A 141,345-nucleotide genomic window follows, 5' to 3' on the forward strand; every position below is an offset into this window, starting at 1 on the left:
ACACATGCGCAGCCAGCCCCTCCATCAATCACACAAACTCACAAATAGATACACACACAGCATATTGTTCGTGCCGCTGCAGAATAGTTATTGAAACGCTCATCTCTTCCTTTTATTTATCATGTCTTCAAGGCTCAGCTTCAGCCTTCTGCAACATAAACAAAAATCGCTTTATGAATAGACATTGCAAGATGACACAATGCAAGATAAAATAAGCTTTTTTTAACAAGTGCAGTGGCATTTTTTTTTCTTTTTTTTTTCTTTCTGTGCTTAAGTGCAAGATGTAATTCTAGTTTGGACAACATGGAAATTAATTAAGTTGACCTAACTTAAAAAAATTAGGTAACCTGTAACACTCAATTTTTTAAGTTAACTCAACTAAGAACCTCCTTATATTCATCTAATGAGTAATAGACTGTGCTCTAAATTTCTACATTTAAAAGGCAACTAAAGATTTAGTAATCCAAGGAGCTATAAACCTTTACATTTGATTTTCAAAGCCCACTACACAATATGGGAATTATTTGCTTCTTAAAACTAGAGGCAAAAATATTTTAGACAAATATATTAAATCCAGCCGTTGCAATGAGATGCACATATGCCTCAACACACAAACTACAAATACGGTAATGATCAACAAATGTTAATTCAGCAAAAACACAAATTCTGGACCATATGACGGCTAACTAATATTGACAACAGAAGCAGCAGCCTAAATTAAGCCAGTAAAATGCAATGCAATGATCATTTCTTAATAATAGCTGCAATTCATGTTGGGAACTTGCACAATATTGTGCAAGGTAAAATTGTTGGTACAGTGGACTCAGTTCAGAGAGTTGGGACAGCATGTGGAGTTTATAACAACTACTCGAGTAAGGTCAACAAAACAATTTTTGTTAGAAACATGTTTAGAGTATTTCTGTTCAGTCCACACAAAATGATAAACTGACTCCTCCCTTCAGGCTACTTTACATTTGTTAGAAGAACTTTTGCTAACACTTTACAATAAGGTTTCATTAAATAACATTAGTTAACTAACTAAGAATTAACAATACTTCTACAGCATTTTAAAATCTTAATGTTCATTTCAACATTTATCAATACATTATTAAAATGTATTAGTAAATGTTTGTATTTGTTAACATTAGTTAATGCACTGTAAACTAACATTAACAAACAATGAACAGCTGGATTTGTATTAACTAATATTAACAAAGATGAATAAATACTGTAACAAATGTATAGATCGTTGTTAGTTCATGTTAGTTAATGCATTAACTAATGTTAACAAATGAGACCTTGTAGTAAAGTGTTATCAAACTTTATGTAAGCTGAAAAGGAAACCCCAAAGTTACAGTCAAGTAAACTACATTCACAATATGCTTTGGCCCTTGAGTGTCTTATTGCTGTCATAAAAATGAAGAATGCAAATTTTCCTTCTTTTTGAATCGTTTTGTTAGTTCAAGGCTCTACCATTATTATCATAACCCTCATGTTTTTCCAAACCTGTATGACATTGTTTTGAACCCCAATGACTTCATATGTCTCATTGTTATAGAGAAAAACACATTGAAACATTTTTCAAAAAAATTGTACATAAATGTTTGGGACGACATGAAAAGTAAAGAATTCTTAGTTGAACTTCTCCCTTCTACTTGACGATACAGTTCCTGAAAAATAATAGTCTTCTATGGAAGCTGCGCAATGATATAATGAAAATGTCAGAGGTGTTACTATACCTTGTATTGACCAACAGCAACAAGGACCAGAACTATTCATTTTATAAAACATAATTATAGTCATAAACGTCCATTCTGAGTTGACTGGACAGAAGCATCTCATCAGGCTGCCAACAAACCATTACTTTAGCAAACCGTATTTAGATTTATATCTTTATTGCATTTAAGTTCATATAAATGTTATGGGTCATTGTGTTTCTTACCACAAAAAAAGTGTATTTTTGGTGTGACGATAATATTTGCACTTTTAAAATCTAAATAATTAGGGGTCTTTATTTACAGTAAGTGCTTTTTTACAACATACGCAAATATGAGACACAAAGCGGTCAGAATGCTGAGAGTAGATTAAACGTACGTTTTACCATAGACAAAGCGTTCATTTGAATCCTGAGCTAATATACTTGTTTTCAAGAATCTGACAAAATATTTCACCAGCTGAGGCCGTAATTGGGCTCCGGCGCGGGAAAGCGGCGCTAAATGAGGGGTCAGTCAAAAGCAGGGCATGACTTTGTGGCTTTTGCGCCTCCATTTGCTTTGACAGTCTCAGCCTCAAAGAGCTTTCAAATGCAACATCATAGCAAACAAATGACTCTTTATCCTCCATCAGTTATATAAAGAAATAATTGGAATCTGAAAGTTCATTTACAAAGGACTAGCCATCGCAATCACAACTATAATGTATGGGTGTGGGGCGAGAAAAAAAGGCATAATTGGTTTGGTAAAGATCGCTTTCCATTACACCATAAAGCACTACACAATAGAAAAGGTCACCAATTAAGCAATCATGAATACCAAGTACTGTGGCTGATGAAAATAGGCCAGTGGTTTAAATAGATTTGCAAGCAATTTACCTTTTCACAATGTTGGCAATCTGATGCAATTTGCTTGCAATTTTGCCGGCTTTCAGTAGCACTCCAAGCTGACACTACACGGACCAAATGGCCGAGCGGCGCTCACAGAGAAAATGTAAAACTATCTTGGCTGCATCAAGGTATCAGGACGCCGCTTCATCAGGAAAATTACAACAATTAGCATAAGTGGTTAGGAAGCAACATTTTAAATGTCAGCCACTGAGGCAGTGGCGGAGGTTTGGGCCAGGGACAGACGAGAGAGCGCCGTGTCCTCTCCGATGGACTCGCAGGAAACACATGAGGCAATCACCCATCATGCAGCAGCCTTGATGGGCCCGCAATTGCCGTGACATTCTACTCATCGCTGGCTGTCATTCTCTGCCACTCACTTTTTTTTCTCTCACTGTCTTTCTACCTGACGCTTGTCTGTTTTCCTTTGCTGCAGAATTACCCCACATAATTGTGAATGCACGGATGCTTCAGAAGCCTTTTCAAAAAAAACATTTTTTTTTTACTATAAATGTCCAAAACTTCACCTGCAATGTGTGGCAGAATCAGAATTCAGAATCAGTGCAGAATCTAAAGTTTTTAGAGATCACAGCAGTAACACTGGGTTATTGGTGAGCTGTCTACAATTAAGCATTTAAACTAATTGTATTGTTAAGTTTCTAAAATGTTTATTTTATTCCCTACTATGAGTAATCGTAGCTTTTTACAATCCCCTCCTTTTATAATTTACAATCCCATCCTCTTACATTATCTAATGAATAGGGAATCTTCTATTGTCTCTTTAATGTTAAAGGAATGTCTGTATTTGATATCTGAGAAGTGACTCTGAACCATGTCAGGAATATAAGGTTTACTCATTTTTAATGGGTTTACTTAGCCCAGCTTCCAGAAAATAAATATGCACTTGTTTTATAATTAATTTATTTGATCCTTATACACTCCAATTAATTCTATACAAAGTTCTATTTTGTGAAAAGAGTTTTCCGTTTGATCCATTTTATTCTGCTGTTCTGTATGAAATAACTTAATTATGTAACGACAACTGTGTCAAGGCTCATGAAGGTCAATAATATCTGATATCTTCAGCTCTTTTTAGGGTTTACAATCTTTGGAACAAGACCTGGGTTGAGAACCACTGATATGGTTCCATCGTTACCAGCATAATTCAAAGATTCTGTGTTTGCCGAAACCATAGTTCCAACGAACATTTGCAAACAGCATTGAAAAGTTGGAACTATAGCTCTCAACCTGTGGTTAGAAGCATCGTTTTTTTGTTAGTATGACATGTGGACTTACATAGATCATGCTCTTGAGCAAAATAAGCAAACAACCCACTGTACATTGTCTTTTATTCCAAATTATACAAATTCCATTATATGTCTTTTAGTTTGTCAAGAGAAATAAAACGCTGGTTTTGAAGAATGCGCATGCTCTAGTTCCCCCGGAGTGACGTAAGAGGGAACTTGCGATTGAATGAAACAACTGGAAATAAAGCAAAACAAAAATAATAGCGGAGTAGTCTTCAGATGCCATGTTCGTTATTTACAGCAATAATCTGACATAATTAGTAGACATTATTACTCCACCACTTGAGTGACGTCATTAACAATAACGACGGATGTGCGACATGGGCTGTGTCCGAAATCGCCCCTATACCCTTAAATAGGGCACTATTTGAGGGGACAACTATTTATAGTGGTGTCCGAAACCATATTGGACGTTATCAGGTGTTTTATCAGACGTTATCTAAGTTTTAAATAATTATTAAACAGCAAGCACAAACTATGCAAAAGCAGCAGCCCTTCAGGAGCACTCTGTCCGAATTCACTCACTCATTTTCATTCACTCCTTCAAGTGAACTATATTAGTGGACTAATTTAGGGAACAGTAAATGAGGGTATGGGGCGATTTCGGACACAGTCAAAGGTACTATGTTTTCGGGAAACAGTCATGACTAACTAGTTCGTTTCTCCAACGATGCATCGTACTTTGGTGTTTAAGCAGCGAGTTACGTCGTTGTACGGAAACGTCCCAGAAATTGTTGTTAGCAACAAACCCTCCAGTTAGACTGGAGGAAACACAAGGCTATCAGCTCTGACACAGCATTTTGACATTATCAAAGCAAATATACTTGGATCTACTTAATAATACTGAAAAAAAATATGATTTACTTGATTATTGTAGTTTTTAGTTACTTTATATTTCTAAATTTTATATAACATGCAACTTTTACAATCAGTATTATGCACGATTCAGCTTTTCTTTCCCTTCGATTTTTAAAGTCAAACCAACAAATATGATAGGTTGGATTAATGCATTTTTCTTTTCAAGTTCAAATAAACCTACTGGATTTGTGAGAATAAGCACATGAACATTAAACTAATTTGCAATTGAAATATTTTAGTCATGGCAACCTAATAATTTTATTTGTGGAAGATTTATCTAAAAGAAAAAAAAGAGACATTCAAATGGCTGCGCTGTAAAACACCTAATTTGTTACAGTCCATGTACCATAACCTCTAGAACAATTAAGAAAGAGACATTGTACAAACTGTAAAGTACATTATTTCAGATGCCAGAGGTGGCATCATCTCAGTTTTTTATGAGTTTAGGTAACATCTTTAACATATCTCCATGGACTGATTATGGTCTGTCAATCAGTGTGCAGAGGTGCCACGGAAACCTGTCCATCACGCCAGCAGCGTAGCCAAAGTTTAAAACCTGTTAAAAATTATTAGGGTGAAGATGTACACAATATTGTGACATAAACTTAGTATTTACGCTCATGTGCATTTCCTCATCCATGTGTGTGTCAGGTCTGTGTGACACGAACCTTAAAGCTTCAAATGCGTTCTTATTGACATTCTCCACAGTGCCAGCACAGAGCATAAATACCTAAGATGGCCCTAATAGCTTTGCTGTAATTATGTTTCAGCGGTTAGAGATTCAAACCTAGCGTGAGCCAAGTAGGAGGTCTTGACTCATATCATGGTGAGTTTAAAAGCAAGCGTGGGCAGTGCTACAATTACAGAACAACAGTTCTCTTCATCAAGAACCCCCCCCCCAATCTAACAGCTAGTTGAGGATTATCAGTATGTGTAGCTTGCAGGGGCTAGTGGTCTTGCCCCCTGGTAGACAAATCTGCCTACGAAGGGTCCTTGATTAAAATATGGATTTACAGTAAGAATCAAGAGTCATCGACAGGAGGAGGTATGTTTGTGTGTTTAAAGTAATGAATTATGGCAGAAGCTACAAACCTGCTATGTTAACGGTCAATGACGCATAAGAGTGTCCACAGTAAAGGAAAGGAAAAATCTTGTTTAAAACGTGCCACATTCTTAGCAATGAACTTTTTGTGTTCACGTTGGTTTCATATGGTTCTGTAAAACATTTCCTTTCAAGAAAAGTTTCACTTTAGAGACTCTAATGTCATGTGTTGTAACCAAGAAGTAAAAAAGTAAAAAATATATTTTCCTTAAATCTTGAGTGCATGTCAGTACACATCCTAATCATTATTATATATATAGGCTATACATTTTTGGGAAGTCGCACCACATGAACTACAAACAACTATCTATTATAAGCCTTGTCATTAAAAAGGTCAAATTATCATATATTTTTAAGAGACTTGATGACCACAGTCCTCGGAGTCTGCAGGGGTCATCTTATGATATAATTTCCTGTTGTACTGGGTTTTTTTTTTTTCCTGAAGGTAATGTTAAGCATGTGAATGTTGTTGGTTGCACCACATGACTTTGCCTACAAAATATAAAAAATAGTAGTAAAGCGTATTTGTTAAACTATAAAAAATATTCTATTTTTAATATTTAGCCAGATTTACTAACAGTTGGTGTTAGCGCAAACTCTCTTTTGGAGTTTAAAACCTACTGCCGGGATTTACTAAAGACACACAGTGAAAAAAATAGCGCTGAAAATACGTGGATAGGGTTATTTTTGCGTATTAACCCTTATTGCATTTGTAGGAGTTTCCCTTTCAGACGCAAAATTTGTGGGAGAGAGTAGGCTATTTAAATGAATCATGCAAGGTGATTTACTAAGGTTTTACTCGTCAATTTACTGGAATTTGTGCTATTATTTACCACCCAAAAAAGCATGTCTTAAACCAGACGCTTAATTTGCGCTGCTTTTGGTAAATTTCGTTGGTCATTATGGAAATGATCTGCGTGTTGTCAGTAGATCACGCGCAGAACTTTCCACTCCCACCGGCACTTTTTTATAATTGCGCTCTCACGCTAATTTGTCCTGTTTAGTAAATCTGGCCCTTAATATATTTTTTAAATAAATGGATGCAAAAAAAATTAAAAATATTCGAATATGCCATTTTTAATAAATAAGAGTGATTTATATATACTCAAGATACAACTCAACTTAGGAAATGATGCAAGAGTTGTGATAGGCCAACATGGTACCCACAGTTCCCATGGTTCAGGGTTAGTATGTGCCTGTGTGCATGTGTACAGATGGACATAGCTTGTTCCCCTCCATTCTGCTCTTTTGTGTCAGCGTTCTCCATAATTACATCTGATGAGTGGTGGTAGCAGGAGGAGGGAGGACCCGGGCAATCGGGCAGGTGACGGGATGGAGGAGAGGAACCTGTGGCAGCCCCCTGCGCCATCCGGTACACCGTATCCCCGTCTGACAGCTAATTAGGACAGACACAGATTTCTCCCCAATGTAACAGATGTTGCCTAATCAGTCCAGCTTCGGAGCCCCCCGCGCCAGCTACATTTCATGCACAATTTAACTATCTAAAAGGAACGAGAGACTTAATGCATTGTAAGGCCAGCACAGCTGTTTTGCTTAGCAGAGACACAGAGAGAGAGAGAAAGACAGTGAGAGAGAGGGAGAAAAAGAGAGAAACTCATTGTCTAAAGCAAAGTGTGCTTTATTTAATTCAAACAGAGTGTTTATAATGTCATAATGCTATAGTGCGGTAATAACAGCACTGCAGGTGCCAAAGATTTCAGCTACGTTGCTCACTCTTACCGAACACAGAATAATAGAGCTGTTGAACACAGTTCTGTTTATTTCTGGGAAAAAAAATAAATCTGTGGCATTTTGGACAAATTACTGGATTTACGACAGATAATTCAAACTCCATAGCCTCCATATTGATTACATGCAACAAACGTAATATGCGTAAAAAAAAAAAAGTAACGTCCCTAATCAATATCTTATACATAAAGAAAAGTGAAAATTGAAAAATGTTTAAAATGGTGTACACACATGAGATAAAGACTACAGTCCTAATAAAAGCTATTTCACTTTACATAAAACGGATCACATAATGGAGGCAGCCATTTTGAGATCACATGAAAAAGCCCCTTGAGTATCACCAACCAAAGTCCCTTTAAGACAAGTCATTTCACTCGGCCATCTTTGAAACACCTCTCGCTGCATGCAAGTGCAGCTCCTATCTCTTTGAATAGGGAAACATCAAATTCACCAAAAGTGTTTGCCAAGCTTCTGATTAAATTTCGTATTTGAAATCATCAATGAAATCTGACAACAGCTGTCTGATAAAATTTGTTTCTAAACGCTCGATACATGACAAAAAAACAGCATTTTTCAAACTGGACCAAGCAAATGCGCAAGTCCTAAGCGCATGTCTCAGAACACTGACTGTTAACCGGAGCTTCTAACATCAGCTGCAGTGACACGTTGACTTTACCAATTAACCCTTCGCAGGGAGTTTGATTGACAGACGATCTGACCAATCATAATCCGCCATCCGCCGAATCCGTCATTTTTGTCCGACAAAGCAGTCAGGAGAGTTAGTAGATTAACGTTGGAGGATTTGAACTTGAAAAACGGTGTGTACTGACGTCTTTCCACGGTTAAAACAACATTCCTTCTTATGTTCATTCATGTTTATTTGATGCTATAAATAAACTAGAAGAAAGAGATGATCGGTTCACGGCTTGTCGGACATAGCAACAGTAACTAAAGGGGACGGGTCTTTGCGAACGGTCAATTGGCAATTGGCTCTTATTTAGAAGCCGGGACTTATTCTGCTATAATGTGCATTACACTTTCTCAGTAAGTGCACCGTCTTTCTGTATATAAAGTATTTGGTATTACTGGCTTTATATATCCTGTAATTGGAAAAAATTAATCAAGTCTCATTGGGAATATATTTCAACAACAGCATCTGCACCTGAAAGCTTTTGCTTTTAAGAAGTACATCCACACCACTAGGTGTCAGTATAACGCCCAAGATGAAGATCATATCAGCTAGCGAAACATATAAAAAAAATACTGAGCGCACCTTAGAGCAGAAGACATGCAAGGCACATCGGATATGACAAATGTGTCTCTCTGACCACTCTCCACTTCCTTAACTGCCACCATCAGAACCCACTGGTGTTTTCTTGCTTGTTTATCTGATGCGTCTGACAGCTAATCTCTCTCCAACTTCCAACAATCACACTTGTAGAGTGTAAAAAAAAAGGCTGGGGGAAAACTCTGACTGATGAAATCAGTTAGTAGTCATCATGCTAACCATTACCTGTCGGTTCCTCTGCTTCAATTTAAAAGGGCATCAATTTCTGAAGAAGAAACCAAGGGCAAGAAGAGAAAAGGCAGCCAGATAAACAATGACAATGGCCTTGTATTTTTCTTTGTCTTTTACTTTTTGATGGAATGTTTAGAGCAAGTGAGAGCTGGGAAGACCTCTTGACCACATAGACACACAAATGACAGAAAAGAGAGTACTTATTTCAGATGAAGTGCTTATTCTGGATGCTTTTAGTCTTTGTACTGAATCCTGAACTGAAAGAAAATTCACTCATAAAAAGAAAAAGTCATATAAAAGTATCGCTGTGTATTTGCAGAAGGGCTATTAATCAAATAAAACTACTAGTTAAATCATTAATTCTTGAAATCAAATTAATCACATCAGGAAAAAAGCTCTCAAATGAAAAATTACACAAACACAAGTAAATCATTAAACAGACAAAATAAAAAGTGAATATATTAATTTATTGTTTGATCTATTAATATTTATTATTAATAACAGTTAAACCTAAAATTTACCATTTTGCTACTTCAAGATTTGAATTTCACTGATGACAGGGAAATATGGATCTTACATTTTTAATTAAAAAATTAACATCTTAAATTTGTAGTACATTTTTCAATGGAAACAGTCCATATAGTGTCTCCTTATTTGAGACCTGAAGATATACAGTTAATATAAATATGGTTCTATTTTTTACTTCTGCTGTTAAAATAATCCAAATACTTATTATCAATATCATTTAATATTAAAAAATATATATTATTTATTATTCTTGTGCACAAATGTGGTCTATTCCCAGAGGCTTTTTCTAGCAGTATAATCTAGCCTGAATTTCCCCTCTTAAACTTCCATGAAAACTTTTTACAACCGTTTTGCACATGTGCCAGGTGAATAGATTTCCAATACAAATGCTCTTTCAGGGCCATTTATAACGTCCTTGCCTGTAAGCTTAAATAAAAAATAATAATAATTATAAAAAAACGTTATCCTAATACCTTGAAACGAACTAAGCACTTTCGTGTCTAACGTTACAAGGCAGATTTGCAAATCGTTTCTAGAGAAGAACTAAATATCCCTCACTTTCTTCTCTGACTGGAGATGTTATGGAAAGACATTGGAAATCCCCACAACACGAATACAGATCCCATTTAGCAAGAGGAAGAGCGGTAATTACATGCTATGCTGCAGTCTGACAAGATGAGGTGTTTATACCTGAAAAAACATGCTGCCAATTATGCTTGCTACCAGGACCAGCCACGTAAACCAGCATGACCTTAACCTCTCTCAGCGCCCCGCTGAGACATACACGATAATGCATGCAATATACAGAGCATCAAACCCGTTGCGCATACCATGACAGGAAAGATCAGTGTTTTTTTTGCTTTGCTTTTCCTGTGTAGGAATTATCTAAAGTATCACAGGAAATGCAATCCAGGTAGAGTGTGTTTCATAACCTATAGATTTAGACCTGCTCCACCATTATCTCGAGTTACTCATACTCTCCAGGCTGTTTCTCTTTCTCTTTCCACATTATTGATGACAGCAGCGAGCACACGGTTAGTCAAGAGCTTTTGACGCTTGACCCTGCTCAGTTTTTGCTCTCTATTCATAGCCACTGATAGCTTTTTGTTTGTTATAACCACCCAATTTATGCCTCTCCGGATAACCGAGAGCATTGATTGACTGACAGAGGGTTCAATGCAGATTGCTGGAGGTGAGGAGTGCCTGTAATGGTTCTGCTCCTCCATGCATTAAAAACAGCAACACATCATCCAAATCACTTCGAATCTCAAATCACACATTATTAAGTGCTCTGCCTATACTATGAGGAATCGATGGTATAATAATTGCATTTGTTTTCGCCCCAAAATGAAAAAGGTTCATTATGTCTCGGCTCTCAGCCCGATGTTGTGGGCAGATTATAGTACACCGTTCACTCTTTCGGTTTTGTTTCTTTCTCTCTTCTAAATGTTCACTAATCGTTAAGTTTTGTAGCACTGCATGCAGCTGTCAGATGAACTGAACACATCCTCCTACACTCTAATTGACCCAATCTCAGTTTCTCGTGACAAACAACATGACCCCATGGCCTCTGAAATTACTACTTTGACTGTGAAACCTAAAAAAAGAACTAATTGCTACTTTAACCCGCTTATGGCATGCTCATGAAGTTTGACTTTAATTTCATTGACACAAAAAAAGTTGCCAGGATTAGTTTGGCAACAACAGTTAAAAAAAAGCGAGTGTTCAGAATCATTAACTCATTTTTAATGGTCAATATTTTTGTTCTTGATTGCAAATCAATGTAATCTATATTGCTGAATGGCATTAGGTTAAAGGGTCAATGAGTGGGTCCACAGTAAAGAAAAGGTAAAATCTTTCAAAAAACAAAAAGCTTAACTCATGCCAATTAAGTTCTTAGAAATGTAGTCTGTGTTCATGTTGGTTTCACATTTCACAATTTCAAGAAAGGTTTCAGTTTAATCCCTCTAAACATGTAAAAAGTAATAATACATTTTCCTTAAACCTTGAACAGATGAGAGTGTACACATCTTAATCATTATTTTAAAAAAGTTTTTTAAATATATTTTATAAATATATATCATCACTAATAATTAATTCAATATTATTAATAATAATAATCTTTGGGGGAGTTGCACCACATGAACTACAACCTGAAGTAATTATGCCTTGTTATAAATTGGTCAAATTCAAAAAAAAATTTGGAGACTTGTTGACCTTGAAACACAGTTATAAGGGTCTAAAGGGATCTTCTCTATGATGTAATTTCCAGTTTTACATTTTTCAGCATGTTTGTTGCACCACATGACAGGGATTTGGCTAGTTTTTCACATGTTTATAATATTTTAACAAAACTTAACTTCACTGACCACCCAAAAAAAAAAAAAAAGAGCATCACATCACTGAGCCTAAAATCAAACATAAACGCTCAATTATAGGCTCTTAACATATTCAAACAAAATATGCACTTTTGCCCTCATATTCTTCTTTGTCCATAACGCACTTGTTAGTGTATGCATGTGTGTGTGTGTGTGTGTGTGTGTTTGTCTTACTGGGACCACCCCTCCACTCCCCCTGGCTGTGTGTCACACTTAACAAGATTATCCCTGTGGGCTCCCGACACCCCTAACACCCCTGACCGCTCCCGCTGAGCCAATCACCCATGGTCCCATTCACACAAGCAGCCCCCTCTGCGCCTCACACGGGGGCCTTTCAGATCACAGACCGTACGCATCTTGGTTACCGTCGAAGTCAATATGGAGCTCCTGTCTAACCTCTTAGCCAGAGTGCTTTAACCAAAGTCACCTCTTTAAAGAGAGAGGATGATGGGTAATAGATTCTCTAGAGACCTGTGAGGGGCTGCAAACGGTCAGCGGGGCAGTGCTCTAACCATTAACCCTTGAGCGAAACTCACACCTCCACACAATCAGAGCTTGTTACGAGCTATTTCGGGTCAAAAAACTCATCCGTTCTTCTTCTGACATTCGCGATTCCATCCGAGACCCTCGTATCAAAGCGCCTGCTTGCCGGCGGGCTTGTTCGCCTACATGCGTAACGACAGATCCTCCAGCCCCGCGTTATTCCTCCTCTGCGCTGACGTGAAGAGTCGAGCGTAAAATGGAAGCGATTTATTAACGAACCATTAGGGACTGCTTTATAAATGCCCCTTCCCAGCATGCTCGGCGGGTGGTGTGGCCAGGCGGATTAGGCCATGCCGGTTTCGGTGACATGAGAAAGGAAGTTCCCCGCCGTGCGTGTGAAGAGCGGCAAGGGAAACACAAAGCAGGGGCCGCCCTTTCCCCCTGCTCGCTACAGGGCCCTGGGTTCCAGGGGCCTCACAATGGGCTGAAGGGACATGAATGAGCTGGCCAGGCCGGTGGCAGTGGAGGTGGCTGGGTGACAGGGTGTGAAAGGGGCCAAGGAAGAAGAATAGCACAATGGGCCAGATAATGAGGTAGATTCCACGGGTCAGCAAAGCATTGCATTCACCTTCAGAGGTTCACACACACACAGATACCTGTGGGACTCTTGCCGCCCGCTCTCCATTCACAAAAATCAGCCATGAGGTGTGTGAGAAAGTTTCCCCCCAAAACGAGTCGGCCTGCATGTATTGTGGCACCTCCTTGGCTTGTTTTCCAGTCATAATTAAAAGTTCTTTATTGGCATCAATGGTTCCATGAAGAACCTTTAACACTCATGGAAATTTCCCATTGCACAAAAGGTTCTTCATGGTGGTTCTGAAATGTTCTGAAAAGTCCACTGGGGAATCTAAAAATGGTTCTTCTATGGCATCGCTGCAAAACCCCCTTTTGGAAGCTTTATTTTTTTTAAAGTGAAGATGCACGTTTATCTGAACAAACTCGCTGCATCGTAACCAAACGCAATAAAAACAAGTAGAGACTTGCAGGACAAGCCGACACGACTTGTACCTGCAATCAGCGAAAGGAAAAACAAAATTTTGGCCTGCTTTTCCGCACTGACAGATTGCCATCATGCTGTTTAGGACAAAGTGTGGCAGATCCAGTTTAACCGACAAATCAGGCCTCAGTCTAAGCATAAGGGGGAGGATTAGCCAAACTGAATGGCTGAAAGAAACTCAAGGCTATCAAATAGCACATGTTCGTGCAGCGCTGTGCAAAATAGCCACATTAAGAGCTTTAGACAGGGGAATTGGCGCTTATAATGCTTTTAGTATGGAGCTTTTGTCATTCAGTTCAGTTCAGGTGATTCCAGACGAGCACTGAGCAGCCACATAGGAGCCGGGTGTTAAAATGGTTGTCATCTAACCACCCTCGTCGGCCTACTTCAGATAACCGTTTCACAGTGAGTGCGACCCATCAAAATTAGACTCGGTCACTAGGAAGTGCCTGCCATCGGTATCATCATAATCCTCCTCAGAAACATGAGGAACGTAGCGGAGATGCCCAGACATTGTGCTCTCTCGGGCCGCGAGAGAATACGGACAGACAAGATACGCCTCCTCACTCTAGACAGGGCCTTTACAGCGCTCTTAATCTAATTAAGTAAATAACTTTATAAGTGATCACCTCTGTGACAAAACACTACTGAGAAAGCTAATTTGCTTCTTCCCCAGTGCAACAGATAATGCTGTTTTATTACACAAAGGTCACAAGGGAAATTAACTTCTCCCCAACAAGCAGATAAAAAGAGAATGCACAGGCACCCGGAATAACAAGTGCATACTGATTACATTCAACCCGGTGAGTCCCAGATGGGTTACAACAAGTGACCTTTCTCTAAGCTCCTAGAAAATGGGATATGCAAACGTCAACGCACCAACAGTGCATGCGAGCCGGTGTTTATGGGTAGAGTAATAGGGAAAGGCAAGAACTACAAGGTAGATTGTCAGGATCGTCCATTTGTCGGTGTTAGACCGTTTTATTTTTTGGGAAAGAAACGAGAAGAAAAAAGATTTCGTTTTTTCACAGAAAACACCCGTTTTCCTACTCTTTTTTTGTTGTGTTGAGTTTGTCTGATGTTTAGACAGAGATAAATCCAAGGTAGTGAAGTTATTGTCTCTGTTCACCTTGGAAGACAACTGAGTAGGAACCTGTTTTCTTATTAATTTTCTCACCGTCATTTGATAAACATGCTCAAAGTTTGAATGAAACTGTTGATATATGTGATTGAAATGTATATACAAATTAAATATCCTGCTTATCATGGATTATATACATGAAAAGACTCACAGAACACAGATTCTGCAATTATTTGTTCGGCAAAGCCACATTTTTATCAGCCATTACAGCACATGATCCTTCAGAAATCATTCTAATATGCTGATTTGGTGCTCAATTTTCTTTACATTATTGAAATAAACAGTTGTGCTATTTAATATTATCATGGAAACCAATGCATTTTTTTTTTTTTCAGGATTCTTGTCACAGTCTGCGCTGTCACTTTGATCAGTTCAGTACATCCTTGCTAAATAACAGAATTTATTTCTTTCGAATAAAATCTTACTGACCCCAAACTTTTTGCCTATCTATGTTCTGAATAATTTTAAATGAAATTATATATTCATGCTATTTCTATATTCCTATGCATTTTAGCCTGTATTCAACATTTCACACTGTCAGGATCGGAGGGCAGACATAATGTTTTATATAAATCTGATAGATGTTAATCTAAATGGAGATTTGGGGGGTTTAGTCGTGACAATATCTCCCTGAACTATTGCATGTTTCAGAAAATGCAGGCTGGAGTAAATAAAAAAGCAGGGGGGAAGATTCACCGTCATTGATCGCGGCTCAACACAGACCCTGCTGACAATCTAGGGTTTGCGCCAGTAATGTCCGCAGTCATCGACAAAATCAATGAAACTCATCCTTTCAATAGCATCCAATTATTAGCACAAAGTAAAGGCAGCCATCCCTGATAAATCACAAATACTTCATTGAGAAGACACTGACAAGATAAATGTTAATTGAAATGCAAATAATGTTCAGCCTATAAACAAGCTGCACTGCGAACAGTGAAAGTCAAAAGAAATGTTCAAATATGAAATGAGGATCTGGTGGAGTTTCGTTGATCTATTTCAAGAACATCAATTACATTATTAGACATTAAAATTCTTCTATCTTTCAAGACTAAAATAATGAAAATATCCTTCTCGAACTATTGTCTGCGTGCCAACTATTACCAAGCTGTGATTCTGGCAGGTGCGCAGCGAAATTCCACCCTTCACCACGAGTGATCTTGATAACACATTCTAATCATCATTAATATCTCATCACGGTTTGTGTTAATTAAAAAAGCTACAAGGCTGATGAGTGTTAAATGTGATGTGGCTGGATGTTATATTCATTGGTTTGGCTCATCCCATCTTTAAGTAATTTTATAAATGTGTCAAACGTAATCAGATAAAGCAAGACAACTTTGTCTGGCAACTTTCTTCTTTTTTTTCACAGAACCATTAAGCTACCCTGAAGAATAAAAACAACAGTTCAGATATGACAAAATCATCATCATATACACTTTTTAACCTGCACTGCAGTCCTAATATCTTCCTCAAATTTAAAATATAAAAGTCATATCCAGAGTTTAATTATATTACCTACTAAAAAGCAGATGGAATAAGGCGGCACAATTATTTAATCATTAAAACACGAATGATACAAAGAAAAATACTGAGCATGCACAGGTGGAATATTTCATTTTGTCCACTTATGAGTAAATGTTGAATGTTGATTATTTAAAGAAAAGAAATCAATAATTTACCTTGTAAGTCATTATTATTTTTGATATATTGAATATTGGTCAATAATTATTGAGGAGAGCATAAAAACAAAAAACTGTGTATTTATTCCATTTATCAACTAAAATAAAATCGTGTATAATTTTTTCCCCTTTCCTATTGGTACCATGTCTTATTATTAGAGTTAAATCTCCACTGTTGCAAAGGTTCTTACATGATTTGTGATTTAAATTAATATACAGTCATAACATTATAAAAATCCCTGACAAGAAATTAAACCTGCCAATTTTCCAGGAACTCGATGCGTTTGCCGAAAAGCCCCAGTATAAGACTCGGTTGGACTCCGTATTAACAGCATGAAAACATTTCTCCTGCATCTTCGCTAATGTTAAATATAGAGGCACTGTTTGTCTAACATTTTTGTCTAATGAGCCATGAAACACATTTGCTACTGTTGACCTAGTAATTTTAAGTAATATGGCTATTAAAAGCCATTATGTGTCAGTCAGCTGGAACAGAGTGGGGTTGAACTGTTCTCAGAGAGGTTTGAAGTGCACTGGTAAATCAGATCGACTGAAGCAGCCTTGCTGTTCTCACTGTGTGATAACCTGACTGAAGGTGTGCGGGCTAACCGGGGCTGGAAGTTTGTATCCACATGCCACACATTAGCGGAGAAAGTTACCCTTTAAGATCACTATACCCAATTGTTTGCAGTAAAAGACAGCGTAAAATATTGTACAACATTATTCTCCCAATTCTCCTTCATAAATGCGAATTCCCTCGAGAACCATCAGACATTCCAAGAACTAATTCCCTTCCATATGCATGAACCTCGACCACACACACACACACACACACATCCATACACGCACTAATGTCCTCCCAGACCTCATTAATACAGTGTTGTGGATGACTGCTCTACAGGGCCTGACTTAGAATCACAGTGGAAGGCAAGAAAATCAGATTAAACAATTAGTGTCAATTAGCCCCGGCCAAATCATTCCACAAACAATTGGTCTCTAGTGCCCCGCTTAATTACGAGCGACTCTCAGCGCCTTATCAAGAGCCTCGTCTGGCCCGTGATTCATGTCCGACTCTCCACTGTCCCGCAGGCACCATCAATTATCCTCCTGTAAACAAATCCTTGATAATAAATGACATGTCTTGCCGAGCTCTATTAGCATAGCCTTATTTATGCCTGCTCGCTAGTCCCACTGCAAAACTGCAAGTGATCATGAGGCCCTCCTGATTAGAGAGGGCCGGACACTGGGGGAAACTGGGAAACGATGAGGATGTTAATAGAAACACCAGACATCCCGGGCAGAAATGATGTAGTGCACGTGTGTGTCACTGTTTTTTTTTCTGTTCACCTATCAAAGTGATAAAGTTGTTCACAATATTAAAGATTTCAAAATAATTCTATGGCTGCGTTTAAGTCCATTTTTATGCCCTTCCCTCGCTAAGTTCCCTCCATCTTGTTCACTCGGATGTATGCCATTGCTTACGTTGTATGAGTGCCCACTACTGGCAGAACCCTTGAAATGCGTTTAAATGGAACCCTAAGCCCTTGGTCACTTGGAATCCGCAGGGGAGACAATTTATTATTCACAGCATTTTTCCTTATAAATTTGTTTTACGCACCATTATATAGGGCCTGTATGTATGCTTGAGCTGTTACATAAATGAAAATTACAAGAATACAATAAACTATAACTGTGTAAAAAAAACAGTCAGCTTAAGGTAGCTACAAGTATTATGCAGTTAAATGTCAAATGAACTCCAATATCATACACTAGAGTTGTGTGGGGGTAAATTAAGCGTGATCTGCTGTGATGTCACAATCATGTTGCATTGTGGTCTATGGATTTGCCTGAAGTGTGCATATTGAGTAGACTCTGACCTTTACACAAAATCGAGGGGTCGAGTGTCTGTCCAAATAAACTACCCTTTCCCTCTTGACGAAGTTGAATGCACTTCAAAATGGCCGCGGGGATTCACCCGAGAGGAAGTGCCTATGAAGTTTGCGAGTGTGTCAAGTGGAGTTAAACGCAGCCTATACAGGTGGATAATTTTTGAAAGTTTTTTCAAAAGATTTTTATTAAAATTATCAATTAATTTTTTTAATATGAATTCCATATTGTTGTTTTTTTTACCATGTCTTCATCATTTTTAGATAATGTCTTATGTGTAGCCTAGATGTTTTCATAACAAAACACTAGACTATTATTATGCTAGTACAAAAAAAACCCCAAAACTAATTCTTATCCTTGTTTCACTGGGGTAAGCCTACAATAATTATTTATATTTTGAGCTGTCGGGTCGGATTTCGTGGGAAAATGTATTTTGGATTTCGTGATTTGCTCTTGTGTGTTTAAGCCATGTCCTTAAAGGAGTAGTTCACTTTCAAATGAAAAGGGGGCACGTGGGAACGTCCTCAAAAGACGTCGCTAGTTTATCCCATGGAGAACGTTGTTGAGACGTGATCCACTGGTCACCAGATAACTTTTAAGAAAATTGCATTACAAGTATTATCCTCCTAGTGATATATGCCATTTGGATATTATATAGATAATTTACTTAATTCATCAAAGATTGTATTAAGTTATCTGGTGAGTGGACCACGTCTCTACGACGTTCTCCTTGTGATAAACTAGCGACGTCTTTTGAGGACGTGCCCACTACGTTTCTGGAATGTTAGCCAAGATTATAAAAATGGAACTTTACCACAACGTCCTCATAAATATAAACATTATATAGGCCTATACAACGTTTATTTATAGGCTAGGCAAAAATAAATAATTAATTATATATATTCATCGCGTGCGCGTGATGCAGCTTTCAAAACCTGGAGCGGCGCAGAGTTGCCATGGAAACGGCGCAGCAAACACAACTGATAAGCAACAAACTCCCTCTCTCGCTGTTGTTTTCACTGCTTTCAGGTGAGTTTAGTCTCTAAAATCACACAAATAATACACACAACTGTTCCTGACACTTTTCTTACGTGTTATTGACACACATCTGTTGAATATTTACTTAATAGAAATAGTAAACTCGAAAGGCTCTAAAATTGCGACCATTTTGGTCGCATATGCTCCTGAAATTTAATCTGTGCGACCTAAAAATATATTTGGGAGCATTTGTGCGAGTGCAAATAATGTTTGTGGTGCGACCTGTTTTCATTTCTCTAAAAAACGTTTGCAAATTACTTCACAGTGTGTAGGCCTAACTTACCTTGTGTGCGCTGATACGCGATGGCCGGACCGTCATTCTATTCAACGTTATATAATCAATCCAGGGGTTTTCCTGCATTGATTTTTTTTTGGCGGCCGCCAAAGCCTTATTTGATCGGTGAGTAATGTAGAATAGAATGACTGCTGCGCTTGACAGGGCGCATATAAGTACGAGAGAGAGCCCCGGCCGCGCGCGCGCACTCTCACGTCTTCAAACAACACGAGACCTGTCCTGCTCTCTCTCCCTCGCGCATATTATCAAAATCATTTGACACGATAGAAAAAGGGCGGAAGACCAAAGTTTCACGTGGAGCATAGTTTCGTCCCCCAAAGGGACAGAAATATCAGTTTTGGGGGGGTCAGATAATTTTTCTGATATTGTGAAAAAAATATAATTACAGTTACAATACAAGTCAACTCCTATTTTCACTGTAGGAACATTTTAATGTAAAGCAATTTCAGACACCCCTATTGTGGACCGTACCATTTTTAACCACCTTGGCTAGAAGCAACGGAGATAGAGAACGACTTCAACTTCTCAAGCAAGTGTCAATGTTGAATGACAAAACGCTAGTTTCATAAAGTATCATTCTTTTCAACATTTCTTATTTTTATATTCAAAAATATTTAAAATAATCGAATTTAATACAGTTATAATTTTTCAATGTAAATTATTTAATTTTATTGGTAACAGCCTAGTGTCTAATTATTTTAATTGAATATATTTTTCAAATTTAAGAATTTGAAATTAAAGATGGAGCATACATTTAATAAAATTAGGGGAAAATGCCCTTTATAAAGGTACAAAAAATTATTCTAAGTGTTTTCAAACAGTGATGTAATGAAACATTGTCAATTTAAGCTTGAAGGGAGTAAAGCCTCTGTTTAGGCTATTAAGGAAATGTAATTTTGCCAAAAGAAGAACTATTATTTTAAATAAATGTTCATTTTAAATCAGCCTACTTCAGTGTGATATGTTACCATATTATCATACTTAACACTAAGAATTTGAATAATTGTAATGTGATGATCAGATGCAGATAGCTAAATCAAAGAATATAGGCGGTTTGTGGGTGGATTATTTATTTTTAATAGTGGATTCGGGTGACTCAAAGTGCACCAGATTAATGAATTTATTTTTAAAATTTACAAAATTTTCTTCCCTGAAAAAACCCTGAAATAGGCAATAGGCTTCTTGTAAAGGTATTACTTTTACTAGTAATTAGAATGGTATTTCAGTGCACTTAACTTCTATCAAAACAGTTATATTTTGGATATATAATAACAATGAGATATTCTGTAGCCTACTGATTATCAGTTTGTCGCATGTTTAGACCTTGTATGTGTGGTGCACAACACATGTTGCACTTGACGATCACGGTGGGGATTGATATGGTAGTGAACCATGATGGTCATAGAAGAAGTGAAGGAGCAGTACCCCCCAATTATGGTGGGGTAATTCGCACTCTGACGTGGAGCATTCGGAGATTTTTTTTCTCCTGAATTACCGCGGAGTGTGAATTGTGCTAAAAAAATAAACTGCCGGGATAATCACATTCACACAACGCATGCCGTAGGCTAGCAGCTACACGTCCACTAGTGACACGTCCGATTCGCGAACTAATGACTCATTTGAACTGATTCACTTTAATGAATGGTTAAAACAACTGATCTGTCCAACACTGAACTCACGAGACGTCTGAATAGGTGTATAACAAATCGGTAGCACTTTACAATAATGTTCCATTTAATAAATTCTAGTTAACTACATTAGTTAACATGTACTATTAATAAACTGCACTTTGTTAATTTGTTAACCATTGTTAATGTTAATTTCAACATTTAGGCTACTAATAGCCTACATTATTGGATTTTTTTTTTATTTGTTAACATTCACTGTGAAGTAACATGAACGAACAATGAACAGCTGTATTTTTATTAACTAAGATTAACAAAGATTAAAGGCAGGGTCGGCAGTTTTTTTCTAAAAAAAAATTTTTAACTTTCTTTTTATACCAATACATAATTAAAATGTAAGTACTCTGAAAAAGAAAGTATAAAAATTGAGTGTCTGTAGTCCTCACAGGGCTGCAATAAACACAGCTACTTATTTCCATTCAGAACGAATGAAATGATTGGCTGGGCGACTGTCACTCTCCCTCGCTACCATGGCTACCACCCCTGCTGCTACAGGAGCTGCCCACATGCGCGCACCCGTTTGACTCGAGGAGGGGAAGAGGCACAGAGAGAGGCACGGAAGCTAGGAAGAATCACAATAATGGCAGAGAAAGAGCAGTCAAAATTCCCAGTACCTGCATATACAGTCAGCGAAGGCAAACAAGGCAAAAAAAGGAACTAGTAAGGTAGAAAGGAAGGTAGGGTACTTGTCACCGGAGTGTAATGTTAGTCCTCATCAGAGCCAACAGTGCTTTCATCGTGGAAGCTCTTACATGCAAAACACTGTATATGTTATGAATCTTACACGAAATTCACCTTCATCACAGTGTAACTGATGGTAATGGGAAAACGTGTATCAATGCAACCTGTTTTTAGCTTTGCCTTATGTTGCTAGCCTAGCTCGTTACCGAATCAAACTCAATATATTTTAAACTTTACCAGTATCGATATGCTAGCTTGATAGTGAGTACTAACAGCCATGTTAGTTGTTTATATTCATAATGATAAAGTTAGGTATTTTATTATATGTGATTCTGACATGATGTCACTACATGCACTGCGCTCCTCTCCGCTCGGCGCTGGTAAACCGTCGTAAACGCGCCCTCCAGCTGGCAGCTGAGTGGTCGGCATCGCGCGTTCATGTGTTTTGAGGGCGTGGCTTTGGAAGGAGCCCAGAAGGGAGGGGGTGGGAGTGAATGGAATAAGTAGCTGTGTTTATTGCAGTCCTGCAAGGACTACAGACACTCGATTTCTATACTCTCTTTTTCAGAGTACTTACATTTTAATTATGTATTGGTATATAAATAAAGTTTAAAAAAAATAATAATTTTTTTTTAGAAAAAAACTGCCGACCCTGCCTTTAATACAGCATATTAATAGCAATAGAGTGCCAAGTGCCAAGCAAAAAATGCAGGCTAGGTGTGTTGCAAACAAATCAGGTTCGATTATTAAGGCTTTTAATCGGCAGGATGCTGCTGGTCGTTCCACTCTATTGCCAGAGCTAATTATACGTCAAATATAACACCGCTACATAGGGATGCACCGATCCACATTTTTTCACTTCCGATCCGATCCCGATACCTAAATTTGGATATCGGCCGATACCGATACTATTCCGATACCAGAGCCGTGTTTGCTTTAATATTTTTGTTATCATTATTGTTTATTTTATATGATGCTGAAATAAACTTCTCTCAACAGGCAAGTATGATATGTATGTATGCATGTATGTATGCCCCAAAAGGCAACTTGAGGTAAGAATAAGGTCAGAAAAGGAAGTCAGAAAAACAGAAAATCCTGTTAACAGGAAAAATCTCATTCTGAAAACAAATATGCAACTGTAAGGGTTTCAAATTGATTGTCATGTCAATATTTATTACATTCCCAAAATGTCAAAATCAAATACTTGAGTCTTGAAATATAAGAAAAGTGCAAGTGTAAACATCTTACACACACACTATCTGAAGGGTGATCCTCGCTCCGATGCGGTAACGTTAACTCTCGATGAATGCTCGATCAACATCAGCATCTTGCAAACAGACAAGCGGATTTCGCCTCAGACGCGCGTCAATTTCGTACTGGGCGCGCGAATGGATTCAAAATATTCAAGCGTCCAACTAGACGCGGTAGACGCGAATTTGACGCGCTATTCGCGTTTGGTGAGAACGCACAGTAATGTGTTGCTTTTAAAATGTTTGATTGCGTTCGTTGTGTTGTACGACGCGAGGGAGCTTTAAAGAGCTCTGAATTACGGCTTTGCAAACATTGCATTTTGCTGTCTTTGCGTTTCCAGTGTGAAGCGACATGTTGGCTAGCCGCAAACTGCGGAACGGATTTCCTGAGCGGGGGCGTGTCTCATAACTCTGTGTCTCATTGAGCCGCGCCTCTGTTCAGGAAATCCATTCCGCAGTTTGCAGCCAGCTAGCAGGCTCACCGGCGGGAATCACTTTCGGAGTCATTTCAGCAGACAACATTAAAGCGCAGACATGACTCATGGATATCGGATATCTCCACAGGTTGGATCGGGAAAATCCGATACTTGAATTACGCTGGTATCGGTCCCGATACCGATACTGGATCGGATCGGCCCCATCCCTACCGCTACACCATCGCCAAAGAAGAGCTTGCCTTCACTAAATTTAAACCTATGTTGCAGCTCATGGAAAAAGAACGGAGTTGCGACTAACGTGACGTATGCAAATGACGAATCATGTGCCAATAGCATCGGGGTGAGATGATATAGAGCCAGAAGACTAAGGGTGCTTCTCAATATCCATCCTCGTCTCCTCGCTCCTCCATCCTCCATCCTATGACCCGGAAACCGATCGAGCTCAGCCATCTTGAAGGACATCTCAATTCTCTAATTGCACCACGAGGAGCCGAGGAGTGAGGAGGCTTCCTGAGGAGTCATGAGTGAGGATACACAGGTGTATCCTATGCGGAAGAGTTTATCGACTTAAACGTGACGCACGTATAAATTCTCTTCCCCCTTCACATCGGTCACAATAATTTTGATTTATACTTTACCTTTGCAGTCTATATAAACCACACATCTCACATATTTCAACAGGGTATCTTGCTTTATTATTACTTATTATGAATTTCTTAAATAAACAAACTTCAACAACATAAGGGCAGATCCTTCGAACGCTGCTGATGACGCAGTGAAGTGATGCTTGAGTGATCAAGTATTCCAATGTATAAAAAAAGTTACATTTGATTACTCCGTCCTCATTTTCTTTCCTTGCAGCCTTCACTCGCATCCTACAGGGGGTGGAGCTGAGACGCGAGGAAAGGAAACGAGGATGCACAAATAAGAAATGAGAAGCACCATAAATTTCAAATCTTTGCCACAGGATGTGTAAAGCCCCAGTGAAATGAAATCTGTTAATATATAATTTGTAGTTGTGGTGCTCCTTAATTTTTGGTGGATGCTCCTAAATTTTTGCTGGTGCTCCTAACTTTTTGAAGTTGGGAGCACCAGTGCTACCAAGTAAAAAAGTTAATTTCGAGCCCTGGGTGTCTTCGAAAAAATCCTTTAGCATCTCACCCGTTAGGCTAACCTAAACTCTTGTTTATAAAAGTTTGGGCTTTTATTTAATTACGTCTTTATGTGTAGACGAGATTTTTTGTTAGTTTTGCTGGCAGTTGAATGGGTGATTGGAAGTTGGCTAATTTATTTAACAAACTGATATTTAACAAATGTATGTGCTGTTTAATCGATGACGTCACTTACACGGAGCGCAAAAAATGTCTGAAACTAGTTCAAATACGTTTTGATCTTTCACGGTAAACAAATATTGATAAATGTTCTATTATTTTAGCAGCGACAAAATAACCCCTCTACAACAGAGGGAAAGTTCCACGATTTCAACATTTCTGAAGAAAGCTGCTGCCAGAGAGGAAACACTGGTTAAGTGAGGAAGCTCATTAAATAACTTCATATCCATTTTTCCCTGCAATATGTTTTACCTATAAAACCATGTTTTTTCCTTCTTTTTATTACCTCAAATTTAAAAATTGTATTCATTTAATTTATTTTAAGAAGGCTTTAACATTCAAATGTAAATTATGCTATATGAGCAATATTCAATGAATATGTAAACCTAAATCCTAAGAAATTATTTTCTGTATATTCTTCTTTCTCTTTTCTGCATTTCACCTTCTTCTGTAGCTTCTTTCCTTTTATTAAACATGGAATTTTCTGCAAATAAAATTAATAATAAAGAAACTGCTGAATCTTTTTATTTCTTTTTTTAATGTCTTTATTGTTTTTGCGCCAAATTATAGAGAAGAGTGTCAATAAGACTATTGATAAGTATCAGTGATAAAATCATTATTTAACTACACTCATCCCTAATGATGACACTTTTAAGACACGCCCACAACATGGAAAACTCATGAATATTCATGCATGCACCACCAACTGGAACCAAATATCTCACGGTCACGAACCGAATATATTGTAACACAGGCGCTGGCGGGTTATTCGTCAGAATATCGGCTGCTGTCTTGTGTGGCTTATAACTACAGTAAATAGTGTTGCGTAGGATTTGAACTAGTCAGATAGCTAGCATTTAACATGTTTTAAACGCCAACCCTAGTTGACCTCTATCGAATCACCCATTCATTGTCAAAACAAACCTCTAACTGCACACACAGTGAACTTTAACAAGTGAAAGTGACCAAGCTTGCCTGTGCCAAAACCAAATTCAAACCATATAGGTAGATAAGACATGATCCTTACTTGCTCTGATGACTTTTTTCTTCAATAGGCTTTGTTGAAAATTACCGTCAGAGGCTTGATACAGCAGGCCCGCTCCGACTGGCGATCACAGGTGACGATTCATCCGCGCAGTACCGAAGCACAACCGACGTAAAAGAGCTACTACGCAAGTAACATGCCATTTAATTTCAAAGACAGATGGCGATAGAGAGGTCAAGGTTAATGTTACATTACATCACATGCTAGATTACCAAAAAGACAATTCTGTAGCCTACAAAGAATTATGTAGCCGACTATGAAAAAAAAAAATCAATAAATATTACTTGTTTTCATATTTTTTTTTATTGTACGTAATTTTCAATCAAGTTGTATTGATTAACATTAAGATGTTAGCCAATTTACAAAAATAAAAAAGTTGGAAATGACATTTCCACCAGAGAAATCTATTGGCTTTCAGAAAAATAAAAAATAACAGAATTCTCCTGCGATGTATTCTATAGCTACACCGTTGGACGTTGCTAGACACATTAAATGAGTGAGAATCTGAAATGTGTTTTATGAGAGTTTATTTTTGAAAAGTGCACAAGGCCATAGTGCCCACAGAAACAACCATATGTGAAGGTTACCCTTCCAAATCACTTCTTACCCATCATGCGCTTACTTGCTTTTACAAACACCAAACAAGGGGAGGAGCATAATAGCAATTACCATAATTTTATTTTAAGCTTGGTACAATGCTGCATATCATTCCTCACAAAATAAGCTCCGCCAACACCCAAACCTGCACTAATTCTTTGATGTACCATGACAAAAAGCACACACAATCTCACACCCCCACACACACATAAATACACGTGTTGCAGGGGGAGACAGCAGGCGTGATGACATGTTAAATTACCCTAGTGATGTATGGTTTAATGAACCCCCTTGTGTTGATCATGCTTCACATTAATCAGCCGGCTCCAGCAGATTCCCTTATTTTCTCAATGCTCCCCTGATAAACTGCAATTTCATTTAACCTTGGACAGCAACTTTAATAGCTTCCACAGGACAACTGTCAATACTTGCCTGGGTATACAGTGATTAAATTGCATGGCGAGAAGACTGTCCTGACTTCCTTTATCAAGCCCCTCCCTCATCTCTCCATTCCTCAATTCTCTCATTTTTACTTCCTCAACAAGATTTTTACTTAAGGAGGGAAATGCACATGGGTTTTTGAATGCAAAGTTGGACAATTTAATAAAAATTATGATATCATGGCCATTCACTGAGTAGTTTTGGCATGTTAATAGCAATGTTAATGTATTTGGTCTTTGAGGATTTGATCTGCTACGCATGCTGTTGCTGCTGCCGAGCAAGTATGGACTTGCTATTGCCGTTAGATACACAGGCACATTTCTGTGAGCATATATGCTGCATGAATAGACATATATAAATCCTGTGTCCGATCTAGGCAGGTGGAGCTGGGGAGGTGGAGGGTTCCTGAGAACTTTGATAGTGTTAAGACTAGCCTACAGCGAACACTTACACATATATATTGCAGATCTCATTTAGCCTAAGCCACCTCAAAAAAAAAAAAAAAAAAGGTGCTCACCCCTGCTTGCACTGAAGTGCTGGGATGAGTCAAGCAAAGAGAAAATTGGAGCCAGTAAAAAAATCCAATAAAGAGCTAAGCATAATCTGAATGCTCATTAGCTTGTATGTATCCACATGTTCTAAGGCACACAATCAAACTAAAGACATCATTTCTCATATCAGTTACATCTTTATTTCCCCTAAAGTGTCTCAGACTTGCAGAACATGGTCGTGTGTCTACTGCCAAAAGTGATTTCATACATATTATTCATCTTTAGGGCTTTTGTTCAGCTTTCTTTTTCAGATGAAGCAGTGCTGAGAACATCAGATCCAGGTCCTTCAAAAGAAGTAGAGAGCCCAAATTTGAGACCTTGGCGACTGACGGTACGAGAAGATTTGAACCGGCGATATTCCTGAGGTCTCCGTTTCATCTTTCTGCGGGTTTTCTGGTAAGTGCCTAGAGAAAAATATAAATAAATAAAAAATATATAATTTGAGACAAAAAAGTGTTTGACAGACATTTGGTAGATCATAAAAGGGAGCAGAAGCAAACTATAACTATTGGTTTTTAGGGCTATTTAGTACAAGGCTTGTAGGATTTTTTTTTTTCTTCGAGTACAGGAACATTATTTGTTGCAATGACATGCCGCCAGCTATCTCTAGAGTCTAGCTCTGCAGGTGCCTGCTGACCTCAGCACAGTTACAGCGCCTTTCTGTCTGTGACATCTAAATTCTCTTCGTGTCAACCGAGCACAAATTATAAGCCAAGAGACATCAGCTGACTGATTAAAAACAAGTGTCAGGCTATAGAAGGACAAAAGGAATGTCTGTGAATAAATAAAAAAAATCAATACACCTCCCTCCCCAAGTGAGCAGTGTATGAAGAAGACCATACTTTGGAGGGCATCAACTATAACATCAACAAATATAATAAACATAAATGTAATAATTGAGATGATCAGTCAGTGATTGCATAAGTTTGTTTAATCGCAATTTTTCAAAGTGGTCATCGGATGCCCATTTTCCACAAGTTGGTATGATTCTTTAGGGTGTTCATGTAAAGTTTGTAATATTAAAAGTATAACGTATATATAATTCCTCAATGGTTGTGTAAAACAACACCCTTTTTATCTCCTCAAAAACAGCTTTGTTCACAGTGACCTGTTTCGGTGCATGTCTCTTTAAATGATAATGAGCAACTGCTCACCCCACCCCTCTCTTCCATGGGGGGTGTTGAATGGCTGAGGGCAGAAATATGCTAATATGGGACAGTCCATCAGTGGTCGTGGGCGGAGCATGAGCATTGAGATCAGTGCTCAGAAAATCTAAATGGCCTGATTATTGAGAGTGTTTAGACTTTTTGTGAGAAAAAAAAAAACCTTGCAAGTTGTGATTGTCAAAACATTTGGTAACTAAACAGAATTCTATTAAGTTTAGTGACAACATGTTACAATGTTTAGCTACATGGTACAATGACTGGTAGGCTACTGTTTTTATTATTGCTTGACATCTTGATTCAATATCAATTCATTTGGATAATTATTAGGTACAGTAGATACATGTTCATTTTTCTCAAGAAAAAAAATATCTCACTAATGCTGTAAACATAGCCTACAGAGAGCCCTGTCAGCTGGTATTATTATTAAAGGTTAAAAATAACAACAAATGAAATAAAATGTATTTTTTATTATAATAACAACAACTTTATAATATGATATAAGTAAAAAAATATATATAATATGTAGCCTAATATAGTGGACATATTTTAACAAAACAATTTTTCTAGTCTATATATGGTCATTAAATGGCTTTCCTGAGGTAAATGTCATGTTATGTGACATTGTTCTCCAGCTGTTTTATTGACCTCTTACCCCGGTTGAAAAACACTGATTGATCCGAGGCATATACATTTCGGTAAGTCGGATAAGGTTATTTTTCAGATAGGAATGTTGTTCCAGGATCAGCAAAATATGTCGATGCAGGAACATGTCTTGACAAAATCACGGCGAATCAGGCGTGTTGATTGGAGCCCAAAGAACACTGAATGTAACATTATGAAATCTGAAACACTTTTATATGTGAAAATAAATTGGATACCTTTAAAAAAAAAAAAAAGAAGAAGAAGTTGTTGAAGTTTTCACGTACTTTTTAATATTTAAAATATTTTTTTTCTATTTTAATCTATTTTCAAATGTAACTTATTCTTGTGAAAACAAAGCTGAATTCTCAGCATCATTACTCCAGTCTTCAGTGTCACATGATCCTTCAGAAATCATTCTAATATGCTCATTTGGTGCAAGAAACATTATCAATTATTATTATCAATGTTGTATAATTATCAACTGTTATATAAATGATTTATTATTACTATTATTTAAAACAAAATTAACATTTAAATTACGTTATTATTAACATTATTAAAGTACATTTAGTAACTTACCATACACATACATTATGTTAATTATTGTACATAATAATACAAGTTGTAATGTAACTGACTTTTGTGTGATTTCAAATGTTCTCTAAACAGAACCTGGAAACAAATATAATTCTGGATCATTTCATTGTCTAAAAAGTCCATGAAACACTTCACAAAGTTAAACTAATAGAAGCAAACCAACGCCAATAATGCAGGGCCCCTCTAGAAGTGAGTTTGCTAAGTTAAATGTTTTGTCACAATGGCAAAAGAAAAAAGAAGTTGCTATTGTGTCACCGCAACATAATGAGGTAGGCAAATACTTGTCTCTCCGCCCTGTCTCTCCCCTGTCCCTTCCCTCCCTTTCTGTAGTGGTGACAGGCACACGCTCTGGTCTCCATTATGGCTGTGGATGGACAGAATGGGCAGTTGTGGATAATTACTGAAACTGTAGGAGTCAGGGCTGACTCTCAGCACTTTACTCAGAGCCACTGGCTCTATGGCTGTCCCTCACATTGACAAACTTGCACACACCCAATGGAGTAATGTAGGAGACAGAAAAGTGAGCTATCTATATCTATCTATCTATCTATCTATCTATCTATCTATCTATCTATCTATATTTAAAAGTTGATGAATACAATTCTTGACTTAAAATGAACTCATTTTAATTTATATGTTATTGTACTGATTTTTTTAGGTTGACATATTTAGTGAATATTTCTTTCATATTCATGGTGCATACTTTTTATAAGAACATGCCCACATTAGCAGCTCAGTTAACTGTTTGCAAACCATGACTCAGAGGCATTTTTTTCCCTTTTTGTCCTCATGCTTTTAATCTTTCAAATAAAGACTATTACCCAATTAACTAGACTAAACTACAACTTAAAGAATGAGAAAGCCTTTTAGAAAGAAGCAACACCAGTCTACCCACACACACACACACACACACACACACATAAACTGCTACCCATCCCTCCCAGCCAAAGGGGCTTCCATCCAGGCTGACAATAACCCAGTGGCAGCTGGTCGATCGATACCCGACAAAAGCTCTGAGGTTGGGGCAGTCAAAAGATTGTTAACTAGCCATTTCATCTCACAGACATTTAGATGATTGTTTCGTGCTTCACTGCACTCCTTCAGCGAGGGCTGCTGCCACACCTGTGCAGGGGCCTTTACAAAGCCTGCTTACCCACTCCTGATGACCTCACTGGACAGCAAATAGCCCGACAAACCCTCTCACACAAAAGCATTGCTCCTGAGAATGCATCACACTTAACCATGCATGGCTGAAGGAACACAAGTGATAGATACTGTATTCGCATTACCATATTGTCAATAGACTACTGCCTATTTTTGAAAAAAAGCACTTATGTAAAAGCATTGGAAATGTGTTCTGTGACATTTGTTTATTTATTTATTTGATTGTTTGTTTGTTTATTAAAAACTCATTTATTATAAATGTATAATTTCTATCTATCATTCTATCTCTCTCTGTCTGTTTATTTGATCTATTATTTTATTTCTATTTTTTGTTTTTGTTTATTTATCCATAAATATTGTTCTATTTTATCTTGTATTCTATCATTCTAGCTCTCTCTATATATTTATTTATTTATTTATCCATAAATCAATCTATCTATCTGTCTATCTATCGTTCTATCATTCTATTTCTCTCTGTCTGTCTGTCTATTTATTTATTCATTCATTTTATTCTGTCTGTCTGTCTATCAACCTTTCATCTGTCTGTCTATTTATTATTGTATCTATTATTTATTTATTGTTTTTATTTATTATTGATCCATATTTTTTGACATCTGTCAAGTTGTATTGTCTGTGGGATATATATATAACTTTGTGATTATATTGTAGATCCAAGAAATTCATGTCACTTTGTTTGTCTCCTTATTTCTGTTGCAACTTTAACAATGCAACTTCTGGTCCAAATCATATTGTAATCAAAGAATTAACTTTTGAAACATCAAAACGCCCCATGCAATCCCCAAATTCAAGTTTTTGATAAAAAAAAATTAAAAAAACGTTTAAGATCATAGCAAAATATGACCTGTTGTCATATTTAAAACCCAAGAAAATGTACAACTGTCATTTATTAAGTGCATTGGCTCCTGTATACTGTGTTACATTAGCATGTGATTTGTTGGTTAATTAGAGGGCTTATGATAATGATAATGACCACATAGCCCATGATGCCATGTTTCCAGGTGTTTAGCTTTGGTGATTAGCCGCTGGATGCCTCCTCCCCCATCTAGTGTCCACACAACACTGATTAAATCAAGATGAATGAGTTATTGGACACGGGACACATAGAAGCGATGTACGCTGATGTATGTCATATGACAAATACCACCTTATCTGGTTGGTGTGAATTCATTAATTACCCAAATGCAGCTTATTTTCGTTGCCAACATGGTATTTTAAATACACAAGTGCCTAGAATAACGTCATAAAATGACATTATAAATGTGTTTTTGGGGGGAGTACGCTGTGTGCACACTTGTCCTAGTGATCATATGTCAGCTTTTACACTCCTGTGATCATGTCTATGGTTGTGTGATCCAGCAAAAAGTCAGCACATGGTCTGTGGCCCTGCTCTAGTAGTTCAATGGGGTTGTGGGACGTGGGCCGAGGGGTTGGGGCTGGGATGTGGATGTGGACTAGCGCTCTCTGAGGTTCATCCAGGCAGAGCCAGGCTTCCTGCTCCTCCTTTGTCACACCATTTGGGCTCTTGTGTCTCGGGCTTCACTGCTCTAGCCTCACTTGGCAGCCCTGCACACACAGGGACATCTGGTCTCTCTGTCCCACCTCCTGCTGAAAAGAAAGAGTCCGGCCATGGCCCCACATTTATGATATTTTACAAAGGCATTACACTGAACTATAGAAACAATTCATAATGCTTGAAATAATTTGTAAAGCAAGTTTATATGTACACACACACACACACACACACACACACACACACACATATATATATATATATATATATATATATATATATATATATATAATGTATGTATATATGTAGCCTATGTACACACACACACACACACACATATATATATACAATTCATGGCTATAAACAACTATAGACTTTTCTATAGTTTTTTGCTAGAACATTCAACCTGTAATCCTTTAGATAGAAAACACAGATTCTTAGTAAATAAACTCTTTAGCAAAACTATAGGCCAACTTGTTTAGTCTTATTTAACAAGAAAATCTGAATTTCGATAGATAGATAGATAGATTTTTTTGTTTGTTTAAACAATATATAATTGTCTCTCATGAAAGTAGTAATTTATTTATTTTTTAAATCGAATTTAAATGCTTTCAACGTTGTCCTAAATCTTTATTACTAGTTTCGAATTCCGGCAATTAATCTGATGTTCGGCAGGACTCGGACAGGTAGACCACTGGATTATCAGTTTTCCTGGATAATCATAAGATTAAAGAGGAAAGTGCTCCCACCATCTCCGGGACACAGCCGCTGACTTCCCCCCTTTTCTTTTCACAAAATTATTGAGAGCACGCAATATTAAACCCATTTTGTTCGTGCGCACTGGGCCAGAATAACGCGATGATTAGGGCCACGAATGGGACAGGTTTCTTCAGCTTGATTTCATGACGGTAATGTAGCCCATGCATGGGAGAAGAAAGGCAGAGATGGGGACATCTGTTCAGTGCAGGCCAAAGGGAACCTCAGTGGCCTATATGACATCTTGGGAAAGAAAGCAACAGGATATTACATGCACTAACGTTTTGTTGTTGCTTTTTACTCCTGGTACATGTATATATATATATATATGCTATGTTTTGTTTTGTTCGTTATTTTCTTTAGTTTGATGATTTACAGTATTAAACCTCTGCTCTGATATTATGTTTTACACCACGAATGAACTTATTTATTTTATATAGGCCGTTATATTTATTTGCACATTTTGCCCCTTTACGTTCTAACCTTTTATTAATTTAATTTTAATTTTTAATAAATTAATTAAATTGTTTATAGTGTTTTTAATATAAACACACACACACACACATACACACACACTATTGCTGCGCATCCATCTAATGCTCTGCAGATCACACAGTTCTCGCGCATCTCTCGCGCTGTCTTGTCAGAGGACATGAACACATGTTTTGATTATACCACCGGTGGCCGAGCGGCTCCTCCGTTATTCGTAATTAAACTCAATTCCCAAAGTAACATTTATCTTCCAGGGTCTGCGCGTTCCCTGTGCGCGAGCGCCACTACCTTCTGCTGTGCGAGAGGAGATGCGCGCGGGGTCAATCAATAAACCGAGGACACAGACACGGTATGTGCATCATGCATCTGTTGCAATCAAACAATGCTGCAGTTTATGGGACATTTGTGTGTGCATGTGTGTGTGTGTGACATTTGTATTTTGGTTGCGCATGCACGTTATGGATGTATATTATTGTCGTGAAGTTTTACTACATTTAGCCTATTTGTCTGATGCTTTGGTGAAAATGTTTTAGTGTGAGATAGAGATTCCATAGTTAGAAATGTTAAGGGGTTTTCTTATTTTTGTAATTACAAACCTTCTGAAAAAAAAAAAAAAAAAAGAGTCAATAAATCATCTGAGAGAAAAATTAAATGTTGTTGTAGCCTAATGTTCTGGAAATCTGAAGCAAAAGTTATAGGTTACGTTTATTTTATTTATTTTTATCTCAGTTTTATTCAGTCTGTAATTACCTTTACTAACTTTCCAGATTGTGTTTCAGAAACACGACTGAAATTTCAAATCGACGCAAATGATTCCCTTTTAATCCGACGTCTTGGTTCATTTTTTCCCCCCGTATTTTATTATCTCCATTTTGAGTTCAACTGCTTCTTGTTCTCTGAATTAGAAAGGGTAAGAGGAAACAACAGAGCTGTTGTGCAAATCGAAGAAACAGAGAAATGAATCTGATCAGCCATCTATCACTTCTCGCAATAAAAGAGGCGACACGGCGGAGGCAGATGATTTGATGAATAATCTTCGGTCGTTTTAATTAACTTTTTTGCTGTCCTATAATGACCAAGTTGGTCAACGGAGCCGGTCAATAAGAATGTTAATATCAAACAAATAAAACTTCTCATGATTAAAAACCTCCTGCTTTATTAAATTTGAAATTCAAATGAAATTTATGCCTCCGGTCCACGGCGCATGTAAATAGAGTAGCCAGGGCTGCATCATTATCCTGAGAGCATTTCTGCATTCATCGTCCTGATATCAATAGCTCGCCACTGTATTGCTGTTGAGAGTTAACAACACAAAAGCCATATTCCAGCTTGTAAAGACGCTTACATGCATTATGTAAAATGTTTTTTTGTTTTTTGTTTTTTTTACTGACCAACATGAGTTAACAAGTTCACAGTTACCAAATAAATGCCCGAATTCGTTCGTAATAAAAACAACAATATATTTCGGAAAACACACCAGTCCTGAAAAAGCCTTGTTTGTTACTTGTCGTTATTGTGTGTTTTATGGAGAGCGGGAGAGAAAGGGTTGGCATGTCATAATTCTATGAAGTTGTGAGAGTTTGAGAGTTTGTATTTATTTAACTTGCAATGCATATACATTTTAAATGTAACTTTGGTTAAAATTTTAAATAAACTTTTGTTTATTAAATTAAAGTTTTATTAAAAGTGGTAGTTTCCTAACAAAATCAGGTGGTCAAACATTTGAAGATCAGTTAAAATTATAACCTGTTCGTTTTTTATGGTGCATAATTTCTTTAAAATAGTTTAAGAAAACACACACACACAAAAAAAGTTGCTGCCTTTTTAAGTACAATCAACTTTGATGTTTGTCATTTTAACTTAAATTGCTTTAAACTGAGTTGAATCTTGTAGAACTTATAAAACAAGTTGAAGATTGCTTAACTTATTTTGATGAGTTAAAGCAATGCAAAAAACGTATGTTGTAATAACTTATTGATCATATAATTTTTTACAGTGAATCTACAAAACAACCTGTAAGAGTGATATGGCAGTTGCTCTTTTACCATTATCAAATTGTAGCAGACATTACACAGTACTAATAATAATTCAAAATAGATCAGGGGCAGTAAACGTATTAACCTCTTTACAAAAGAATAGAAAAGTTTCCCCCAAAACTTCCAGTCCTTCTCATTTAACTTCAGTTTTATTATGAGGGGGGTGTTGGAAGGGGTGGAGATCTTGTCTGAAGTGCTCTATCGATGACCTCACGCTATGAATGTGGCCGCGTGAAGGTACGGCTCTTCCTGATTGGTCGCCCGTGTCACAGCGGCACTTCAAAGCCGTGAGAGGAGCTACAATTGTGCTGGAATGGGCGGACCACATCATTGTATTGCACACCTCTAAAAAAACAGTGCTCTGATTCATAAATATAAAAAGATCCTCTGAGGAGGGCACTTTTGTGATGGCAACTTCACTTCTAGGGGTGAGTCTAAGGAGTTTCGTGCTGGTTTAATTAGTTTCCTTTATTGTCCTGCCGTGGGGATTAAAATTTCTTGGGTCAGCCGGGGAGAGAGTCACTTGATTATGTTTTAAGCGAGAGAAACGAGCAGGAGTTCCATTTCTCAACTACGACATTGTATGTATAACATTCATTGGTATTTATATGCTGTGTTTCGCTTTTGTTTTATGCTTACAACTGGTTGTATTTCAGTAGCTAGACATTTCTTTCCTACCACCATTCAGGTATGCTAAGGTTACTGGATAGCTATGAGAAAGCAAGTCAAAACTGTTCTCTTAATGCACTTAGTTCCCAAATGTACCATGTTTGCTTACCTTCTAATTCGTTTTTGTTCCAGGAGGAGCCGAGATTGGGGTCGACTCCTTTAGCCATGTTGGCTGCGACGTGTAACAAAATCGGGAGCCCGAGCCCTTCTCCTTCCTCTATTTCGGATAACTCCTCTTCGTTCGGAAAAGGATTCCACCCGTGGAAACGAGCGGCAGCCAGCAGCTGTAGTTTAGGATCCAGTTTATCCTCTTTCACTCGGAATGGTGGTGGTTTAAGCGAATCTTTTGGCACGAACTCTTCCACGGGATCCAGTGCCTTTTCCTTAACTTCTGGTACTTCACCCAACTCTCACTTCGGAAACGACTACTCCGTTTTCCAGGCTTCTGTTTCCAACAACTCTCAAGAGCCCAGCCACCAGCCCATGTTTATTTCCAAGGTGCACACGTCCGTGGACAGTTTGCAAAGCATTTACCCGAGAATGAGCGTGGCGCATCCCTACGAGTCGTGGTTCAAGTCCTCGCACCCTGGCATACCCACGGGGGATGTGGGCACCACGGGCGCATCCGCGTGGTGGGACGTGGGAGCCGGCTGGATTGACGTGCAGAACCCGAACGGGGCCGCGCTCCAGACGTCCCTTCACTCCGGTGGGCTGCAGACTTCTTTACACTCTCCTCTGGGCGGATACAACTCAGATTACTCGAGTTTAAGCCACTCTGCCTTTAGTACCAGTGCGTCCCCGCATCTCCTGACCACCGGTCAGCACCTCATGGACGGATTCAAACCCGTGCTCTCCTCATACCCAGACTCCAGTCCCTCTCCCCTGGGTGGAGCGGGAGGCTCAATGTTGACAGGGGGTCCGACGGCCTCGCTGGCGGGATCTCCGCGGTCCTCAGCGCGGCGCTACTCGGGCAGAGCGACATGCGACTGCCCGAACTGTCAAGAGGCGGAACGGCTGGGTCCAGCTGGCGCGAGCCTCCGCAGAAAGGGGTTACACAGCTGTCACATTCCCGGTTGTGGGAAAGTGTACGGCAAAACGTCGCACCTCAAGGCTCATTTGAGGTGGCACACCGGAGAAAGGCCGTTTGTGTGTAACTGGTTGTTTTGTGGGAAGAGGTTCACGCGCTCCGACGAGCTCCAGCGACATTTACGCACGCACACCGGAGAGAAGCGCTTCGCTTGTCCCGTGTGTAACAAGAGGTTCATGCGGAGCGACCACCTCAGTAAACATGTCAAAACGCACAGTGCCGGAGGCTCGTCGGGGTCGGGGTCTGGGGCGAGTGGAGGGAAACGAGGGAGTGACACCGACAGCGAGCACAGTGTGCCCGGTAGCCCCTCGTGCCACTCACCTGACCTGTTGCAACCTTCCGAGTCTGTCCCGACCACGGGCATGAACGGCCGAGCGAACTCCATCGATTAATCCCATTCAAAATGCACGTGACACAATTTCTCAAATGGACTAAACTTATTTGACGGCTCACAAAAGGTTGTGCTGTTCGGTCGGTAACACTTTATAAAAACTTCCAACAATTCAAGTTGTTAACGAACGTGGTAAAACGGTGAACAGATCGATGAATAATACACATTCAATTATCAATATCATGTATGAAACAATATAAACCAAAGTTTCATTCTTTTTAGCTAGTTGAATGTACATTAACTAATTTTCTGTTAAGCTTAATAGCTCCTATTTGTTAAGGTTAACAGTAAAAGTTATTATAAAGTGTTACTGGTGAGAAATAACCGTGTGGCCATTTCACTTGGATGTTGTAAAGTGATTTAATTTACGATTAAAATGTAATTTACAATGAAGTAAGCCTGTTTTGGTCTGCACAGATACGTGACATGAATTTGGTAAAATGGTGAATATTAAAAAGGACATAATCTGATATGTGCATTCTGATGAGGGTTTTGTCGAATAGTCTTATTTTACTTACTGTTGTTATGAAACAGAAAACAAAAAAAATGTATTTTACCCATCAGTGAAGTGGCCTGTCATTGCTAACTTTTTTTTTCTCAAAACCAAACTGTGGCACTTTATTCATGAACACTACTAAAATCCAATTTCGTGAGGATAAATTGCCGTAGTGTTGAATAGACTTCGTTCTGTCATTTACAAATTCTTTTTTTTTTTTTTTTTTATATTCGGGGGGAAAAATAGTCTATATATCGCACATTGGTCTTTGTCGAAACTACAGACTACAAATCCTAAGTTGTATGAATTGTACTTATTTCCTGTTGCTGCAAAAAAAAAACTGTACATATTGAAAATAAAAAAGAATAGACTAGAAGGTTATTCCACACTGGTGTAAAAGTTGGGTATGTGTTTGTTCAAGACGCAAATTTTGAATAGTATTTTTAGTTGCATATATATTGACTCTAGTAAATATCCAAAACTGTATACGGGAGTGTTTTTTGTGAAGAAAAACGTCATATTTATCCACGAGTTGGACTTTTTTTTTTGGAGGTCTGTCTTAGACGCACTTTTGAAATGATTTGTAAGATTTTCAATTCAGAATTCAGTGTTTAATCACGTTTTCTAATTTATGTAAGCATGCACATGTAAGGTGAGCGTTTATTTCACATCATTTATTTGACAAATTGGCTTTCTAATTTAAGCCACTCAATAAAGTCAACATGGATTCAGCCACAGTGAACGATTTGCCGTTGATATTATTACTGCATTGTCCAACTTCTATAAATGAATCTGTGATCAAGTGCAGGACCTGTTACGCCTTTTCATTACCAATTGAAAAAATAAATAAAATGTGTTAAAATGTTAAAAACTGCAGTTGTTGTGAAACCCACGAAATGAAGCAACTTTAGTAAATTGACGTTTACTATTTAGCACATATTTAATTGTAACTTACACATTCCTTCCTAAGAATATACAATAAACGTAAACCTGTGTTTCTGATATAATTTAATATTAAAGTCTGTGGCATGTAAAAATATAGGGTATAGTAAACCCGTTGCCTTAAAATTAAATAAATACATTTAATGCTTAATTGAAAAAAAAATACGTTATGTGAACTTGACAATTCCACATTAGCCTACTTATTTTTTTTATTAAGCATGAAGTTTATTTACTAAATAGTTTTAAGGCAACGGGTTTCCTCAATTTCTTTAAGTCAGCTGATCACTGTTTTACAGTGTAGCCTAGGTTGTTTTATTAGTTACTTCACGGAAGATATAGCCTACTTAGAGTTTTTTTCTATAAATCTCAGAACCAAATAACACAAATTATTGCGTTATTTAGTAGGCTAGCCATTCAGTAGGATTTTTGTGTTTTTCTGAGTGTCTTTGGAAAATAAACTAAAGTTTATTATCAGCGCATAATTGTGTATGAACAAATGAAAATGTACAAAGAAAAAGAAAAAATGCACAAAAAGTAAAAACAGTCTGACCCAGACAAGAGTTTACATTAAACAAGATAGTTTTACTTTTTATAAATAATTTCCTTACATAAAAAAAAAAGAAAAAGAAAAAAAAAATCAGAGGAAGGAACGACAGTAGATAATTATTGATAATTCCTTTTATTAAAATATCGAAAAAAAATCATCTTAACAATAAACAGTACATATCAGACACAATACAAGAATAAAGTAGCCGTTTCTGTCCGACTCCGAGAGATAATAAAGTTAGCCGGTGTGGGGAAAAGGTCCAACATGCTGGAGGCTCAAACCACGAGCACGAGCGCCCCCACGCGCTGATGAGGTCATGAACAAAACACTTGTGCAATGCGCAGAAAACCAATATTCACATTCAAAGGGTTTATGCCTACTGTACAAACTCAATTCAACCTGCAAAAAACATGGGTAAAAGTGTTGCAATTGCCCGTTGGGGAAAAAGTGTCGAGGGAGTTTTACTGTGCATTGTTTTATGTACAATAAATGAACACTAGGCTACTTTTAACATTTACAATACAAAATAGCTGTATATAAAATTTGAGAAAAATAAATCTATAGATATACAACATCTTTCTCGTTTTATATAAGAATAGTATCTTTTCAATGAGCTGTAACAAAGTAACAAAAAGCAAACAACAAAGAACAAAGAGTTTAAATATTTAAATGCTGTTTTTCAAATAATATTGTGCAGATATTGATAGTAAGCTTCTTAAAATGAACTCACGCAACATCCTAAAACAGAAGCATTTTGTGACATTAACTGTAATTTAAATGTAAATGCAAGATTAACTGCACCATTTAATTATTTATCTGTGCCTTTCATTTTAGATTATACAAACACTAGATTCAATCAAAGGGAGTTGAAGTTAGTGAGCAGATACTTGTGCATTCACCAGAGCATGGTAGGCCCCTTGCTTGCTCATGAGTTGGGCATGTGTTCCCTGCTCAGTCACCTTGCCGTTCTGAACCACCACAATCGTGTCAGCGTTCTGAATGGTGGTCAAGCGGTGGGCAATGACGATACACGTGCGGCCAAGCCGAGCGTCATCGAGAGCCTTCTGCACAATCTGTATAGCAGGAAAGAAAGAAGTGGACAAAACGTTAAAGTTTGTTTAGTTTTTTTTTTGGTCCACATAAATTTACTATGAAGAGCACATAATAGTAAATGCATATTTAAAGCAGCACTTTATAAATGAAATCTCTTGACTTGATTCATAGGTTTGATCTTCTTTTGTTTCCTTTTCTAAATGTGATAAGACAGGTTGTGTAAAGTGTAAATCTATGATTTTCAAGGCATTCCTTAAAAGCAACAGAATCACGAGTTCAAACTAGCAAAAGTGCCATCTGCTGGTTGAAGGCAGAAGTTCATATTGTCCGAACAGCGTCAAAAAGGGAACAGTTTTGACCAAATCAAGTGAACTTGATGATGGCATACTCTTAAATATTTTTGCGACAGCCTTTTCATGTGTTACAAACCTTCTCGCTCTCTGTGTCGAGGGCTGATGTGGCCTCGTCCAGCAGCAGAACTTTGGGCTTGCGCACCAGAGCTCGAGCGATCGCTATCCTTTGCTTCTGTCCTCCAGACAGCTGAGCGCCTTTATCTCCAACTCGAGTGTTGTATTTCTGAAGGGATATTACATATGTATATAGATGATGAAAACAGTTTTTATTGATGGCCTTGAGCATAATTTAATATAATATAATATAATTTATTACATGGCTTGGTTGAATTTCAATGTAGAATGCGGTCTGTTATTTCTTGATAACTGACCGCTGCGAAGTATAACACACCGTTGCCATGAAAAACAGAGCGTTGCTATGGACGCGGAACGGACTATTTTCTTTAGCGGAAGCAATACAATCGTTTTTAAATCAATAAACTCCTTTTTAAATCAATATTTTGTGTCAAATTATTTATTTATTTTGTAGGTAGCCATGTAATAAGCGGGATAATGTATAGCGAGGCGGTTGTTATAGCGAATAACAACCCATTCAGGCTCCGCTTCGCGTCGGGGTCCCGTTCAGCCTTATCCCTTACATAATAGTAACACTTTACAATGAGGTCCCAATATTTAACTTTAGTTAATGCATTCAGTAAAATTAACTAGCATTGCATTAACTGGCATTAACTAAAATTAACTAACAAACATTTGTTATAGAATTTATTAATCATTCATTGTTATTTCATGTTAGTTTAGGGTCTATTAAACAATATTAACAAATGCAACCTTTGATTTTTAATAATGTATTAGTAAATGTTGAAATATTTCAAATAAATAAATGCTTAAGAAGTATTTTTTTTTATTTTAAGCTCAAGTTAACTAAAATTATTTAATAGTGTTATCAATATATACCATTCATTTAAAAAAAAAAAATATATTACTTTTGTTCAGCAAGAATGCATTAAATTGATCAAAAGTGAAAGTAAAGAGATGCGTAATGTTGTAATAATAATATTATAAATACTGTTCTTTTGAAATTTCTATTCAAACAGTCCTGAAAGAAAATGTCCATAAAAATATTAAGCAGCACAACTGTTTTCAACATTGATAATTAATGTTTCTTGAGCACTAAATCATCATATTAGAATGATTTCTGAAGGATCATGTGACACTGAAGACTGGAGTAATGATGCTGAAAATTCAGCTTTGATCACAGGAATAAATTACATTTTAAAATATATTAAAATATAAAACAGTTATTTTAAATATTAATAATATTTCTCAATATTACCGTTTTACTATAAATTGTAGTGTACTTGTTTGTAAAGCTAAATGTGTACACACACACATTAATGGAGACATCATGCATACCTCTGGAAGGCCAAGGATAAAATTATGTATGTTGGCCTTCTTCGCAGCTTCCTCGATCTCCTCCTGGGTGACGACACGGCTGTTGTCTCCATACTGAATGTTCTCAGCAATGGTGCAGTCAAACAGGATGGGCTCCTGAGACACCAGCCCCATCTGATTGCGCAGCCACGCCAGGTTCACAGTTTTGGTGTCATTACCGTCTACAAACTGTGCAACATGCAAAAACAAAATCAGGCGTAAATTGATCACTTGACCCAAAATAATGGGTTAGACATTCAGGCACACAAAAACCACCCGGTGAACTCACCACTTGGCCTGCCGCAGGGTCGTAGAAACGTTCTAGAAGCTGAATGGTGGTGCTCTTCCCACAGCCACTGCTGCCCACCAGGGCCAGAGTCTGTCCCTGAGACACTGATACATTCAGGCCCTGCAGGACTTTCACATTCTGACGGGTTGGATAGGAGAATTGGACATCTCGGAATTCAACATGCCCTGAAAAATTTGTCTGAAAAAAGGACAAAGAATATTATTTCATTTTTATTTAATTTCTTCTGAGAGCTTCATGCTACAAGCTCCAAATGTCACACTCACTGGTCGGTCTCCGGACTCATCATAGATATCAATGGCTGGTTTCTTCTCTAACAGCAGTAAGATCCGCCCAGCCGCTGCTTTGGCTTTGGCAAAGTCAGGAGCGAATGATGAGGACTGGCCAATGTTCATTGCAGCAAAGACAATCACAGAAAATACCCTGGAGAGGAACCAACACATCAGCATGGTATAGACTAGAGTGTGTATGAGATTTTCAAAAAAACATTGATAAATCCTTCATACAAACTGTACTTACAGGAAAACATTTTCATATTCTGTGTAACAGCGTGCAATAAGCCAGGCTCCGAAGCGGAAGATTGCAGCATTGACCAGGTAAGGAATGGCTTGTGCGAGGGCAAATGTGACTCCGTAGATGGGCGCTTTACACAAGCTAGATCTGAAATATCACATATTGCTTTCTGTAAGATTTGGCTGAATCAGATTTGATGTTAACTGAGCGTCTGTTAAGGCAGGGATTTTCAAAGTTTTGCCATCACATAAAATTAGCCATTTGTAATTTTTGAGATTTCAAAAAATTGTTTTTGCCTATGACCCACAAATATAATAATGATACTCTTGTGAGCAGTATTATTTTAGTATCATTTATTTATTTTAGTCAATTATTGTATTTGTTAACATTTAGAATTAGCTATCATCTTCATATTTTCAGCTTAAATTTTTATATTTTCAGTTTTCCATTTTCCGTATTTATGTTTCAGGAATTTTGTTGTGCTTTTGTCATTTTTACTAGCCTGTTATATATATGTATGTGTGTGTGTGTGTATTTATATATTTTCATGTACAAATACAAATTTATAATGCATGGGTTAAATATTAAGACTTTCAAAATTAAATAATCAGATATAAAGTCAAAGCAAACTATTAAATCTATTTATATTTATTAAATATAAAATATTTTTAAAATAAAGTAAATATTTATTAAATATACATGTATATTTTCACACAAATATTTGCAAAAAAAAAATGTAATTAAAAATTTTTAGTTAACCTTATTATCACAATTATTATCGTTAACTAAAACTAAATCTATTAAAGCATTTCTGTTAATTGAAATAAAGCTGAAATACAATAAAATATAAATATTAGTTGAAAATGGGATTATTTGAAATGTTGCCTTGGCAATAAGTTGAAACACTAAAGTTATTAACTTGAAATAAATAAAAACTCATAACGAAATTACTAAAAATGAAACTAAAATTAACATGAGAACTTAAAATTAATAATATTAATTATAAATATGAATAAAACTAGGGTAAAACAACACTGCTTGTAAAACATTTTATCTTTGCCCTCTAGCACCGCCTTGTGGTCCCTGGACTTCAGTTTGAAAACGTCTCAGGTTACGACTGTAACCCTAGTTCCCTGAGAAGGGAACGAGACGATGCGTCAACGACGCTTTGGGAACGCCTCCGCGTGATTACGTCTGAAGCACGTATGTCAACTAGTCCAATAGGAAGAATGAGCGTCACGGGCGGGTGACGTCATGACCAGGAAAGGATAAAAGCACATCCGGTGCAACCAGTGTTAGCTTCTAGAGCCGAAGCAAAGTCGATAACAGGGATGCAGGAAGTATGGCCGGGCGACGCATCGTCTCGTTCCCTTCTCAGGGAACTAGGGTTACAGTCGTAACCTGAGACGTTCCCTTTCGAGGGAACTCGCGATGCGTCAACGACGCTTTGGGAACGAGAATACCCAACACGCCAGACTTACAATTGCCTGTATCAAAACTGTCGGCAACTTAAGTACCAAGCACCTGAGAACCTGGGGCAGCATCCAGGTCCAGGCTATAAAACCTCACGAATGTGAGCGGAGAAGACCAACCTGCCGCATCACAAACCTCCTGAAGAGAAACCCCAGATAATAAGGCTTTAGAAGCCGCCATACCCCTAGTAGAATGAGCTCTGACCACCAAAGGGCATGGCTGGCCAGAAGACTCATAGGCAAGAGAAATAGCCTCAACTATCCACTTACTAATTGTTTGCTTAGAGGCCGGAAGACCTTTCTTAGGTGACCCAAAGCAGACAAATAACTGATCAGATTTCCTCCACGGGGAAGCCCTGTGGACATAAGTGTCGAGTGCTCGCACTGGACACAAAAGATTCAGTTTTTCCTGGTCCGAAGATGTAAAAGGAGGAGGACAGAAAGCCTGCAGCACAATAGGCCTAGGAATATTGGTTGGCACCTTAGGGACATATCCCTGTTTAGGGTATAAGAATGCCTTGACCATCCCGGGTGCAAACTCAAGGCAAGTGGGAGAAACCGAAAGGGCCTGAAGGTCTCCGACTCTTTTTAGGGACGAGATCGCTAGAAGAAAAATGGTCTTAAATGTCAGAAATTTCTCTGAAACTAACTCTAGGGGCTCAAAGGGCGCCCCTGAAAGACCTTCTAGAACAATAGCCAGGTCCCAGGCCGGAACCCTAGTGCGAGATGCAGGCCTCAGCCTCAAGGTGCCACGAAGGAAACGAATGACCAGGGGGTCTCGACCCAATGACGTACCACCCACCGGGGCGTGGAAAGCTGCAATGGCCGCCACGTAGACTTTTAAGGTAGATGGACATAAACCTGATGCAAAGCGATCTTGGAGAAATTCAAGTACTGTGTTCACTGAACAGTTAACTGGATCCCACTGATGCTGGTGACACCAAGAAGTGAAGACTCTCCACTTAAGTGCGTATAATTTCCTCGTAGCTGGAGCTCTGGAGCTAAGAATGGTCTCAACAACCTCGGTTGAGAGACCACTCTCTATAAGTTGGGCCCCCTCAGAGGCCAAACCCATAGTTTCCAAACCTCTGGCCGGGGGTGAAATATAGTGCCCCCTGCCTGAGACAGAAGGTCTCTCCTGATCGGGATCTCCAAGGGAGGGCCGTTGAGGAGATGAATTAGATCCGCAAACCAAAACCGGCTCGGCCAACGTGGCGCTACAAGCAGTAGACTTATTCCGTCCTGGCGGACTCTCTCCAGAACTCCTGGGAGCAGAGCAACAGGGGGAAAGGCGTACAGACGTAGCCTCGGCCATGTCTGTACCATAGCGTCCAGCCCCAGGGGGGCTGGCTGAGTGAGGGAGAACCAAAGTGGACAATGCGTCGTATGCTGAGACGCAAAAAGATCCACTTCTGCACGGCCGTAAAAGTCCCATATGAGCTCCACCGCCTCGGGGTGGAGTCTCCAATCCCCTGGCCTCAGCCCCTGCCTCGACAGGGAGTCTGCTCCTATATTCTGAGCCCCTGGTATATACACTGCCCTCAGAGAGCGTAATTTGCCCAGAGACCACAGGAGGATCTGGTGCGCCAGTTTGCAGAGTGGACGCGAGCGCAGACCCCCCTGACGATTTATATAAGAGACCACCGATGTGTTGTCTGTGCGGACAAGCACATGATGGCCCCTCAGGTCTGGAAGGAAATGTTTCAACGCATTGAAGACAGCCATCATCTCCAGGCAATTTATGTGCCACAAAAGATGATGACCCCTCCACAGACCCTGAGCTGAGCGGCCTTCCATTACCGCTCCCCAGCCGGTGAGGGAAGCATCTGTCGAGATCGCAACTCGATGGCAAAGAGCTCCCAACACCGGACCCTGGGCCAGGAACCAATGTTTCCTCCATATAACCAAGGCGCGGAGACACCGCCGCGTGATCTTGATCATACGAAGTGGGTTTCCCCTCGGGGAGAACCCTCTGGTCCTGAGCCACCACTGCAAAGGTCTCATGTACAGCAGGCCAAAGGGGATCACATTGGACGCTGCTGCCAAGAGACCCAACAGTCTCTCGAACTGTCTCACAGTGCGTGACTGGCCTAGCCTCAACTCTTTCGTGGCTACGAGGATAGCAGCTACACGAACGGGCGATAATGTGGCCCGCATCGTGACTGAATCCCATACCACACCAAGGAAAGTGGTTCTCTGTAATGGAGATAGCACACTCTTCTTGGTATTGAGTCTCAACCCCAATTTCTTCATGTGAGCGAGGACGACATCTCGATGCCGAACCGCTAACTGCTCTGATTCCGCCAGAATAAGCCAGTCGTCGATGTAGTTCAGAATGCGTATGCCCTGCAGCCTGAGCGGGGCCAGAGCTGCATCTACGCACTTCGTGAACGTGCGGGGTGATAGAGCCAGGCCAAATGGAAGCACCCGATATTGGAATTCTTTGCCCCCGAAAGAAAACCTCAGGAACTTCCTGTGTTGAGGGAGGATGGAGACATGGAAGTAAGCGTCCTTTAAATCTATCGTGACAAACCAGTCCTCGGATCTGATTTGAGTCACGATCTGTTTGAGTGTGAGCATCTTGAACTTGAGTTTCATGACTGCACGATTCAACAGACGAAGATCTAAAATGGGACGCAACCCCCCATCCTTTTTCGGAACAATGAAGTATCGGCTGTAAAACCCCGATTCTCTGTCGGGCGAGTACACCTGCTCTATAGCTCCATTCGCTAAAAGAGATTCTACTTCTTGCTCCATTACCAGAGCCTGCTCGGGGTGTACTAACGTAGGTAGCACCCCGTTGAAGCGAGGCGGAGGAGAACCAAACTGAATTCGGTAACCTTTCTCTATTGTTTGCAGGACCCAAGGAGATATATTCGTCAGATTCTTCCACTCTGTCAGAAAATCTACTAAGGGTACCAGTCTCTCGAGACTGGCCTCTGGTATTAAAGGAACAGCTACTTCGGTGACCTGAAGCATACTGGCAGGAAACAACCGAAGTGACTGTCTTTGAACCCCCCTCAGAGGGCGCGAGTCTGACGCAATGTCGAGTTGACGCCGGGTCAGGAACTCGCTGGAAACCGCTGCGCCCTGAAGCACCAAGGGTGGCAGGGTTGGCAGAACGGCTTCCTGAGGACCCCGAAATGGAACGGGCACCGTAAAAAGAGGTGAACACCGTTCCACCCCGGTAGGGGCTGTCCTCAATGGTCTGACACTGAGGGCGTCAGGACCTCTTTTGAGCCGAAGCCTTCTTAGCCATAAGAACGGTCCTCAGATCCGGCTTAGACTTAGAAGATTTCGGCTGAGAATGACGGCTCGGCCCCCAAGGTTTTAAAGGGGGAGCCCGAGACGCGACACTCTCCTTTTGCTGTGCACGAGAAAATTTTGAAGTGCTAGTTTGAGGAAGCTCACGCCCAGCATCCTCAGGGGCTTTGACTTTACGAGGGATGAATTTTTTAAATGCCTCAGATTGCTTCTTTGTTTCTTGAAAACGTTCAACAACCGTATTGACAGCATCGCCAAAAAGACCAGATGGTGAGAGTGGTGCATCTAATAAAAAAGCACGATCTTTGTCTTTAATCTCAGCTAGATTAAGCCATAAATGTCTCTCAGTAGCTACAAGGGCTGCCATAGACCGCCCAATAGCACGAGCGGTCTCTTTCGTAGCTCTGAGAGAAAGATCTGTTGCCCGACGAAGCTCTCGAATATCGTCGGGACTGACCCCCTCACTCTTGTCAATATCCCCTAATAAATCCGCCTGATAAGCCTGAAGCACTGCCATGGTGTGCAGGCAGGCTCCAGCTTGACCAGCTGCTGTATAAGCTTTGCCCACTAATGCAGATGTATTTTTTAACGGTTTAGTGGGCAACGCGGGTGATTTCAGGGACGATGCTGACGCGGGAGACAGATAGCTCGCGAGCGTCTGTTCTGCCGGCGGCATCGACCCATAACCATATTCCTTCAGTCCCCTTATATCAGAATATGTGTGCACTTGAGGACTGAAGAGACGTGACGAATATGGTTTATTCCACGATCTACTTATCTCACTATGCAGATCGGGAAAAAATGGAAGTGCCCGCGAGGGAGATGAAACACTAGATATTAAAAAAACGCTCGTCAAGTTTGCTTTTAGGGCGAGCGTCTTTTTTCTCAGATGGCCATTCAATATGTAATTTCTCAACAGCGCGTGTAATCACCTCTACAAGCTCATCATGTGCGGGAGAAGAAGATGGCGTGTTTTCTTCTCGTGTGTTTGTGTCACTGGCCATGCTCAGCACATCTACCTCCTCGGAGCTAGAGCACTGAAGCATGGGGCTCTCTTCCTGGGCAGAAGAAACCGCGGGGCGGGCTTCTGACACCGGCAAGAGAGCACTGGATCCCCCGGGTAAGGGAGGAGATAAGGCAGAGCCCGTCTCCAACCCCGCCGAGAGATCCATTTGCGAACCCCAGGTCTGCTTTCTCCGGGCTGCCTCGGCAGCGGCGGGTCCAGCACCCTGAGGTTCGCGAGCCTGCCCACTCTCGTCAAACATGGACAAGCGGGAGCGGAGCATGCGGAGCGGGAGAAGCTCACAATGCTGACAGTCAGCCCCCTCGAAGGCTGACATAGCATGCTCCGCTCCCAAACAAACTACACAAAGCTCGTGTGTATCCCCACCCGTAAGGAAACGAGGGCAGGGAGGAACACACTGCTTGAATAGTTGTTTCGCCATAGTGATATATATATATATAGTGACAAACAAACAGTAAATATACAGACAGTTTTGACATATAGCGCTTTGCTGAGGCAAAAAAGCTAACACTGGTTGCACCGGATGTGCTTTTATCCTTTCCTGGTCATGACGTCACCCGCCCGTGACGCTCATTCTTCCTATTGGACTAGTTGACATACGTGCTTCAGACGTAATCACGCGGAGGCGTTCCCAAAGCGTCGTTGACGCATCGCGAGTTCCCTCGAAAGGGAACCCCTGTATTAAGGGGTCTTAGTATTTTAGTCTTAAAAATGATTTACTTATATGGCTCGCGCAGGCTGCCAATAAACTTTCGGAAGAAGACCTCCTCACGGGTTAATGCGACGACCGTCTTGAAGTTCTCAACGGTTTCAGTGGATATCTGAGCAGAAGAGTTGGAAATGATACCATCAGCAACCAATTAATCTTACGTAATCATTTACAGAATAAACTGAATCACACTGTTCTCAAACAAAATCAAAAAAAGGGTCAATGACCAGAGTACCGTACCTTGCCAGACATCTCCAGTGCACTCTGGTCTTTGCTGGTGTGTCCTGCCATGGCTCTCATCTGGATGAAATTTGCCCCCGTGAGGAAGGGGACACAGGCAAGGATAAGCAAGGTGAGCTGCCAGCTATGGATAAACGCCACAATGACAGCGATGCCAAGAGCACAGATAGTGTTTGTGGCTAGTCCTAATCTGGATCCTGCTGCCTAGAAATGAGAAAAAGACACAACTAAACAAGCTATTTGGATATTGGATCTTATTGTACAACGTATGTTCTTTCTATTCATTAAAGAATCTGGTTTCCACGCAAATATAAAGCAGCACATCTGTTTTCAACATTTATAAGAAGAAGAAATGGTAACACTTTATTCCAATGGTCCACATTCTACTGACTATAAGTAACTTTGCAGCTACTCAACTTATTCTACTAACCCGAAACCTAACCTACTAATACTCTAGTGAGAGTTAGTTGACATGTAGTTGCTTTTAAGTTGATTGGAAGTAACTTACAATCAACTTATAAGCAACTACATGTCAACTAACTGTCATTCTTACTCTTACAGCAAGTTACTTATAGTTTGTAGAATGTCTAAAGTGGACCAATTAAATAAAGTGTAACCAAAGAAATGCTTCTTGAGCACCAAATCATCATATTAGAATGATTTATTAAGGATCATGTGACACCGAAGACTGAAGACTGGAGTAATGATGCTGAAAATTCAGCTTTTCCATCACAGGAATAAATTATATTTAAACAACTTTGATCAAGTAAATGTAGCCTTGGTAAGACTTCTTTAAAAAAAATTACAAAAAAAATTATATATATATATATATATATATATATATATATATATATATAAATACCCTAAACTTTAGAATGGCAGTGTACCTGTGGATTCAAATAAAGTTGCACTATTAATACCAGAAGCTGTAGTCAAATGGATTAGCTCTCACATAAATACGACTGAGAAACAGATTCAGCCAGGCCTATAACGGTTTAAAGAGATGGATGTAATGAACCAGAGCCAAAAACACAGGCTGCATCCACAGTGAAAGCTTAATTACTGGTTCTGATGGCAAATGACTGTGTTCCACTCACCCCTTTAACCAGAGACGCATCTGTGGCTAATTTAGTGGTCAGGACTCCCACTGCATTGTTGTTGTCATCAAACCAGGCAATCTCCTGTTAAGAGAAACAGGCTTGAGGATGAAGCACCCATCATTTCAATAGCCATTTGTTTTTTTGCCAGATTAGCTCTCAACTGCATTACTACTATATAGTGATGAGTGATAGATGCAGGAAATGTGCCGTACCTGTCTTATCATGGCGTTGAAAGCCTGCCTTCTCAACCTCATGGTTAGAAGCTCCCCAGATTTACCAAACATGAAGCCCTAGAAGAGGAAAGAGCAACAGATGTGAAACTTACATACAGAAATGCATACAAGTGTATATATATATATATATATATATATATATATATATATATATATATATATATATATATATAAAAATAGTAAAACAGTATCATTTTGAGAACAGAGTTTTAAAGTACAATAATTTGCTTTTATTCTACACTACATTTGAATATATTCTCAAAGACTACTTTCTGTCACAGACTACTACTCTCTCTCTCTCTCTCTCTCTCTCTCTCTAGCAACAGATGTGAAACTTACATACAGAAATGCATACAAGTGTATATATATATATATATATATATATATATTAAAATAGTAAAACAGTATCATTTTGACAACAGTGTTTTAAAGTACAATAATTTGCTTTTATTCTACACTACATTTGAATATATTCTCGAAGACTACTTTCTGTCACAGACTACTACTCTCTCTCTCTCTCTCTCTCTCTCTGTGTGTGTGTGTGTGTGTGGGTGTGTGTGTGTGTACACTGTTTAACTATTTTAGATCCAATAAATGCAGCCTTGATGAGCATAAGAGACTTCTTTCAAAAACATTGTAAAAAATCTTGCTGAACCCATATACACACTAGATCTAAATTTTGTGCCTGTGCAAAAATTGCCTTCACAATGGTTAGGTGGTTGTTAGGTTTTCTGGTTGGTTAATACCATTATGAAGGATGCCTAAGTTTAGTACTAAGCTAACCACTAACCCCAAGTATAAAGCAATGGAAATGCTAGCGAACGCCACTAATAACCCAACAAAAACCTCACCTGGAAGAAATAAGTGATAAAGGCCACTGCTCCTGTTAGCAGAAAGAAGAGCGAGAACATCATGGTCTTCTGCCGCTTTACGTCAGGGTCGAGCTCTGCAAACACCTAAAAAAGACGAGGTTATATTAGAATTGAACATCATGGTTAAATCATTATAAATGCTATGTGCTTACGGGACTAATATAATGTACAATCCACAATTTTTATGTCAATTATTTTAAAACAATCATGGGGAGATGAGAAGGAAGCAAAAATATACACAATAGAGATTTTTATTCAGATGTATGAATAAAGACAAAGGACACTCACACCAATAATTTTGGCAAACAGAATGGCCACACAGGGATAAACAGCTCCACCCACAAGGCTGGCCAGAATGCCCACCAGCAGGTAAGGCCATTCCGGCTTGTTCAGAGCCAGAATTCTAGTGAAAGGAATTTCTGGAACGTTTTCCGTTTCCTACAAGAGAATTTTTAGGTTCATCCAATTACTCCATTTATGAACTCTCAATAGCATCAAAGCAGTGGAGATTGTGGAGTATGTACCTTTTTGTCTTTTTTGGATTTCTTGCTCTTCTTCTTTCTCGAGGACCGTCTCTGACTGCCACGTCTTAAGCTTCTTCTAAGGGATCCACTCTCCATTTTAATTTCCTCTCCTCCTTCGGGAGTCTCTGTGTCAGAAAATTCCTCACCGGTGTCTCCCTCAGAAACATCCAGAATATCATCTTCATTGGCATCAAGATCATCACTTGGTCTATCTGAGGACTGTTAATGTAAATGAATAGAAAAAAAAACTTTATGCCAAAGAAACCCAAATATGATGCTCTCTTGTGAGAGACCTTCCCGTAAAGGATTCAGGGAGGTTTCAGGGATAATTTCTTTCAATTTTTTTTTACATATAAAGACTTGTGTATACTGTGTAGCACAGGCTATATATTAAGTGTGATATTATAATGGGAATATTGTTTCCATTATAATCGTCTTTTATATTGTCATGGCACTGCAAACAATACACACACACACTTTTATACTGTCATGGCACTGCAAACAATACACACACACACACACACACACACAATATTATTCAAAAGTTTGGGATCTGTACAAATGTTTTTTAAAGAAAGTAAAAATGTATTCAGAAAGGTTGCATTAAATTGATCAAAAGTGAAAGTAAAGACATTCATAATGTTACCAAAGGTTTCTATTTCAAATAATTGCTGGTTTACAACTGTCTATTCATCAGAGAATCCTGAAGAAAAAAATTATTCCAAAATATTAAGCAGCTTTCTGAAGGATCATGTGACACTTAAAACTGGAGTAATGGCTGCTGAAAATGTAAAATTTTGAATTTTTAAACTGCCAAATTACTTCACAATATTCCTGTTTTGACAGTGTTTTTGATCAAATAAATGCAGCCTCGGTGAGCAGAAGAGACTTAAAAAAAACATTAAAAAAAATTACTGACCACAAACTTCTGAAAGGTAGTTACATCTTATATCATTTTATATTATAATCATATATAATTATTAAATAAATATATAATTAATATTTGTTAATAATTTTTTTCTACTAACTATAAGAATATTATAAGATGTATAAACCTTTCATGTAATATAAATAATAAAAAAGTGTATTATTTCTTACTGGTATTACTGTTAAAAATACCGGCTGTCAATAGAATAAAAAAGGTGATTAATTTCATGGTTTCTAGTTTAGCAAGCAAAATAAAAGAGTAAGATTTAGGCAACAACTGCAGAGAAATTCATAAAGTCAGTTCTGTCCTGTCCCACTATCAGATAGCTCCCATGTAGAGAGACGTACATGTACCTGTTGCATTACGAGAGAATAGTACACTCCTTTTTTGGCCATGAGTTCTCTGTGACTGCCCTGTTCCACCACTTTGCCGTCGTTGAATCCTGCAATTATATCTGCTGAACGAATAGTTGACAGGCGGTGTGCAATCACAATGGTAGTGCGTCCTGCTCTGGCCTAAGAAACAACACACACAATTATTTATTGCTTGTTTACCGCAGTGTTGCAGTTTTGTTGGTTATAACTTTGGGTTACACTTTATTTCAAGGTGACAGTGTAATGATGCATTTAAGTACTGAGTAATATTAATTAACTACATGTACTTACTATAGATTTAAGGTAGGATTAGGATTTGGTTTAGGGTTAGTTGCATGTAATTATGCATAATTTACTCTTTTTACTATGGTAAGTACATGTAACATATGTAAAATGTAAAATAAAGTGTTACCAATACCAAAAACTGTAATAAAAGATATTCATATTCGCAACTGCAACTGTAACTATATATTTTCTAGTACTCATGCAAATGTCCTTCCTGCATGTCACAGAGAGAACTGTTTTGCATTACCTTGTCTAAAGCTGCCTGAACGATGGACTCGCTCTGTGTGTCCAGGGCTGATGTGGCTTCGTCCAGCAGGAGGATTTTGGGGTTTTTGACGAGAGCTCGAGCAATAGCGATCCTCTGCTTTTGGCCCCCGCTGAGTTGAGCCCCCCTCTCGCCAACCATAGTGTTTAGCTTCTATCTCAGAGAAAAATTTTTTTTAAAACATTTAACCCCTTTTCAGTCTAAACACAACTAGTGTAGTACACATACAGTCTAAAAATGCTCATTTGTAAATAGAGATCCACCCATTTAAAATTCTGGTCTACATCTCTAAGAGGTCACCGTGATTTTGCCAAGTAAGACATGTTCCTGGATCAACACATTTTGTTGTGTCCTGGAACAACATTCCTGTCGGAAAATGTAGTCCCAACCCTATCCCTACCTGTAAACCTAACCCTACCCATAAATCAGAGGGAAATGACCGGTGAATAACACTGATGTAGAAGCAACTAATGCTGACTGTAAGTCTAAACTTGACATGGCCGATACTATAAGTCTATTTTGTCTAAATTTTAAAAAAGTAAACACTAAATGTAGGCATATGACAAATGTACATTTGTAGATTATATGTGTTATTAACTTATTATTATAAGTAAAGATTAACTTTGAGGGAGCATTAGATGATGGAAAAGGTCATCTAAATGTAAAAGTAGGGGAAATGTGTATGCAAAAATAAACATCCATATCATTTTTTTATATTAACAAATATGGTGCTGATATATTGTGCATTTCCATTTCTTAGACACTGTAATTTATTGACATCATAATGAAATCTTTGGTTCTGCAATATTCAATAACTTTAGGGGTAGAACCGAGTCAAAACCTTTTAAATAAAATTTGACACTACTCACATCTGGTAGTTTGGAAATGAAATCGTAGGCATTGGCCTCTCTAATGGCTCGTTCAATATCCTCGTCAGTGGCGTCTTCTCTGCCGTAGCGTATATTCTCTGCGATGGTGGTTCCGAAAAGAACAGGCTCCTGACTCACGATACCCATGTTCTCCCTCAGCCAGCACACATTTAGAGAACGGATATCATGACCATCCAGAGTCACCTGCACAACCGCACACATTTCATAAACTACTCAGTTCTTCACTCCTCAAAAAAGATCGGTAGTAAACTGAATGACAACATATTTTGAGTGACGTGAAGTATTGAAGGAAATGATTTATGGTTGCTCATTAGAAGATTCTTTGGGCATATCAGTGTTACCTCTCCTGAATCCGGGTCATAGAACCGCTGCAGAAGCTGAATTGTTGTGCTTTTCCCACAGCCACTGGCTCCAACCAAAGCAATGGTCTTTCCATGAGGCACTTTCAGATTCATTCCCTGTAGAATCTGCGATGGGACACATTGTATCAGTCATCAGAATGTCACCATTTCATCACAATATATATATCATCACCATATCGATAATACGCCAATTTTACAGACAAAAAATGTATCAGTATTGGTCGATAGAAAACAATGATGGTCACACTTTAGTTTATGGTCCAATTCTTACTATGAAGTACCTATTAACTATTACTTTTTCCTCAGTTAACCCCTAATTACTGCTTATTAATAGTTTGGTAGTTGTTACGTTTAGGTATTGGTTAGGATTATGGGATGTAGAATATGGTCATGCAGAATAAGGCATTAATATGTGCTTTATAAGTACTAATATATAGCCAATATCCTAGTAATATACATGCTAATAAGAAACTAGTTAGTTGTGAGGATTGGACCCTAAACTAAAGTGTTAGCAAAATTATTAAAAGAAGTAAATCTTTAGCAAATCTCAAAATGAATATCCAATTTCCTACTTATCTTTTACTATTTAAATGATCAATTTTGAGCTCTAACATTTTATTTTTATGTAGACAAAAATAATATCTAATTTTAATAAAGCCATTTATTGGTTATCAGCCATAACATAATTATAAAATCACTAATTTGAATTAATCCAAAAATAATCATAAAGATAATCTCATTGCATCCCTAATAATTTCAACAGACATAATATGTACAGTATGAATGATACAATTCCTAACAGGAGGGAAAATTTGCTGCTGTACCTTCACATCTTTTCTGGAGGGATAGCTGAAGTTGATGTTCTTGAATTCAATATCTCCTTTCACATGGTCTAGTTTGTGACCTTCTTTTGAACTGCTGTCAATGGGACGAGGCTGCAACAGTCATCCAGAATAACAATATGGTCATACATATAATAAAAAATAACTTTATTATGAAGAATGAACACAGACTGAAAGTTTGTACCATGTCAATTGTTTTGTAGACCTCATAGGCCGCACCCCGGGCCTTGGCGATGCTCTCCAGGTTTGGAGCTCCCTGACCTAAAGAGAATGAGCCAATCATCACAGAGAAGAAAACCTGAAAAGTAACAAAGTTAGAGGTTATTAAAAAAGTGTCTCCTGCTGTATCTTTATTCAGAAACAGATAAAGTCTTAAAAAACTTACAGTGATGACCCTTCCGATGGTGTAATTCTCTGGTTCGTCCACAGACAGTTTTGTTCCATACCAAAATGCCAGTGCATAGGTGCCAAATATAACAAACTGTGTAAACCCCATGGCCACATTAGTGGTTATAGCTTTCTTTACCCCAAAGTTCTTTGCATCCACCAAGTTTTTCTCATACCTAAAATACAGAAAATAGTTTGTCACAGAAAACTGTCACTCTGTACACACACACTCAAAACAGTTTGGTCGCATTCTTCACATTTTAAAAGACCCAATCTTATCTCTCACATTTAAGTGACAAATTTGTTGTGAACTTTGGTGAGTGAAAGGTACAGAATGTGCTCACTTTTCCACTGCTTTCTTCTGTCCATTAAAAGCCACAACAGTCCTGATAGCGACCAGAATCTCTTCAGCTACTGCTCCTGCTTTAGCATACGCTGAAAGCTCCTTACTGGTCAAGGTGGCAAGAATCTGTAGGAAAACAGATTCAGTAAGATATGACATAAAAGTAAGATATTATTTTGGGCTCTACAACTTGGGATATTTCACTCAAAAAGTTTCATTTTTGGGTGAACTATCCCTTTAACTTGATAGGTATAGGCCTACATTTGTATTTGTACTGAAGCCAAATCAAATAATTACATTTATAAAATATGAATTATTGAAATAAAATATTATAGCCTACACGACAATTTTCGGTAGCCCACGTGTCTTTCGCTTCGGTGGTACGTGCACACGATATAGGCCTACAGCGTTAGCCTATTAACCATTTTAACATCCATTAACCACCAATACTAGCAATACTCTCCGTGTTTTGTTACTTTCGGTAAGAAACAAAGTATCATCTTTCAAATTCTGTCAATTTGATCACGAAATTGAAACAATGCTGTTTGCTCTTTGCTGTGGGGCGCGCGACAGATCGCTATATAGGCGCCTCATCAGTCAGTTCAAGCGGCAGAACGGAGCGCGAGTGAATGCGATCAAAATAGACATGAATGAACATCTGAAAGTATGTTGAAAGATACAGTAGGCTATACCTTACTGATCATATCTCGTGTAATCGCTCAATCAGTGTTTCAAACGCGGAAAGACATCAACAACACAGCTTGTAAACAAGATGTCAAGTAGCATTACATGTCAGGTGAGTCATTCAGTATCCACACACACAGAGAAACGAACTGGGGTGCGTTTTCCGAAAGCATCGTTAGCCAACTATGGTCGCAAGTTCCCTCGTTACCAATAGAGTTCAATGGACATTGCGATGAACTTGCGACCATAGTTGGCCAACGATGCTTTCGGGAAACGCACCCCTGGAGAGGAGAATTTCGCATAAAATAGCTATGCACTATTTTAACATAAATATTCATTATCTATTATCTTATTTAATGTAGGCCTATGTTTAATTAAGTCTGTCATGAAAACAAGTTATGACAGCCACTGTGTAAAATAAATGATTACGTATTTCATCAATGAATTGGAGTAGAAACATAATTTTAGAATTAGATTGAGAAGTTAATGCAAAAACTGTTGTATGTGCAATTTACATGTTTGCATACAATTTGTTATTTGATCGTTGATTATTATATCTAAAAATAAACAGCAACTGAATTCAATAGTTTGGCCTCTGTTGTTAATTGTAACCTAATGTGCAAGGGCTCACTAGTTTACAGCATTTTCAGAGATTTAGTTTATCCTTAAAGCTGCAGTCCGTAGTTTTTCCTCTTTGTCGCCATCTCTGTTCGAAATCTGCAATTGCAGTTATTCGTGGAATTATCAACTTTACGTGGGTTGTGCCTCGGCACGTCATAGATGAATCCGATGAAAGTCGCGGATGAATCCAATGTTTTGAGGAGAATGTGCGGCTGTCAGTCGCCGCGCCGGTGTGGATACTGTCATTCGGAATCACAGATTCTACTTTTTGGAAGTATGACCAACATAAGAATTTTCACCGGAAAATGTCATCTGAACAAGTAAGTAACATCCACTTTTGTTCTGACCAACTAAGGGAAAAAAAGCATTGCAGTAAATCACGCTGATTAAAGGTTGTATCAGCGATTTCAGGCCCAAACATAAATGATCACATTCATCTAATCTTTCCTAACGATCCGCTAGCTGCCCGACCCATAAGCTGGTCGTCAAAAACCGACAGGGGTGGGTGTTGTGAGGTTTTGCGCTCGTGCACGGCTGCCTATGACGGCTGCACGCGAAAACCTCACAACAGCCACCCCTGTCGGTGATTGGTTGGAACACTATTTATTTTGGTTTTGAGTGTTGGTGAAACCAACTGTTTTTGTGTGCAGATCTCAGAGCCTAGGCTGCCTACAGAGACGCGTTTTTTTGACGACCTGCTTATGGGGCGGGCAGCTAGCGGATCGTTAGGAAAGATAAGATGAATGTGATCATTTATGTTTGGGCCTGAAATCGCTGATACAACCTTTAACGATCGCTTATCAGATCACGTCAAACCATGCAAATTATACTTTGTTCTCAAATTGATAATGTTAACAACATCAGCATTGCATGACTACATTTAATGCCTTTCTGATATTTATCCTTGTTTTCGCATGGGCCCGGTTGCAGTCTCTTTTTTTCTGTAGCCACTCCGAAGTCCGAAGTCTTTTGCATTTTACAACGGGTGAATCTCCAGTTGTTACTGGTGATTGTCGTTTGAACCTTTCTGGATCCGCCATCAAATTGCTAAGTTTAATTATATCAAGTACTGTGAGAAAAGGCTATAAATCTCCACCTCCAACATCCTCACACGCAATATAGCCTACTAGTCGAGACACCTTCTTTATGTGTACAGATGTGACGTAATGACATGCTCGAATTTCCCACGGAAATCGACAAGTACCACTGGAATTAAAAACATTATTACTAGCTTACCGTTTTGAATCGAGCTAAGGCAAGCAGATAGTTTTGAACACTGGCTGGTTATGTACTTGCTCAAAAAAATTTTTTACCCAAAAAAGTTACGAACTGCAGCTTTAAGAAAAGTTTAATTATAATTGAATGTATTTAAAGACAGAGACACAATTTTTTCAGTAAACCACTGTTTTAAAAAAGTAGAAAAGGCCATTTTATGTTTAGTTTGTGTGTACTAACATATATACAGTATGTTAGTGGTGTACTGAAGCCAAACCAAATTATTATGACACACACACACACACACACACACATACATATATATACATATATACATACATATATATATATATATATATATATATATACACACACACACACACACACACACACACACACAAGGATATATGTATATATCATAAAGTTTGTATACAATATATTGTGTAGGGTATAATATACATTGTGTATAGGTTTATTCATGAAACCATTTGATAAAAAAACAAAAAACAAAACAAAAACAAGGAGCTTTATACATACTTTAGACCAAACAGCAGCCGATCCTGCTAAGAGGGGACTGACGGCAAGAATGACCAGCGTCAGCTTCCAACCGTAGATAAAACCAATGATGAAACCAGTAAGAAATGTGCAGAAGAACTGGACAAACACACAGATCTTGTCCCCGAGGCCATCGTTGATTGTGTTTATATCACTGCGTTGAGAGGGGAAAAAGGAGATCCATACACCAGATTAAACACCTGAAATGTAACCCAAGAACATATCAGGTGACAGAAACAAGAGTCTGGAACAGGTTGCAATTCACTTACTCTGTAAGTCTAATGTTCAGCTCTCCAATCGGATGCGTGTCGAACCATGACATCTGCTGGTGGAGGATGGCATGAAAGTACTTCTCCCGGATCCTCTTTGTTTGCTTCGCAGCAGTTAGCAGGAAAAGCATTACCTGGAATGTTCCCAGGAGCAAAACCGCAGCACCGATTGCAACAAAGTAATAAGCATATCTGTGTAAACAAACCACCGGCTTACGTTAAGAAATGAACCAAAGGTAGAAGATTCGGACAGTCAAAACTTAGGGACCGATGTTAAAAATAATTAAGAACCTTCTGTAAATTATTAATGAGTCAACTAAATGACAATGAATCTGACACCAGACGGCTCCTCACCTTGTCATTTTATCTTCAATGCCTATTTCAGGGGAACCTGCCAAACACGTTGTGTTGGGGACGGTGAGGGTGAAGTTTCCAGTAGAGTTGCCTGCAAACATTTAGCAGAAGCATTTCTTGAAACCAGTAGTTCCAGACCACCTCATTTAAGTAAATATTTATGAAATAATTGCTGAACTGTAACACTAAGGGTAAAGTTTACATTAGCAACTCAAGTCAGTCCAGTACTGACAGACTTTCAGATATTTGAGAAGGACTTATGTGATTAGTTCACATGGATGTTTCCTTATTTTTCAAAACTACGGGTGTTGTACTATTAAATATAGGCTACCTGTCATATTATATTGCTGCCCACTCATCACAAAGCTGTCAGTCATTTGTCCGAACACCACGCACATGAGAGGCAACGCAACGCCATGTGCAGCTGCGCACAGCAGGCCGATCAGCATTAGCAGAACCTCCGGACAGGTGGCATACCGAAACTGCAAGCCAACGACAAACATGTGAGTCAAACGCTTGACTTCTGCCCTCAGGTGTATCATCGCATGTTACATCACTGCTTACAAAAGCTACAAATGAATTATGTGATGCAGAAGAGATGCACATTCTTACCAGCTGAAAAAATCCAACTGTTTTCACCGGCTCTTTCTTCGTTTTGGGCTTTTTTTCCTTTTTGCTATTTAAACAGAACAAGAAATAGTACAAATGAGAAAAAGCCCTCTAGTTTTACAGCACCTATAGGGCATTTTTTACCTTTATAAAAAGCCATATTGAGGGGCATAGTCATCCATTTATGTCAAATACTTTAACTGAATTAATTAATACAGTCAATACTGTGTCTAAACCATAAACAGAATAGAATAGAATAGAATAGAATAGAATAGAATAGAATAGAATAGAATATTTTGAAAATATATGAAATAAAATGTTAGACCATGGGTTTGCAAACTTGATGCCTCCTTCCTAAAATATGAGAGCCGTTGTTTTTTAAAGACCAATTTATACTACAGTATGTGAGTAAAATAATGGCCTGGACATCATGTTTTTTTACATAATTGTCATTTGTCATTGTACTATCGCCAAAAGAACTGATTAAAATATTATCTGACTGTTAGATGTATTTAATTCAATTCAAATGTATTTAAATACTTTGGTTTCACAGAGAATACTGACATAAAAAAGGAAGCTGGCGACAATGGCAAAGAGAAATTAGAAGGATACAACACAAGCACAAACTTTTCTTGAACATACCAAAGAACGCTTATAAAAAACTTTTTAGATTTAGATTTATTTTTGTTATTTTACCATTACTATTGGACATTTAATAGCACTCAAATGGTCAAGAAGGCACAACAGCAATACTTCCTTAGAAAACTGATGAAGTTCAATATGCCATCTAAAATCCTTATGAACTTCTATAAGTGTACTATTGAAAGCATGTTAACAAGCTTGTCTGTGTGGTGTGGAAACAGCATTAGAGGACCAAAAATAATTGCCAAGACTTATAAGGAGTGCAGAGAAAATCACTGGTGCTCCTCCTCCAATTACTGAAGAATTGATAATTGTGCCCATGTATGGTGTCTTTATGCTTCTGTCGCCCAGTAGATGGTATCAAAGTATGAAAAATTAAAACAACTTAACTAAAGGACAGTTTAATCCTTATAGGCGGTGTCCTCAGGCTAAATATAGTTTTTATAGACTTATGCATACTACACGATACTCTTTTACTAATACAGTACAAATCTTGAACAAGGACATATATACATACATATATACATATATTATATACACACACATATATATATGTGTGTGTGTGTATATATGTATATATGTATGTATATATATATATATATATATATATATATATATATATATATATATATATATATATATAGACAGTGTAATGACACATCATTATCATTCATGCTGCATCTGATTTATACTTATATTTGACTTTTTATTGTAAATTTTGTAATTACATATTGGGCAGGTTTCTTTTAACTGATGCAAAGCAAGCTTTTCTTTTGTGTAACACATGCATATGACAATAAATTCTCAAAAAATAATAAAATAAATATTAATAAATAAATTATAATAAAATCTGGTGATTTCTGGCCTGTCTCACCCTCAAGTCATCCTAGGTGCATATGACATTCTTCTTTCAGACAAATACAATCGGAGTTATATTAAAAAATGTCCAGCCTTCTGAAGCGTAAACGTTTAAAAAGTTATTTTACTTTATAAAGTTTTAAATATGGATATTTAAATAAACACAAACGCATCGCTTCGCTTCAGAAGGCCTTTATTAACCCCCCGGAGCAGTGTGGAGCACTTTTATCATGGATGGATGCACTTTTATGGACTTCAAAACAGAAACGGCCATTCACTGCCATTATAAATCTTGGAAGAGCCAGGAAATATTTTAATACAACTCCGACTGAAAGAAGAATGTAATATACACCTAGGATGACTTGAGGGTGAGTAAATCAACTATCCCTTTAAGAATGTTGTAAATATCGCTGATATTTTGACACTTTTTGTGGAATTTTTGCCCCTGGATCTGATTAAATTCATGTTTCTTTATTTTATCAATTAATCTACTTGCAAAGACAAATTACAAAACCCAATGCAAATCAAATACGCCCAGTTTTTCTTTTTTAGACAAATGCTTTCTCACAAAAAAAAATAAAAAATCTGTTTCTACCTGAACAGGCCTTTGCCCTTTGATTTGGCAGAGGACTCCTCCTTTGGTGTGTCTTCCTGAGGTTTCTCATCCTGGGTGTAAGCTAGGTTGACGAAGCCCTCAGGTATCACCTCTGCAGAAAAGGGGTTTATGTTTACTTAAGGAACGGGTGGGGCAAGTCTAAGGTGTCTGCAGAATCTAAATAATTAATTCTAAATGATCCAGCACTTTACAAATTAGACTATGTAGATATAATATTAGTACTGACATTGCTTACTACAAATATCGTTGGCTCTTATAACAAGTGAGGTTTTCACAATTGTAAGTCGCTATGGAAAAAAGTGTTTGCCAACTTAATTAATGTAAATATAAGTGTGTGGTGAATACAGAGAACACACCATGCAAGTAAGGTGGAGGGTCTGTCGATTGACCGTTTGGCTCTTCTTTCATTGTGATAGCACTGTGTTTGTGTTGCTAGATAGAGAGAACAGTCTGGTTCATAAGGAGGTACACATTTAAAAAAATAAAGTTTACAATTACAATCTTTTAAAATATATATATATATATATATTTTAAACAATCATTCTACTGTTGCTTTAAGAACCTCAAAATCAAAACCTCATCTGAAGAATCTAAAGGTTTTTAAATCTCCACACTCTTAGAAGAAAAGATTATATAGAACCTAAAATGGTTCTGTCAAGTGGATTCCCATGGAATCATTTTATGGATTTAGTTTTAATTAATTGATTTTGTTTAGTTAAACACAAAAGTATTATGTAATCATGACATTTCTACTTACATATAGAACCTTTTTGGCATAAAGTGTTCTATAAAATTGACTCAAGAACCCTGTGGTTCTATATAGAACCCCATTGAACCCTTTTTTCTGAGAGTGCAAAGAACCTTAAAGGCAACACAAGAAGCGTAGCCTATATAGCAAAAAAACAACAAAAAAACTGAAGAACCTATTTTCAGAAATGTAATAATGTCTTTTATTCAATGCAGAGAGAGGATGAAAAAAATGGTAATGGTGCAAATAACAGATTTATTACAGGAAAATTATATTATTGCACTCATATATTCTTATAAATAGGCTACAGGACCTACTAAATACTCATTACTCAATACTCAGTAAATACTTTTTCTTTACTCTTATTATCTAGCATGTTGGTGTTATTACATAAGTCATCATTCATCCCGCCTCCACGTTACCTAACCAGTTATAGGGCACAGTAGGCTACAATTAAAATTTGACATGCTATGATCGGAAATGGATCAAATAAAATAGCCTAAATTTTTTTTAAAACTACACAAAAAAAACTGTCACCCATAGTCACATTTCTATATAGAAAATATAATATTTTGATGGTTTGTAATATTTACCAGAAAGCACAGACTAAGAAGGCCTACGCAAACAAGTCATTAATATATAAATCATTTTTATATTTTTATATTTTTTTGGCTTACCCCATGTGGTGATCGCAAATGTTCCAAGCGGACACACAATATGAAGGTAAAGAAGACGCATGTGACATGATGTTATATAGCGCGGTGTGCTACCTGGACACGCCTTGTCCTTAAGGCAATACTGCACGAAAAATGTGGGCGTGCAAAGGAAAACGGTGACTTTTGCCCTTATAGCGGACAATCTGGGTTAGCCTATAAGGTCATATGAAAAAATGAAGAACTGATAGAAAGATACGAACTTTGTTTCTCATAAGATTTAAAGATGGGGGTGCAAAAAACCTGTTTTTGTAGGCTATAGTTCTCAGTTGCCATCAATGATTTCTGCTATGGTGCGCGTTCATCAGTGTTCATAAAAAAGTTATTTTTTTCGACGAATTACTTTTTCCTATCCACATTTTATATGCTCTTTATAGGCTCTACAAACAAGAAATTTATAGGATAATTAATAACAGAGAACAATGTAAACGCTCTGACTTTGTGAGCGTTTTCAAACAATTGTTTTCTGCTGGTTTGAGCATCCCCACCATAACAACCAATGGCGTGAGCCTGGGGGCGGGATTTGCTGTTTGATCGACTAATGGTATTGGTAGAGGAGGGGAGAGTTCGTCAAACCTGTTCGAATAGGCTACTGTCATAATTCTGTTTGCTGCAATGTCACACTTCATTGGTGTAATTGGGGAAAAGTTCGTAAGCATAAACTTCATGTTGTATTTACTAAGCCTTGGCTTAAATTTTAAATAAAGTTTAGTAGTATAATTAATAATAATTAATGGCTGGTGTGTCTGTTTGTCATCAACATTCCGATCCAGATTGTGAACATTCAGCTGATAATTTCCCTTAGACACTATGCAGTAGTAGTCTCGCGTAGCCAGACCTTCAGACTGACGGCTGAAGGTCTGGAATTCATAGCAGCTTTCTTTGGCCAAGGCCCGCCCATAAGGCCGTTTGACCGACATGTCAAACAACCAATTACAGTTCGTTTCGTTCAGTGTCACGTTTCGTTGCGTGGAAATGTCCCCACAACAACAGATCGGCGTGCAACCATAGACTGCAACAAGTCAGTCAGCATAGAAAATCAAAGAAGGAGAAGAAAACAAGCAGTAAGTCATTGATCTGTTTGTGCACGTATAACAACAATTGCGTCTGCATTACCACATCTGATCAAAACACCGAGTAAATCAGTAGGAAACGCAATTACACGTCTGCGCTTTGTTTCCAGGCGGACCGAAAATAAACGCGACACTCGCGCCCCCCGGAAATCCGATAAAATTCAACCAATCAGATGACGACTTCGACATTCCTGAAGTGTTTCCAGTTAAGTGTACCATATGCATCAGACGTTTAGCCAACGTTCCGTGGGCGTGACGTCTGAGGCTGAGACTAATGCAGTAGGGGAGAGCGGGCCACAACGTAACGCGGGGCTAGTTGTAACACACTTGTTTTAAATACTTCCACACATGCTAGCATGACGAAACTTGGTGGATTTACTTGCCATATCAACACTATATAGAGAAAAAATTGCGCCAAAATTATTATTATTATTATTATTATTTTTTTTGAAGATATCCATAGACATTTATTAAACCATAGCAAAAGTAAATTTCTCACTTAAGTTAATTTTTCATCTCTATTTTTTGTGTTTATTTAAAATTAGACAAATCTGATATTTTTAATCTCCAATATGTTAACTAGCAGAAGACACTAGCAGGGTTTAAATCCCAGTTGTGCAGGCGGGGCATGTTGTCACACTGCGTTACAATGAGCCCCTATTAGAAATATGCTGTTCTATTTTATGAATTCTATTGAGAAAACATGAGAAAAAGGTGAATAAAGACCAGAGTCAATGTTCATAAATTACTAATTATTGATATGTTTTGAACTATGTTGTATAGCTGTGTTTTCCTGTGTTCGTAGTCAAAATGAGTTTATATTTAATTATTAAAAAATGCCATTATTTTATATGAAAAAGTTAATAATTGTATTTTATTGAGAAAATATTTTAGTTTGTCTTTTGTGTTTGTTTGATAAGATAAGCTGTCATATGGTCATGTTACAGTGTACCCCACCTATGGGGCATGTTGTCACATTTCACTTCCATTCTTTCGTGGTATCAAGAAAAAAGTATATACTGTATTAATAAAACAAAACCACATAATTGTACTAGACATGTGGGAAATTAATGTGGGAAAAAATAAATACTCTGAACCCTAAGTAGATTTACACAAACTGAAAAAGCATTACTTTGTGCACCGCTCTCCCCTACCAGTATTTGCTATATAGTGCTTGTATTGTTTTTACTGTATTGTAGTGTTTTACGATGTTTGATAATCTGCAATAGGCTACTCAAAAACCGATTAAAATATATAGCACACCAAGTCAAAATGACTGAAGGACTGCAGCTGGACTGAATTGAGCTGAGTGGATGTGTGAGAAATCTGTGGTCGCAAAAAAAAAAAAAAAAAAACACCTGCAGAATATCAGTATGTCTTTGTCAATCAAATAAAATAAGAGATACATATTTTTGTATTAATAATATATGACATAGACAAACTGGACCTTAAATTTCACCACAAGATTTTTACAAAAATCCAATCTTTAAAAGGGGTTATTAGAAATCTTTCAATGTAGGCCTACAGGTTTTGAATTAAGAACATCAGCTTTTACCATAATTCGCACATAAAATGTGTGAATTATCACATTAACAAAGTTTCTGAGAACAAACATACAGCTTGTTGTTCTTACTGCTTAGACAATATCTAAGATCTTGTCAGAGTGTTGCTTTTAGAGCTGTGTCGACCTCTAACACATATTAACAAAAACATGTCAACCCAGTCTTAGCATGACTCAGTCCATATTTTGGCACTGCGTGCAACCAGTCATATTTATATAACAATGGTTTTATGAATAAACTCGGCTGAACTACTGAACTATAGTACATGATCTAAGAAATAATTTGAATATTTGTCTCCTCAGATAGCAAGTCAGCATACTGGTTTGGTGATCTTCTCAAGATTATTAGTGAACCCGCATAAGAAAAATTTCTTGAACCTGAACCATGAACCTGTACAGCAAGTTTCTCATTAAACACAAACGTTTTTCACAATGCAATAACCGTACATTTATGTTTTGATAAGAAGAAAGTTTACTTCTATACAGGGTTACAAGACTAATGGTATTTAAGGAAAGGGTTTTACCTTTGTCCTTCATACTTTACATTCAGATATTACTCAGACAAAAGATTATGAACATTTTGTTCTGAGATTTAGTTTTGTTTCAAGTGGCAGTAAATATATACATATATATATATATATATATATATATATATATATATATATATATATATATATATAAAATTTTTTTTAATATATATATATAAATTAAACTTGGATTCTCACTTTAAAGAAACAACACAATGTCACCTTTGACTGTTTTTAATGTAATATAACGTTATCTATTTTTTGATCAACATCAGGTGCCAGTGCTCAAGAAATAAAGACATTCTTTCTCCAGGACATTCCGGCTCATCTGATCACCTGAAGCTCTGGGTGATGGGGGCATGAACTCAAATGGCCACAGATGTTAATTTTGAACATTAGGATTGCATTATCAATCTTAAAATGTAAAGATCTTGGGTCGCCTGGAAACACTAAAATTTTGTCTTTTATCTTATTTTCATGGAATAAATGTATCATGCACTCTTTCCAAGTTGTGTTAGTATGTGATAGTTTTGCAAGGATTCAGTCTTTTCCCCATGCAGGGAGTGTTCAACAGGATATGCAAATAATCAGAACAATGATTTTCATCAGGATGGAATGATAAAGCTGCTTAAACGCTAAAAATATCATGCAAGTGAGCTTTTTTTTCCAGATGGGTCAAAATAAAATGCAAATGTTTGGTTTAGGTTAAATTTGTTGAAATAAAATATTTTGAAATAATGAACTGAAATTTATTTATAAACAATTATTAAAAGGTTAATTTCTATAAAACATTTAAATGAATTTGTCTTATGAACGAGCATGAATTAACACTTAACATTAATTACAATAAAATTTGTAAATTAACATGAACCTAATACATGCTTTGAAAAAGCATAGTTAGATCAACTACGAAATGGTTACAATGAATTCATAGCTGAACTAACTAAAGTTAACCACTAGAGGGTGGTCACTGACATTTAAAGGAATAGATCACTTAAAATTTTTAATTTTGCCATCATTTACCCACCCTCAAGAACTCACCCCATTGACTTGCATGGAAGGAAAAAAAATACTATGGATGTCAATAGTATTCATCAACTCTTTGATTACCGAAATTCTTCAAAATATCTTCTTTTGCGTTCAACAGAAGGAAGAAAGTCATACAGGTTTGAAACAACCTGAGGGTGAGTAAAAATTGACAAAATTTTCATTTTTAAGTGAACTATTCCTTTAGTTAATGAGTCAATAGCAGACCTGCTGAAATATACTTGTGATTTTTATGTTACAGTACTCCTTATTAATGAGATATTAGTAGGCTATGGCAAAAAACTTTATGTTTGAGCACACAGATTTTTGGATAAAATGCACTTTCAACATGACATTAAAAATTCATAATCTAACAAATAAATGAAAAATAATAATAAAGTATAACTATGTTATATGTTTATTTTTTGAAGAAAAAAAACCTACCTCTCAATTTTATTAGTGAATACACTGTAAAAAATGAGATGATCAGTAAGTTGATAACATATGTTTTTACAATTGCTTTAACTCATCAAAATAAGTTAAGCAATTTTCAACTTTATGTTATACAAGATTTTTGAATCAGTTTAATGTAACTTAAGTTGAAATGACTTAAACATCCAAGTTGATTGTACTTAATTTAAGGCAGCAACTTTTTTTTTTTACAGTGTAGCCAGAGAGGAAAACTGAAAAAAAAAATATTGTTGGTTTAACTTTATTTTAATTTTTTTACTTTTTTATTTTAAGTAACCTGGTTGCCTTAAAATTTTAGGTTGATTGAAATAAAAAATAAAACATTGTTTATTTTAAACCATATAATCTTATTTGGTGAATTTATAGGCCTACTTACAGAAGCAAATTTAGGAAGTTTATGGAAAAAAATCTTTGTGTTTGCTTTGTTAGGCTAAGACTATTACTAATAAATTAAAATTTTGATATTTCATATTTGGAATTTGAAGTGCTGCTGCTGTAGTTTGTTTTATTTTCAAACAGAGACACATTTTTTCCTCTCGTGAATTTGCATACCGAAACCACTTTTTCCATGTAGTTTCAGGTGTTGCAACGCTCTGTGTGTGTACATAAAGTGGAGGCTTGTGGGTGGTGGAGTTTGAGAATGACGTTCAATACACTACGCTTGACTGTTTGGTACTACGTATCCCAGTATGCACTTATCCACTATTCAAGCAGAGAGAGGCACACAGAAGTGTAAGGTGTACAGTTGGTGTCACTCCCCGCTGATTTAAAAGTTCGCGTAAGGACTGAGTGGAAAAACTACCATGGTTCAGGTAAGTGTTTTACGTTTCAGCAGTTTTAAAATATTTTTTAGTATATAGGCTAAACTTGTCCAGCCAAAGCACGAATAAGTAAAAAAGAGAGGCGTATTTAATTAGTCGACATCAAGTCTTTCACGTGTTTTGATTTGATGTGCATGCATATTGGAGGACATCGTGTCTTGTGTGTCGTCCTGGTGTTTTATTAAACCTTAAATTATTACATGTAAGCTATTTATTTATTTAATAGAGAATAATAGAACGCTTATGTTTTTAATGAGGGATGACGTTTGCATGCGTTATACAGGACAAACAGGTGTATTGTGACGTGGCTGATGCTGCAGGGCGTGTTAGCGCGTGTTGATTTGAATAGAGAACTCAGCCCTTTACTATACGAGACAATGCTTCGTATAAGAGGTACTGATATTTAGACAAGACAGACCTGTTTCCATGCATTGCGTCTGCATAATACGCATTTAGTGAGTCATTCCCGGAGACAGGACAGAGAGGATACTGGACAGTGATTCAGAGACTCATGACAGAAGAAATGATTCAAAACAACAAGAGAAGTTTCGCTGACTGACTCAATGAGACTCTTTATGAATAAATTTTGAGTCATTTATTTGTAAACGTCTATTGTTGAATGTTTTTTGTGAAAACATAAATTGTATGTTATTATGTTCAAAAAGTTGAATGTCAATTTATTTACTGACTGCAATAGAATGATATACAGTACCAGTCAAAAGTTTGGAAACATTACTATTTTTAATGTTTTTGAAAGAAGTCTCTTATGCTCATCAAGCCTGCAGTTAAAAAAAAACAAAACAAAAAAAAAACAGTAATATTATGAAATATTATTACAATTTAAAATAATGGTTCTCTTTTTTAATATATTTTAAAATGTAATTTATTTTTGTGATGCAAAGCTGAATTTTCATCAGCAAGTACTCCAGTCTTTGGTGTCTTATGATCCTTCAGAAATCATTCTAATATGATGATTTGATACTCAGTTATTATCAATGATGGAAACAGTTGTGCTGTTTAATATATTTTTTTGGAATACTTTTTTCAGGATTCATTGATGAGTAAAACGTTAACAGCATTTATTCATAAAAACAGCATTTATTCATAAAAACAGCATTTATTCAAAATAAAAACATTTCTAACAATATAAATCGTTACCATCACCTTTTATCAATTTAACGCATCCTTGTTGAATTAAAGTACTAATTTCTTTAAAAAAAAATAGTTATTGTTCCCAAACTTTTGAACGGTAGTGTATATTGTTACAAAAGATTTCTATTCTAAATAAATACAGTTCTTTTTAACTTTTTATTCATCAAATAATCCTGAAAAAAGTATCTCAGGTTATAAAAAAAATATTAAGCAGCACAACTGTTTCCAACATTGATCATAAATCAGCATATTAGAATGATTTCTGAAGGATCATAAGACACCAAAGACTGGAGTAATGATGCTGAAAATTCAGCTTTGCATCACAAAAATAAATTACATTTTAAAGTATATTAAAAAAAGAGAACCATTATTTTAAATTGTAATAATATTTCATAATATTATTATTATTTTTTATTATTATTTTTTTTTAACTGCAGGCTTGATGAGCATAAGAGACTTCATTAAAAATAGTAACGTTTCCAAACTTTTGACTGGTACTGTAGGTTTCAGTCAGAAGACAGTTGAATTCTCTAGCTCTTTACAAAGGCTTATATACTGGTTCAGATCAACACTTTCCTGAAGAATGTGTAATAAAACAAGCAATTAATTTCCAATAACCATATAGGGCAGGCAACTCAAGAACACTATACACCAAAAATGATCTTGATAAGAGAGGTCCTTACTGAACCCAATGCTGCTGCAATTGAAAAATATATATATATTTTTAAGAATGTATATCAGATATTTTTATGTTGGATTAGATTAGAAAACTTTATTAATCCCCGTAAGGGGAAACTCGGGGAAACTCATTTGCCGCCATTGTACATTACAAACAACACAAATAGACAATTAAACATTAAAAACAACAACACAATCAGTCCATGCAAGGAATTGCACAACTTCATTAAAAAAACCTAACTGCAGTATGAATAAAATACCTTCTAAATTGCTCCGTAGACTGAGGCATCACTAATCTTCCACTACATTAACTTTATTAAGTCCACTAAAAGTACAGTGTAGTGGATGACCTTCGTAAGATAGAATAATTTTTATTTTTTTCCTTGTTCTCTTAATTTGTTTGTTCTTTTTCAATAGCTTTGACATTAGAGACAGACATTTGATCTTGGATATACAAAATGGCAGCCGCAAAGATAAAGTCAAACAGTCGTTCAGGAAATCTGCTTCGGAGTAGATCGGAGGGGACGCTGATAGATATAGATGAGAATGTGACCATCAACAACAACAACCTTCATGGTAATTATGAATCTCTCTCTCTCTCTCTCTCTCTCTCTCTCTCTCTCTCTCTCTCTCTCTCTCTCTCTCTCTCTCTCTCTCTCTCTCTCTATTTTATTCTGCCACTGTATTTCCATTGAATTTGTTAAATGTGAATGAAATATTTTATTTGCTTCACAAATATAAGCTACTATGCAAACTAATGTAACTCATAACAAATACATGTATTAGGATTTTTTGAACACAGGAGAGTTTCTCAGCTCTCCTGTGACATTTGAAATCTTCTCTTTTCTTAGGGGGTTATGCTTATGAGATTGGAAAAACCTCTGAGTGGCCTGTCATACCGAAAGAAATGGAAAATTCAAAACAAACTACCAACCCCTTCTGGAATCAGATGGGCAAGTCAAATCCATTCTTAAATGATATCGTCCACACCAGCACCTACGATTCTGGAGTGTCCATGAAAGAGGATCCCTTATCTATCTTCGACAGTATTAACGAGGACTCTCTCAGCACATCATCAGATGAAACAAACTTTGCCCATCTTTTAGCACCCAGACAAAACAATTTAAATCGATCTGGGAGGTGGAGAAGTGCCTCGGATATACTTGACAGCCTTGAGAAGGAGGAGGACAAGAGGACAATGAGACTCAGCTCTCAAGAACCATTCCTGAATCCTGATTTTGAGTGGTTGAAGAATGACAGAGAAGCTTACAAAATGGCTTGGTTAAGTCATAGGCAGCTAACCAGGTCCTGTTTGGATCTTAGTCTAATGAAACAAAGTCTTGGATGGGCCCAGACTCAGGCCACAGACATTCAAATCTGCTGCAAGATTGACCACGCTGGAGGCTCTGTGCAGTTGCCAGACTCCGATATCACTGCTCATGTTCCCCAGGGACACGTCCCACCAGGTGAGATCCAAGAAGTTGGCCTCAAAGTTCTCCTCGATCCTCCCACTGGAATAAACAACAACTACACCACAACTCTGAGCCCTCTTTTAGAGGTCAACCTCAGTAACCACAATGTTTCGGGGGGGATTTCGCTGGAAATGAGAATGGCTGCTAAAGTAAAAAATGACCCCACAAGCCAAGTCTTGACCTCTTTTGTGGGTCTAGTCTCTCAAAGGAAAGAGGGACCTTATCAGAAAATAAAAGACTGTTACATATACAATGATGTGTTACAGATGAAGCTCTTTGATTTAAAACCACACATGTATGTCATAACTGCTGCTGAGGCCACTGTTCTGGAGCAACCTGCAACATCAGTATGGGATTACTTGGATCGCCAAATGACGGTGGCCGTCTATGGTCCCAAGCACATACACCCATCGCTCAAAGTAGTGCTAGTCATATTGAACCATAATAATATTCCACCCAGGCTCCCTTTCTCTGATATCCAGAGGGGTAACAGGAATCTGCCCCCTGTTGTCTTGGAGCTTTGGGGAAAGCATCAGTTCAACCCACAGGGTCTTCAAGATCTTCACATTGATTCTAGAGTGTTGGATCCAAACTTCGAAGTGAAACCGGTGGATCAGAATAAAAAGGTTAAGCAGGAGCAGCTTAAAGCTGGAAAAGTGCTGCATCTACCGTTAGATCTGGTCAAGGTTGGTGGAGGTGAATTGAGTCCCTTCAAACTCAGCATTGAGATGAAGGATGCCAGTAGTCTCACTTTGGGAGACTTCTATGTCACATCCCCTGAGGCTGCCCCTCTGCGGTCGGAAAAACACAGCCAAAGGCATGCAGATCGCCAGAGGGAAGTGACGCCCATTCCAGAGGAATCAATCCCAGAAATCCTCACCCAGAAGTTTCAGGACAGACCTGTAGATTTACATTGGTATGGGGTAGCGGTAAAATCGATTCTCAGACAACCGACAGTGGAATATCTCCTGGAATACTTTAGAGGTGATACAATTGCTTTGCTTTCTAAGGAAACCGTTAGATCTATAGGACAGATGAAGGTTAAGGAATGGTACATCGGCTTTCTTCGAGGAAGAATCGGCTTGGTGCACTGTAAGAACTTAAGGCTCATAACCAAGGACCAAGTCATCGACTTCACTGGAATTAAGCTCACCACGCCTGTCCTCTTGGATAATATGACAATTCCTTTTAAAAAACTCACCTACATGTACTCTGCTATTCAGACCTTGGTCACGGAGCACGTCAAAGGCTGGAGAACATTTTCTGAGGCTCTTGGTTACTCCGAGGTCTCGGTTGACGCCATCTCTAGGAGACATGCTGAAACTGAGGCAGAGAAGGTGGCCTGTGTTCTAGAAAAGCTCAAGGAAGACTGTCATGCAGAGAAGATTAAGAAAAAGTTCCAGCATGAGCTTATCACTGTATGTATAGTTTATTCTGACATACATTTGTGCACAACAATATTTTGAGGAAAACAAGGGTTTTAGTAATTATTTATATTCCCCACAGGGGTTGCTAAAGATGGATGTTCAAGGCGTAGTAGCCCATCTCATCCAGGATATAGTGATTCTGTCCACAGCAGTGGAGCTTGGAGCGCGATGGCGGGAACTAGCCGAGCGACTAGGGAAGCTCTCCAGTGCCCAGATTGCTGCCTATGAGGCACCACACAAAGGGAAAAATGGAGAAGTTAGTGCACAGGTGAGCTAAAACCCAAAAAGAAATCTTCAGAATAAGCTCTAACCCAATCCTAGTCATGCCATGTCATATCAATATTTAATTATTATATTGTTATTTATACAGTCCTAGTCAATCATTTGTCATGTCATACATTTGATTTATTGTTCTTTATTCAATAGTCAATGTGGAAGCCTGCGTATGACTTCCTGTATGCCTGGAGTAAGCGGTATGGGGACGGCTACAGGGATATGGTTCAGGACCTTCATCTGGCCCTGGATAAGATGAAGAGCCCAGTGACCAAGCAGTGGAGACAGATTACTGGAGCTCTCATCACTGTCAACTGCATGGAGGTCCTAAGGGCATCTGCCTTCCTCAGAGGTTTAGGGGACAACTCTTGAAGCACCTGCACTTCATATTGAGGTGATCATGTTGAGTTCATGCTGATAGCTGTGCCATATTTTTAGACGTCATAAATATCTACATACATCCATTCTTTGAAAAGTACTGAACATTTGTTACTGCATATACATGTCTGTGTATTATATGTGTTTTATTTTATAGACACTTTATTTCATGTTGAATTTACTGAGAAACTTGTGAAAACCTTTGTCTGATTCTTAAAACACTCTTGAGTTGCTACTAAGTCCCTTATGCAATATTAATGTTTTAAAGGGTTGTTGGTGGAAAAAGAAATAGGACATTTGTTTGTTAATTATGATTGAGATGAAATCTGAAATATATTTTCATTCTAGATGAACTGCCTCAAGGTCATTAGTTTTCTTTGTTTTACGTAAACAATTTTGCTTGAATTGTAAGTGTCTAAATGAGTATGTTTTAATATTTGAAGCTGTATGTGGAATGTCTGGTAAGTGTTACATGCATTTTGGCTCTCCTGGAATGTGACTCAGTGTATCATCATATCGATAATTTCACTATCCCAGGATATACCGTTATACTAGGTATAAGATCTAACATCATATATTTGTTACACTTAAGTATATTGCATGATTCTGGCTAATTGTATTTATCTATTTTTGTATTTTGTGTTTTTCTAGTTGTCTTTTTTAAGTGTACTAACTACAGTGTTTAAGAGTGAGAGTCCTCCTTGTATCATTGCAAACTTTTCCTGTGTTAGAACAGTCTTAAATCTATTTTGTATTGTTGTATTTTTTAATGCTAATACACTTTGAGATATGTTATAATAATTAAAATATAACCACTTATGTCATGAAGGAGCTCTGTAATAACAGGCAAAGATAATAAATAAAAAAAACTGTTTTAAGTATTTTACTCTCAATTACTTCATTAATTGTTTTTAAATATCTCCTCATTTAATTTAATGGGAAATGCACAATTATGGGCAGCATATCATAACTGCACATGACACTATATATGCATTGCATTCTGGCTAGTGTAGCGATGTGCAGCTCAGCCTCACTTCCTTTCACTGATTTAAAGATGATGCCATTATTTTGACACCAATGGGTTCTCCAGTGACCTCAATGTCACAGCTTCATTTACAGTACAAGATACTTATAAAGCTCATTAGCCTTCAGTCATGCTAGCCTCTCTGAACTATTTCAAAACGAAGTACGGTCCGTTGCTTAGAGATCTCGGGCGTTCTCGGTCACACATCAGCAAAGTCTCTTAAAATTCCCAACCTTTCCTAAACATGTTAGCTCACCAAAGTGTACTTCACCCTTTTCTGTGGTATCTGTTGCATATTTAACTTGCGTGTTTACCAAGGCCTTATCCTGCTAAGAGCTTCATTGTTCAGTGTCACCCTCTAAATGTTCAGCTCAGCTAAGCTGTATTGGCCTTTTACCAAGTCATGTTTATGTACTAAAAAATTACGGCATAAAAGCCCAGGAGAAAGTCAAGTATGCTAAAGGAATGGGCTACCATAAAGTCAATCTTTGAAAAATAGATGGTTCATCAAAAAAATCATCAATCATTGCTATTCCAGACCTGAATGACTGACTGACTTCTGTGAAATGTAAAAAACGCTGGGCGTTCCCATTGGCGTTCACTGTATGGACAAAAACAGTTGAAACATTCTTCTTTTGTGTTCTCATTCATGTTTGAATCGACATGAGGGTGAATAATCGATGACAGAATTTTCATTTTTGGATGGATGAACAATCTCTTTGATTATGAATGGACAATTACAAACCATCTCACATCTACATGATATTAATGTGATTGATGTCCAAAACTCTGGACTTAATTGAATGGTCTTCTGTCTTACAGCCCACGGGGGCTTGTTAGTGTGTTATTTTTAGATATTTTACACTGACCCACTACAAATCTCAGCATGCGATGAGGAGGGCCTAGAGCTCTCTGATTGGTTATATAGAGAGAAGTTTGCAAACTGAAGACCAAATTAAAGTCTAAGCAGCACTGACCCAAATAAAAGACAGAGGTTTCTTGAGGAAAGTTCTATGTATTAATTTTTCACCATAAACTTTTTGATTTTTCATAGATTACATAGAAAACATTGTAGTTCACTTTTCATAATTACATACATTTACATACTCTTTTCATTTCATACATTATGAATACTCAACAACTGAATAACTGAATCATAGTTATGCAACTGAAGCATAACAAACATGCTTCATTTGCATGATATTCTTACTGTCACTGTCATTTATCACAACTTTTAATTTATTACATCTTTCACCTAGTTTCATGCCTGCACGTGGTTCTTCTTGGTGGGAGAGGTGGTTACTGTTTGGATAGGGGGCAGGAATGACCCTTACCAGACCTGACCAGCCAGAGAACATATGGGACAAACCATCAGGATTAAATGAGCCACAAAAGGGCTATATAGGAACTATCTGGTGACCCTTGCATTAGTGTCCTTTGCCTTTGAGATCCATTTGAGGGGGTGCATGAGCGGTCCCCAGAGTAAAGGGCCGGCTGAGGAGGTAGTATCTTAACTTCATGATCAGCGCTTCTTTTTCCACCTCAGCATACCTTGTCTCTGCTGATAATAACTTTCAGCTGATATAGGTCACTGGATGTTTTGCCACTTTGATGGTTTGAGACAGGACAGCTCCCTGCTCCATATCAGAAGCATCCATCTGCTGGGTGAAGTTCAACAAGAAGTTCTCGTAGTCATGAAGACATAAGGTTTCTCTTTCTGCCACTGGGCTCCACTGCACCTTATCTGGCTGTCCCTTCATAGTCAAGTCTATAAAGGGGCAAGCCAGTGCTTGAGACCCTGCCAACCTCAGAAAGGCACATATATGTTTTTTGGTGGTGGGTTGAGGGCAGTCTCAAACAGCTTTTTTTTCTTTATGGGGCCCAAAAACATCCCGGCCGATGGTACCAGGTACCATGTCTCGGAGAGGCACAGGTGACATTTGTGGGGGTTGGAAGTTCGTCCAGCCGGACGTAGCGCAGACAGCACTTCCCGTAATCGAGATAGATGTTCCTCCCAGCTCTCTGAGTGGACTATGACGTCATCCAAGTAAGCCGCAGTGTACTGTTAATGGTTGTATGATCACATCTATCAGCCTCTGGAATGTTGCTGGGGGCCCATGAAGCCCAAAAGGAAGGACCCAGTACTGCCAATGTTTCTACGGAGCATTGAAGGCCATTTTGTCCTTAGCTTGAGGGGAAAGTAGACCTGCCAGTACCCCTTTGGGAGGTCTAAGGTGGAAATATTTCAGGCCCTCCCAAGTTGGTCGATCAGTTTATTCAAATTTCACCAGAGGTTCTTGTTTTTCTGCTGTAAGGATGGCAGAGCGGTGCTTTGGGACCCAGTGAATCAGGAGGTAGACATGGTAAATTAGTTCAGCTTTGTTCGGCATGGTAGATTTGTTCTTTACTTTACTAGTTACTTGAAAATATGCTCTGTTTACATAACTTGCGTTGTTGCCCCCAATACTGACTGGTATGTAACTACAAGTTACATATATTAGGACACTACATGTGTCAAAAACCTCAATGATGGTCTGAATTATTCTTTTTTTCATCCTTTAATGTTTGGTTCTATGCAATTGTACTTCAGCAGGTCTACTAAAAGAGTGGGAGGCCCGGTTAAGGCTTGATGAAGCTGGGGATAATAGAGCGTTTTTAAGCATGAGAGCAGTGGAAAACAGCCAGTGACATACAGTAGAAACTGTGCCTTACTGTGCCTTGCCAAAACATCATTAACTGCTCTTTGAATTTTTGGTGAGAAGCCTTAGCTGTTGTTTTCACATTGTATGGAGTTACATCATATTGTCTGGTATGTGAGGAAATGGTACGTTGTGCCTCACAAAGCAGCTTTGCAAGAAAGAAACAAGAACTGCAAGAACTGATTTGTTCCATTCTGCAAGCAGCTCACCTTTGGCATCCATTGAGCAATAGAGTAAAGCCAATTCAGCTTTAAGAATTAAGGTCATTACCTACAATGAAATGGGGTAGAATAAAAGTCTTTTATGGAGTTTTGGCTAGTTAGGTGTTCATTATTTAGATCTAAAGGCTAAGATGAATATTATTTTATAAGCACACATGATCCAATAAGCTCCATTAAGAGTTTTCAGTTCTCCCTAAGAATCAAAATTAAAAGACCATCATATTATGGCTGAAAACTTTTCATACTTGCCAACCAAAAACAACCCTATTATGCAGTGTATTCATAACATCAACTGCAGGGATTTCTTGGTTGTCATTAATCTAAAGAGTTTTTGAGACTTATTGTTTATGTTCTTTTAAGCTTTTCAGTAAAAAAAAAAAACAGACATGTTCATATTCATCTGTATCATTTTGTATTAGGGGGTTTTGATCAGACAAAGAAAAAAAAAAAGTCAAAATCAGTGGTTCTTAAACAGGGGGCCATGGACCCCAAGCCTAAGGGGCCTCAAGGTTGTCTCAAGGCCCCCTGTGGTGAAAAACTGCAGTGAACCAAAGACAGTCTCAAAATCACATTTGGAAATCTGACATCACAAACTAACTTGTAATCATGTGAAAGTGTGATCGTCAACGAGTGGATCTCTGAGCTGATGTGAGTGAGTGGACAATTTCCATTCTTATTTGCATATTATAACCGTACTAAATGAGGCAAGGGTGTAGAGTTACATTCAAGCTATTTAAGGCATGAAGAATGTTTTTTTTTTGCGGATTGGATGGATGAAAGGCTACGCTCATAGCCAAAGCTATCGAAATATTTCTTATTTTAATTCACCCCCCTCAACAATGAGGTATTGAAAAAAAATTGTGATATATTAGGGAGCTTGAAAGATTGATTTCTAGACCTGGAAAAGTCATGTAAATTAATAAAATCATAAAACTTCAAGAAGATGTTTAAAATGAATATATTATAGTTATGCCACTATAAAAAATATTTGTCAAAGTTGTAAATAAAACAAATATTAGCCAACATTTTATAAGAAAATACTAGCCTATATGAAATATTCTACTTAAAATGTTCATGTTTTATTCAATGTGTTACTTGCAATTTCTTTGTAATTTTTTGTGAAATTTACTAGCAATTTTAAAGTGAAAACTGTTTCTATGTATTGTGCGGGCAAGATTTGCATGTTCATCCAGTTTAGGACTTTCAAGGCACAGAGTTAATGAGGAAAAACAAGGGTAATGACCTGAAAACATACTGGCTTCACACTTCAGAGGCACAAACAGGGAAAACGGCAGGCTTCACATTGCACTGCTTCAAAACAGTGACCTCCCGTTTAGTGTTATTGTTTCTTTCCTGAAATGTGACTATAAGGTCACCATAAAGCAAAATTAAAATGTTTTTATAATGCCGTTATTTAAAAAGCTGAATAACACTGAATGAACTGCACTGTATCATTTAACCAGCTACATTTTTAGCTTGCGTGCTTGGTCTTAAAAATACAGTGGACCAATTTAACACATTTTAATGAAGGTTTTCAGGCGGGGAGATCTCATCCTGTGCTGCAGATCTCAGAGAGTGAGTGAGAAATGCCTGGAGGTAGATCAGCACAGAGCGGCCATACTCGGCAGTGTCAGAGTCCCTTTTTTCATGAGCACTGAGGCACATCGAACTGAGATTAATGGGATGTGACTGGCTTTATCGCAGGACCCTTTCACCGGTTCACATGGAGAGGGTGGCCGAGCAGTGTTACACTCACTGAGGGGCATCTGAACACATCAGCGTAGATAGTGGGCCATGTCTCAGTTTATGTAACGATGAAAGATAAAAATAGATCTTTTCCACCCCTCACCGAGCTATTTCAGAGTCATGGCTGTCATAATGCATTTGTTAAACTACATTCACTAATTTTGTCAGATAGAAACAGCGAGGAAGTCACTTCCAGCAGTTATGTTGCTATTAAGGGACTAAGAAGGTAAAGTTACTGAATTATTAAAATATTTAAACTTAAAAGTTAACCAAAAAATTATGTTTTGGACTCCATTGACTTTCATGGTATATAGGCAAAAATTGTTGGAACGACATGAGGGTGAGTAGTTAATGAAATAATTTTCATTTTTGGGTGAACTAACCCTTTAAAGGCATAGTTAACCCAAAAATGAAAATTCTGTTACTCGCCCTTAAGTAGTTCCAAACCCTTAAAGGGGCATTCCACCCATAGGAACATTGTTTTTTATTGAAAGTGGGTCATATATGTAGTCGAAATGTAAAATAAATTTTGAATTTGGTGCCTTTGTGACCGAGGAAAGACAAAAAATAACTTCAGGACGCATTTGTATGAAAGACAACAACTCCCACAATGCACCACATTGCACAGCTAATCACTCTTCCGTCTACAAGGCTAGCTACCACCAGAGCTTGAAATTCATTTCACACAAAATGTCTAGTTAGTTGGCGAACTCATTAGTTCATTACTCCTCATTTTTATTTCTTTTGAAAAGGTGAATTATTGCATGGTACCGGGATGTTCAGTCAGAACATATGCGGTGCGAAACTAGGATAGTTCACAACACAAACGTCCGTGGCCTCGTCTGATTCAGAGATTTCGTCCAGGAGAAATTGTCATCTTTGAAATTCTTTGCCGCAGACGGACTCTATCTCTGTGTTCGTAGTTGCATAGTGAGATCACCGGCGCCACCAGTCCGCCCTAACTCGAGCCAGTCCGGGTCCCGGGTAACTCCCCGGGTCTTCTGCCTCGGCTGCTCTTCGCTATAATGCGGCTTGTAAAGGTAGCCACAAACACCTGATTCAAGCATCAGACTTCCGAAATCCTCTTCTTCTATATCATATTGAGTACTCTCCTCCGCTATTGTCATAACTTTACATCTGTCTCCACAGCGCCTGTTAGCTTAGCTTCAAACAAGATGGAGGATATTGCTTTCAGTTTCAGAGAGTAAAGTCCCACCCACTGATCTGTAGGTCTGTAGCGTGAGCGGGTCCCGCCCCTGGGAAAGATTGGAGAGATGAGGAACTAGTGCTTGTAGTCTCAACAGAAATCCCCCCCTCTTACACTTCCTCCGACAATGACGCAAAATGACGATTTTTGCGTCATTGTGGGAGGAAGTGTAAGAGGTAAATAACGGATTTCTCCCGTCTCAGGGGAAAATGAGAGAGTGTTGCACGACCATTCAATAGTATGACTGGGTTTCTAACAATGCAAAGCTTAGTGCAAATGGGTGGAGTGTCCCTTTAAGACTTTTGTTCATCTTCAGAATCTTTTATTTTATTTTATCTGAGAACTTTTTTTATCTGAGAGCTTTCAGAGCTGCTTTGTTTGCGCAAAAAAACATAACTTTATTTACAAATTTCAATCTCCAACAAGCATTTAGAGAGCACCACGACGCATGCATGTTGTGTTGATTCAAGAGCAGTTGTTGTTGCGTGAACGCACATTGGAGATTAATATTTGGTAAATAAAGTGGTAAATTATGTTTTTTTTTTTTTTTTTTTTGCATGAACAAAGCACTTGCATCACTTCATAAAATAGAAGTTAAACCACTGGAGTCACACGGATTACTTTAATGATGTCATTACTCATTACTAGCTTTCTGGGGCTTGAAAGTGGTAGTTGCGTAGGCTGTCAATGGAGGGACAGAAAGCTCTCAGATTTCATTAAAAAGATCTTCATGTTCCGAAGATGAACGAAGGTCTCACAGGTTTGGAACGACATGAGGGTGAGCGATTAATGACAGAATTTTCATTCCTTTAAGTACTCATTTTTAATAATATGTCTTCAAGGAAATAGGCTGCTATAAGGCTGTGTGTCTTTATGGTATGTTTGTTAAAGATCAGGCAGTCATGTGACCAACATGTCCAACTGCTTATAAGAGTTCTGAAATCGGAGAAACATGCATTTATATGCAGTGAAAAGCAGGAGCAGCACACAGATTTGAGCTTTTTAGCAGACAAAACTGACACCTGAGTTAAAAACTTTAAACTAAACTGTTTTTTTCTTAAAGCTGGAATGTGTAGTAGAAGATCTGTAATAGCCGGTTGGCGAGGTGAGAGAGGGATTTTCTCCCTCTGACTTTTTCTCACAGTCTGAGGAATGATGCCCGGAGGAGCATGTGCACCAAGCAAGCACATCTTTGGAGTTTGCTGGTCCTCTCTGTCTTTCATATGGGACTCGGGGTGTCCTGCATCTCTCTGGGCGTGCTGGGGATCAAACAAGCCCTGTGGCCGCAGAAGAGCCAAACCTCCTTTTATACACCGGTATGGAGTGGCGTGTGTGTAAGTTATAGATTGTTCATTTATCTTCTGCATGGGATTAATATACTATATGACTATATTTGAATCTGAATAATAAAATGGACATGAATCTGAATAATAAAATGAAATATATATATATATAATATATATATATATACATTTTTGTAAAAGTTTTTAAACAAATTTCACGTGTATGTCTGTAAATGCAGATAAAATGGTGGATTCTTATCTTATGTGCTGATTTTTACTCAATTAATGTGATTTCTACCACTTTTTTCTCTTAAACCTGATATTATGATTGCTTTGAAGTACTGCATATCAACACATATTATATTATATTATATTATATTATATTATATTATTTTATATTATATTATATTATATTATATTATATTATATTATATTATATTATATTATTAGCAGTTTGCAGAAAGGATATTATATTGTTATATTTTTCTGCCAAATACTTACATTTATTAACATTTGTTTAATTATTGTTAATCAGTTATTCAATTATTATCATTCACATGATTATTATATTAATGTATTGATGTATTTCACCCTATGGTGAAAATGTTGTTTATATGTCTATGTGGTGTTTTTAATATAGACAAATCATGTGCAAATTCATCAGTCAACACCATAGAGTCGTTCAGGTATGACGTCAGAAACCAGGAGACTTATTCGCCCTTGGTTCCCTCTGGATTTTCTAATGGGGGAACTTGATACTTTGATGTTTTGTTCTAGTAAACTGAAGGCATGAATCAATTATTTTCACAGGAAATATAAACATTTAAATATGTCATTTTGATTATCAATGATGAGTTTTAAGGGATACAGTTACTGACTGCAGGGGGACTTTAAATAAAGTTTATTATATTACTTTATGAATTTTATTTAAACACATTTCTCTTTTTTTATTTACTTTAAATTCTGTAACTATTCTTATTTTTAAGTATGGAGTTAATTAGACTGATTTTTAACTTTACAATTTCCAATTTGCAACTAAAATATGATATCCAGATGATTGTGTAATATGAAACTGTACTAGAATTTAATTTAGATTCAGTAACAGATCTCTGTTTGTTTCAGTTTCTTGTCTGTGGACTATGTGGGATACTTTGTGCGAAGAAGAGAACTGGACCAACTGTAAGAGGATATTGACACACATCGCAACAAAAGAAACACTTCTTATCTAATCTACTGTATACACACATTGACAGAGATAACCACTGTAAGCCGACATCAGCTTGTAAACATTGTCTGTAATACCTGCTTTATCACTCTCACGATACACTATCATGTAAAACAAAACTTTTATAATGCTGTGTAATTACTGTTATCTCATTGTTGTTTTGTTCCGCCTCACATCACAGATGATCCTGTTTTCAGCCTGTTGCATCTGTGGACTTATTGGGGGAATTCTCAACGTCCAGTTTGTGCGAGCGATGGTGAAACGGGCGGACAGCCTGTACTCTCTGCACCTGTCCTTCCTCTGCCTGGCCAGCCTGGGCATCTTGAGCTGCACTCTCTCCACCTGGCTCACCTGCAGACTCGCCAGCAGTGAACAGAAAAGGCTGTTTCTGGAAAGGGATCTGTCCCTGCATCATTCCGTGGAGATGGGCGAGAAGGTGAAGGCGGTGTGCGGGTGAACTATCTAGGGACTGTGAGATCTAGTTTGCTTTTATTGAAAATGTAAAAAAGTGCAGATTTGGTTTGTAGAATCAAAGACCCTTAAAGACAACAAGTCGTTTCACTCGGCGGCCATCTTTGAAACGTCTCTCGGGCAGCTCCGATCCCTTTGAATGGGGAAACATCAAATTCTCCAAAGTTGTTCACCAAACTTACGGTTAAATTTCACATTTGAAATCTGACAACAACTGTCTCATAAATTTTGTCATTAGTCATAAATTTGTCATAAGTGTGTTTGCACCTGAAATCGCACACTCTCTTGAGTAGGCACTTATTTTGAATAAGTAATTACTCCACGACCGCTAAAAAAGTATGTTCTATACAGTATGAGTGTAGTATGAATGTAATTTGAACGTACTACATTTGCCATGTTGTCATTATCATGTGACCACCAGCTTCAGTTGCGTTGCTTCACTGTCATTAATCCTCTCCCGTTGCCTCATGGGATATAAAGTGTCTATCGTTTGCACACTTCAGAATCTCACCGGAAGTAGTAGGTCATCCGGGTACTTTTTGCCTACTCTTTTATGAGTACTGTGAATTTGGACATACTTTTGTCACATACTGTTTTTCACCTTCTATATACTGTGGACGTATGCGATTTCAGATGTAGTCCAACTCTTTCTATAGCAGCCGGAGCTTCTAACGGCAGCTGCAGTGACACAATGACTTTATCAACTGGTGATTGGCTCTTTTATTTAGAAGGCGGGACTTATTCCGCCATATTGCGCATTGCACTTTCTCCTATTCATTGAAATATGAGTGCACTGTCTTTGTAGTCTATATAAGTCTTTGGTAGAATAACTTAGTTTCAAGTTAAGTCATGATTGTTTGTCTTTCATAAGATAGGAGCTGTTCTGTTTCGATTAGTTTTAAAAATAAATCCTGGAATACGACCATTCTTAAAGGGATACTTCACCGATTAGCATTAAGCTTTGTATCAGTAGAAACCCTGTAGTATTTTCGAATAACCGTGCTTCCCTCCCTCATGTCCCCCTGAGACGAGAGATTTCTGTATTGTGCAATCGAGCATAATCGAGCAAAAAATCGTCATTTTGCGTCATCTGAGGCTTTTTTGGCCAGAATTTAGAGACTACAGCCAGTAGTAGGAGCTAGTTCTGCATGTGTTCAATCCGCCCATAGGGGGTGATCTCATGATAAAATAGTGTCTTTTCAGTTTCGAGTCAACTAGTAGCCTAGTTGTATCATTTCTTCCGATACTGCCTTCTGTAACAGGTAGGCGTGTCTTGGGAGTGGCCTCATAGGGCAGCGAAGCAAGTGCATTCTGGGAGTTGTTGTCTTTTAATCCACATGAGCCAAAAATACATTTTCTGGAAAAGGTCAGGTATTAGGTATTTTAATGTTAACCTTGTAAAGCATGAAATGTGAAATAGGCTAGTAGTTAGAGAAATCTTTTGCCCAAACTGAGCAAAAATATGCAGTTTAGTGAAGTTGCTGATATTTATTTGGCGAAAAATGGGGATGAAATTTTTATAGCTTGTAATGGAAATCAATGAGATCTTAACAATATAGCAGTTTACTTACATAAATGCATATAACTATTAATTGTCACTCTAGATGTCTATAGGCCTATGTCTTAGTTTCAAATATACTAAAAGGCATTTAACTTGCAAAAAAGCACACACTATCAATAAGACGACTGAAGACAAATAGTAGATTGTGTAGCCTACAACACAGTTTTTTATCATGTCTCTAATTTAGAGAAATGTGTGTATTGATACAATAAAAAAAGCAGCATAGGCAAACTCTTTGTGTGTGTATATGTGGGAGGGAAAGAAAGAGGAAGTGATCACACTGACTGTTTTCTCTGGCCTGTCAGGAAGTTCCAGTGTAGCATGCTACGCACAACAGGAGCACCTCACTACCATAAAGCTTCCAACCTTCGGATCTGCATCCAATAACCAGGCTGTATTCAAAGCACATGCAAAATCGCTAATCAAGGATTTGGTACTCTGGCTACTGAATGCCAAAAAGCAAAAATACTGCAGTCACAGAAGTAAAACCCAATGCTGTTAACCTGTTACTTAATAACTAAGGCTGACAAGCAAGCATGCCGGTCAGTGACCCTGTGAATGGCTGCTAATATTCGGAATTTACAATACAACAGCGACATCTGCTGGTGAAACGTGTGTCAGCACCCGAGTGGAGCACGAAGTACCTATAACAGCAGAAGAAAGCAATCAGGGATTACTGAAGATCTACAGGTATTTACAGACAGTGTTCGAATTACATAATGACTTTCAGGGCAGAAGACTTTTCTAGGTAACTTATTAGGCTACCTAATCGCAATGGAAAGCGCTCGAGCGTAGCCAATGTTACGTTCTGGCGTCATCGACTTATCGAACTTTTATAATTACTGACACGTTTGAAATCTCTGTTTAAACCATATAAAGGGAATATGTGCTTTTACCTTTTGTTTTGACCCATTTCCCTTCATGCCAAGATCATCAAGAAATTGACCTTTATAATTGGCTTTAGCCTAGCTACTGTGTTTCTGTTTAGCTTCAGTTTTATGGACTCAGAGATAAATAAAAATTAGGGCTAAGTGAATCGAAGCATAAAACATACTATACTAAATATCTATGCAAATAAATATTTTTAAACAAAATATGATGTTGTTTTTTTCTGCCCACGAAACCTTATAATTTCTCAATTAAAGAGTGTTGATGTTTAGTAATGGCCTACAAAGGCAATGACCTTTACTGATATAGCCTTTTTTTTTTTTTTTAACACATCATTCATTAATTTAGTACACCCAAAGAAATTATGAAATTATCAATGCATGGGCCAGTCAACTGTTTGGTTATCCATTTTCTTCAAAATATATTTTCTTTTTAAGTGACGTGACGTGTAGCCAATGTATGGTGTCCCATATTCGGAATTTGTGCTCTGTATTTCATCAATCCAAGTGCGCGCGCACACACAGCAGTGAGTAGGCTATTGGACACCCACCCACCCACACACACACACACACACACACGGAGCAGTGGAATATCTTCTTTCTGTGTTCAGCAGAAGATAGAAATGCATACAGGTTTGGAACAACAACAAGGAATTTTAATTTTCGGTTGAACTGTCCCTTTAAGATGCCTCACATAACAGCGAAACACTACTGGACATATCAATAAAATCCTTTCTCCTTTCAGCAATGGGCCCCATGACAGGTTAAATATCTGAATGCTTTCTCTGTGAGGATCCTAGAGGGCGCTGTTCCCTATAACTCAACCCCTGCTGCCCCCTTTCTCCCGTCTTCCACTTTGTGTCTCTGAAGCTTGACAGCTCGTGAACCATTCACAAATCATGGTTATGAACAGAAGCATTCCTTTGTCCTCTGGGTATATAGGGCTTCATTTGGTTCGTTTCCATGATATATGCTGAGGGCAAGAAGTCATTTAACACACAATTTATTACCTTCCTGATTTATAACCCATGTAAAAGATATGTGGTCTCTCCACTTCCCTCTTTACTCTTTGAATACCCTCTAATAATTTTGTGACTGATGACGTGAATAAGGAAGAAAGTATAATCATTACTACAGATAAGAAAACAAATGCAAGGCTTGCCTTTTCCTTGACCTAGACTATCTTGGTCATCCATAAGCACATCCATAAAATGTCTGCATTGTTTTTGAAGCTCATTTAGACATCAAGGGTTTTTCAGGTAAAGTTGGTCGCTTTTTTAAGTAAGAAATAATACAGAAATTGAATAATCAAAGGTAAAATAAAACACTGCATATCTTCACTGTATGGATTAAATATAGTTTGTTCTTTATTAAAGCTACTAAAGTTATTCAGTCAAGTTAGTGGTTATCTTTTTTTTCTTTTGTTGTTTGATTAAAATGAAGGACACAGACAACAGCAGAATATAAGGCTGCTGTCACTTTAAGAGCTGCATATATCCAATATACTGTAACTCATGCGTTTTATGTTATGTTATGTTCATTTAAGACATTTGACAGTTCAATAAGCACAATAAGCCGCTAAAGAGAACTGAATAAGGTATTACATGATGTGTCAGCTTCAGAGGCGGACAGAGTACACAGCTTCATTACTTGAGTAAAAGTACAGATACCCCTTGCTAAATTTTACTCAAGTACAAGTAAAAGTACTACAGTCAGATGTCTACTTAAGTAAAAGTACTGAAGTACTTGTTTTTAAAAGTACTTGAGTATCAAGAGTACATTTTCTAAATATTGCATTACTACTGCCACAGTGCTTACATTGGTAAACAGAGCAAACACTTGAAGCGAAAACTATCATTAAATTGTTCAGAAAATTTAAATAGTCTGGCGAGGTGGGGCCACGGCTTGGCACATTCCCGGGAGCGATATTTTTTTTTCCCAGGATGGTAGGGGAAGACTCATGAATATTCATTAGGGAAGTCATCCCTGATTGGTCTGATGAACTACCCCTAACCCCACCCCTAAACCTACCCATCACTGGGGGTCTTATGACCTCCCTAACCCCGCGCCTAAACCTACCCGTCACTGGGGTTAAGACCAATCAGGGATGACTTCCTAATGAATATTCATGAGTCTTCCCGGGATGGACCTGCTGCGTCTTCATCCATTGTTTCATCCATGGTTTCGTCTCTTATCTAAATCTGACCATGGAGTTTGACTTTGGCGGAAAGCTGAAGGTGATTGCTGATAGGCTGTCCCAATCAGTGGCGCCTGCACAATCCAATCACGTTTGAGAGGGAAACAACAAATTAAGGGTTTCCGAGATTTTTCTTTTTTCCTTTTTTTTTTTTTTGAAGAAGTAACGGGTACTCACAGTTATGGATAGAAATGTAGTGGAGTAAAGAGTACAATATTTGCCTCTCAAATGTACTTGAGTAAAGTCATGAGTACTCCCCAAAAATGATACTCGAGTAAAGTACAGATCCCTCAAAATTGTACTTAAGTACTGTACTCAAGTAAATGTACTCCGTTACTGTCCGGCTCTGGTCAGCTTTGGGTGTGTGTCAGTCAGCACGAGTACCACATTGAGTTTATTTATTGCGCTTAATAGCTCTTTTTAATATCAAGCACGTTCAACAATTTATTTTCTAATTTATCGCTCTTAACGTGTCAAAAACATTAAGGTTGGCATGAAACTGAAGTTGAAATAGTCTTGTCTTCCTTTTCTTCCTTTTCTATTCAACGGGATGTGTCACGTGATTTAGTTTCATCTAGACAAAAACTGTAATAGGATATATTTGTCTTATTAAACCTGGTGATGAATGTTCTCGTATTATTTGACAATACAAAAATAGTCTCTAAAAGTATTTAATTAATATAACATATGATTATGTTCTGATTATGATGTCGACTAGTCACTGATCATGGGATTTTGACACTAACAACATGACCACCTTGCAGAACACAATAGGCAGAAGACCCTCAGACTGTTCTGACTTAGTGTGCTATATCTTTTCTGACTGATTGGACTTACGGTTTTTGTTTTTCGAATTACGTACAAAACTCTAAAAAATCCCATAGATTTACATTGGCTCTAAGACATCTTTGAAGTCCACTGTTTCCTTCAGTTAAAATGACCATATACGGTAAATGCATCCCAGATCGGGTGAATGCCCGTTTTAAATGGTCCTGCTTTATCAGTAGACAATGAGCTCACTGCTCAACCTTCAAATACTTAGTCAGCATTTGCTGTAGCAGTTACAGCGCACTTTCAGAAACCCTCCATGCCTTCCCCAGCTCCACCTGTATAGATCTGCTATGGGTAATTCATGTACGCAATATTGTACGGCCGCATGTCTTACTTGCTCACAGCAGCGTGTCGTGTATGTATTGGCAGTAGAAAGTCCCGAACTTGCTCTGCAGCAGCAATAACAGCAGCAGCGTACAAGATCTATTACATCAAGATCAAACATATCAACATCGTCATATCCATTACCATGCCAAACACTCAGAGAGTTGTCATGACAGAAATATAATGACCCATAGACAAAATAACCGATAAAAATAATAATTTATGCGGCAGCAATAGCTTTTTGAGCAGCACCGTGACATATACTGCAGCTCTGCACAAAGCCACCCGAGTTCGAGTCTCGGCTCGAGGTTCAGGCTTGTCAAGCCAACATCAGAGTTTGTTCACAAACTTTAGCCTCAGATTGTGGCATCTTGCAAAGCATTCCCATCTCTTGTGTTTTTCTTAAAGACATAATCAGCGATTATTTATATAATGCAATCAAACTGACTCTTGGCTTCTAGTATATATCGCCACTTTTATGCCATCTTTCATGGTACGAAAGGTTTGTACATTATCATTAAAAAGCAATTTCTCTATAGAGAAAATGAATGGGATTTTCCGACGATTTGACTTTGTTCCCTACATCTCACTAACATTTTAAAACTTCCCCCATTTTATCTTAGATAAACATAAACACACCCTGTTTAGATGGAAACTATTTTATGGATAGTTATCAGAGGACGACTTGCTCAATCAGCTGGAACAATGTTTCTTTAAATCAGTCAGTTTGTTTCTCTTGCTGGTCGCTTTCCACATTCGCTCGTCTGGATGAGCGGCGACCTTGTTCCACTGACTCATACGAGCAGAGTTTGTGACTCACAGTTGGCGGTGTCTGAGGGATGAGCTGTGTAAATCATCTCTGTTCTCTCTGTTCCCCTCCCAGAGCCACCGAGAACTTGGGGTAACCTGGACCAGTGGGACGTTCTCTCCATAATTGCCTCTCTGAGCATTAAACCACACAGCAATCACGATATGAGTGAGTATTTGGAGGAAACTAGTGGAGACAGGAAGTAGTCCTCTCGTATCGTTTGCTGGCTCATCACTCTGGCAGAAGACGCTCGGAAAATTAAATGTCACTGTGTGGTTCATTTCAGAGGTGCCGCTGAGTTGATTTTGAGTGCAGAAAGTTCTACTGACTGAAGTTCAAAAATAACTGTTGCCCTTGGCTATCACACTCCGTTGAGCTGAACTGATACATTACCGTATATATAAGGCAATGCATAGAGCAGCTTTTGTTGTTCTGACCACTCAAACAGAGGGCTCTACCAGGTAGCGGCGTGTGTGGTGAGTGCTTTAGATGGAGAAGATGAAGGGAATTCTCTTGTGACAGATCACTGACGCTGTAGCTTGCTGAGGTCTGCCAACCCCCATAATGCAGAACACAGGCATGGAGAAGTGCAGTGAAGGATGTGGTCAGCGGGAGACGAGGCTTACCGACTTTATTAATGACTCATTAATTGTCTGTAAATGTTAGAGGTGATTTCCCATAGTACACCCTTTGGTACACTCTGCCTGATCCTAGATCAGAGTGGAAATTTGACGGAGGGTTATTTATTTTCACTGATTAAGCGTGTGTTCGGGAATTTGGAAGTTCTGGGAAACCTTGTGGTTACCCATATCACCATTTAAAAACAGTTTCACACTGCATAATGAACATTTTGAATGAGTATTTTTGTCTTGTTTTCCAGTAAAAAGTTCAAAATTCTGATAACATTTACTTGAGAAGCAAGTAGAAGATATTAAACCGATTTCACAGAGAAGGCTTAAGTAGTCCCAGACTAAAATGCATGTTGAGCTGTTTTAACTGAAAGCAACTTGCAATAAAACGTTAATGGTGTGCATCTTGAGAAAAAACAATGGCCCTGTTCAGAGAATACATCTTTAAGTTTATCTTTCTTACACAATTGGATTTTCTTTTCTCTTGATTTAGACATGTAATTAACAAAAAGGTGTAGTCTAAATCTCATTATCTCCACTATGTTGCCTCTCAAGTAAATATTATAGACCTTTTTAATCAGATTAATTTCCTTTCTTGGATTTTTCACAATCGTCATTTGGAGATACTACAATTTCTAAATATTTGTATTCTTTGATAACTGTATATGTATGATCCAGGCTAGTTTATTGTTGTCTAAGTGAATCATGCAACCTCTCCCTAGTTCACCATTAAACACCAGCCCCTCACGTGTGGTGCTGAGAGTCAGCCGAATCCTGAACAGACAAACAGCGACCCGCCGTCACCTCTCTAATGTCCAGCAGATGGCTGTTATAGGCGTGAACTGCAGGTGCACATTCAAATACCTGCTCTAACACACATGCATACGTCGTGCACACATTTTTTTGTACTTAAATCTTTTTAAGTACAAAAAAGGCTTCACACAGACCTCACTCATTCTGTTTCCAGTGGCAACTGAAAATGTAAAAAAAACAGATTTTTGATTTGTCCACATTTTTAAGGTAAGTGGTTGCAAAGGTATACTCGGTTAAGTGAGTATATTAAACAACTTATTATGTTCATTGAAATTCATGAAACTGCATATTAACCTCTTAAAGTGAAAAGTTATCTCAATCAGACTTTTTAATATCTTATTTTACTAAGGCATTACATTTTTCAAATCTACAGGATGCAATAACATTAGTTGCTGCAAATGCATGCATAACTAAAATAGCCAGTTAAACATAATTTATTCACCAAGCATGTTCTCATCAGTTAGTATGTTAGAATGGACTCTATGATGGTGATTTCATATAAAACACCATATTACGTACTAGTTTGCCTACTTATATGCCCTAAAAGTGAGTATTCTTTTTGAGAAGAAAAAGTAGATACTTTTGAGTAGGCTTTTTGAACAAAGTACCATGTCATAAAGCCGTAATACCATAAAACAGCCTGTCAGTTAACCTGTCACAGTTAACGGTCACCGTGATTTTGCCAAGACACGTTCCTGGATCAACATAATTTTGTTGATCCTGGAACAACATCTCTGTCTTAAAATGTAATCCTAATCATATCCCTACCCCTAGACCTAACCCTACCCATAATTTATCCCTAAAATCAGAGGGAAATGTCAGATGAATAACACTGATGTAGAAGCATCTAATGCTGGTTGTAAGCCTACATTTCACATAAACTGTAAACTTGTCCCTCAAATCTGACTGGTTGACTGATGTTGATCCAGGAACAAGTTGTACTTGGTGAAATCACATTCACTCACAGTTAACACCCTCATTTACACACTCCGCATTGTAATTGGTTAAATTTCTGCTTCTCAAACAATTCTTCCTGTATTGGAAAAAAAGGGGCCTGTTGATCTGTCAGTTGTGGGTCTTTCATGCTGAGAACGCTCATGGTTTTTGCATAATGATGCATTAAATAATTGCCAAATGTGCTGTATCTGTTTTGCTGTTGTGCTATTTGTATATTTATAAAAGTTCACAATTTAGTTGCAAATGAAAAATAATTCAAGAAAACAGTAAAAAAAAAAAAATCAAACTATAACTAAAATCCCTTTTAGGGAATCTCTACTAATGCTGCCAGACATATATACTGCCAACTTTTGAGCTTGTCACATTCAAGTGCTTTGTTGTCGGAAAGAACAGGAATGGATTACAAAATATCCTTATAAAACTGAGTAGTGCATAGTATAAGTGCATTAACAACACGAATCATGGAGGACACCAGCTTTATTCACACCTATTTATTGGGTAAATCATATTTAAATTCACGTACTTATGCACTATTCTATTACATTTTGTAGTATAAATAGATTGAGTGCATTCACAGTAAAATTCCAAAATGAAAAAGTGCACTTCAAATACCCTGATGATACACTTAATTAACCAGAGCTATCAGGCTCTGATGTTGGATTACACAATAGCCTTATACAATTTAGTACATAGTGCAATGTGCAATGTGTGTTGTATATCACTTGGGACACAACTATAGACTTGTGCTTGATGATTTTTCTGCCTTATTTCACGTATATGTATCGTCGCACACCAACATTCTTTAACAGTGGCTGTAGTAATCTCTCTTTTTCGTTGAGCCCCATCTCAGCAGAACCCTACATATCTCAGGAGAAAGCGTCTATAGGGCAGCACTATGTTCAAAGTGGCGTTTCCAGGAACCGTGGCCTGGAGATCACTCAGGAGGGGTGTAGCTTTCAGCGTCCTGCAGGGAAGGGCTGAAGGGTGGTGGAGTTCTCACTGCTCACTTTGCACCTCTTTCCTCACAGACTTTCTCTCTCACGCTGCCTGTTCCTCTCGCTCACCGACTGTATCTCTAAGCTGTTCGTCTCACTCTCACGCTCTGCCTTCCGTGAGCTATTTGACTTTCTCCAACTCTAGTTGCCTGTCTCGCAAACTCTTTGCTTTTCTCCCTCTCACACTCTGTCTTCGTCGTTCTGTCCATCCGTCTGTCTCCCTTGAGCAATTCACACTGGCTGAGATGGGAACCTCATAGTTGTGCCGTTAAGTCACTTCATTAAAGTTAAACAAACAAGCCGCCAGAAGCTCCGAGAGGTAATGTGATATTCAGCCCAATATCATGAATTCAGATTATTCTTTGGGCTAAAGTGAGTTTTCACCACACATTTCTGCCAGTGCATAATAAAGAAACTGTGGCTGTCTGCGGATCGTTCCAAGAAAAACATTGTTTAGCAGGCCAGTGATTGTGTACTGACAGGCAGGAGTAGTTCCCTGGGAAAACTACGCTTGTAGGTGAATTGAACGGTTGGTGTGATGGAAAAATTGTGATGGTGCAGACAAGAGGAGAGATATTGTTGCTGCTCCCACACATTTTTGGAGATCTCCTGTTTCTAAAAACCTCCCAAAAAAATTATCGTCAGTGTAACGCGAGGCCTTAAAGCTGACCAAACGAAAAATATTCAGACGTCTGTGGCTCTAACTACCCCACTTGAATCGAAAGGGTCACACAAATTTTAATACCTCAGACAACCAGTGCATGACCCCTAAACACAATCTCTCCCTTTCTGCATCTCTCCCTCTCTTCCCCCAGCTGCAGAGTTTAGGAGTGTTGGTGGGAGGACGTTGTGGCTATGCTTCCCTCGAGTGCAGGCTGCAGAGCCAGCGGGAGCATCCGTCCCCTTTCTCTGTTGTTTTTGGCACGGGACGCCCGGTCCCTCCCCTGCTTGCACTCCCTCAGCCTACAACCCTCAACCTCTGCCTGTTACCCCAACGTCCCATATTCATCCCCACACACAGCTGTAGCACTCTGTGTGACCCTGACTGTCATTGCACACACACACACCAACAAACAGGCATGCAGAAATATAACTCAAGTTTAAATAGATAGTCAAGTATGTTGATAACTAAGTATTTCACTTTGATTCATAGCATGCTGGTACACACCAAAGATGCGTTTCCTGTACAACAATGTAAGTTGCTGCTTAACTTATGATGCGTCGTTGGAGAAATTAACTAGCTAGTTGCAACTGTTTCCCAAAACTGCAATAACATGGTTGCAACTCCATCTTTCGAACCACATTGGTTCAACAATAAGGGCTTTCGCATCTGAGGAACGTTTTCATAGTGCCTATAACTATTGGCAGAAGTACCCACTTTTTGGACTGTTCGCACCGCAGGAACTGGGAACAACTTTAGTTATAGGAACGCCTTTTGGGGGCACTAAATTAGCTCCTACTTTAGAGTAGGGTCTAACCCAGAACAATAGGAACTAGCAGTGGCACAAGTGTATGTTGATTGGTTAAACGCATGCCATAAAAAAACACCAGCACCTGCCATTTTTAAAAAGACACACAGTTTACATATACTTAGTCCACGAACAATGAAAAGATGGATGGGCCGACGCAAAAGTCCAGTCACTTCTCAATAGATCATGGCATCCTCCATCCTCCAGTTGACGTTAAATGCTGTGCTTAAATGATGTCGCTGTCGGCCGTCTTATGTTACTTCAGAGTTTCTACTGGCGGTGCGAATGCAACCAGGAAAATGGTCCTAGGGGAAAATTTAGTTCTTAGTGAACCGCCCAGGTGGCTAGTTCCTATAACTGAGTGCCTATAACTATCCAGTGCGAAAGCCCCTAATATAGGACTGTCATAAATGACGTCACACGCAAGTGGTGGAGTAATAACTTCTGCTAATTAATCAATTCAAGATTGCAATTAATGTCAAATTTTTATAGTTAATTTGCTCTAAACAACAACAAGCATGTAATCATGTTGACGTGCAGTATATAATTGTAATTGGTGTACATTTTACTACCATAGGCTATATGCAGTTGTTCCCTGTTGTTTTGCTTTATTTGACGTTTGTTTCATCACAGGTTGCCTCTTTATTGTTGACACGCTAAAATATATTGATTGAAATGTATGTATGTATGTGTGTATATGTATGTATGTGTATATATACACTCACCTAAAGGATTATTAGGAACACCTGTTCAATTTCTCATTAATGCAATTATCTAATCAACCAATCACATGGCAGTTGCTTCAATGCATTTAGGGATGTGGTCCTGGTCAAGACAATCTCCTGAACTCCAAACTGAATGTCAGAATGGGAAAGAAAGGTGATTTAAGCAATTTTGAGCGTGGCATGGTTGTTGGTGCCAGACGGGCCGGTCTGAGTATTTCACAATCTGCTCAGTTACTGGGATTTTCATGCACAACCATTTCTAGGGTTTACAAAGAATGGTGTGAAAAGGGAAAAACATCCAGTATGCGGCAGTCCTGTGGGCGAAAATGCCTTGTTGATGCTAGAGGTCAGAGGAGAATGGGCCGACTGATTCAAGCTGATAGAAGAGCAACTTTGACTGAAATAACCACTCGTTACAACCGAGGTATGCAGCAAAGCATTTGTGAAGCCACAACACGCACAACCTTGAGGCGGATGGGCTACAACAGCAGAAGACACCACCGGGTACCACTCATCTCCACTACAAATAGGAAAAAGAGGCTACAATTTGCACGAGCTCACCAAAATTGGACAGTTGAAGACTGGAAAAATGTTGCCTGGTCTGATGAGTCACGATTTCTGTTGAGACATTCAGATGGTAGAGTCAGAATTTGGCGTAAACAGAATGAGAACATGGATCCATCATGCCTTGTTACCACTGTGCAGGCTGGTGGTGGTGGTGGTGTAATGGTGTGGGGGATGTTTTCTTGGCACACTTTAGGCCCCTTAGTGCCAATTGGGCATCGTTTAAATGCCACGGCCTACCTGAGCATTGTTTCTGACCATGTCCATCCCTTTATGACCACCATGTACCCATCCTCTGATGGCTACTTCCAGCAGGATAATGCACCATGTCACAAAGCTCGAATCATTTCAAATTGGTTTCTTGAACATGACAATGAGTTCACTGTACTAAAATGGCCCCCACAGTCACCAGATCTCAACCCAATAGAGCATCTTTGGGATGTGGTGGAACGGGAGCTTCGTGCCCTGGATGTGCATCCCACAAATCTCCATCAACTGCAAGATGCTATCCTATCAATATGGGCCAACATTTCTAAAGAATGCTTTCAGCACCTTGTTGAATCAATGCCACGTAGAATTAAGGCAGTTCTGAAGGCAAAAGGGGGTCAAACACAGTATTAGTATGGTGTTCCTAATAATCCTTTAGGTGAGTGTATATTTATACCATGGTCTGGGTGAATACTCGATTCTGATTGGCTGCAGGGTGTCCATTAAAAAGTGATAGAGGACACCTAGTAAAGGAGTTCTGGTGAAACTGACTGTTTACCGTTCGAAATTAATAAATAAATGCGCTGGCTACATCAGCTTTGAGTAACCATAGCAACAGGCAGTCAAAGTATCTTTACGGACTATAAATCGAGCGGACTATAAATATCTCCGGTTGCTAAATAAACCGTCAGGCGTAACCAGGAAAACCAAGTTATTGTTTGTAAAAACTTTAGATTTCGATTGTAAAACTAATTAAAATATAAACTAATGTTTTAAAAATGTGTTATTTGGCAAGTGACCATGGTATAAGCGGGTTAATGCCCTTCGAGGTGTACATTGTCAGATATATATGGACCTCCGCTGCGCGTCGGACGGTTCACGCCTCGCCGTCGTCCATTAATACCTGACAATGGACACCTCGTCGGGCATAAAAGATGGGATAAAAGATATGTTGGCCTGTACTGCATGTTAGCTTGCTTAATGTGCCCAAGAGCACGATCAGTTCCTAAAGTTATACAAACAAAGGTTTGCAATGCTGTTTACGAACGTTGATTGGAACTCTGGTTTCAAGAAACGCTGAATCATTGAACTGTGTTAGTAACAGATCTGCTGAAAGATTTGTTCCTGCATTAACCTTTAATCTACTTCAAGCATAATCATATAGTGATCTAGGCAATGTATCTGGCATTTTCTATTGTTGTCACTGTGCCACAGATGCCCTGCGATTTCAAGAGAAATAAAAACATTTTCTAAATTACTTCTCATAACACAAAAGGTAAAATTGATCAAAGTAACCCACAAAAATTACCACAGTGTGTTTGTGTGTGTGTGTTTGTGTGTGTGTATGTGTGTGTGTGTGTGTGTGTGTGTGTGTGTGTGTGGTCTGCCATGACATTCTGAGTAATGATTTGGACTGGTGTGGAGCAACTCAGTGGCCTCAAGAACATTAAAACAATGGAACAGTGTCTAATCTAAAAGCATAAAGCAGATCATGGGCCTCAAACAGATTTATTATATAAATATAAATTCAGCAAATTTACTGAAATTTGATTGAAAATGGCTCTGAATTGGAAAAATGAATGCTGTCAGAGCAGACTTGTCATGCTAAACTTTATCTCTGGTAAAAATAGGAAAAGCCAAATGTTGATTCAGTAAAGGACTGAAGGACCGAATTCCATTCATTAGCCCCGCCCCTTTTCAGCACTACGCTCGTTGTCTTCTGGTTTGAATTTCCACAACATCTTACTGAACCACTCCTTTCAAAATCTTCCCGGTCTACTGACATGTGTTATGACTAACCCGCATCAAACAATACAATGATCATGCTAACTTTCATTAACTCTAAACTAAATAAATCCACCTCACCAGCTAATAGACAGCGATGCCATAGAAATATACTGACCTACCCCAAAAACGGAAGTTCAAACACAAAATTCTAAAGATGGCTGTGTGCTTGTTTCTCTGGCGAATATAGCTACGACTTTCACAGTCATCGGTTTGCTGTTCTTTTCTTGCTACACAACTATCTGTCGCCAATTAGTTTTAGTCAATACCCATTTCACAGGACTTATATCACACACTGAAGACAGGTATAGATATTTAACCTGCTAAATATCTTACGGGCATCTGCGACACATCGGCACTTCTCTCAAATTGCGTCTTCGCTGCTTCTATTCAAACATAGCAATCGTCACCCATGTGAACGAGCAAAAATTTGCCTCCGATTTCGGGCTTTTGTGGGTGATCTCCATTGGCGAGTGGAAAATCAGGACTAAAATCGTGTAAATGACGTTTCATTAACAAAGTTTGTGAGAAGCACGTTCAAATGTTCTATCCAATCAACATGTCATTAGCAATTAAGACGTCTATCCTATCAGCATTATTGGAGGCCTATATATATACAGTTGACTCTCCTACGTTCCTCAACAGTTTCCAGGATCCCTCCACCACCCCAAATCCTCACTCTTGGCATGACGGCCATGAGGAGGATCGGCTTTGTTTCCAGGCGGACTGTCTAAGAACACGACACACACATCTCCTGGAAATCCTGTAGGATGCGACCAATCAGATGACAACTTCGAAACTCCCAAAGTGTGCCTTGCGTATCAGACGTTTAACCAACAGTCTGTGGGTGTGACGTCTGACACTAGCCACATCCAGACCAGCACAGTCCTATTCACTGAAAGCACTCATTCATAGTCCAGTCCTCAGATCCAGACAGACTAGATCTGTTTATATTCATCCTCACCTCTCTAATCTTCACCCATATCCGCTCTCTTTTTGGTCCAGACAGGTCCTATCAAGAGCCGATATGATGTCTGGAGTCTGCCTCTCATCATGGCGTTAGTTCACTGAGGGCCTTAATATAATGAGAATAAACTGCTAACCCAAGCCCTCCAGCAAACATCTATCTGTAAAAAGTATTCAGTTGATTTACTTAAAAAAGTGAGGAAACCTGTTGCCTTAAAATTATTAAAGTCCCCCTGTAGTCAATAGTTTCATTCCTTAAAACTCATCTTTGATCACCAAAATTACATATTTAAACTTTTTTCTTTGAAAAAAAAAAAAATTCTTCATGCCTTAAAATAGCTTGCAGTTCTATGAATATGGAATATGAATATTGCATGAATATGTAAATTATCCCTCCATTCACTCACACCAGCTCAGAGATCCACTCGTTGACGATCACACATTGACCTGATTGGCTAAGGTAGTTTGTGACGTCAAAAACACCAGCGATTTCAAACCGAGTTTTCTAGACTGTCTTTGGTTCACTGCAGTTTAAAGGAGAAAATACTCAGCAATTGTGATGACTTATTTGTACATGTACATAGATGGTTTGTCTTAAAGCATATTAAAAACACCACATAGACATATAAACAACATTAAAAACTTGATTTTTTGACAGGGGGACTTTAAGTAAATAAACTGTGCGTAATTGAAAAAATTCCACATAATTGAACTTCCACATAACTTAATTTTTTCAATTACGCATGAACATATACGGATATATGAGCATATACGGATGGATATGCTTGAGCAGAACCCCTAATGAGCCTTCAACATTTTGAAATCAAAGCTTATGCCTCCCCTTCAAGACCAGTTGCTGATGACGTTGTGGTGAATTTGAAACTACTCCATATATTAAAACACGCATACATACAATGTTGATGGTTTGTTTCAGCACTTGACAGGAGTAAAGGCCCAAAGGGACAAGGATGTTCCTTTCACTGTGGCTAATACATGATAATGCAGTCATTGGTCTGGCTCCAGAGCAGTGCTGGATCTGGCCTGACGGGAGGAGCTGTAAAATATCAGATTCTTGGACTTCTCGATATTTGAGTCAGAGCATGAATCATCATCACATACTTAGTGCAAGTCAAAATCCTCACTCACTCAGCAGTGCAGGGAAATCGATTATATGCCACGTGTGTGGTGTTAGATGTATAATGTAAATCCAGGACCTGACTTTTAAGAGACCCAGGGAGCTGAAACAGGACTGCACAAACATTGGACTGAGCTGCACCAAAATCCCCGTGTTTATCAATCCCCCACCCTGGCTGCACAAATTGTGCAACAACTTTAAATTATGCAAGAGGTGAATATTGGACATTACCAAGATAATATATGTCCCCCTTGGTAAGGCTGTAATAAGTGTTATTAGGGTTATTATCGGCTGGTAGCTGAAAGACCTTCGGATATACTGTGTGTTGTGTACTCTGTAATGTTGTCCCTGGGTTAGAACATGAAGCATCACAGGTTGGAAATGTAAGACAAATTGCTGCCTTACATTTTTAAGTACAATCACCTTGGATGTTTTAGTAATTAAATTGCATTAACCTGACTTTAAAAAAATTAGTTGAATCTTGTTTAACTTAAAGTTGAAATTTGCAATGAGTTAAAGCAATTTAAAAACATATGTTGTATAACTTATTGATCATATAATTTTTTACAGTGAGTATTTGTTTCTAGTTTTTGTCTTGAGATCGTTCTGCCTTAAAATGGGATGATTTGAGATTATTATCAGATGAGCTGTGAAAGTGTAAACTGTAAATGTCACAAAGTTACCTCCCAGATCAGTATGTTTTTCTGAATGATTTCAAGATAATTTTGTGTCTTTGATGATTGAGTTCACTGCCAATTAAATTCAAACACTTGTAACTCTAGTATTATGACTTTGGAATGAACAAACTACTGTACATCAACCAGAATATCACGACCCCTGGTGGAGAACGTTTATCAGTTCACTATATATAAACAAAGCTATAAACTTACAAGTCTGTGCAGTGTTACAGTGGATAGTATTTTATTTATGTGTTAAAAATAAATAGATTCTGATCCTTTACACTTAACATGTTTAGGTTTTATGTCTTGGTTTTGGATTTCAAATTGTTCTCCCAAGTGAAAGGCTGTCACAATCAAGATAGATTATGTAATGTATATTTAATGGAAATTACTACATTGAGTCTGAATTCCACTTATTTGAATATATTTTCAGACATATAGTCTAAATGTATAATTCATAATTAATTTCTAAACACAAATCAGATACACATTTGTCTAATGCGTGTTTACAAAAAAACACGTTTCTTCAGATAGTGTTATTGAACATTGTTGACATGATAGGCCTAAGTGTAATGTTTCACTGGCCTATATTATTAAAAAAAAAAAACATTCTCAGAAACTAAATGTTGTGGTCGTTGTGATTTTGGTTCAAATAAAATATTTTCGTGTGATGAAAGACCCAATAACCGAATTAAAGAGTAGGAGGTTATAATTTCACAGGAAATACCGAGTTGATTAAAAAAATGTCCTGACTTTGCATTCGTTGTTTTTAAATCGAATCAAAGCACAACGAATCATTTCGGTTAGTTGAGCGTGCAATCGCTATTTTTTTCTGTTCACCAAAGAACTGTCAGACTTGACAAGGAAAATATCTTGAGTTTAAAAGTTCCCCCCACCCTCCTTCTCACGTCTTAAACCTTCTTGGCCAATCATCTCTCATCTCACAAACACTTCACCAGACTATAAGAACTCCCCAACTTTTTCCCTTTCAACCTAACTCAAAGTTGCTTGGAATCCAGGATACCTAGTTATTTCCTCCAGAATAAGAAACATACGCTTGGAATTGTATTTCACCCTCATGAGGGAATAACGTCTCTATCCGCACGCGCTTTCAGCAGACTTGAGCGAGATGCCCGAAGAGCCCGCGCGAGACTCCTCCAGCTCCCCAGTGTCTCTCGCGGACAGTCTCAGCAACAGCGACGGAGAGCCCGACAGGCCACCGAAGAGGAGCGCGAGGAAAAGACGGTCTAGCAGGAAAAACGGGGAGGATTCCGATAGCTCGACCCTTGGGAAAAGGGGGAAAAAGTCTAGCAACAGCAGCAATAGCCCTCAGTCTTTCGAGGAGCTGCAGACACAGCGCGTGATGGCGAACGTGCGCGAGCGACAGAGGACGCAGTCGCTCAACGAAGCGTTTGCGTCTTTGCGCAAAATCATCCCAACTTTACCGTCCGATAAACTGAGCAAAATACAGACGCTGAAACTCGCCGCCAGGTACATCGATTTTCTCTGTCAGGTTCTACAGAGTGACGAGCTGGACTCCAAGATGGCAAGTTGTAGTTATGTTGCTCACGAGCGCTTGAGCTACGCGTTCTCGGTTTGGAGGATGGAGGGCGCTTGGTCCATGTCTGCATCTCACTAGTGCGCAGGGAAACTTTTTTTTGTTTTTGTTTTCAGATGGTACGCTTTCACAATATCCATCGCCTTTAATGGTGTAGCTTTGTAAACAATTAAACCTATACTAAATTCTACACGTTTAGGCACACGTTGCAAAGCCAACAACTGTTGCATGTAATCAGATCGGATTTGTTTACTAGCAGTAAGGCTTTATTTTGAGACAAACTGCCTCTCTATTTAGAGATGGTAATAGCGCAAATAAATAATGAAGATTGGTCAAAATGTAGCTTACATCTAAAAAAGTTGCTAAACAGCTATTGCATTATGTAGGCTAATGCATTGTTTACTATCAGTACGGCCTATTGTAGCACATAATTTCCACAATCGATTAGAATTTTCTCAGAACAAGGGGTTTCTGTAAATAATGTTTTATATTGTCCCGCCTAAATCATGCTATTATTCGCAGGTGAAAGCCACGAACTTGGAAAACACGAGGACCAATGCGTCAACACAATGCTAGATTTCTACATAATCTTGGGGAAAACGGCAAATGTTCCAACAGAGGTCATGGCTGTTATCGAGAGAAGGCCACGGACAGCGATTTGTTGCGCGTGCGCTGCATATGGACTTCCTTGCGAGTGTTATTGACGACGAATGTTGGAAATGTGTGCATATGCATGTCTTTTATTTTTTTTACATTTTTAGTTTTTTGAAGATTCAGTTGTGCATAGCTTTCTTTGAGAAAGTGAAATTGCATCACAAGGACTGTTGATGAGAAGACGGGGAATGAAGCCTCTAGTTCGAATCCTGTGCAAAATACAAAGTTTTAGTACAATTCTATTTATTTATTGATGACACACTATTTGAAATGAAGGCAAATGTATCCTGTGTCGAAATGCATTCTTATTTTTTTGTTACTTCTGTAAATAAATGTGTATTTCTACAATAAAAATGAAGAACCTTTAAGAAATATTTCACGTTATAGTATAAGAATTCATTCACGTCATTCGTGTGTCCGATTCAGGAAAATGTAGGAAACATTTAGAAAGGGGAAATACAGTAAATACTCATTATTACCATTCCTTTAGCGTTATTATCACGGGTTGACTGACATGAAAAGCAAATCAGAGACAAAATACGTTTTAAAAAATCTGATCAAAACAATGAGGTATAGCCTAATTTTTTTTATCTTTAGTTTAAAAAAACGTGACAATTTTTTATCAATACAATATAGATTATATTGTCTCCTTATAAAATGGAGAGAAAATGGTGCATTATCACATAAGAACACATCATAGATGCTTTTTCTGCGGTGGGGGGGGGGGGGGGGGGGGGGGGTATTCATGGCATGTAGGCTACCACTAAAATTTAAGTCTAAACCTTTTTTTTTTTTTACAGTTGCACTAAATATCATCGGTTTCATCAAGCTTGAGCTTCACAAATACGCACGTGTGTCATAGGGTCAAATCCCCAGGGACTGAAATGGATGTATAGCCAGAGGCTGCTCCAAAAATACTGTGTGCAGGAAAAAAAGCAAGCTACTCATTAGTTGTGTCTGTGTTGTGATGTTATTGTCCGGTTTAATTCATTTGTAAAAAAAATGAGCATTGCAATTTATAAAAAGTACACCAAGTATTATTCAATTCACTGAATGAAATCGAATGATTAATTAAATGCTTACATTACTATAACTGCGAAAGGCCTTCGTTACATTTTTCGTTACATCTGTGGTTTGCACTGTAAAAAGTGATTTAACTTAAAAAAAGTTAGGAAACACGTTGCCTTAAAAATATTAAGTAGGCTTAACAAACTTCGTGTGTAAATGATACAATTAAGTTAGGCTATTTGGAATTGTCAAGTTCACATAACTTTTTTTTTTTTTCAATTACGCATGAAGTTTATTTTCTTGATAATTTTAAGGCAACGGTTTCCCTTTTTCTTTTTACAGTGTATGGCGTTAAATAAAGGCTATATGTAGTATACTGTCAGTTGACTTTGGTTTTATATGAAGTCTGGGAAAGTATTTTGGAAACATGGAATATTTGAAATAAAAGCACGTGCACGTTTGAAGGTGTGTAATTGGATTTTGAGGCATGTGTGGAATTCCCAGATGTCTATGAAATTTAAGCTGCCTTCAGCAGGACATGGGAAGGTGGGGTGGATGAAGCTGGCCTGTATGCTTGCTGAGCAACTGTAATGTTAACCTAAATAAAAAAACCTTGAGAGACAAACAAACGAATTACATAGGCCTAAAGTTTTTTTTTATATTTTTTATTTAGGAATAATTTATTGTGCCACTTTTCTAAGTGCCCTAACTGGTTTAAATGATAGTGCACATTTCTCATTTTGACATAAACGTCATAAAGTTCCCAGTGAACTTCAGGAGAAAAGTTTTGAGTTCATTTCCACTTGTAAGGCTTTTGGCAGATGGATGTTAGAGGCACACGAATGAAACTTATTTTGAACAGATGTTAGCATTTTAGAGTCACGTGAATTGAGCAGATGTTCAGATGTTGAGGTCCGCCTTTAAATAGACTATACTGAAAAACTTAGAAACAAAGCGTCGGCTTTTCTTGAAGGAATAGACGCGCGTGGAGTGACGCTCGTTGTCCTCGGAGATTCGAGGTCTATACGGTGATTTCAGACTTTTGCTCTAAATCACGGCCCGTGGGATCCAGTGTCGAGAAGAACGCGAGTGGGAGTTTCCCAAATAAAGAAACCCGTGTAGAATCGCTGTTCCAACAGGTACTGTAGCCTATGACGGTGCTGCTTATCCAACATCATTGTGCATATGTTTGACTTTTGTTTGTTTGCTTGTTTGTTTGTTTTTACGTTCGGTCGAAACGTGAATGAGTTTGTGGCCTACTTGTCTTGAACGCCAGAAATAAGGATATATAAATGATTCGCTATACTTTACACCCTAAATGATAATTCTGATGTGGTGTCACATATAATTACTTGTTATTATGACCCGATAATGATCATTTGACGCGTAAAGCTGCTCTGGTGTCAGTAATCAGCTTTCCTAAACCTGACTAAATAACAGACCAGTGTTATGCAGTATTATTTTTACTGTTATTTTTAATATTAGCCTAACAAATATGGAATTTTAGATCTTAGGCTACATTAGTTATTCTATTATAACTTAACATTTTCGTGGGTTGCAGAGTTCTTAAAAGTCTATAATCTATATTAAAAAGTGATTCTTTGTTCCCTGAAAACCAAAATGATCAAAATAAGTATTTTAAAAAAGCGAAACTTTTATGTAAGGTAAAAAAGAAAGAAAGTGGATATGGAAGTCAAAGCGAGCACAGCTGGCTCGCTAAAGCAACAGCTCAACAACTGCTGGCAATTCACTTTATGAAGGAAAATCATTTTCCACTAAAACGACAAGCAGATCTTCTGCTCCTGGAAACAGGTGCAACTTGCAGCAATCATTTTAAGCGTGCGAAAACTGATGCTCCATTTAATGTTTACTGGATGCGCTGATATAGGCCTACTTCATCTTTCAATTTTGTAGGGTAAAAAAGACACGGTGTTCATGCATGCGTTGTGATTTAGCGGAAGTGGGCCGTGCAGCAACATGTTTTATCTATTCTTTTTTAGCTAAATTACTGTTAAAGCCTACCATTCCCAAATAGGCTATAACGGTTTTTTTCCCCCTTGAATTTCTGTATTGCAAACCATTATATATTTTTATGTGCAAGATTTTAAGCTTTTATGTTTTGAGTTGTACATTTATTTAACATAACACCTGCCAGTTAGCACTATTAATGATAACTTTTGAACCTTCCATAGTTTTATTTGTTTTAACTGTTAAAACTGTTAACCGTTTAAACATGTCTGGTTTACATTTATCGTAAATAAATCAAATAAACAAATAAAAGTACTTTTGAAAAAACATTTGTCATCTGACATGCTGCAGTTTCTACATTAAAGGCTTGGGCTCTTTAGACCGAGGGACATTAGAGTGTAACAATCTGGAGATGGTGCAGGGTTACAGTTATGCTCAGGTCAAGGTTTGTTCCTGGAGTAAGAGTTAGGGTTATATAAAACAGAAACTGTAGGCCTACATCTTAAAATCCCTTATCTTCCGATTTCCTGAGCAAAGTGAATTAAGTCACACAATTAAATTTCAATATAATAATTGAAGAGCAAAACATCTGACAATAAATATAACATATAAAAGCGGTCAAATTGTATGTTGTATGTCAAGATCATTTAATAATTCATGTGAAAAAAGTTAAAACAAAAAAGTGAACTTTTAGAAACTTAAAATATACTTATTTTAAGGTTATTTTTATTGATAATACTTATTTTATTGATTAGATGAATCAAAAATGCTGTTTACTTCTGTAAAAAGCAAACCTTACTTTGAATCGATTTAATCATTTACCAAAAATGTGCAATGCACAATTCATGGTAGTTCATTTATATATATATATATACTGTATAAAGTGTTAAGTCAAGTCACCTTTACTTATATAGCGCTTTATACACTACAGAATGTTTTGAAGCAGCTTTACAGTGATAACAGGAAAATTATGCATTTTGGCTGTTGTTCAGCTGAAGTCAGTTCAGTGTTGATTCAGTTCCGTTGTGAAGATCATCAATTATTAAGTTAGTTAATTTAATCTATAATGCAATTTTGCCAAACTGATGTCATCGTCCAGTTCAGTTCTCATTCAGCATCAGAACAGTCAGATCAATAATATTGTTGAATATTAAGTATCCCCAACTAAGCAAGCCTTGACAGTGGCAAGAAACCCAAACTCCATCAGGTGAAAGAATGGAGAAAAAAAAATATTATCAGATGTTTTGAAATCGGATGTTAAGATGTTTTAAGATGCAGGCCTAATATTTATATATGTATATATCGTCACCTTGGAATTATAAGCGTCTATCTGACATCTGTGTCAAAATTGAGTTATTCACATATTCTTTTTCTATGTCAACTTGTGATTTTTTTTTTAAAGTTGTGTACATTTTGGGAATTTTTTTTATAGAAAACAAAAAGGATCTATCCACAAAGGAGAATGAAATGCAAAAACTCAAATGCAAAAATGAAATGCAAAAACTTTAAAGCCCAATATATCAAAACTGCTCAGAATGCAGACAGACCTTTTAATTTCAAGGTGGCGATATATATATATATATATATATATATATATATATATATATATATATATATATAAACTGAATATGCTCACATTTATTGTCACTAATGTTGCTTTGTAATGTTGATTGCATATAGGAGACAAAAACCTATGGGCACATTATGGGTCTTTTCAGCTAAATAGTGCAGTTAAAATCAGAAATCAGGAATGAAAAATGCCTTTAAGAATACTACCACTACCACTGAGAAACCTGTCATCCTTTTGCTTTTTGGGAATGATAAAAACTGACAGTTTGGTTGCCTTTGGCCTAGTGCTGCAAGTGTAGCATTAAGAGTGACAGAGCATCAAAAGTCCCCTTTCAAACTCATTCAACAAAGAGAGCGCTGAACCCCGATGTTTACGCAATGCTTAGCACACGCCACCCAGGGAGCAGACAAGACACGCATCATGCTGCCGCTAGGGGATACACAATGATGTCACACACAGGAAATGGCTGGAGAGACTTGGCACCTCGCGGTGGTTGGCCCAGCATCCACTGGCTCAGGAGGGCTGCTGCGAAAATAAACAGGCAATCAGAACACTGCACGAGAAGTACACAAATCCATTGTAATGTTTCATGGATAATAAAGGCAGAGTTTTCATATCTAGAGAACTGTTTATTTGTGCAATCTGCTTGTCCATAAATAGACTTGTCTTTTGCAGGACGGATAAACAGAACGTGGAAGTTAAAGCCGTTTTTGTCCTGCTTTCAAACTTTCCTGTTAATGTTTAGTGATGTTTACTGGGTGCTCAGACGAAAAAGAATACGAAAAATGGGATTCGTAAACGAGCTTAAGACATACATCCTGGAAGGCTGGAAGCCGATTGGACCTAAAATATCATTTTAAGCTGCCATAATTTAACATGATCCTATAATTATTTACCGAGTACATTCACATTATGAATTAAGGAATTGTTCTCCCAAAAATGAAGATTTACTTAACCTTGTGTCTTTCCAAAATCACATCATTTTCTTCTGTGGAAGACAAAAGAAGATATTTGATATGTCTCAGTTGTTTTTGTCCATATGTCAATGGGGTCCAAAAACATTGATTAACTCATGACAGAGCCCAATGATGTCAATAACATCAAACCAATAACATCAAACAAGTTGATCAGTGATTTCATTTGACAGACTTTTGGACCCCATTGACTTTCTTTGTATGGACAAAATCAGCTGAAACATTCGTCAAAATATCTTCATTTATGTTCCGCAGAAGAAAGGAACGGAATGAGGGTGAGTAAATGATGACAGAATTTTTATTTGTGGGTTTATTATTATCCTTTAATAACATCAATGTATTATCCATTTATTTGTAGCATACTGTTACTTAGCTTTTGTTATTTCAGTGAATTGGTTAGCTTTGTTAAATGGTAAACAAAGTATATCCCCAAGACAAAGTAATCAAATTTTGAAATTTTATCAAGCAGCTCATATTGTATCACTTAACACCATATCTTCTGTTTGGCAGTAAAGTACCTCATCTGGCTTCAACCTGTTATGAAGGAAAATGTCTTGTGACTACACTGTAAAAGTCAGTTTAATGTAATTTAAGTTGAAATGACCTAAACAATACAAGTTGATTGTACTTAAAAATTTGAGTTGAATCTTGTATAACTTTTTAATGTACTTTAAATATTTGGATGACAACAACATATGTTGTCATAACTTATTGATCATATGTGACCCTGGACCACAAAACCAGTCACAAGTCGCATGGGTATATTTGTGGCAATAGGCAACAATACATTGTATGGGTCAAAATTATCGATTTTTCTTTTATGCCAAAAATCATTAGGATATTCAGTTCATGAAGAAATTAATTCATGAAGAAATTAAATTAATGTTCCATGAAGAAATTTTGTAAATTTTCTACTGTAAGTATATCAAATATTTATTTTTGTGAGTGAATGCAGCACAATCGCAAACATAAATGGACAACTTTAAAGGCGATTTTCTCAATGTTTTGATTTTTTTGCACCCTCAGATTCCAGATTTTAGTTGTATCTCGGCCAAATATTGTCCCATCCTAACAAACCATACATCAATGCAAAGCTTATTTATTCATCTTTCAGATGATGTATAAATCTCAATTTCAAAAAAATGTACCCATGTGGTCCAGAGTCACATATAATTGTTTTTTACAGTGTATAGTGGAAATACTGCTAAATGCATAATACAACTTGCAGCACTGGCACGAAATAACGCCATTGTCAGGCAAAAGAAAAGAGAACCGAACGTCAGCTTTCATGAAGGAGGCCGACTAATTACAATGGCCAACTTTCTGACAGCGCCATTAAATAAACACAAGTCTAAACATAAGTCCTTTCAGACATCTTAAAGCTTCTACAGAGCACTTTGTTAATATCCACAGATGTCAAATTAATGCACTTTTCCAGAATCATTTACTGGAGCAAAAAGTGAACCCTTTAGGTATGTTATGATTGGCTCATTATTAAAGCTCTCCATCTCATGGTATTTTAGCTTGCCTTGAAATGTTCAGTACTAAGGAATCTTTCAGAGACAATGTGTGACTGATGCTCTTAGCAGTCAAATGGCCTACGTCACTTTCTCCGGCCCAGGGGCGCTCACCCTAATGACACCCCCCCACTCTCCCTCCTATGGGGTCGGCTCCTGAACAGCTACTAAGCTCCATAGAGTCATTAACCTGGAGCCCACCGGAGAACTGAAACACAGGCCTATTTTCACTACTATATGAGGAAGATAAGTGATGTGTTGTTTCTTGGGCATTACAATGATTCCCCTTTTCCTTCCTCTGGATGTCAGGAAGCGTAACTGGGGCTAACAAGGCAAAAACAGCCTTGAGGTTAAAACAGGAGGGTCATTATCATTTAACCTCTACATCCTAAGCATGATTTGGCAAACATGCTAATAATTTCACATTTCATGCTTTTATTTTGTAATTATATAGCTAGATTTTGTATTCTAATATGGAACTCGTGCATTTTAACACTATAGAACCTGTCAAAAGTTTAGAAACATTACAGTTAGTTTTAATGTTTTTGAAAGAAGTCAAATGCTCACCAAGGCTGCATTTATTTAATCAAAAATATTTTTTAAAATGTCATTTATTCCTGTGATGGCAAAACTGAATTTGTAGCATCAGTACTCCAGGTTTCAGTGTCACATGATCCTTCAGAAATCATAATAATATGCTGATTTGCTGCTCAGGAAACATTTCTTCTTATTATTATTAATGTTCAGTTGTGCTGCTTCATATTTTTGTGGAAATGGTGATATTTCTTTTCAGGATTCTTTGATGAATATAATGTTGAATGAACAGCATTTATTTGCATTTATTAAATTGATTTCTAAAATGTATTAAAGCATTTATTAAACATAAATCTTTTGGAACATTATAAATGTATTCACTGTCACTTTTGATGAAATTAATGCTTACTTGATGAATAAAAGTATAAATGTCTCTCTCTGTTTTAATATTACCACAGATGTTTGAATGGTATCATTGTTTTCAATATTAAGCAGCACAACTGTTTTCAACATTGATAATAATAATAAATGTTTCTTGAGCAGCAAATCAGCATATTAGAATGATTTCTGAAGGATCGTGTGACACTGAAGACTGCTGAAAATTCAGCTTTGCCATCACAGGAATAAATTACATTTTTAAATGTATTGAAAACAGTTATTTGCGTTTTTTAACGTATTTTTGAATAAATAAATGCAGTCTAGGTGAGCATAAGAGACTTCTTTCAAAAATATAAAAACATTGTAATGTTTCCAAATCTTTGACAAGGTGGTAATAACAATGAAATATCACATCAAAAAGTGATGGCTGTATTTTTTAATGGGAGCGTGTTAGTCTTATCTGACCTTATAAACAGGCCTTCATGTCACTTTTGTGGTTGATATGATACATGATATTTGATATTGTTTTATAAGACAATAAACTAAAAAAAATTTATAGCCTTCAAATAGTTAAACTGTGTGTTAATATGTGTTTGGCTAAATTAAAAATGTATTTATATACACAACCCTCTATAAGGGTTGTGTATATAAATATTCACAGCTATTCATGTGTGAAGAATGTGTCAGAATCAGACTATAATCATTGGTTCTCATGAAGGTGAGTCAGTCTGATGCATCTTTCAGTTCCGTTTCCCAGCAGGATGACGGTTATGATTTATTGTTAAAGGTGTCACGTTTCAGTCCAGCTAATTTAAATCCATAAGATGCAATAATTAGAAAAGTACGTAAATAAAGTATTAACATTCAAAATAAATAAATAAGATTGGGGGTAGTTGTAACACGTTTATTCCAGTGAATATCTAAGCCAAGTTTATAAAAAAAAAAAAAAAAAAAAATTCTATATACTATACACACACAGACATACTAGCACATAATAGTGAGCCATTAAACAGCTTAATACAAGGTTTTTAGCTAAAATTTAAACAGTAAAACAAAAATGAAGTATTGTAATTAATCAACTGTTACAAAGCATATAAAATGCCTCTGACAACTATCTCAAATGAAAAATGTGACATCTTGTCCTGGCATTTATGAAAAGCTTAGTTTCAGTAATTAGACTTTTGACTCAAAACCTTATACTGTATTTATCGAACTTCACAGAGCAACTGGCCCTGTATCCCCCTATTGTTATTGTTATGAATTTTCACTAGTAAAAGGGTTAAATCAGAGCACATCTGTTCAGTATAGAACAAAAATTCTGTGTGCAGGTTTGAATCTCTTTATATTATAGACTATTAGGCCTATTATATTAAATATAAAAAAAAAAAACTAAAATCTAATAAGAATGTGACGAATATGAAAGTGTACACATTAAGTTTTGATGTGATACGTGTACAAGCTCATTCTGTTTCTTATTTTCAGTGGACCTTTGATGTAGTTTCCCAAAAATACTGCAAAGAGATCGGAATCTTGATGCATTTTGGTAATGTTGAAAGTCTGTTTTTTATACAGTATAGACTGCTAGTAAAGCCGGCCTTAAAGGGACCAATAATATTTCTGTGTGCTATATCTGATGTCTGAGTGATCTCTGCATGGCAGCTTGTTAGTTAATCTCAAGTCTCTTTGTCGTAACATGGAGGATGACATGAAGCTCTAACTTATCCGTGTGTAAGGGACCGGCGTCCCCGGGGAACCGGCTCCAACCTGCAGAGAGGCAAACCAAGTCACTTGTGACCCGGGTACTAAATCAAGTTCAAAGCATCCCACGGCATGCTCGCAGGTTTTGTGTTACACATACGCTGTTGGGATCTGGTCAGCCTGCCTTATGTTTGGTCAACCCTGGGGTTGCCCCTTTGACTCTTTCTCACAGCTTGAAGTGTGCGGAGTGACATTTCTACTGGCAGGAAATACTCATTTAGACCTTGAAGGAATATTAAGGTTCAATACAAGATAAGCTTAATTGACAGCATTTGTGACAATGTTGATTAACAAATTGATTTCAACTTGTCGCTCCTTTTCTTAAAAAATTAAATAAAATCTGGGTTATAGTGAGGCACTTACAATGGAAGTGAATGGGACCCATCCGTAAATGTTAAAATATTCACAATTTTGATATAAAGTCACAAGATGTAAACAATAAACATGTTAACATGATTTTTCAGTGTGGAAAACAATGCTTACTGACACTGTTGTGCGTTACCACCGTTCAAGTTTGGGGTCTGCAAGATTTTTAAATGTTAAACGTTCAAGAAGTCTCTTATGCTCACTGAGGCTCAAAATACAATAAAAACAGTAAATCTGTGAAATGTTATTACAATTTAAAACGACTGTTTTCTATTTGAAGATATTTTAAAATGTCATTTATTCCTGTGATGACAAAGCTGAATTTTCAGCATCATTACTCCAGTCTTCAGTGTCACATGATCCTTCAGAAATCAGTCTAATATGCTGATTTGCTGCTCAAGAAACATTTCTTATTATCAGTGTTGAAAACAGTTGTGTTGCTTAATATTTTTGAAGAAACCATGATAGATTTTTTTTAACAGCTTTTATTTAAAACAGTAATGTTACATTGTAAATGTCTTTACTGTCACTTTAATCAATTTAATACATACTTGCTGAATAATTTACTTGGTTTAAATCTTGTCTAAAAACGTGCCTTTTTAGACAGGCTTTCCGGTGACTGTATCCATGTGTCTTTTATTGCTTGTGGTGTAAAGGGATAGTTCACCCAAAAATCTAAATTTTTCCATCATCACCCTCAAGTTGTTCCAAACTTGTATGAGTTTCTTTCTTTTGTTGAACACAAAAGAAGATATTTTGAAGAATGTCGGTACCATTGACTTCTATAGTATTCTTTTTCCTACTATGGAAGTCAATGGCTTCCGTCAACTGTCTGGTTACAGACATACAGGTTTGGAACAACATAAGGGTGAATAAATGATCTATACCTTTAAGACCGCACTGAAGTCTGCACTTATGTGTTTTTAGGCCAAGCTGAGGGCCTTTGTCATTTTATCTGCTTATATAAGGTGTCCTTGAGTGTCATGAAAGGCACCTATAACAAAAAATATTATTACTAAAGTATTAATTTCTTTAAAAAAAAAAAAAAAAAACTCTTACTGACCCTAATCTTTTCAAGGATAGTATTTCTTATTACTTTATTAATATGACAGCATAATGCCTAAAACAAGCATCACATTTATAGGAACAATTTTACAGCTCAAATAATACACAAGTTAATTAATGTAAATGATTTATACAATTATCAGCTTTTAAATCTGCTTTTAAATCCTCCAATTACTTCTACTGCTCTGTGACCTTGATTTTTGCCTTTGAAAACAAGGGACCAGTCGAAACTATTTTTGGTGGTATAATCAACATTTTGCCACAAATTCTGCCAGTTGAGCTTAACTTGCATTGAACCCAAATGATTCCTTTAAACCGTTCCAGTATTTACTAACCCTAACCCTGGCTTGCATATTTAAATGCATACAAATAAAAACTCAACATACAGTCTACAGTGATGAAAGCTGGTCGATCGCCGTGTTGTCAACACGTGATAAATCCTCGAAAATCATGAGAATTGCATAACTCATTGAGAACAAAGCAGACCCATTAGGTCAACAGCAGCCCATTAGGACTTTCTGCCTGAAATCAACATGTTAAATCTGCCCGCTGGCATCACTATTTTCCGACTGCACATACCACATGTCCGATAAGACGAAACTGTGGGGAAACTAAGTAGAAGAGGCATGGCAGAACGTAACGCTGTTTTAAAGCTCAACTGTCTGGCACCATTGATCGTGTTGATTAGCCTGCCTAAAGAATGTGGACATTCACGAAAAGTGTGGAGCGTTCTGAACTGCGCAGTGGCATGGGACAGTAATTACTGCCTTTTCCCTGCGACACACCATTAACTCTTCATGGGCTGTGGATGAGTGCAAACTACCAGCCTTGAAGGAAAACTCCATTCCAAAACGCCATTCCGTCCTCCTTCCTTGCCGTTTCACTAACATTGTAAAGCTGCACGATGAGTACAAGGATTGATTGAAGAGTTCAATTTAAATCATGAACTTAGATTGGACAGAAATGTGGAGAAAGCATTGATTTCAGAGAATAATACAAATATTGCATGTTGGGTTTGCAGGTGCCATTATATGTAATTATTTCGCTATGATGTTAAGATAAATATGTACTTCAATGCTGAGCCAAAACAATCTGTGAGTAAGATTTCATATCATTTTCAAGAACTCATCTTAAGCATTATTTTCAAAGTATTTTTTCAAGGTAAAATTTTTTTTATTTTTTTTTTTTTATTTACAAATAACACACATGATAATGACTCAACTTTTCTTGTCATAAAAAGATCAAAATAAATTTCAAGAAACTTGGCACAGTTGTGATTTACTGTCATTTCCTATTTTTTTATGTTTATGCATGTTGGTTGGACAACATGACTTTGATTTACACGTTTTTCAAATATTAATAAGCAGTTTCTAAGAAATAACTAAAAGATTGAGCCAAACTACTGACTTTTATTTTTAAGAATGTAATTATTTTATTATTCTGATATCAAGACAGTTGTAACACCCTAATATTTTTCATTTTATGCTCTCCAACAAATTAAAACTTGAGGTTTATATGAATTTAATTATTTTAATGAGGCTATTTTCATTCTGATATCAGGACAGTTGTATCACTCTGATATTTTTCACTTTATGTCCTCTAAAAATATTAAAATGAATTTTAATATACACTCTAAAAAATACTGGGTTTGTTTCAACCCCATGTTTGGGTCGAATATGGTCAAACCCAACCGTTGGGTTTAAATAAATGTATTAAAAAATTTAAACCAATGGTTGGGTTCGTCCAAATTTGACCCAAACATGGGGTTGAAACAACCCAGCATTTTTTTGAGTGTAGAAGTGTATTTAAGTCATTGTGTATAATGTATTTTTTAATTAGTTAATTGATAGGACAAAAGAAGGAGTGTCACTTCCTTGACACAAAGTTGGAGTAAAGGAACACAGAAAATGAATGTTTTGTTGCACACATTGTTCTCCAGTTTCTTCCTCCACCCACACATGCATACTTAAACTTCTACCTGAGGACAGAAAGAAAGGCCTGGGAATCTTGGAGTCTTTCCACTTTATTCCCATGGCTGTTTGCATCTCTTAAAAGTAGTGGCCTGATCACAATCAAGTATTTTGGTACTAGTACAGTTACTTCAGCTTCTGTGATGGATGCGATTTGGTGATCGGAGCTTTTAAAAGCTCAGATTAAACCAGTTCAGGTGACCTTTGACACTGGGCCCAAAACCACACGAATGCCCCAAGGCACATATAATGGCTGCTTTCCTTCATAATAAAGTCAGCATTAAAGTGTGCAAATTAGAGTAACCACAGCAACCAAATTAGAAGGCCAACAGCTCTACGAACACTTTTGCGACTTCAAAAGGTCTGCGAGCTACAGACTATGCAGGGTCTGGAAGAACTGGGCCTGGTTTAAATTAAGAAGCGACTTCCACATGCCTCACAAACGCAAACTCAAGAGAGACAGAAAAAATAATAGAAGGAAAACCAAAAAAAAAAAAGTGAGAAAGGTCCTGGGGAATGCCTCGCTGAACCAGCTCTCTGGATTCTATTAGGGCCAATTATCTTATCTGTTTCATTTCAAAGGCTGACCCAAGGGGCTCAATGGCATTTCAATACTGTGTTCATAAACAGACTGCAGCCTGCCGACTGGGTCATTACAACACTCAGACCCCCTGCCTGGGGTGATCAAATATTTGTGTGCTTTTGTAAATAATGCTTACCTTTTTTTTGTGCCTCCCGACAGGAAACAAAGGTTGGGTTTTTCATGCAATGTATTTCGCTCTGCAAAGTATTTAACTTTTGACATCTGGTACTGATAGTGCGCATACATTTATTTCCATACATTATATTCGGTTTCGAGCACAAACAAACGTTTACTGCTTATCTTTCCCCTCAGTGCATGTTTTAAATACATTGTTTCATAATTCAAGCCGTTCCGATAAGGTGAAAACTTGAAGACCCTCTTGGTTTCCTTCCCAGAGTCACTGTAATGGCTCCCAGTTCATGCATCAACTGTATCAGTGTAAGGAATGCAGTCCCTACGCAAATCGATCAGTCCAATAGTATACTAGATGACAGTTCAAAGTTTCCACCCAGTAGTTACATAACACCCTTATGACTTACAGTGTGATTTTCCACCCATGCTATTCTCACTGCTCTTTTCTTAAACATGCGTCTCAGTAAGTATGCGAGTTTCTTTTTCATGATTTATATATCTGAAGAGATTTCTCTAATTATGGTCCCATGCATAAAATAAAGCGTTTCTTCTCAGTTTTTAATCAGTTACATACATTAGGGTTTTATGTTTCATCCAATGTTGTTAAATTAATGTTTATTGCTTTTTTTTAATGTCATGTATTACAATGATTTGTATTTGAGTGAATGACACTTTAATCTTTCAATTAGTATTAACTCTCAGCTTGTGGAAAACCTTGATTCATCCTGTGACTTTCTGATCACCACCTGTTTTTGGTGGTTGGCAGTTACAAAGGTACAAAGGTTTAAGTTGGTATATTAACATTATATCAGTTTATGAAATACATGTTTTACTGTTAATTTGAGTGTATGCTTTCTTAGTGTGAGATGTATGTGTCATTGACATGCACCTCATTTATTTTATTTAAAAGTATTTAATAAGAAAATGTAGCTTGTAGCATTGTAGTATGGATCAATGACAAATAAGTGTGTCTGTGATAATGAACTAATTCAATATATCCCTTTTTAATTTGTGCCATTAATTCAAAAGTAATACAAATGATATCATAATGAGGGGGAAAATCGTTATTAAAAATGAAAATCATTGAAAAGGAACCTCTATTAACTAGTTTGGTATAAAATACCTTTAAAATGATGATTAAGATGTGTAAGGAAATGATTCAAGGTGGAAAATCAGAGACTTTTTACTTGATGTTCACAATGCACTTTAAAAATCATTCAGTTGAAACTTTTTTTGAAATGGTATAAACGTTTTTCCACAAACCAAATAAATCCTACATGAATACAAAGAAGTTGGCACAGGTGTTTTAAACTCATTTTCATTATCACTTATTCATCACTGACCCACATACTACAATGATTTGTTATTTAAACACACAGAGCAATGACAAGCTCATAGACAGAAAACATTACTTTGTCAAAGGACTGGCAATGAAGTACTGGATACAAGAAAGAACCTAAAGGCTAAGCTGTGCCAAGATATTTACCTTTAAGGGATAGTTCACCCAAAACTGAACATTTTGTCATCACTTACTCACCATCAAGTTGTTCCAAACCTGTATAAGTTTCTCCTGTTGAACACAAGAGAAGATATTTTAAATAATGTTGGTAGCCAGACAGTTGACAACACCCATTGACTTCCATAGTATTTTTTGGAACAACTTTATGGCGAGTAAGTAATGACAAAGTTTTCAGTTTTGGGTGAACTATCCCTTTAAGGTAACAGACCACCTGCCTAAGCACAATCTGAAATATTTAAATCTGGATTCATGCTCCCACATGATGGTTCAGGGAAACATCATCCCAGAAATAACACTGACTGGTCATGCTCTCTGGCCTGCATCATCAAACAGCACATCAAGCAGGGGCCCAATTCATGGGCCCTGACAGGGCCCCTCTCCAGCTCCAGTGTCCAGAGTGACACCCGGGTGTGGTGGGGTCCCATAGGCCAATTTAGGTAATCATACAATTAAGCAGCTCCGTCACAGAACTTAAACAATGCAGGTCTAATCAGGCAGGAGCTCCGTTGTGATTGAACAGCAATGGGGGGAAGGGGGCAGAATGAAAGGGGTTTGGGACCTGGAGCTGAAATAGAGACCCTGCCTCATCACGGAGATCCTTGCCCCTGGAAGAGCCGCCCTTCATCACGGGCACACCAGGAAATGCAAAGGACGGTGGGGTCACCGCCGATTGGCCTGCTATGTGCCGTTGTCATGGCTACCATCCCTGGGGCCAATGAAAACAGATGACAGGAACAATAATATGAGGTGTAATCACCAAGGTCAGTTGCCTTCACTCCAGTCCACCTCACCCTCCGGTCTGAGCAAACCCATCTAATATTGACATTTTTTCCAGCATGTCGCAAGACATTTGGAGGAGTTTTCTGTTCATCACAGATTCAGTATGACTACACACTGAGAGAACCCTGCCCTAACTTTTACATTTATACCTCCTTGTTGCATAATTTTGCAAGCAAAGTCTGCCATCCTCACATAATGACTTGCAAACTGCAATGTCTGTTTTTAGACAATGGTGCGAGGACCTTCTTGGAATTGCTCCGTTTATTGTAATGATAAGTTTCCATTAAAATGGATTAAGTTGTCTTTAAAAGTTGTACATTTGAATATGAACTTTAAAAACTTGAGAAAATAACAGTCATAAGTTTTAAACAATTTGAAGTGGTAAATGGCAACTACATTTGCTTTGGCGTTAATTTTATACTCAGCAAAATTATGCATATTATTAATTTAAATAGATCTAATTGTTCCTCTAAATATTGCTTGAGGACTTTTTGTGTGTGTGTGCCAACAAATGGAACACAAAAGGAAATATAAAAAAATGTCTCAGTTTTGTTTGTTTGTTTTGTCTTTGTCTATTCCATGATAAAGTCAATGGGGTCCAATGATGTTTGGACACTAATGTTCTTCCAAATATCTTTTTTTAGACCCACATTCTATGTTCCAATGATTAAGTTTTACAATGTTTTGAGATTTTTTTTATACGACTCATTCAGGTTCATTTATTACAGTAAAATCACCATCACAGTGTATATTCAAACATATCGTCCTCCTGACCCAACATCCCTGGTCATACAGATTGAACAGTTTAATAATAGCGACTGAAAGCTTTAACCACTATTAAAACATATCGCAATCATTTTACTTTTATTTTGTCACTCTGCCAAAGTATTTTGAATTACTGTACAGTTTTTTTGAGCATTGTTTTTGTCTTGAAGAAATGATGTCAGAGCTGCATGGCTAAATCTTTTATCACTTGCCAAAAAGAACGAGGGCAAATAATTGCATCCAGATGTGAGGCGTTCTCATTGATAGCAGCCTTCATTTCCTGCCTCTGCTTTTTCAGACAACCTATTACACCTCAGAGGGAACTGCTGTTAAAATATACCGTCATCTTGTAAATCAACACTAACTTTGGGCAAGTGTCATTTAAGAACATCTAAACACATCTCCAGGTCTGTTATGTTTCACAGCGAGTTTTTCAAGAGTGTGCTGTTTACTATCAGTCATGAATGTGATCGGTCTGTCATATCATCAGGCTGTGCTAATCAGAGCTCATTAACGAGAGCTGAGTAATTAGTGGGTTCGCTGTACAAAGCTCATCATGCCCCATGGTTATCAGCTGATGTGTGAAATGAAGGATGTACTTTTCCTTTGCATCACCTTTTCGATGGTTTATACTCCTTTTGTCTTGGTGATTTGAAAATATGCATATGAATGCAAAATAAATACACAGTCATTTTTTATTAATTTTTTTAAATAAATAAATCACTTAACTTTTTATTTGCCATCTGTTTTTAAAGGTAGGGTAGGCAATTTTCAGAGAGGCTAGCAATAGCGAGCTAGCTTTGAACATCTCCAAAGCCACGCCTTCTTCGAAACACATGAACGCTTACAGGGAGCAAACAAAAGCGTCACAAGAGATATGGCGTTAAACTGCCTCATGTCTCAAAGCACATACAATTAACAATGAACATAAACAAAGAGCTCTGACCTGTACCACCTGACTGCTGCAGATTCATTTCGGCATCGATGGTGTTACCACTGAAACGCATAAATTCGAGTCACGAACCGCTCCGTGTATAACGTCACAGGTTTCCATCTCTTCCAAATTACAGTAGTTATGGCGTGAACGCAGCATAAGCTTGTTGTTTTGGTGCAGGAGGAACAGTAAAAGGTGGCTGTTGTTTCGGCATTCGGAACGAATGCAATGATTGGACGAACATTTTATGGTCCTGTGCCTTCCACAGATGACATATGTCATTCTGACATAATATATGTATATACATAGGCCTACATATTAATACATTTAGACCACTTGACTTAGTGATTGCTATCAGGATGTTGAAGCAAAATGTCTTATGCTTCAACCAGCAGAAGAATTTTTTTTTTTCTGGAACAAATCACCTACCCTGCCTTTAAAGAGATAAATCTGTTGCTAATGGTTTTGCTAATAAATAAAGTGAATTAATGAGGCTTTTGTTCATAATCAATGGGATGGAAAGGCGTAGTGCCAAACACTAGTCCTGAACAGATTAATGAAATATCGATCTTGCGGTGCGTAGATATAAAAACCTCAAAATTAAATAAAAAATCCGCACAACGAAAATTGGCCAAAAAGCTCATAAGCAATTTTATTGTCCAGAGGCCACAAATAAAGTGCAAAAGTGCAAAAAAGTGCAAGGTGTGCAAAACGTTTTCGGGTTCAACCCTTCATCAGTGCCATGTCATAATGAATGTGCTTTTGTTCATAATGAAATTAAGCTTTTTTGTATAATATATATAAAAAAAATGTAGATGGCTTTGTTTTAAGTGTATCTGAAAATGTACACCATAAAAGTGCGGCCTGTGTGCTATATTTATACATTTTGGTTGCTAAAACGGCTTAAATTACTTAATTTTCAGCCTGTTCTTCACACAGAGCTATTGTAGCGCACAAACTCTATGGACCACTTTTGGTTTGGCACATTCCATTGGTCGATATTGTTTAGCAAGAGCTGCAAAATGATTTTATATTTGTGTTTCACAAGAAAAATGGATAGTGACAAAGTTGTGGTGAACTATTCCTTTAATGTAACATTAACATAACACAATCTTAAAACTGTATTCAAAAGTATCAATGTTTGATTTCCATTTTTTTTTTCCATTTCCATTATTTTCTCAAAAATAAACGGCCTAGAGGCAAAATTCAATCTCAGACTGATGTCAGGACTGTTTGGAAGCAAAAGTAAACAATACAGTGGGGTTGCCTATTGACTCAGATGTCGTGTTTAGACTGTGATTAGTCTTCACAAAATGAGAATTCCTGACAGAGGTTCTGAGACGGCATGGCATGATAAAATAAACGGAGAACCGCGCTGTTTCAGGGCGAGTTCCACAGACCATAAACTTTAAAATCCATAACCAGGCCCCAGCGCTCATTGTCTAAACGGGTGGTCGCCCACCTCTCGATTTCCGTCTCCTTCATTTTCGTCTTTTTAGCGTGTATACATACTCTCCATCTTTTCACCTCCTTTGCTTATTTCCTCCTCTTTCCTCACTCTCTCCCTCATCTTTCACCATCTATCTGGCCTGTATTTGTGTTGCAGCTTCCTGCTTCTCTCCCACCCACTGTGTGGAGGGGCTGGGAGCTTACCTTCCCTGCGTGACACAACTTTTGGCCGCGCACGGGGAGATGGTGGAGCATGCTTCACTTCTAACTGTGTCACCATCCACCTGAGCAAACACTTTCTGGCGTTACAAGGGAGAGAGCAAGAGGAATGAAAGCGAGAGAGCGACCTGTCGGGGGACTATCAGTGGAGGCCTGGCACTGGTGCAGCCAATATATCAAAACATTAGTCTTGCGCCGGGCCCAGCTGAGATCTCCTTCTGGACATGGTTCTGCCTAGACTTCTTTTTTTCTTCTTTCCTTTGTATTTTCTTGTGAGGGGCTCCCTCCAACAGAAACACATACTTGTCATGCCTCACTGCTGTCCCTTGTTTGTATTTCTCATTACAAACAGCATTACGTTTGCAGGGCTCAAGTCTGGCCAACACACACCAGCCAGATTGTCAGGTCCAACGGTATGCTGAGTTGGATCCAGAGAATCGCAGTTTCCACTTAGTGCATAAGGGTAAGATAAAAGACGTTGGCAAAAATGTATCGGACATAGGAGCAATGTTGGGAAGGCTATATTTGGAACTGTAGTTTGCAATTTTGGTTATTTTTCAAGTAGCTGTCATGTAGTTCTTGATTAATAAGTATCTAACTCAGGGGTGTTCAATCCTGCTCCTGCAGGGTTTAGCCCCAACACACCTGCCTGGAAGTTTCTAGTGATCCTAAAGACCTTGATTAGCTGATTCAGGTGTGTTTAATTAGGGCTAGAGCTAAACTCTGCTGGATAGTTGCCCTCCAGGAGCAGGATTGAGCACCCCTTGAAGTGCCTGATCAATAACTGCACTAATTGGTTGACCCTAACCTAACACTCACAGCTGAGTCGTTGCTTTTAAGATCTGTTCAAAGAAGAAACAACAACAGTTGAAGGCTGTGTCCGAAATCACCCCTATACCCCTAAATAGGGCACTATTTGAGGGGACAGCTATTGTATAGTGGTGTTCATAGTGCCCTCACTCAATCCCACAATGCACAATAATAACGAGTGTACAACCGATGAATGCTCAATGGCTAGAGAATACCCATAATGCACTGTGAGAGTCACACGCCAAATGAATTCCCGCGTCTGACCAGAAGATGACGCCTACAGCTGAATCATCCATCCATTTTCCAAACTATTGGTCCAATGTGGCTACAGCATAATATCATACTCATATAAAAAATTTTTTATTGATTATTACATAGTTTAATTAAGGTTTATACATAGTTTCCATGACAGAGACCAAGATAAATATTTTCATACTGGAGCTGCCAGTTTGCTAAGTTTTAAATCATTATTAAACAGCACAACCTATGCAAAAGCGGCAGCACTCAGTGTCCGAATTCCCAAATTCTCGTTTTCATTCAATCCTTCAAGTGAACTAAGGTTGGGAATAGTGAATGAGGGAGGTATAGGGGCGATTTCAAACCCAGCCAAAGACAATAAAGAAGGTGGAAACAACATAAACGGATATCAGAGGAGGTCAGAATAATGTGCCAAATGAAATCGAAAATATCGTAATTATAAGCAAAGTATTTACGAGTAGGAAACTCAGAATTTGCAGAAACGCTAATCTATAATATAGACATCATATATCTATAATATAAAGTATAATATAAAGTCTGTAGTGAATTAGAATGTTATTTTAATTTTACATGCTGTATTTAAATAATTTTAAAGGTGTTAAGTGTATAATCACTCAAATTTCACGGTTTGCTTCATGTAACAAACATTTATTTTTCAAGCCATGTATAAATAAGTGAAAGAAATGAATAATTTTCCTATTTGGGTTTATTGTTCACAATATATTTACCAGGCTACCTCTGTGTTATTTATCAGATGTTGATAAAATGAAAAAAAAAAAAAAAGTGTAATGCCAGACTCAGAGGTAGCTATGATAGCATTGCTGCTTTTAGTTAGTTATTCCTCAACACTGAGACATTCAAGCATGGTTCAATCTCCAAACATTCATTTTTTATAAAATAAATAAATACAACAGATAAGTATACATGTGTGAATGTCTTCAAGCATATAACAAAATGAAATCTTCCACCAAATTCCTTACAAGCAAATGTTGTTAAAGTTAGACATGCCTCTGAAAGGCATTTCACTCAAGACCTTGGCAGTGGGGCTATAAAAAGTATTTTGCTGACAGCCATCAAACAAGCGATATTTGATTGCACTGTCAGTCTTTCTTGGCGGATACCAGCATTTTATTATTAAAACCAGCATGTTGTCTTTCTCTTGATCCTTTTTTTCATCTTTTGCCAATCCCTGCTATAGACGCTATGTCACTGTGCCATACCTCAAGAAGACCGGAGCCCGTCTTTCAAAACAGTCCCGAAAAGCCTCATCTCTAGGAGCTGTGGAACATTATGTATTCTGGAAAAGAACTCATACCTCAAAATAATAGCAGTCAAAATATGTCAGTCAGAAAAACTGTCAAAAATGAAAAATCAATTTCTTTTTCAATGGAACACAAACAGAGATTTGTGTTCATGCTGCTCTTATCCATTCAATAAAAGTGAATGGTGACCAGGAGCTGGACCCCCTGCAGTCAATAATTTCATCCCTTGAAACTTATCTTTGATAATCAAAATTTCATATTAATTTTTTTTCCTGTGAAAATAATTTATTCATGCCTTAAAATAGCCTGAATGTAACTCTACACCCTTGCTTCATTTAGTATACAGACTCATAAATGCAAATTAGTCCCTGCCTCCACTCACTCGCACCAGATCAGACTACCTGATCCACTCAGTCAACTGTAGTAAACGCTACACAATGGCAAGTGGAAATATTGGTTTAATTCAGCTATGTTTAAACCAGAAACTGATTCAAGAGAAGAAGAGGAAGAACGAATTATACAGGGTCGTCTACAAGGCGATTTATCAGAATGGTAATGCACTTTATGTACCGCTCTCTACAACGTTGGACACATAGCGGCAATTAATATGACTAGCCTTTGGCTTGGCTACAGTATCAAAAAGCTAATGTGTTGCTAATGTTACACAAACCTAGAAAAAAAAGCAGCATGAAGATTCTACTTAAAATGTCCTTTTGTGCTCTACTAAAGGCTGAACATCAAACAGGTTTGGAATGATCTGTTGGGGAGTATAATAGAATTTTCATTTTTGGGTCAATTATTCCTTTAATCATGTTGCACCAACTGTTTCTATGGTGCAAAGTTACAATTTCAATCTCAGGCTTTTGACTCTTGTCCCAGTGCAGAGGTCCATTCCTCATTCAAACAAAAATTACAGTGTCTCAAGCATTTACTACCCCCCTTAAAAAAAGAAAGAAAACAAAGTGCCTTCCCTCAGCACAGAACAGGATCCAAAGCAATCTGTTATCAATTTGAGGCTGTGTATCCAGGGAAAAGCACATGATTCCATCCAAGATATAAACGATAACAAACGTGCTTGAGGTCTTTTGAAGTTACGATGACAACATTCTCTAAAAAAAAAAAAAAAAAAAAAAAATAGTGGTCGAATTTTCTAGAGTTAACAGATATAAACGGATGGAAAATAGTCCAAGATTTCCAGGCTTTTGTTTTTTCCTTAGGTGAAAGTTTAAGCATGTGGGTGGAGGTGGAAATTGAGGGACTATTTTTAGTTTGTGGCTGCCATTTCTTTGCATTCTCTGCAGAGATTACATACAGTAAATGGAGAAAACATCTGCCACTCAGTAAATCAGTAAATACTCCTGAAGGACTTCAACTAATCTTAACACCTCCTTTATTTTCTTTGGCAAGAGTCAAAGTCTTTTTTTTTTTTTTTTTGCAAAGCTGTGGACTTCCAAAAATGTTACAATTTAAATAATTAATATCTTGAGGCCTGTGGATAATTATATATATGTGCATCATACCCTTTCTGCCAAAGTACCAGAACACAACACAACCAGCGATGCAGGCATGTGTTGGCAGCGTCATGTGTGACACTTCAGGCATTCAGTCGACATGCCTATGAGGCCTAAGCAAAATTCCAATCAGAAGAATGTCAGTTTCTCCATTCACATGAATGAGACCCACACTAGAGCTCTGATTATACAGAGGGCAGCTGCGGAAGAAAGCACCTGTTCCATCGCCAATTCCCAGAGTTCTTGGCATTAGGTAAAATTTTTCATGGCAGAGTACCCTTAGGCCATATGAGTTGGCGGTGCCAGCTGAGTTTCAAAATGTAAATAAGGGCTAGTGTTAACTGCAGTACATTGAGAGCTGAGGCATCCAACGACTCAAATCAGTTGATCCCCGTTAATAAAGAGTGATTTCCCAGCATGTTACAACTGGCATGCCATCACCAGCCTCACCAGAGATTCTGTTCCTGTCAGGACGGATGTGTTAGCTTTTAGCTTCATAGCACTCCAGCTAATGTTGAACTATTTACCATACAAAGTGACAAGATACAATACTGTTCAAAAGTTTGCCGTTAGTAAGATTGTTTTAAGATTTAAGTTTTTTGGAACTTAATATAGCAGCCCAGTCAGCAACATAGTGTTGGCCCAGATCTGGCCCACATCTGGCCCACATCTGGTACGTGTGAAATCCACGTGTACCAGATGTGGGCTGGATCTGGGCCAACACTATGTTGCTGACTGGTAAGGATGCATTAAAGCAATTTGCATTGTTACAAAATCTATTTCAAATAAATGGTGTTCTTTCTATTCATCAAAAAATCCTGAACTAAAATGCATCACAGTTTCTACAAAAACATCAAGCAGCACAACCTTTTTTAATTGTGATAATAATAAGAAATGTTACTTGAGCAACAAATCAGCATATTAGAATGATTTATGAAGGATAATGTGTATAAAATAGATTATAATTGTAATAATGTGTTTACTCTATGAATTCTGACATAATGTTTCTAATGCTTTAAAACTGTTGTTTGGTGTGTGACTGTATTTTGTGCTTGCGGCCAAAAACACCAGGAGACAGCCTTTTAAAACCGTTTTCAGCTCATTTAACCAAGGGTGTTGGGCAGATGGTGGGGGCAGCGGTGCTTAGTCAGCTCTGTTAATTCATGCAACAGATGTGAACACTCTTTACTCACACTGTTTATTTCTAAATGGGCTTGACTTTCACTTCCACAATAGAAGATTGATTATGATTCTCTTTGTTATTCATCATTGGAAACCAGTAAAAAGCATTGATGGTTCTGATTGTGAGTAAAAGCATCTATAGGGTACAAACCTTTGGCAGGCCTCTTCACGCTGTAATAGAGGCCTGTAATAGAGGCCTTGCAAAGTTACAAAATCTAACCAGGTAAATCTCCAAAAATCTCTTTTCTAAGATATTCATTGGCTATACAATCACATTTATAGTACTTGGAGGGAATGACAAAAACAAAATAGAGCAGGGTAAAGCTGGCTGTCACAAAGAGGCCCGGTTTCTCAGACAGGGCTTAGATTAAGCCAAGATTAAGCCTTAGTTTAATTAGGACATTTAAGTAGCTTTTTATAAAGTTGAGACAAAACAAATTGCTTTCAGTTAAAGGAATAGTTACCCCAAAATGAAAATGATCCCATAATTTACTCACCCTCAAGCCAGGTGTATATAAATTTCTTCTTTCAGTCAAACACAATCAGAGTTATATTAAATAATATCCTTGCTCTTCCCAGCTTTGTAATAAAATTAAACAGTGTCCAAGTTTTTGAATCTGTACCGACTCCAGGGGGTTAATAAAGGCCTTCTGAAGCTAAGCTATGGGTTTTTGTAAGAAAAATATCCATATTTAAAACTTTATAAACTATAATCACTGGTTTCCTGCAAAGGTACGCGTGTTCACGAGAGAGAAGTTGAAGTTTTAAAGAAAAATGTAGGAGGATTTCGATATGAGAGAAGAGGAGCTATGTCATACATCAGGTCAGAGGTCACCCTTCCGCTGGAAACTCGACTCTCTCATGAACATGCCAGTGATTATAGGCTAGTTTATAAAGTTTTAAATATGAATATTTTTCTTACAAAAACCCATCGCTTCGCTTCAAAAGGCTTGTATTAACCCAATTGGAGTCATATGGATTACTTTTATGATGGATGGATGCGCTTTTAGGAGCTTCAAAAACTCGAACACTATTCAATGACATTACAAAACTGGGAGAGCGAGGATATTATTTAATATAACTCCGATTGTGTTCAGCTGAAAGAAGAAAGTCATATACACCTAGGATGGCTTGAGGGTGAGTAAATTATGAGAATTTTCATACTTGGGTGAACTATTCCTTTAAGACTGCTCAAACATGCATTTTAGTCTGGGACTATGCTTAAAGGGTTAGTTCACCCAAAAATGAAAATTCTGTCAGTAATTACTCACCCTCATGTTGTTCCAACTGCGTAAGACCTTCGTTCATCTTCGGAACATAAATTAAGATATTTTTGATGAAATCTGAGTGCTGGATCACTTCTCCATAGGCTGCTAGGTGGCCGAAACTTGCTGGCCTAGAAAAGTTATTAAAGAGATCGTTAATACAGTCCAAGTGACTACAGTGGCTTAATCTTAAGTATATCAAGCGACGAGAATACTTTTTGTGCGCAAAAACAAACAAAAATAACGACTTTATTCCACTATTCATTTCCTTCTCTCTGGGCCTCGTAGTGTTTTTGCGCTGCGCGTCTGTGTTGCACGTCAACACGCATCACACACATGACCAGCGTCGGCCAATTGTGAGCCTACGTGGTGACGTGCAACACAGACACGCAGCGCAAAAACACTACGTGAACCAACTAGAGGCCCAGAGAGAAGGAAATGAATAGTGGAATAAAGTCGTTATTTTTGTTCGTTTTTGCGCACAAAAAGTATTCTCGTCGCTTGATATACTTAAGATTGAGCCACTGTAGTCACTTGGACTATATTAACGATCTCTTTAATAACTTTTCTAGGCCAGCAAGTTTCGGTCACCTAGCAGCCTATGGAGAAGTGATCCAGCACTCAGATTTCATCAAAAATATCTTAATTTGTGTTCCGAAGATGAACGAAGGTCTTACGCGGTTGGAACAACATGAGGGTGAGTAATTACTGACAGAATTTTCATTTTTGGGTGAACTAACCCTTTAAGCCTTGCAGTGAAACAGGGCAAGAGAAGTTGTCTCAAGGGCGACATTTCAGTGAATAAAAGGTTTTACGTTAAAAGTCAACTTACACAAATTTGTGTTTTCGATTCAGAAAATTTTATTCAGAATCGATCCAGATTCTGTCGGTTGGTTTCCAAAACCTCGTTCAAATGCATTTTAAAAAAATACAATTTCAATGACTGAGTGATTCATTTCATCTAATGAAAAATTGCCTTTTTCACTGGTATTAATATCAAGGTCAGGAACATAACCTCACACCCTCAGTGGAAACAGTATTACAGTACATTTGGCTTTATGCAAAAGCAATGTCTGCACCATAAGTTTAAGAAAACAAATATTTTCACCGGAAATTTGGCTCTAATAGATTTATACTGCATCCTTGATTTGATATCCAGCCATTTCAGAAGTGCACTAAAAAGTTCATCTTTGCCAACTTCGCCCCACTGAGCGAGACAAACCTGCTACATTTAATATAAGCTTCAGCCCGAGGTATGCGAACATGAACTTTACAGTGACTTTTATGGTACCCCAGCTCAGCAGTGACTTGAAACTGCAAGAGCGACGTAAAAAATAATAATAAAAAAATAAATAAACTGGCCCCACTGGTTATTCCTGCCAACTGTGTGATGACGTTATTTACACACTTCTAGGGAGAATTGTGGTAGTAGTGACAGTTATAGTGTTTTGGACCTGTGTTTTATGTTTAAAGTGCAATGGTTGCTGCACTGCATGCCTGTGTTATCTCCCCCCACATAGCAAAATTTGTCTGGCCCACCTCTGGGCCTCATCCTTGCTTCAATTCTGGCCCAGTTCTGGCTGGGTCCCCGGCCCAAAACTGGCGCTATACACTGAAAACGGACTCAAACAACTTCCTCTGGCCCAGATGTGGCCCAGGCACTGTAAAATGACTCTCATTTATTGATATGGCCCAGATCTGGCCCAGGCACTGTAAGACAGAACTGGCTGAGAGTCGGCTGGGTCCCCGGGCCAGATGTGGCCCACACCCTGTAAAATGAGATTTATTTATTGATATGGCCCAGGTCTGGCCCAGGCACTGTAAGACCGATCTGGCTGAGAGTCGGCTGGGTCCCCGGGCCAGATGTGGCCCAGAAACTGGCAGTGAAACACAAATTCAACCATTTAAAAAGATTAAGGGTTTTTATTATAAAATTAACAAATACACTTTAATATAAGCATGTATTAACAATGAACAAATACACTATCAACATTTATTTACAACAATTTTTAAACTACAAAATAATAAGTAAATTATATTTACTGTGATTAAAAGAAAAACATCACTCTTTCACACACAAACTATCTTTCACTCTCTTTAACACTAAATAAATTCATTTTGCAAATGTCAAGTCACCATTAAATATATAGCGCTATATACAGTAAATACAGGAAAATGATCAATGATGCAAACAGAGTTCAATTTGGCTGTAAAGCTGCTCTAAAAGAAAATAGTGTCATTGTTCAGCTGAATTCAGTTCAGTGTTGATTCAGTTCTGTTCAATATCTGTATAAAGTATATCAATTATAAAAAGAGTTCATTTTCATTATTAAGCAGCTCTGCAGAAAACATTGATGTCATCGTCCAGCTCAGTTCAGTTCTCATATAATGGTGTCAATGCAGGCAGATCAATATTATTAAGAATAAGTGTCCCCAACTAAACAAGCCAGAGTCCATCAGTGACAGAATGGAGAAAGAAAAACAGGCTCAGTCGAAGGGCCAGTTCTCCTCTGATCAAACAACAAACATGGTGTATGTGTTAGGAGTCCAGGCCACTTCACAAGTCAGATTGTGGATTGATATCATTCAGAGTATTTTATTCAGCTCCTTTTGCTTGAAGGTTGGAAAAGATTACATCAAGGTAAAAGAGTAGCAAAACTCGAGAGCATGTAGATGTGAATTTGAGAACTTGTACAATAGATATTTGTACTTGTACAATAAAATTTACACTCGCAGCTCCAATGTGAAAACCTCCAATGTGAAAAGTTGAAGTTGGAGTTGAAGCTGGCCGTTGGGTCTGTGCGGAGGACTGGTCTGGCTCTCGTGGATCTGATCCAATGACTGTGTCGAGGACTGTTGTGTCAAAGGGGTCTTCACGGTGTTTGTGTCTAGGTCTCGTCTAGTTGTGATGTTCTCGTCTGGCATTCAGGGCTGTTGTGGTCATCTGAGGGTGCAGGTTCATCTGGTCTGGATATGGACTAGATCCGGCTGACAACAGTAACCTTGGGATAAGACTGAGACAGAGAGACCAACATTAGCGTAGATGCCATTCTTCTTACGATGTAACAAGTACATTCGGTGTTATGGGAAGTGTTTCCGGTTCTGGTTCACCTAATTTATGCAGCCTAACAATCCTTTAACAAATGTGAATTTTAGAAATGTGAGAGTGTTATGTTTATGCTAGGTTAAAGAGGTGTGTGTTTTTAAATAGATTTAAACTTATCTTGTGTCTGCCCCTCGATCTGCTGCCAGTCCATGATCCCTCGACCTCCATCTCAGCAGCATTAGCTGTGAGGCTTTCTCTGAACTGCATCTTTTAAATGAATAGATATTGTGAGGTCAATATTACATCTTAAGCATTAGTTTAAGCACATAGGTTTAACAAATGTTGTTGCCAGAGTTCACACAGCAGTTTAAAATATCGGTAACACATTACAATAAGGTCTCAGTTGTTAAAATTAGGCTAGTTAATGTGTTAACTAACATTACCAATGAACAATACATTTGTTACAGTATTTATTAATCTTTGTTAACATTAGTTAATAAAAATACAATCAAAATTTATAATAAAATTAGTTCACAGTGCATTAACTAATCTTAACAAATACAACTTTTGATTTTAATAATGCATTAGCAAATGTCAAAATGAAAATGAACTAAGATTAATAAATGCTTAAGTATTGTGCATTCTTAGTCCATCTTAACTAATATAATAGTTAAACCTACATTAAATGAAACCTTATTGTAGTGTTACCAAAATATCTGTAAAAGTGTTGGTGTCAGATTCCAAACAGTGCGTTCAGATGTTCGTTCATAATCATTGTTAACATCCCCTCTGCAGTAAAATGTTAAGAACTACCATTTTAATAACATTACAGTGATATATACGCTTTAAATTTTTTTAAGCAGATTACGCAATAAATAAATAAATAGCCTAAATAAATAAATAAAATAAAGCAGATTACGCTACATTCAAGAACACAAGACGTGCCAAAGACAATGAATTAAGAAGCTGCACTTATTTTGCAGCTTCTCTTATAGCCTACATATAACGCTTTTCCGTTTCGGAGTTCCCCACAGGAGTGTTAAAAAAAAAAAAATCTTATTTTTTATTTCAGATTGTAGCCTACACGTTGTCTCCGCGGGTGTAGTACACTGTGGTCAATGTAGTTCGATTCACAAATAAATGACTCTGTTGAGAGGTTAGTGAATCAAATCAGAAAGAGTCGCCTGTATAGAGAACTATGGCGCCGAAAGCGTAGTCCGACTCCTATGATTCGACTCCTATGAACTAATCACTCGTTGAAAAAGACGAATTGACTGACTAAATTTGAGCACAGGAATATAACTCAATATCATTTCATTAGCCAAAATCCAGTGCACTGGATAGGCCTACAGCACAGCAGTTTTTCTAATAAAAATAAAAAACACTCAAATTTATCCTAAAAAGAGACCGTAGCTCATCAACACTCTCTCCGGGACCGAATGGATATTATGAAGTAACGTAAACGTATTATCATCGTAAACATCTGATCTAACGTTAGATATAAAACAACACTATATTTATCTTGACAATTAATACATAAAACAGCACTATAACAACAAATTAATTAAATTACTTACTCGTTTTTTCAGATGAATGATTCCTCTCGAAAACGTTGGTCTGCGTCTGCAGCCTGCAGGATCTTCCTCAGGATTTAAATTAACCGCCAAAACCTTTTTTCAAGTGGCCCGCTTGTGACAAAACGAACTCGGGCCGATGGTAAATACACACAGCTATACCGAGTTATAGCGCGAGTACAACTGCTTTCAGCCGACACTGACCCTTCATAAAAAGCCGTATATGAGCCAGCGCGAGTACAACTGCTTTTAGCCGACACTGGCCCGTTCATAAAACGCCGTATATGAGCCAGCGCGAGTACAACTGCTTTTAGCCGACACTGGCCCATTCATAAAACGGCGTATATGAGCCAGCGCGAGTACAACTGCTTTTAGCCGACACTGGCCCATTCATAAAACGCCGTATATGAGCCAGCGCGAGTACAACCGCTTTTAGCCGACACTGGCCCATTCATAAAACGCCGTATATGAGCCAGCGCGAGTACAACCGCTTTTAGCCGACACTGGCCCATTCATAAAACGCCGTATATGAGCCAGCGCGAGTACAACTGCTTTTAGCCGACACTGGCCCATTCATAAAACGCCGTATATGAGCCAGCGCGAGTACAACCGCTTTTAGCCGACACTGGCCCTTCATAAAACGCCGTATATGAGCCAGCGCGAGTACAACCGCTTTTAGCCGACACTGGCCCTTCATAAAAAGTCGTATATGAGCCAGCGCGAGTACAACTGCTTTTAGCCGACACTGGCCCATTCATAAAACGGCGTATATGAGCCAGCGCGAGTACAACCGCTTTTAGCCGACACTGGCCCATTCATAAAACGGCGTATATGAGCCAGCGCGAGTACAACCGCTTTTAGCCGACACTGGCCCATTCATAAAACGGCGTATATGAGCCAGCGCGAGTACAACCGCTTTTAGCCGACACTGGCCCATTCATAAAACGCCGTATATGAGCCAGCGCGAGTACAACCGCTTTTAGCCGAGCCAGCGCGAGTACAACCGCTTTTAGCCGACACTGGCCCTTCATAAAACGCCGTATATGAGCCAGCGCGAGTACAACCGCTTTTAGCCGACACTGGCCCTTCATAAAAAGTCGTATATGAGCCAGCGCGAGTACAACTGCTTTTAGCCGACACTGGCCCATTCATAAAACGGCGTATATGAGCCAGCGCGAGTACAACCGCTTTTAGCCGACACTGGCCCATTCATAAAACGGCGTATATGAGCCAGCGCGAGTACAACCGCTTTTAGCCGACACTGGCCCTTCATAAAACGCCGTATATGAGCCAGCGCGAGTACCACTGCTTTTAGCCGACACTGGCCCTTCATAAAAAGCCGTATGTCAGCCAGAAGTGTTGTGTACACAGTCGGCACGACTCTGGCCCATTATCTTTTCACCGATGCCGACACTGAGCCGACAGTAACGCATTTCAGCCGGAATCGGCCCAAATGTGCTTGCTATCTGCCTTATCTTCCAAATGTTCTCCTCAGAGAGCAGTCACTGACATATTGTGGATAATGCACTTTTATAACACGTTTCTCTCTTCAGCAGTTGAAGAGAGTAATATAGGAACATGTAATTTCTTCCTGTTATACAAAATTGCACTGGAAAAGGTTTGCGCTAAAAATAATATTTACGTGAACAAGGTTGTTTTTTTAGTCTTGTTTACATTATTTTCGGCGTAATGTTGGCCTGTATGACTGGAGGCTGGCTGTGACACTCCAGTTCTCACGACTGCCAATAAATGTTCGAAAATACGAAAATAAAAAAAAAGAAGAAAAAAAATTAAAAAAATTGACACGATAAAAAAAGCGGGAAAACTTTGCATAAGCATGTAGTTTCGTCAACTATTATCACGTAAATAGGTGTTATCAACTTACATCTTTACAGTGCGCGACATCCTCCACTCAGCAACCAACAGAGCTTGGTTACGCCAGAGCTCTGGTTAAGCCCTTCCCTCGCTAACTTCCCTGCTCTGTCTCGTGCACTCTGATGTACGTCATTGCCTTATTCCAATTCCCTTATGAATTTGTTTTATGCACCAAATAGGCCTGTATGTTTGGGCTGTTAAAAAATTAAATATAAACAAATATTAGTATATTAATATATAGGCTATTTATATAAAATATAAAATATAAATATAAAATAGTTAAACATAGCCCAGATTGCGTGCTCTTTGTCGGATTTGTGAACAAATGACGAATGAGTCGCTCTTTTTTTTAAATAAATCATCAATAAGATTTACGAAACAGTCTTGAACTCGCATGAGAGTTAGAGGTTTAAATCAGATTCGCTCAGAAAGTGAATCATTCAGAGCAGCTTGTCCCTGCCCAGCCCTGTCCCAAATGGCACACTTCATATGCACTTTCGGTCTTGTGAACTTACAATGGCTGCCACGTGCACGTGTCCTTTAAGTCCATGAGACCATTGAAGTGAGCTCAGCAGCAGACTTCTTCCCGAGAGTCAAAGTTGCGTTACGTCACAAAAGTGCAGACTCAGAGCAAGACTGTGAGTATTTAGAGTGCCATTTAGGGACAGACAACTGTGGTTACAGTTCTCTCATTGAACTGCAAATAATTTTTCGCTTTAGTCTGATTCGAAATGAACTGGAAAACATTATGTAGCCTATTTTTTATCGTTGTCAAAACGATAATCATTCTCACGGATCCGCGAAAACGACTAAAAACGCTGTATTCTGCTGCCAGGCCATTAGATGGCGATGAAACACTATAGACTGAACACGTAGTACGCATGTGCATGATGTCATCGTTTTCAGATATTCGCGTTTTTGTTGTTTACACGGAGACCTTTTTCAAAAACACTTTGAAACCCGTTTTCTAAAGTTTGCGTTTTCAGGCACCCAAAACGCTGTTGTCGTGTAAATGAACGGCCAAAACACATACTTTTTTTACGTTTTTAGTTGAAAACGATGTCGTCTAAACAGCCCCTAAAGATCCCTGATCCAACACACCTGTCAGTAATTATCAAGCGCTCCTGAAGATCATCTGATTCAGTTGTGTTTGATCAGGGTTGAAGAAGCCATAGGCACCAATTTATGTTTCTGCAGATTGTGTCACCGCGGAGTAACCAAGGCTGTCACAATTTGAAGGCTCCTTCAAATGCGGCCTCCAAATGCGTCCTTTGTTTCTCATGAAATTAAGGATACACCAGATGGATCCTTCGCGGCTTTGCCTACCCCAGAATCCATTGCGCGCCAGTGACGACAGTCACTGAACAGTCCTCCGTATAGACCAGGGGTGCCCAACCCTGCTCCTGCCGATCGACTGTCCTGCAGAGTTTATCTCCAACCCTAATCAAACACACCTGAAGCAATCAATTAAGGTCTTCAGGATCACATGAAAATTAAAGGCAGGTGTGTTTGATTAGGGTTGGAGCTGAACTGTGCAGGACAGTCGATCGGCAGGAGCAGGGTTGGGCACCCCTGGTATAGACCGTCCCATTTAAAAACGCTCAGTCTGACCTTCGTGGCCTTCGAAGGATTCAGTTGGCACTTATGGTTGCTTACTAAATGTTTTATTTTTGGAGCTGATGACTCCTTTCTTCAGTCTAAAGCCCTATGCTTCTCTGTTCGTCTAGAGAAACTACCTGACAGGCTTGCGCATGAGTATCATATTCTATTATTACATACATGCAAAAACACCAACGAGACGGATCCCTCAAACAGAATTATAGTAGTGCGATGATAAGTTCTGAAGTCAAATGGAATGATTTCCATTTTTAATAGGCCGCTCTGTCTGCAGCGCCTCTGCTCCATGATCACACAGGCTGTGAATGACACTTATAGGATTGAACTGGAAGCAGGATAAAGCTCAAGTCGCCAGCAGCATGCAGAAATCACAGTCTTAAGAGTCCTCTGGGTGCTGTTCCGCCTGGCGGTGCATTCAAGCAACACTTTCAAACATGTCCTGCCCAACTAACTCCAGAGGTCCCCAGCCAAAGGTCTGCTTTATGAGCCCTGGAGCTCACACAGTCGGACTGGGAAGGCAGGCACATAAAAAAAACGCCTGGCCATGGATATCAAAGCCTCGTTTTTTCCTTCTCGCCCGCTCTTTATCATTGTCTTTCAGTTTTACTTTCTCTCGCTTCAGACTTTAACCAGGGATCGTCTCTGAAAGTTGGAAAACGTTCTGTAAAAGTTCTCTTAAAATTACAAACAAAATGTTCTTGTAGTAACATTAATAGAACGTTCTCTCAAAGCGTTCTTTAAATGTCTGAGAGTTAATAAATCAAACGTTTAGTTTAATAGTTAGCAGTGTTTCATTAGTTATAGGTGCTTTATTGGCCTCAGTTATTTCATTATTTTATTGTTGTTAGATTGTATTTTTTTTCTTGATATGTTTTGTCTAAATTAAGTTTGTTATTAATGTTCAGTTTGAAAACAACAATTTTGTGGTGCATTTGGATAATGAGAAAACGAATGTTGGCTAATGCTCTGTGAAGGTTCTCTTAATATGTTAACCTAATTTCACCAAGTGCACCATGTTCCTGGATCAACATCTTTGTTGATCCTGGAACAACATTCCAATTAACCAATCAGATTTGAGGGACAGGTTTACACTTTATTCTACATCAGTGTAATTCACCTGTCATTTCACAGATATTTTAGGGGTAGGGGTAGGTTTAGGGGTAG

General features: G+C 37.9%; 5 protein-coding genes across 10 annotated transcripts; 4 read left to right on the forward strand and 1 right to left on the reverse strand.

Moving 5' to 3' along the window:
• Window positions 1-34,226: 34,226 nt before the first annotated feature.
• On the forward strand, window positions 34,227-39,534 carry sp8b (sp8 transcription factor b). Of its 3 annotated transcripts, none has more exons than XM_084087926.1 (2): window positions 34,227-34,338; window positions 36,827-39,483. In XM_084087926.1, the coding sequence occupies exon 2, from the start codon at window positions 36,860-36,862 to the stop codon at window positions 38,171-38,173; it is 1,314 nt and encodes a 437-aa protein (XP_083944052.1). In that variant the 5' UTR covers window positions 34,227-34,338; window positions 36,827-36,859; the 3' UTR covers window positions 38,174-39,483. The 3 variants fall into 3 exon arrangements, with proteins under 3 accessions (XP_083944052.1, XP_083944050.1, XP_083944051.1); XM_084087924.1 differs by lacking the exon at window positions 34,227-34,338 and adding an exon at window positions 36,341-36,453; XM_084087925.1 differs by lacking the exon at window positions 34,227-34,338 and adding an exon at window positions 36,430-36,606 and having other exon boundaries at window positions 36,827-39,534.
• A 739-nt stretch (window positions 39,535-40,273) lies between these two features.
• On the reverse strand, window positions 40,274-65,818 carry abcb5 (ATP-binding cassette, sub-family B (MDR/TAP), member 5). The gene is made up of 29 exons (XM_084089812.1): window positions 65,777-65,818; window positions 64,708-64,783; window positions 64,331-64,442; window positions 62,239-62,302; window positions 61,958-62,108; window positions 61,627-61,717; window positions 61,273-61,464; window positions 60,986-61,157; window positions 57,930-58,054; window positions 57,584-57,761; window positions 57,383-57,496; window positions 57,181-57,291; window positions 56,336-56,461; window positions 55,974-56,177; window positions 55,087-55,257; window positions 54,534-54,695; window positions 53,253-53,471; window positions 53,017-53,166; window positions 52,708-52,812; window positions 51,836-51,913; window positions 51,621-51,704; window positions 50,524-50,727; window positions 50,295-50,395; window positions 43,821-43,961; window positions 43,568-43,724; window positions 43,284-43,481; window positions 42,977-43,183; window positions 41,640-41,786; window positions 40,274-41,230 (listed from the first exon to the last, which is right to left on the reverse strand). Exons 2-29 carry the CDS (start codon window positions 64,757-64,759, stop codon window positions 41,030-41,032), a joined length of 4,017 nt encoding a protein of 1,338 aa, XP_083945938.1. The 5' UTR covers window positions 64,760-64,783; window positions 65,777-65,818; the 3' UTR covers window positions 40,274-41,029.
• Window positions 65,819-71,169: 5,351 nt separating this feature from the next.
• macc1 (MET transcriptional regulator MACC1) lies at window positions 71,170-77,562 on the forward strand. Its single transcript, XM_084089515.1, has 5 exons — window positions 71,170-71,282; window positions 73,539-73,697; window positions 73,973-76,011; window positions 76,100-76,288; window positions 76,447-77,562. The coding sequence occupies exons 2-5, from the start codon at window positions 73,580-73,582 to the stop codon at window positions 76,663-76,665; spliced, it is 2,565 nt and encodes an 854-aa protein (XP_083945641.1). The 5' UTR covers window positions 71,170-71,282; window positions 73,539-73,579; the 3' UTR covers window positions 76,666-77,562.
• Window positions 77,563-84,522: 6,960 nt separating this feature from the next.
• On the forward strand, window positions 84,523-89,202 carry tmem196b (transmembrane protein 196b). 2 transcript variants are annotated; one of them, XM_084089400.1, is made up of 4 exons: window positions 84,523-84,902; window positions 85,974-86,030; window positions 86,258-86,512; window positions 88,414-89,202. In XM_084089400.1, the coding sequence occupies exons 1-4, from the start codon at window positions 84,738-84,740 to the stop codon at window positions 88,426-88,428; spliced, it is 492 nt and encodes a 163-aa protein (XP_083945526.1). In that variant the 5' UTR covers window positions 84,523-84,737; the 3' UTR covers window positions 88,429-89,202. The 2 variants fall into 2 exon arrangements, with proteins under 2 accessions (XP_083945526.1, XP_083945525.1); XM_084089399.1 differs by having other exon boundaries at window positions 86,258-89,202.
• Window positions 89,203-105,044: 15,842 nt separating this feature from the next.
• twist1b (twist family bHLH transcription factor 1b) lies at window positions 105,045-106,660 on the forward strand. 3 transcript variants are annotated; one of them, XM_084090038.1, is made up of 2 exons: window positions 105,045-105,757; window positions 106,161-106,660. In XM_084090038.1, the coding sequence occupies exon 1, from the start codon at window positions 105,210-105,212 to the stop codon at window positions 105,717-105,719; it is 510 nt and encodes a 169-aa protein (XP_083946164.1). In that variant the 5' UTR covers window positions 105,045-105,209; the 3' UTR covers window positions 105,720-105,757; window positions 106,161-106,660. The 3 variants fall into 3 exon arrangements, with proteins under 3 accessions (XP_083946164.1, XP_083946165.1, XP_083946166.1); XM_084090039.1 differs by having other exon boundaries at window positions 105,045-105,626; XM_084090040.1 differs by having other exon boundaries at window positions 105,045-105,571.
• Window positions 106,661-141,345: the final 34,685 nt, after the last annotated feature.

Source organism: Abramis brama (genome assembly GCF_963993115.1).
Source record: "Abramis brama genome assembly, chromosome: 17".
NCBI classification, from domain to species: domain Eukaryota; kingdom Metazoa; phylum Chordata; class Actinopteri; order Cypriniformes; family Leuciscidae; genus Abramis; species Abramis brama.

Bases quoted from the DNA above. Each gene is read 5' to 3' on its own strand.
- sp8b (XM_084087924.1), top strand. From the start codon at position 36,433: ATGGCAACTTCACTTCTAGGG. The intron at 36,454-36,826 runs GTGAGTCTAAGG...TTTTTGTTCCAG, and splicing joins TGGCAACTTCACTTCTAGGG to GAGGAGCCGAGATTGGGGTC.
- abcb5 (XM_084089812.1), bottom strand. From the start codon at position 64,759: ATGAAAGAAGAGCCAAACGGTCAATCGACAGACCCTCCACCTTACTTG. The intron at 64,443-64,707 runs GTGTGTTCTCTG...CCTTTTCTGCAG, and splicing joins CCCTCCACCTTACTTGCATG to AGGTGATACCTGAGGGCTTC. The intron at 55,258-55,973 runs GTGAGTAGTGTC...TCTCTGAGATAG, and splicing joins TCATTTCCAAACTACCAGAT to AAGCTAAACACTATGGTTGG.
- macc1 (XM_084089515.1), top strand. From the start codon at position 73,580: ATGGCAGCCGCAAAGATAAAGTCAAACAGTCGTTCAGGAAATCTGCTT. The intron at 73,698-73,972 runs GTAATTATGAAT...CTCTTTTCTTAG, and splicing joins CAACAACAACAACCTTCATG to GGGGTTATGCTTATGAGATT. The intron at 76,289-76,446 runs GTGAGCTAAAAC...TTTATTCAATAG, and splicing joins ATGGAGAAGTTAGTGCACAG to TCAATGTGGAAGCCTGCGTA.
- tmem196b (XM_084089399.1), top strand. From the start codon at position 84,738: ATGTGCACCAAGCAAGCACATCTTTGGAGTTTGCTGGTCCTCTCTGTC. The intron at 84,903-85,973 runs GTAAGTTATAGA...TGTTTGTTTCAG, and splicing joins CGGTATGGAGTGGCGTGTGT to TTTCTTGTCTGTGGACTATG. The intron at 86,031-86,257 runs GTAAGAGGATAT...CTCACATCACAG, and splicing joins AGAAGAGAACTGGACCAACT to ATGATCCTGTTTTCAGCCTG.
- twist1b (XM_084090038.1), top strand. From the start codon at position 105,210: ATGCCCGAAGAGCCCGCGCGAGACTCCTCCAGCTCCCCAGTGTCTCTC.